General features: G+C 38.3%; 1 protein-coding gene and 1 non-coding gene across 3 annotated transcripts; both read left to right on the top strand.

Annotated features, from left to right (window-relative positions):
* Nucleotides 1-16,659: 16,659 nt before the first annotated feature.
* On the top strand, nt 16,660-68,088 carry LOC117296549. 2 transcript variants are annotated; one of them, XM_033779531.1, is made up of 5 exons: nt 16,660-16,948; nt 18,233-18,342; nt 27,602-27,700; nt 49,356-49,461; nt 66,410-68,088. In XM_033779531.1, the coding sequence occupies exons 2-5, from the start codon at nt 18,325-18,327 to the stop codon at nt 67,276-67,278; spliced, it is 1,092 nt and encodes a 363-aa protein (XP_033635422.1). In that variant the 5' UTR covers nt 16,660-16,948; nt 18,233-18,324; the 3' UTR covers nt 67,279-68,088. The 2 variants fall into 2 exon arrangements, with proteins under 2 accessions (XP_033635422.1, XP_033635421.1); XM_033779530.1 differs by having other exon boundaries at nt 16,660-17,143.
* An 11,001-nt stretch (nt 68,089-79,089) lies between these two features.
* Nucleotides 79,090-79,162, top strand: Trnan-auu. The gene has a single exon. It is a non-coding gene; the product is annotated as a tRNA-Asn (tRNA).
* Nucleotides 79,163-109,473: the final 30,311 nt, after the last annotated feature.

Genomic DNA, 109,473 nt, shown 5'->3' with positions numbered 1-109,473 from the left:
AGACTGCAGTTTAAATTTGTAGGTGGGGTGTGGCAGGATATTCTGCCCCCCCCCCCCCCCGCACCCATACGACGAACTGTGCACACATTGCTTCTTATTGCGCCCTCTTTTGAAACACACAGAATCGTGCAGATTTCCCTTCCGGACAGGGGAACAAGTCCGCTCGGCCCCAGCGGCCAGTCTATCCAGGACCGCTGGGATGGGCTAATCGCTTGCACAGATTCTTGTTCAGGAAGTACGTCACGTATGCAGTGCATAGAAATATGGCGCAGTGTGAGTGTGATGCATGATGGGACTGTGCACTATTAAACCAATGACAGTGCATGATACGTTTGACCATCCCAGCGCCTTTGGTTAAAGCAAGGCGCTGGGGACGAGCGAAAGACACAAGGAGGACGTACCATTTTGTTGCAGGGGGCGCCGCTGACAATGTTTCACATTAGGTGTGTACGTTTGCATTTTGGAGGCAGATGGTCTATATGAATCACGCATGAAGAACACTCCCATATAAGAATACACAATTTGTGAACATTTTCTGACAGTAACGCTTCTCAGATTCAAATTTTGGGTCATGACAACTAAACATCTTTGTACATACCGCATTACGTCGAAGTGAGTGTTTCTCAGAATTGTTTTTGTACTATTTAAATATGCTGAGGCTTCCTCCAATAAGTTTTATTGCCATTAATTTTAAGGGGATCACCAACCGTCCTTCCCCTGTATCGACATTGTGAAAGGGGTTGTTGATGGAGTCGACGTGCTTCGACGAAATGTAACAACCAAATGACTTTGAAACCATTGAATAAACCTATTTCCCGGATGAATGCTCTACTTAATTTAATGGCCGTCTTTAAATGCATGATTGAATGTTATTTGATGGATTCGATTGAAAGTGCTTTGCTCAAAACTTACTCTATAGTGCAGCTGCTAAGGTGAACAATTGTGCACTTTGTGGTAAAAGCATGAAATTTGCTATGATGGTTGGTATTGGGCTAATAATCAATTTTAGACTTGGACCCATCTTGGGTCTCTCCTATTTGGGGGCGGAGCATCATTTGCATAAAAAGGGGGGTCTTTGATATAAATATTGGGCAAAATCATACTTAGAATAATTTTTTTTTGTTCTTTTGACCAGAAATATAAACTTGAAAATCATAATTATAAGTTAGAACATAAATTAGTGAAAAAAGTGCCCTTTTGTGGGCGGAGTTTCAGTATTTCTAAAAGTGGGCGTTTTTAAAACAAAGTGTTATCTTTAGTGAACTATTACTGTTTTTTAATTGTTTTTTTAAGCTGATTTATGTTATTTGAATAGAAATACTATAAAAGAATACATTTTTCCATGAGTTTAAATAGTTTCTTTATTTATCCCCTCTTTTGTGGGCGGGGCCAGAGTAGTAAACGAGGGTTCGCTAAATTACACATGTGTAATACAGCCAAGAATGCACAAGCAGCCAACAATCTCATCAACAACACAGGAATGAAAGTATGTCCTGGGCCGGCAAAATCTGATACTCTGTCATAGTAATGACATCAGACATACATGTACTGTAAAATCGTCGGTTATGTATGCTATGGCTATGGCAAACTCAAGCTCTCAAATCACGCCATTATACCCGCACAGTGTGATCTGGCACCATGCCATGCAGGCCAGAACAATAAGTAAATTTTATATTAGCAGTTTTTTTGCAATTTTGAGAAAGGTTTGCAGTTAAACATATGGCGAAGAATCCACTCATACAGTGTAGTTATTCGGTTGGGATGAGTTGGAATGATCACTGAGCTGTAGCATACATGTCGGAATACTGAAATAGGTAACATGTACAGGGAAAAGGAAAAGTGGTGAGTTGGTATTTGGTGAGGCCATTAGAGAGGCCATTGAAATCTACCAGTACGACCCAAGTTAATGGGGGTTTAGGAAACGTGCTGTGGATAGAGGGTCGATATCCATTGGTCAGGAAGAGTAGGAGCCAAATGTCACTTAGGTGGAGGCTGATGTTTTGAAGAAGGGTGTCGTGCTGGTAACTGCAATGTCCTCTAATGCATTCGCGGTGCCAAGGCTTCTTGTTCTTCTTATCGTGTCCACACACACTATATATTGTGTTTCAGCCAGAACTGGACACAGTTCCTAGCAAGATCGCTGTCCTCTGTTCTGTATTCCTGCTCCATAGTTTGTGGCTCTGTCTTACATATGCAGGTAACGTCTTCAGAGTCTAGATATCCCCACTTCTTGAGAGACACGTTGCACCGGCCAGTTGATGTTCCAAGTCTGTTGAGGCACTTCTATTCAGCCCAACCTGAGTCAGCATCAGGGGGGAGTTCTTCTGAAGCACTTATGTCCATGGATGTTCTAGGTGGAAGTTTACCAAGTCTCTCATGTCACATGGCAGTTCGAAGAGCCCTGGCTTCTGCACTTGGTTTGACTTTGTTGAGGAAGCTTTTCCTGGACCGAGTCTATTCATAGCAGGTGTGTGGCTGAATGGAGGGTTTCGCTCGTGGTCTGGCTATACCAGAAAGTTTGTACAGGCTATCAGTTGGTGTTGGTCTGAGGCATCCAGTGATGAGTCGGCATGTAGCATTGATGGCTGGATCAATCTTCTTAGTGTGGGTAGATCTTTCCCAGACTGGGCACGCATACTCTGCAGATGAAAAACAAAGGGCTAAGGCTGTTGATCGAAGAGTGTCTGGGCTGGCACTCCATCTTGTTCCAGTAAGTTTGCTGACAATGTTGTTTCTTGCACAGACTTTGGCTTTGGTCTTCGCAACATGGGTCTTAAAGGAGAGGCAGCGGTCTAGGGTGACACCTAGATACAATGTATGGTCACAGTTTTCAAGAAGAGCCCCAGACCAGGAGACGTTCAGTTGGCATTTGGCTTCACGATTACAGAGATAAAAGGCTGAATGAGAGTGATGAGCTCTGCAGCACTATAGTCAATTCGGTGGTCGGTTAAAGAATCCCTCGTTTTATGATGAAGTTTCTTGTGAGCGGAGGGTATATTGGCCTTATGCCTGCTTGATGGAACATACACGGAAGAAAGTGAGTAGTGGTATGTGGTTGACCTTGGGTATGGGAACATATAGTTAAGTTTGGGGCGGCTTGGTGGTGTTAATCTGGTTGAAACTGTAGCTGTCCATACCATTGCGGTGACCCTACAATTGCCTTTAAAACTCCTCTGCAGAAGGTGACTGTCAAAATTGGGACCAGAAACAATATGATCCACAATCTCACTGGTAAATTCTTGTAGGCAAATGCCGAAACACTTTGCTCATCGGCGCTAGCTATCTGCCACTGGGGGCTGAGTATTGTGATCCAGTTTGGAGAAACTCTCAAGCCTACTCGATATTCAATTGAACAGCACCATGAGGACCATCGCTGGTGCTGTTAGCTGCACAAAGACTGATTGGCTACCAGTCCTGAGTAAGGCAAATTTCCCTATTCAGATGATCCAAAGAGAGTGTGCCATATCAGTGATGGTTCTCTAAAGCTAAAGCAGAAGAGCGGCGCACGCAGTGGCAAGGTCCAGACGGCACAAGTTCCTGATGAAAAAGGATCGCACCATCCAGTTCCCGGGGATAGACCTTCCCAGTGGTAAAATGTACCCCCTGAACCGGTTCCGCACTAACTCGTCACTCCAACTAGCCAATTCTCTTCACTCTGACTCAATTAATCAACTGCAGAGACAGCAAGGGTCAGTCGCACCGATCTCCTGTGTCCACGTCCTATAGAGCTTTGTGGTCGATTTCACTAGGCCAGGCAGTTGTTTACCCCAAGATGATCTTGGACGGCCTCTGGATATTTTCCAGACAGGAGCTGGTGCTAGGCCTCCCCTGGAGTTGTTGGCGATGCAAAGAGCGTTTTTAGCTGGGTTGTTGTCAGCCAGGCGAGCGACATGACAAAAGAAAGCAGAACGGCGGCATTGAATCACTCAGACTGGCAAACCCACAACTCCAACAGACCAACTCACAACTCCGACAAAGGCTATCCTGTCCTATATATTGAACACCATAGACACAAGTTGTAGGAACCTTGAACAAGAGGTTGTGTTTAGATGCTAGGGTAATGAAAGAAGAACTGGTGTACAACGGTCAATGTTGGTTATTTTTCATTGGAAACTGTGGTGGAGGGTGTTGTCTTGTTTCTTTGTGGTGGGGATCAGGCATAGACAGCTATTGCCAGACTGCCCTTGTCCCATGGTGAACACGGTGAACTTGATGCTTGGGTGTTGCTGGTTGAGGTATCTGTATAGCATTTTGGGGGGCTGATGGGTAGAGTCGGGCCACATCATCAGTTCGAATGAGCTCTTGTGGGAATTTGGAGAGGCAAAAACTGTATAAGAATACTCAATATTAAGGCATCACTGCTGGTTCGATTTGTTTAGCACCCAATCGTTTACTCTCAAGAGGGAGCAACGAAGTGCTGTGAGTAAATTGTAAACGCTGTTACTGCAAACAACTATGTAGTGCATACTGAAAATGTAGAAATATTGTAATTAAATGTCTATACATGTATTTACACGGTTTTGCATGTATCAGTACAACAATCAAGGGGCTAGAATGGCATGTTTTATTTTATCCCCACTTTCGAAAAATGTAACTCCCCCCACAAAAGGGGCAGGAATAAAGACAGTTATTAATTTTTAAATAATTATTTTACTATTATTATGTATTTTAGTCTAAAAGCTAAAGAATGAGCAGAGAAAAGCAAATTTAGTCAAAATTAACATATTACATTTTTTACCCCCACTTTCTTAAAAATACGACTCCGCCCACTAAAGGGGCAGAATTTAAGACAGTTATTAATTTTTAAATAATTATTGAACTGTTATCATGTATTTTAGTCTAAAAAAAATGAGCAGAGAAAAGCAAATTTAGTCAAAATGACATTACATTTTTTACCCCCCTTCTTTCTTAAAAATATGACTCCGCCCACAAAATGGGCAGAATTCAAGACAGTTATTAATTTTCAAATAATTATTGAACTGTTATCATGTATTTTAGTCTAAAAAAATGAGCAGAATTGTTTTTCAAATAGTCAAAACTGACATATTAAATTTGTTACCCCCCACTTTCTTAAAACGTACCCCCACCCCTAAAATGGGTGAGATCCAAGATGGGTCCAAGTCTTAAAATGATCTTTAGGGTGTATGTAACAACTGTAGGAAGTTTCATGCTTTTACCACAAAGTGCACAATTTGTCCACATATGGGCCTTAGCAGCTGGACTACTAGCCGTAAAATAGAAAAATGAGTCGCATATAGCTCTATGGTGGCAACACAACTATGATAGCCTAACTTTCTGTTTTGTTGCCGTTGGTGGCGCACCGCAACCTGAATAACATGCCCTCTTGTGTTTCTCTCCCTCACATTCTCGGACTACAGAATCAAGAATGAGATGACCGCCTCGTTTGGAACTTTTACAACTGAGTTTATTGGAAGTAGTTTTAAAAGTTCCAGGACAGAAGAAAGGAAAGTAGGCACAGAAACCAAACAGGAAGTGGATGGCTAACAAAAGCAGGTAGGCCTACCCATTCATTTTGGTTTTGGCTAACACTTTTGAGTTATTTGAGACGAAACCTTTTGAAGACGAAACCTTGGCCTAGTTTCATCGAGCTAAGCATAACTTATGCTTACCAAAATAAGGCTACCAGCTACCAAATCTTCCTGCGTGTGATACCACAGAAGAAGGTAGCTCGCCGTTGTTGCCTTTATTCCAGGGAATGGTTTCATCCAGCAATTTTGCAAAGCAAGACAATTTAGACTGCACTTATTTTGTGCACACTGAATGATATTAAGTAGCATCTCCTGATTTTTGAGTAGCAATTGAAACATTTTGTGTATCATCATACTCTGCTACAACCATGGGAAATCGTTCACTGGTTTCGTCTTGGGTGGTGTCTTTACAAAACGTTTATAGCAAGTGTACAATATGGAAAGGTTTGCGGTAAATAATAATAATAATAAAGAACATTTATAGGGCGCCAAAATCCACCAAAATGAGGTGAGCAAGGCGCACAAGGGGGGGGGGGACACCACCACACACAGCATATAATGACTATCTCTAAAATGAGTTGGGGTGGTTACAATAGTACAAGTGTACAATATAAAGTCTCAATTGAAAGGGTTTGTTTTGCGCCACTAATGTTAGGTCTGCTGTCGTTTGTACGTCAACCCACGCCTAAAGGTGGTCTGTCCTTTTCGAAGTGAGTGTAGAGAAAATAAAAGAACCCGATTATGTAAATAAAGATTCTCAATACAGTCGTAGCGTATTTCACACCCACACGTGATTATTCTCCGCATCCCTACAAACGCCAATGCAAACAGCCGTGGATAATCTCCATACATGTGTGTTCTTCTCCCTGGTCGCCAATTTCATAGAGCTGCTGTAAGCAAAAAAAAGTAGCTAAGCATAACAAAAATATGCTTACATGAATAAGATTACCAGCCAAAACACCATGTCGCGTGTACAACTTGTGACTGGTATCCTGTTCTGTTTCTGCTGAGCATACAATTGTGAAGCAATGTTTTCTGCTTAAGCAGCTCTTTGAAATCGGGCCCTCTTCTGTTACCAAGACAGCTTGCTCTCTCCACAGATGCAATCAACTTACACACCTATTGTTTCGCAGCGCAGTAGAAAGAGAGGGCGCCACCTTTACAAGTCGGAACAAAAGCACACTCGCGTGCCCCCCTACACCGCATTCGGATATAGCACATTAATTGGGTTAAGTTTGTACTGGCACGGGAAGACGCGTGGCGTCGTGACGTCATCTCAAGGCCTTGTTTATTGTGTGGTTGATTACCGGGCGACCATTATGTAATGGGAGTAAACACTGGCGACGGGTTATTGCTTGGAAGTTGTTTAAAGGCAGTGGACGCTATTGGTAATTGTCAAAGACTAGCCTTCACAGTTGGTGCATCTCAACATATGTATAAAATAACTAACATGTGAAAATTTGAGCTCAATCGGTCATCAAAATTGCGAGATAATAATGAAACAAGAAAACACCATTGTCACACGAAGTTGTGTGCGTTTAGATGGTTGATTTCGAGACCTCAAATTCTAAACTTGAGGTCTCGAAATCAAATTCGTGGAAAACTACTTCTTTCTCGAAAACTACGTCACTTCAGAGGGAGCTGTTTCTCACAATGTTTTATACCATCAACCTCTCCACATTACTCGTAATCAAGAAAGGTTTTATGATGATAATTATTTTGAGTAATTACCAGTAGTGTCCACTGCCTTTAAGAATGTTGTGATAGCATGGTAGAGGTTAGCAGGTTTGAAGCGTGTTTGAAATTTCATTCATGTGAATAAACATGAAGGTGCTTTCGTTGGTTCAAACAGGATGCCCTGCCTGCGGGTGGATTCAAGATTAATCTTATTCCTCCATGGTCTGATCTTGAGTTCGACTATGGTTCGACTTACCCGGCCTGAAGTTTTTACGCATGGAGTAGGACTAGTCCTAACTTGCTCCCTAACTTGCTCTATGTCCAACGTTATAGAATTATCTTTGTGCAATCATCATGAAGGCAGAATCGGCCCTGATTGAAAAGTAACCCGCATTTCTAAACCCGAACCCTATGAACATACTCTCTTCATGTAAAAGAGTGAAAAAACACTCTTTGAAGAAGAGCCATATGACTCGAGGGACAACTCTTTTTCGAGTGGTCTTCCACTCTTTTAGATTGAAGTTTGCATCTTTTTGAGTGATTTTTCACTCTGTCCTGGAGTGAAACCCCTCTAAAAGAGTGAAATAACATTAACATTAACCACTCTTTTTAAAGGCAGTGGACACTATTGGTAATTGTCAAAGACTAGCCTTCACAGTTGGTGTATCTCAACATATGCATAAAATAACAAACCTGTGAAAATTTGAGCTCAATCGGTCATCGAAGTTGCAAGATAATAATGAAAGAAGAAAACACCCTTGTCACACGAAGTTGTGTGCGTTTAGATGGTTGATTTCGAGACCTCGAGTTCTAATCTTGAGGTCTCGAAATCAAATTCGTGGAAAATTACTTCTTTCTCCAAAACTATGGCACTTCAGAGGGAGCTGTTTCTCACAATGTTTTATACCACCAACCTCTCCCCATTACTTGTCACCAAGAAAGGTGTTATGCTAATAATTATTTTGAGTAATTACCAATAGTGTCCACTGCCTTTAAAGTGCTATTAGAGGGACAACTCGAAATGTAAAAAGTGGTGTTTTCCACTCTTTTACATTTAAAGAATCGAGCATAAAAGCATTTAAAGAAGAACATTCCACCCATCCGCCACTAAATGTACAAATTTTTGCGATCGATGTCTTATCCATTTCATTACTATCGGCTTGGTTTTAGAGGCAGGGTACTTTTTGTAATCATCAAAGAGTTAAAGACTAGTCTTATCTCGAGCTAGGACGAGTGGAGTTACTCGTTCTAACTTAGGACAAGGACTAGTTCTAAGTTATAGGACTTTTGTCCTTACTCTTTGTGAAACCAGTCCCCATATTCACACTTGGTGCGTCCCATCATATGCAAAAAAAACAACAACACTGTGTTAGGCACAATATTGGTCATCGAAGTTGCAAAAAACAACGAAAAGAAAAACACTCCATTGTTGTATAGAGTTATTGGTGCCTTCAGTTCTAACAACTCTGGGATCAAAAATTACCCCTTTCTCTAAATATAAACTTCTTCAAAGGGAGTCGAGTCTCAAAGTGTTTTATAGTGAGAAAATACAATTAGCTGTTGCAAACTGCTTGTAGCATTTATACCATATATGGTATAAATGCTTTCAATAGTTCATTGCCTTACGTTTAGACCAATCAAAAGACCACGTAAGTTTTGATCGGGTCAGTAATTACCAATGTTTAAATTGTCATTGTGTAATTTATATATATATATTTTAAATTACTGTTCTTAATAAAGTAAAAATAAATTTAGCCTCCTTGAAGCCTCCTTGAAGCTTTTATTTCTGATTATAAACTAATACATATTACCCAGCACACTAGTGTGCAATTTCACTGTGATTATAAGAAAGCGGAAATGACAAACAAATTCAGAACACTGTTTTCTCTGTGCCCCCCCCCCAAAAAAAAAATGCTTCAAATTCAAACCCCCAGACAAGATGAAAGAAGAACTCATTGTGTGCATACCAAACAGCTCACATTCTCCTTTTTTAGGAAAAACCCAGACGTTCAACTGGTATTTTTTTTCACTTGGCCCAATAGTTTAGAGATCTGCCAGTCGCACCTGTCCACTAAACTAATTCTTCTCTGACCCCTTTTGTCCAGGGCCCTATCCACCGAACAATAGCACCGCCACGTGTTGGGGCGCAATGGCATGCGGCCCCCTTCATTGACAATCGTTTTTTTCTTCAGTTGTTGTGTTTTTTTCTTCTTCTTTCTCGGGGGAGCCTGGCGTGTTATCTATTTGGATGTCTCATTACCATAAGAAAAGCTGTTGTTTGTCTGGTCTGTTTGCCAGTCAAGCCATATACTCTATTATTGTCAATTGCTAGAGCCGCGCCAAGCTACTCACTGTAACTTTATTATCATTGCCAGCCTTGTTTTATATAAACCTATAATTATAAGAGAGAAATCACACAATACCTAATGTATTTTTATGGAAATAACCTGATACAAAAATAAAAGATTAACAAAAGCACACAGCATTGCATGGTTCGCTTGAAAATAAACAGTAGTTGTATTGCTATAAACATCACCCAGACCGTTTTTGTTGTACCGTTGTCGATAGGATAGGATCGGTGTTAGGGTCACGTCACACGAGACAACTTTTACATGCAACTTGGAGGCAACCAACTGCAGTGCATGCTACAGGACTACTTTGGTAGCAAGAGTCATTTTTCAAACATTGTCTTACGATTCCACAGAAAAATAGGTGAACATTGAAATGTGAATGCTCTTCTTCTTTGAGATACCGCCTGGGGCTAGTTGCCTGTAAATCCCCGCGTTACATGGCCCTTAGGGTAAAAGTTAGGGAAACAGTATTGGTAATAAGTTAAAATAAGCAACAATAAAATTCACAGATTTGTTAATATTTGATACTTGTTATATGGTGAGATACACCAATATAGTTTGACACAATTACCAAGGTGTCCTTTGCCTTTAAAGACACTGGACACCTTTGGTAACTGTCAAAGACCAGTCTTCTCACTTGGTGTATCTCAACATATGCACAAGATAACCAACCTGTGAAAATTTGAACTCAATTGGTCGTCGAAGTTGCGAGATAATAGAAGAAAGAACACCTTTGTCACACGAAGTTGTATGCTTTCTGATGCTTGATTTCGTGACCTCAAAATCTTATTCTGAGGTCTCGAAATTAAATTCAAATATTTTAGTGGAAATTAAGTTACTTCTTTCTCGAAAACTACGTTTCTTCAGAGTGAGCCTTTCTCACAATTGTTATACTATCAACAGCTCTCCATTGCGTGTTACCACGTAAGTTTTTATGCTAACAATTATTTTGAGTAATTACCAATAGTGTCCAGTGCATTTGAGGATAAGGATGTCAAAACGTAGGGGGTGTAACTCTGTACCGTTTTTTTTACCAGTTTGTGTTGGCCAACATGTATATCCCAACGAGGTACCTTAGATTCAACGGCAGGAAAGGATCAAGGGCATTTCAAAACTACTCGTTCAGTGTTTTTCATTTCATGCAAACATCAGCAACAACAAAAGGAACTGCCTATACATTGAGCTTTGGTTATTTTGTGCATTATTCTCCAAAGCTCCAATGTGTTCAGCTACAACAAAAGAAGAAGAAGATTAATTGTCCTGTCAGTTGGAGAAACTCTGATGTTTTGGGAATTATTATGTTTGAATGGTTGCTTGAGGCTCGCTTGACATAATCGATAAGTCATCCTGAGGAATGATACACCAGTCACCAATAGGCTATACTGTCGGTGCATAGATGAGACGCATTGTAATCAATGCTGGTATGAAATGACTTACAAAACATTAGTGTACCAGTGCATTTGGTATAGCTTGAACTTGAGAACAGGGATGAAACTAAACAGAACGTTTCGATGGTTGTCCTTTTGAAATCGGCACGTTAACATAAATGCATTCCCATTCCTAGATTGTAAGGAACAGACAAGCAACAAATAACGCATAACTATTAAACCCACCCCAGAAAACCCCCAAAACCAAACACAAACGAACATGCAAATAAACTGTATGTGGTTTTGTGTATTTTGCTTGTGCATTGTTGTGTTTCAGACGGATTTTTATCCGGACATCATGTTTCTGTTCCCTCCCTGTTCCCTGTCCGTACCCCCGGGGTGGGATGGCTGCTTGTTAGGTAGTGTAGTGCGGGGGGGGGGGGGGCTTCAGGATTTCTGGGATATTGGTTATTTGAGGCACTGTTGACAGCGAGAACTCAGTGACATGACCAGACACAGTATCCAGCTGCATTGTTTTAAACTTGGTATTAGTATTACACCGGCACCCCATGGGATAGTTTATTTGGGTGTTTTGAGGGGGGGGGGGGGGGCAACGCATACCTCCCTGGCCGGATGTATCTTACCCCTTACATCAAAATGTTTTTCTTCTAAATCGATTCAAAAAGGGAATTCTTAAAAAATAAAATCAGGATAATTTTTGAGGATGGAAAAACTCGTAGGAAAAGAAATTGCACCCGGTCGCCGTAAGCGACAGATCTGTGGTACACAGCCTTGTTCAGTTGATTTGTTTTGCTTTATTTAGGTTAATTTTATTGTTTATTGCATTTATAAAGGATTAAAACAACGGTTAAAAAAAATCCAAAGGTTTGCCTATACACTACCTTTAAGCAGCTATATGAAATTGAGCCATGAACTCTTAAAAATAGGCCCTCACGTTTGGTTAAGTTCCCTGTATATTCAACAGTGATAATGGATACCGATTCACGGTCGTAATACAATGGGACCAGTCTATTTTTGACAGCCCAACCTTGATATGGTTACATCATAGTCTTTGCTGACAGATTACACTGATTAGAGCGGGATATAAAAATGGCTGCACTTTGGCGATACTATGTGTGTTTTCGAAACTACGGCTTGAGCTCAGGCTTGGGCTTAGGCTCCGTCAGATATTTACAAAAACGTATGCTTATTTACGGGACTTCACACAGTCGACCAAGCCAGAGTCCAAGCCAAAGCCGTGAGTTTCGAAAATACCCTATGGCCATTTCCTTATAAATGATTTTAGGCTTTGGCTTCGGCCTTTTGTACCACCAGTCCACCTGTTTGAAGTATGGATATCAAACGCGTTTTTTTTCTTCTGCAATCCACGTTCAGCTGGGTTCCTATGAGTTGACTGAAAGGATTTAGCCACATGTGACCATAATGTGACTAAGAAACTTTCGAAACAAGGACGTCCCAACAGTAGAAAACGAAAGCTACCTTTGTCATTCGGAAAGTTTTTACTTTACCTATAACTGCCTCAATAAAAAAAGAGTAATAAATAAAATATTGCTTTAAAACCACTTCCCGGAATTCATACGTTGGCACAATTCCAAACTTCAGTAACAGATTTGAAGGAGAGTTGTAAAAATTGCACCATGGCTCCCCCCCCCCAATACAGACATCTGCCATTTTGTCCGTGTTCGGGTCGCGTTCAAATTAGCGTCTGGGCCAATTAGCGTCTGGACGAATCCAACATAATATGGATTCATTTATAGGCCCATCTTTTTATAATGACGGTCAGAAGTCGACAGTCTTACAAGGCCAGCTTCCACTGGCGCAACTCGCAGCCATTTATACAACCACGTTGATTTCTCTTCGGTCCCCAAAGCCAGACGAACAGCTGCCATTAAACCATTATTTGTCATAATCATGATAGACACATTACAAGGGCACCATTTGGTTTTGGGGACATCTATTTGTACAGTGCACCCCATGTATACACCATACAATCAAAAAGGCTAATTCCAAAACGCAGTTTTAAGCACTGGCATGATCATTTCCCAAACCGTGTTCCCATTGAACTTAAAGACACTGGACACTATTGGTAATTGTCAAAGACAAGTCTTCTCACTTAGTGTACCTCAACATACACGCATAAAATAACAAAGCTGTGAAAATTTGAACTCAATCAGTCGTCAAAGTTGCGAGATAATAATGAAAGAAAAAAACAACCTTGTCACACGAAGTTGTGTGCGTTCAGATGCTTGATTTCGGGACCTCAAATTCTAAAACTGAGGACTCGAAATCAAATTCGTGAAAAATAACTTCTTTCTAGAAAACTACGTCACTTCAGAGGGAGCCGTTTCTCACAATGTTTTATACTATCAACCTCTCCCCATTACTCGTTAACAAGTGAAGTTTTATGCTAATAATTATTTTGAGTAATTACCAATAGTGTCCACTGCCTTTAAAGAGTTAGGGCCTATAGACCGTTATCATACTGCATCCATCTTGGTCATATTCCTCGTATCGAATAACAACAATGAATGCTAATAACCATTTTGCACACAAGATCTAGGTTATTTTGTTCTTCCAGCCTCGGTTTGGTAACATTGATATAAATGGGAGAAAATCATGATGGCTGCACCGTGATAAAGGTCTATACTAAGTTTTGACATTCATTACGGGCTTCCATGCTGGCTTAACCGCACAGGCTCTAACTGGTGAAGTTATTGCCTTTACACATTTTGTGTTGCGGGTCATGAAGCACCTCAATGAATAGAGCTGTCAACAAGAAAATGATAAACCATACACAAAAAATATATGAGTTTTCAAGCTGAACTCATTCAACTTTAAACGCACGTGTTCTTCGTAATAATCTGTTTTGGATTTTATTTCTTTAAAAGGATTTTGCATTTTACCCTTCAATAGCCTACCGCTAATAAAAAGGACCGCTTCGTCGGCAAAGCTCAATACCCGTTGACTCATACATAGATGGTTACGGTGTATGATATTCAGCACACAAAAATACACCCTACTATAAAGGTACTTCTTTTAAAGGCAGTGGACACTATTGGTAATTACTCAAAATAATTATTGGCATAAAACCTTACTTGGTGACGAGTAATGGGGAGAGGTTGATGGTATAAAACATTGTGAGAAACGGCTCCCTCTGAAGTGCCATAGTTTTAGAGAAACACGTAATTTTCCACGAATTTGATTTTGAGACCTCAGATTTAGAACTTGAGGTCTCAAAATCAACGATCTAAACACACACAACTTCGTGTGACAAGGGTGTTTTTTCTTTCATTATTATATCGCAACTTCTACGACCGATTGAGCTCAAATTTTCACAGGTTTGTTATTTTATGCTTATGTTCAGATACACAAAGTGAAAAGACTGGTCTTTGACAGCTATCACTGATGACCGATGCCTTTAAAAAAGAAACTTTATTCTGTTACATAAGGGGAAAATAGCCTACACAGAACAATAAATTCTGGTAGGTTTTTTTATGGGCACTCTTTCTACCAAAAAAAGACATTGTATTCAAACCCGAACTGGCCTCCATGCAATTATATTATTGTAGAAATAACCTTGATACACTAGTAGTATTTTAGTAATATGCTTGAGTGACATTTCAACGGACGAATAATGCATTTTATTTTGAAACAACAAAGTTTAGAACTTTGTATTTTTACTTGAAAGGTTGTCGAAACATACGCGGTTTTTTGTTGTCATTCATCATCTTGTTTTCTTTGTCTGGTACCCTTTTTTTGTTGGTGGGTAAATCTTTTGAAATGGAGCCATTATGGGCATTTAAATTTGTTTATTTGATAAACCGTTTTTTCTTTTATATGGAATTCAGCTCGCTTTGTAGTGACATAATAGTTTTCTGTGTGGCCCTATGTAGAGATGTTTGCAACTGTTTTTATAATAATATTGTGATGTTTTTTAAAGTCTGAATTCTTGCTTTGTTGTTGTAACTTGTGCTCGTTCATGACCACAAAGCACCAATATTCATCTCAAAACAAGTTGTCTGTATGTAGCGATTTGAAATGTGGGATCACACTTTGCTTGGCAATTAAGACCAAAAAGGAAATGCATATTACGTTAGGTTATCACTCTTAAAGACAGTGGACACTATTGGTAATTGTCAAAGACCAGTCTTCCCACTTGGTGTATCTCAACATATGCATCAAATAACAAACCTGTGAAAATTTGAACTCAATTGGTTGTCGAAGTTGCGAGATATGTATCAAAGAAAAAAAACACCCTTGTCACACAAAGTTGTGTCCTTTCAGATGCTTGATTTCGAGACCTCAAGTTCTAAACTTGAGGTCTCGAAATCAAATTCGCGGAAAATTACTTCTTTCTCGAAAACTACAGAACTTCAGAGGGAGCCGTTTCTCACAATGTTTTATACGATCAACCTCTCCCCATTACTCGTTACCAAGTAAGGTTTTATGCTAATAATTATTTTGAGTAATTACCAATAGTGTCCACTGCCTTAAAAACTAGAAGCCTACAGCAACTTTCGAATAGTATAAAGCATTTTGAGAAACATTTCACTTCGGAAATAATGTGGATATGTAAAAATATATCCGTTTTCATGCCTCATAAATTTGAATCTGAGAAGTGTTACCGCAGTGACGCTTCTCATATCGTCTTAGATTATGTGATTATGTGTAGTCCCATTTTATGAGGGATTCTTCTTCCCTGCAATCTGCAGGAAATATTCGCACCGGATTTTTCGGAAATATATATCTATAAAGAAAAGCGAGTACCTGTTGAAATAAAATGTTCACTGCAGGTTAAATTTATTTTACACATCTACATTTATATAGAATTTAAAGGACCACGTTGCCTTGGACCAGTTTGTAAAACTGTATTCTATAAAATGCATATGATTAGAAAGATGTTGTAAAAGTAGAAAACATGGTCGGCCATTTATGGGAGTCAAATTTCCTATAAATGGCCGACTGTGTTAGTTCGCAAAGTAAAAGGAAAACAACGCAATTTCGAGGCAAAGTTGTGTGGATAATTTTATTCTACTTTTAAAACATCTTTGCAACAATATGCATTTTATAACAAACGGTTACAAACGCTTTTTATAGACCAACTCGTCCGATCCAAGGAAACGTGTTCCTCTCCAAAAACCAAAGGTTTATTTTCCCTGTAATATCTTCAAATAAATCTTAGCTCTTCGTGAAATCGAGCCCATGGTATTAATTGTGAATATTCTTTGTTTAAAATAAAAGTGTATTAGTTGTTTATGAAGGTTTAAAAATACTCGACCTATAACCATCATAAGGACAAAAGAAAGGTTATATATTCTGATCCCGGCATTGAGAGATTCAAGGTTACGATGTACATGTTAGTTTTGTTTACCCGGAAATCCCCAATACATTCCGAAATTCGTGTCTCAACTTGAAGACTTTAAACCCGTCTCAACAATTCATAAGATCATCAAGTGAAGAATAAGCCACGCCCCCTGGGCTAGTATTTGTGTTGGTTTTGATAGCGTAGTGGTTTAGTCACGTGTTGTTCATTGGCACGTTGACCAGGGATCGGTACACACACTGTATACACGACCGGCCGGCCGTCAGCTGTCAATCAAACATGAAGCACGTGCTGTGACTGGCCAGGGTGTGATCTGATTGGTCGGTTGCTAGTAGCGCTTGGGTTCAGCAACGCGTCAGGCTCGCGAGTGCCCTTCTATGCAATCAACCCAGCAATATCTCCCCCGTGTTTTTAGGCCCTGTGTGCCCCGCTAGCTTCAAGTAGCGAAACGACCGCCTCGAAAAACGGAAGCGTGTGGCAAAGTGTGGGGATCAGCAGACCGCATTGCATTGCAGAGGATTTTCTTTCTTTAAAATTTATACAGCCGGGTCGATTATTATTTTCTTCGACTCTTCTGTTTTTCAGCTGATCGTTTCTTTAACGAGGCGAGCTTGGGATCGGCTTCATTCTTCAAGACATTCTTGCGTTGTGTAAGACTGCGTACATCGACATCTGAAGCTTGTGAATTTCGTCCCTTTGTCGGCGTGTGTGTGTGTGTGTGTAAGTATCGGAACCCAACGGGCTTTGCAGTGCTAGAAGGTCGGACCGCTCAACACCAACTATTCCGTGATCCATTTATTATATCGACGGGGGAAGACAATTTTTCAGTCGCCACTTTTTTATTTATTTCAATAATAAAATATGGAATGGACCCAACTGGATTTATAGGGGCCGTCCCAACTCGATCGCAGCAAGGTAACTATCATTTCAGCTTTTGTCTGTTTTCAACCATTGTCAATGTTTACATTTTAATGTTTCTAGGTGAAGTTTGACTGGGTGCTCGTAGTGTAGACGTTGTTTGTACCATTTAGTGTATACAGTGTTATCTCGGTACACGATTCTGAACTGCTTATGTAGTGGGAAAAAAAAAAAAAAAAACACACACACGGGGGGTGAAGGGAAATCTTTTTTTGCTCCGTGTATTTTTTGTTTGTTTTGTTATAAGCCACATCGGGTGGACACTCGGCTTGTATTAACACAGCTGCCGCTCCGTAGATATGACGTAGCGATATGGGTGCCAATGTGCACCAGTGCGGTAAATCTTTTTTTTTTCTTTTCCATTTTTATTTTAGAAGGGAATATTCAATTTTACCCTCCTTGTCTTTTATTGTTATAATCGTCAATGTTGCATTGTCTGATATGGTAGGAAATGGAGGGGAAATTTGCCCATAAACAGGGGTGCAGAAGACAATAAACGCACCGGAGCGTTTAACATGTGGTGCGGGGTTTCTTTGAAAATGTCACGGTGATATTTACTGTACTACTGGCAACCAACTGATTGAATGTGTAGTGGGAAAATCATTATTTCAGAATATTATAATTGTTTGCTTACCCCATTTCACGTTGCAGTCATTTTGGGCAAAGAAACCGTATCATGCCACCACTTTTTCATTTGCTATAAAATAAAATAGTATCTAATTTACTATACAAAAACAACATAAGATTTCCTTATACAAATGTGTGAAGAAATGGTGGCAGGATACGGAAAGTTTTCCGTAATTTGTACACGATATTTGCGTTGTTTGTCACCTATTGGATAAACTTATTCTGCCACAACTGTTTAATTCGTTATGAAACAAAATAGTAGGCCTATCTAATTTACTCAAATTAGATATTCTATTTTCTAAAAAACAATTAGTGAGAAAGTGGTGGCAGGATACAGAAGGTTTTCCGTATTGGACAAGTTTTTAATTTTGCATTGTTTGTCACCTTCCTATATGAATAAACTAATTTAAATCTTCCCAAACTTCTCTTTCTTCTAAAACCATTTTGACACCGATACAGATAAGGATTTTTGAGGACAGACAACTGTTTTTTACCCCACTCGATGTCTTTCTAAAGACTTACTACCGAAGCTGGAACACAACGTTCACACGATGAAGCGAGCTCAGAGGGTGAGTGTATTAACAACTAATTTTTTAGTTTTTTTTCTTTTTTTTTCAGTTCTCAAAATTGACCGAGAAGTTAACTAATTCATTGAGCCTTGTGTTAAACTTTAAAGGCACTGTAGACACTATTGGCTATTTCTTAAAATAAATATTAGCATAAAAACTTACTTAGTAGCGTGCAATGGAGAGCTGTTGGTGGTACATTGTATAAAACATTGTGAGAAACGGCTCCTTCTTTATCAAGTTGTGTAGTTTTTGAGAAAGAGGTAATTTGTCACTTAAATAGTAAAAGATAAGCATCTGAAAGCATTTCTTTTTCTTTCTTTCATTATTCTCTTGCAACTTTGATGACCAACTGAGTCAAAATGTTCACAGGTTTGATTTGTTATGCATATGTTGGGATACACCAAGTGAGAATACTGGTCTTTGAGAAAAACTAAACGTGCCCGCTGCCTTTAACTAATTCATAGACCATTGTGTTAACGAGATGTCAGGTCCGTGTTTAGTAATTCAGATAGGGTAATTATAGGAAAGGTCGCCGTCAATTAATTATATCTTATTCAATATAAATTAAGTTACAGTATATACCGACTTTAAGCGTTGCCGACCAAGAAGTCACTGGGCTTTTGTTTGATGTTTATTTCACTTTATGATAAAAGTGACATGAGGCTTTAAAGGGAAGGTACACGTACACTATTGGTAATTATCAAAGACCAGTGTTCTCACTTGGTGTATCTCAACATATGCATATATATAACAAACCTGTGAAAATTTGAGCTCAATCGGTCATTGGAGTTGGAAGAAAATGATAGATGAAAAAACACACTGAGATATTACCTCTATTTCAAAATTTATGCTATTTCAAAGTGAGCCGTTTCTCACAATGTTTTATACTACCAACAGCTCTCCAATGCTCGTAACCAAGTCAGTTTTTAAGTTAGTATTTGTTTTGAGTAATTACCAAACGTGTACTTTCCCTTTAAAGGCACTTGACATCTTTGGTAATTATTGTCAAAGACCATGGTGGGTTTGTCCCAGTCTAGCCCAATTAAAAATTGCCAATGAAAATCCCCGCAAACTAACGACCAATTTCGGGGTTGATATTTAATTGCAATTTTCATCTTCCTTGAATGTACTTCTAAAAAGGTTTTCACAAATAATAATAACATTATTCATAACATAATATATTATTTGTCCGTCAAATTTTTTGAAAACAAACTCAAACTAAAGCTGCATAAACAACCATGATTGAACTTAATTTGAAAAGTAAATAAAAAGAAGACCACTGTATCCCATAGGGTGGTTTCGAACCCACGACCATCCACTTGTCGTTTCGTGGTTTAACCACTCGTACATAATCAACACACTTCAACGAAGAGAAGTTTATGTTTAAGAAGGATTACAAGATAAGTTTGGAAAAATCTAGCACAAGGGGGGCGCTTCGAGTGATAAATGCAAGTAAAAAGCCTCCTTGCTAACGTATATAGTTGATGTATTTACTCCTGACCTTATATTAGTCAACTGTTCTTGTTTATTCCAAATAAAAGCTGTTAATTGGTTGAAATATAAATAATTTAAAGTATTTTTAATCACGGAGGTAGAAAAGACGTGTCTAATTTTGCTGACAAATTTAAAGAAATTCCGTGTTTAAAATGTTTGCGTCCAACAATTTGTATATCAACACAATGTTGTGTGATTTGTACATATACACATCTTAAGATGATTTAAAAAAACAAATCTTGACAGACCCTGTCCAACTTGTAATCATTGTGTATTATGTCTAAATATTAAAAACAAATAAGTAAATAAATACAAATAAATATATACATACAAATTACACAGATAAAGCATGCATAATTAAAGGCAGTGGACACTATTGGTAATTACTCAAAATAATTATTAGCATAAAACCTCACTTGGTAACGAGTAATGGGGAGAGGTTGATAGTATAAATCATTGTGAGAAACGGCTCCCTCTGAAGTGACGTCAAGATTTCGAGACCTCAAGTTTAGAACTTGAGGTCTCGAAATCAACCATCTACACGCACACAACTTCGTGTGACAAGGGTGTTTTTTCTTTCATTATTATCTCGCAACTTCGACGACCAATTGAGCTCAACTTTTCACAGGTTTGTTGTTTTATGCATATGTTGAGATACACCAAGTGAGAAGACTAGTCTTTGACAATTACCAATAGTGTCCACTGTCTTTAAGCGGTCACATCATCCACTGTTTACCTTCACAGTGCTCCGGTGAAACCATTACTTGCCACTAAAAAAATAGTTCAGCGATGGACTGAGATTTCAGAAATGATCGCAACTTTGCATAATTTAAACAGAAAAGATGAAAAGGTAGAAAAAGGAAGCAATGAAAAGAAGACTTTACCGTAAATCGAAACCTTTGTGGGACTCCTTTTTGTCATAATACAATTGGTAACGGATACTGTGGTCTTAACTCTTACAAATCCGTCCTTTTAGAGAACATTATCTTCATCTTCTTTTTACAATCCCGGGGGCTTCAGACATCTACGGGTTTTATTACAGTATCATGTGAATGGTAAATCCATCGAGCTGTATACATTTTAAACACAATTATTACTTATTTATATAGGATATATATCAACTATATATATATCTACTATAATAATAATAATGTCAAAAAAAAAAACTATTTACAGGTATTCTGTTACATGGTTTTTGAATCACTCTTGAGGGATTTGGTGCTTGTGTAGAAAATTCATATCACATGACTTTCGTCGGCCCTCTAAAATCCTTTTCGCCTTTGGAAATGCCACGAGCAGTTTTTAAAGACTTCATTGCTACATAGAAATGTCACATAGTGCACAGCATTTTTACAACAAAAAACCACCAGAATACTTAACGAACTTCGTACTTGGTAGTTCAACTTTGGGAACGATTTGTTTATTTAGCCTCCCAGAGAGAGCAGGGGATAAATTCATTTCAGCATATTAAAACAGTGTTTAGAGTTTAAACACAAATGTTGTACCCATCTTATAAACATGTTTAAATGATAAACATGTTTACCATGTTGACACCTGCTCAAAATGGTCACCCTTCAAACACACACAAGAATCTAAACACGTTTTAAGGTTATACATGTGAAAACAACGGGTACAAAACGTATAATTAGAAATGTGTTGCAAATCTAAACAAAGTTTTTGGAGTGCAGTTTTGGTGTGTAATAAATTCTGAAAAATAGAAGAGTGTTGATACCTCATATATAATATATAACCGAAATATTGTATAGCTCTGTGACATCTATTAAAGTTTATCTGTAATATAACATTTTGTGTGTAACCAGCTTTTGTTTGTGAATATTAAAATACATCACCCACAATCGTTCAGTTAAAAACCCAAACAAAGCAAATTAAAACTTAGACAAGTCTTTCATTATTTAGCAAAACAATTAATTAAACAATATATATATATAAAGAAAATGATACAAAGGATTTAGGGGACTTAACCCATGAAGTGAAGTACGGCAAGTTATTAATATCGGTTTTAATTTATTTTATGGACTGGATTATGAATATCATGATAACTATATGCAAATAAGGTCAATAGGACCTGCACATGTACACGCCTGAATACTCACATAAAGTCGGTATTCTTCACTACGCATTATTTGTTCCGTTTCCACTCTTGACATTGTAAAATGTGACGCCAAAGTGCGTGTTGTTTAATTAGTTATTGTACAACACCTACGACATGTAGGCTTGACAATTCATACTTGACAAAGAAGTTGACTTAATATGGCCATGGCATTCAGTTACTAATTACATAAAATACGGGTAGGCACCCATTAGTAGTTGTAATTAAGTGATGAGATAGTAGGCCGGTCAATTGTGGGTGGAGATACTGGTACTGTATAACACAAAGAGTACAGCATTCTCCAAAAGACGATAAGAGCATACTGATCGAAACGTCTAGTTGAAAACCAACGGTTCTTTTCAGAACCACCCCAACTCATGTCATTACATGGTGTTACCGCAAACCTCTCCATATCGTATTTCCACCATGCAAAGTTTCAAATCCTTTAGAGGGTATAATTGATAATTTTGTCATTCAAAGTTGCCAGAAGGATTTTAAAATGGTAGCGGAAGCTCATTATGCAGGGAGTTATTAATAACCATTGGGCAAAGATGATTACGCGCAAATTATTATAATAATGCAGATGTGGAAATTGAGCAAAACCTTGACTTTACAAGTGGCGCTGACACAATGGCGCGGGAAAAACTCCAGAATGGCAACGAACAATGGCTTTTGTATTCAGGAAGACAAAACACACAAGAGAGCGCGGGTACTGAGTCGAGAAATTAAAGGTGTTACACACGGTTGGTTGTGGAAAAAAATAAGTTAATTAAAAAATAAAATTACCCTGTCCTTTGTATACCCAATACTCGTCCTTGGTAATATTTTACGACTAGATGATTCTGCTATTTTGTTAGAAAATTGAAGTCTGACGTTCATATTTGAACTGCTAATTTGAACTGCATGTCATCACTGACGAGGGGTGGATTTCACAAAGAGTTAGGACTAGTCCTATGAGATACACAAATTGCATGGATAGTCCTAAGTTAGGACGAGTAACTGGTCCTAACTCGAGATAAGACTAGTCCTAACTAGTTGTGAAATCCGCCCAGGGCACAATTGCATTGAGCTGCTAAAGCACAAAAGGTACCCAAGCACAGCAACAATATGCTTACCAGATTAAGGTTACTAGCCACAAATACCAAGTCACATGAACAAATTGTGGCTAGTACCTGTACATTTTTGCTAAGTATATAGCAAAATGTTCTCCATCAGCAGTTCTTCGAAATTGGGCCCTGCTGTTTCGTGTCTGAATATAGACCAACTAATTTGATAATAAATCACTGGCTACGTTGACATTGTGTGGGTTTTGAAAACGAGAGGATTGGATTCGGATTGGGCATTGTTTCACAAACCATCTTCGTTCACAGTGAGCAGGGATTCATGTCATGGCCAAAAACTTGATCTACAAAAGGTATTCAGACCCTTTAAGATATGCTATTACCTCGGAGTATTTTGTATGTAAACATTACCCACAGCGTCTTTGTGATAGATCGTTTTTTAAATAATAAAACATAGGTCAAAACTGAAAGGAAAGGGATGTTCCTGTCTTTTCTAACCAATATGTAATGGATATGCACAATCCATTGTAAGGCGATATCTCGCGTGGTTTATTGATTACTTGCTAAGCACAGACAAATCTTGCTGAACAGAAACAGGTTACCAGCCAAAATTACAATACGTTTGCATTGTAATGTTGTGGCTCGTGCCCGACTAATTTTTGCTTAGCAACGAAATTTGTCAAGCATTTTTTTTTTTACCATCATTAATTGTATGCATGCACATACTCGTATGGCATCGCTAATGACACTATCATCAAACACAAATTCATTCCCATTTGATAGCGAATGGTTGTTTATATTTTATGCATAAGGCCTAATGCTGATTTAAATTCACCATGAACAACGAGGGCTTAAGGTTGGCGACAATATTGTCTCGCTCGTTTGGCAGTCGAAGACAAATAATGTAATTTCTCCTGGCAAATGAACCTTGTTCCCAAAGCAAGGACACATAGCTCTTCCAGATTATTATAATCGACAATTAATTTTGATTATCCATTTGGAAAATCGTTTAATATTAAGTGAGGTCATTGTCAGTCAAATTGTTTACACATTTTGTCTGAATACGATTTGGAGAAATTGGAAAAGCATAAATATATATTTATTTATTTAATTCTAGATTTGGAATTTAATTTTGTTCAAATAATGTTGACAGGAATTCAAGCGTTCAAAAGACTATATCGAGGAATTCATAGAGGCATCTTTCGGCTTTATTTGTTTTTAATCAAATTGTTTAGACGCTTTTCTGAAAACGATTTGGAGGGAAATTGGAAAAGTATAAAAACTTATTAATTTCTAGAGTTGGAATTGATTTTGTTGAAATATCTTTGACAGGAATTTAACCGTTCAAAAAACTATACCATCAAGGAATTAAATGCAGTGGACACTATTGGTAATTACTCAAAATATTTACTAGCATCAAAACCTTACTTGGTAACGAGTAATGGGGAGAGTTTGGTAGTATAAAACATTGTGAGAAACGGCTCCCTCTGAAGTGGAGTAGTTTTCGAGAAAGAAGTAATTTTCCACGAATTTGATTTCGAGACCTCAGGTTTAGAATTTGAGGTCCCAAAATCAAGCATTTGAAAGCTCACAACTTCGTGTGACAAGGGTGTTTTTCTTCCATTATTATCTCGCAACTTCGACGACCAATTGGATTCAAATTTTCACCGGTTTGTTATATTTGTGCATATGTTGAGATACACCAAGTGAGAAGACTGGTCTTTGAAATTGGGCCTATAGCGGGCATGGAGGCAATCGCCTCCCTGGGCTCCATGAAGTATACCAGGCCTGAGTCACGCATTCGGCTTTCATTTTTGTTCAACCCTCACCTTGACAGTTGTCCAATGTTTTCTTTGATGAGTAAACCGGTTCAATCCAGTACCTTTGTGGATGACGCTACCCTTCAATGTCAAACGATTATTCCACAAATACACAGAGGAAAAAAAGGAGGGAAACATGAATAACTATGAGTCACGGACTTGACATACCGCGCCAGAATAAAAAAAAGAGAGCTTGGTGTATTCCCTTAAAGTCTCTGGACACGTTTGGTAATAGACCTTTTTATCACGGTGTGGCCATCTTGATTTTACTCCATTCCAACTCATTGTAACCAAACTGAGGATGGGCGAAATAATAGTCTGGTGCCATGTGTGCGCCTGAATATTAGCAGTCATTACTCTTATTAGAAACAGGGAACATGACCAAGATGAGTATGGACCGTCAAAGACCAGTCTCACTTGGTGTATCCCAACACGATTTGGCTCAATTGCTTATCGAATTTGCAAGAAAATAATTAAATACAAAACACCCTTGTTGCACAACTTTGTGTGCTTTCAGATGCATAACAAAAGGCTTCAGCTAAAGTCTCGTATTAATTGAGTGATAAATTATACCCCTCTCTCAAAAACTACGTTTCTTCAGAGGGAGCAGTTTCTCCAAATGTTTTATACAGCTCCCCATTGCTCGATTTAGTAAGTTGTTGCTAATATTTATTTCGAGTAATTACCAATAGTGTCCAGGGGTGGATTTCACAAAGGTAGTTCTAACTTAGGACTAGTCCTAGGCAATGCTAAGAGATAGGACTGGTCCTAAGTTAGGACCAGTAACTCATCCTAACTTAGGACTGGTGCTATCTCTTAGCATCGCCTAGGACTAGTCCTAAGTTAGGACTACCTTTGTGAAATCCACCCCAGCGCCTTTAACCATTATGAATCCATGTAATGGATAAAATGTCTCCGCGCTGTGGGGTAGTCACAATGTAATCAAATATTGATAATTCAATAAGTTTCCGTTGGACTTGCCGAGTATGGTCGTTTGGTCACACAGTTTTTTATGCGATTGTGATCGGGCGGAATGAATGCGTATAGTAACGTTAAAGGAGCCACCTTGACATTGCGATTCAGAAAGAAGGACGCGATGACTGTCGCTCGTTTAAAATCTTCTGCTGTCATGTATGTTATTTAAAAGGTTTCTGTTCTTACATTGTGTAGATGAAGTTCTTACCATGAAATGAATCCCTACTAACTGTGAATGAAGAAGTAATATAATTGACCTATACTGTAGAAGATACAGTTTCATGAGTCGTCAAGTTTGTGAGGGAAAAAATGAAAATCACAGAGCAATCTTTAACACTTACAACAACGCAAATACAAATTAAAAAATAGGATCGCATAATTGATTTCAAAATGTGCAACTTCAACTATACCAAAATACACAGAGCGTAGGCCCCTATTTACTGATTTTTGTTATTACAGCAAATTGAACGTACTTTTTTTATTGGAAAAACAACCCCAGATGAACTTGCATACACAAAACACATTTAAATACTCCAAAACAATCTAAAAAGTCCCAACAAACCGAAAAATAATTGCAAATCCAAAATCAAACACGACTTACAAACCAAATCACACCATCTTTATATATAAAAAAAAAACACAAACTGCAGACCCTTATTGCATGCGCAAAACATAATATTTAAACCTTGTTTAACAACCCATTTTAAAATCCAATAAATTGCAAGTCGAAATTACCGAACTTAATTTGCCAGTATAAATGTAGAACCATATTATTACATCATCTTTAAAGACACTGGACACTATTGGTAATTGTCAAAGGCCAGTCTTCTCACTTGGTGTATCTCAACATACATGTATGCATAAAATAACAAACCTGTGAAAATGTGAGCTCAATTGGTCATCGAAGTTGCGAGATAATAAGGAAAGAACAAAACACCCTTGTCACACGAAGTTGTGTGCTTTCAGATGCTTGATTTCGAAACCTCAAATTCTAATTCTGAGGTCTCGAAATCAAATTCGTGGAAAATTACTTCTTTCTCGAAAACTAGGTTACTTCAGTGGAAGCCGTTTCTCACAATGTTTTATTCCATCAACCTCTCCCCATTACACGTACCAAGTAAAGTTTTATGCTAATAACTATTTTGAGTAATTACCAATAGTGTCGACTGCCTTTAACATTTTCAAATTGCAAATCATTTAACCTTCAAGTAAATACATAGAGGAAAGAAAAACGTCTTCCAGACGGACATCGACCACGTATTGTGGCCAGTGTTCTTGCTTCATGTTAATTTAATTTACTCAGCGAGACGAGGCTAGTATAATAAAACGGGATTAGAAAATATACCCACGTCAACTTCCGTCTCAGACGATTGAGTCAATATCAATCTTAAACAGATAATTTCAGCAGCTTCAATTCATCGTTTTTTTCTTCTTCTAAGACGCAGTTAAAGGGGCTCGTTGTCTTCAAATCTTTTTACAATTTTGCTGTTTTGAATTACTCCCTATCCTTTAAAAGAGTTTTTTTCATGAAAAAAACTTACAGAGTGTAGTAATTAATGAGAGATAAAAAGAAAAAACCACCAATTGCCTCATGAAATAAAACCAGCGGAACAAAGTCGGTCCGCCATTTGGTGGCGTCATAAACTTGCCTCATAGCACACTATGTTCTGTCGTGAAATCATCATCATCATCATTATTAGTATTTTTATAAGAAAGGAAACATAAGAAAACCAATGTGCATAAAACGAGGATACACTGTCATAATTGTAACCCTCCTCTCTCGGTATTTGTCATTCTAGGATGCCTCGACTCACCGTCGACTGATAGAGAAAAGGAGTCGAGAGAGAATCGGTCAGAGCCTGAAAGAGCTGAAGAGACTCTTGCCAAACTTCAGACAGGTAAATAATCTTTATTTAAACTCTAAACCCATCATATTCCAACGCCTACATTTCCCGATTCCGGTGGGCTCAGTACTGCAGGAGCATTGCGTTTTCGTTAGTTTGGTTGTGAAACAAACTTGCTTATAGGGAGACGATGCCAAGCCGCAGTAGTTCCATCAGATTCCGACCGCATGCCCCGATTTTGATGGACTCGGTCCTGCAGCAAAAAAGCCAACCTTGTCCGACATTGCGCTGTACACAAGTTTGATTTGGAAGCAAACTAGCTGAAAGGGAGACGATGCCAAGCCGCAGCGCTTCCAAAAATCTTGATTTATATTCTAAATCCATCAGATTCCAACCGCTACATGTCCCGATTTTGATGGACTCAGCGAAAAGTCAACCTTGATTGACGCTGTACAATAGTTTGGTTGGGAAAGAAACTAAAATTTAGCTTATGCTATAAGGGAAACGATGCCAAGCCGCAGCATATACAAACATCTTTATACTATTAAAGGCAGTGGACACTATTGGTAATTGTCAAAGACCAGTCTTCTCACTGACCAGTCTTCTCACTTGGTGTATCTCAACATAAGCATAAAATAACAAACCTGTGAAATTTTGAGCTCAATCGGTCATTGAACTTGCGAGATAATAATGAAAGAAAAAAACACCCTTGTCACACGAAGTTGTGTGCGTTTAGATGGTTGATTTCGAGACATCAAGTTCTAAATCTGAGGTCTCAAAATCAAATTCGTGGAAAATTACGTCTTTATCTAAAACTATGGCACATCAGAGGGAGCCGTTTCTCACACTGTTTTATACCATCAACCTCTCCCCGTTACTCGTCACCAAGTAAGGATTTATGCCAATCATTATTTTGAGTATATACCAATAGTGTCCACTGCCTTTAAATCCATCAGATTCCAACCTCTATAATGTCCACATTTTGATGAAATCAATACTGCAGCGAAAATCCTAATTATTTTGGTTGATACGGAACTGTAGTTCAACAGTCTGGGTGGGAACGATGCCAAGGCGACTGAAATGCTTCCAAGAACAAGTTTGGGCGTTGATTTACAACCATCGATGATATATTCCTTCTCGAATAGCTTGAGGCCCCACCACTTATCGGTACCGCAAGATGCTTATATTATACCAGGTCCTTCTAAGAAACTTTCCACAAGTAGCGTTTGAAAGTTATTTGTTGCCAGCAAGAAGCTTTGCACCATCTTAAACATCGCTGTGTCGAGTTTTGGTTGTTCTGTTACGTGCTTTGACCAGCTTCTGAATATGTGCGCATCGTCCATAATTAGAGTGGTGATGAAACGGCCCGACGTTTCGATCTCTATGCTCCGGTTGTCTTCAAGAATGAAACATGTCTGTCATTTGGATGAACCGTTGACATGGCTGAATCTATGTAACTCATTGTAGGCCCATCTTGCTTCTGCATCTCTCCTGCGCCAGGAGTGTGTTTTCTAGACAGACATGGCGCATTATAAATGGCCACTATTGGTAATATTTATATTTTACAAACACTACCACCTTCGCCTGGTTACCTTTGATATTGTACTCAATTATCTCAATATTAACATTGAAGCACGAATTTTTGCTTTGTGAACTGAAAGCTGTTAGACTAATGACTCCATTCGTTGTAAGGTTTGTTTGTGTCCTGAGGCGGCACATTGATTTCAATGCAAGAAATGTCACCCATACACAAATATAACAAAACATAGGTGGGTTACGGAAGAAACTATAAATAAATAGTCAACTTGCGGGTACAACCATGTGTACATCCCCTATGTGGGAGTGTCGGCTCTGAGAAGAGCCGGTGTGGTCTCGACGTTTCGAACAGTATACTCTGCTCGTCTTCAGGAGAGAATGCTGGACTATTGGTAATGATTGAGCTTAAGTACCGCTGGAGGGATATAGTAAGGTTTATAGACCGTACCTTTAAAGCTATTTGTGTTTTATGGCTACATGTCATACTCACCGATCGCTTCTTGATGACATCTGCACAAGCGAGCAAGAGGTCAACAGCTTGATCCCCACCCGAGTTGCAACTAGCCTTCGTAGTCTGTTCTCCAGGCGTCTATATCCCTAAAACGTTTTACGGATCCAGTGCTACTTGTCAATTCGGTATCAACCTGAGCAGAGTGTCCTCCAGATGTTTGCGGATAAGGGGTTACTAAAACAATTCCGAGAAATAAATCCTTGTTCGCAAATTCGATCAGGGAGGACTTTATTTCAGGAGAAGTATAAACGCGTCAGGACAAGGCAGACATATGTCATCATTATTTGTTTTTAAAGATGTGATTTGGTGCATGTAATTGGAGGCAAAACTGGGTGTGGTTTACATGGAGTTTTGCAACAAGTAACAACAGTTTCGTGCACCTTCCTAGGTAGAACACTTTCAGATAAGTGTAACGACATATACACACAATGCTTTGGCACCAATGTCACACACCTTGTTCCCACGACCTTTGACCCAACGTCATCGTGACGTCATGGTAACATGTACTGTTTTGTACTGAGCGAACATTTCTGCAGTCGTAGTAAGCGGACAGGTCTGCAGCCGTAGTAAGCGCATAAACGTAGTAAGCGGACAGGTCTGCATGCTGTAGTAAGCGGATACACGTAGTAAGCGGACAGGTCTGCAGCTGTTGTAAGCGCATAAACGTAGTAAGCGGACAGGTCTGCAGCCGTAGTAAGCGAATACACGTAGTAAGCGGACAGGTCTGCAGCCGTAGTAAGCGGATAGGTCTGCAGTCGTAATAAACAGACAGGTCTTCTGTCATATGGATAGATATTTGGTTTGAAGGGTAAGCGGACAGGACCGGGTTGCGACCGTATTAAGCGGACAGGTCTGCAGTCGTTAAGCGGATATGTCTGCCGTCGTACTAAACAAACAGGTCTTCTGTCATGTGGATAGGTCTTTAGTTTGACGGTAAGCGGACAGGACCGGTCTGCGGCCGTAAGCGGACAGATCTGCAGTCGCTAAGCGGACAGGTCTGCAGTCGTAGTAAGCGGATAGATTTGAGACGTATTAAATGGATAGGTCTGCAGTCGTTAAGCGGACAGGTCTACAGTCGAAGTAAGCGGATGGGTTTGAGTTGTAGTAAATGAAAGGTCTGCAGTCGTAGTAAGCGGGGATATACGTAGTAATCGGACAGATCTGCAGTCGTAGTATTAAGCGGATATACGTAGTAAGCGGATAGGTCTGTAGTCGTAGTAAGCGGACATCAGGTCCGCGGTCATAGTCAGAGATACTACAACTTACAAGGGATGTTGACTAATTGGCATCGTAGTCAACCTTTAATAAAATGTCATGCTTCGTTATTTACTGTCCGGTCTCTATGGTGACTCCGTATGAAGCTCAACTTTAATTGGAATGTATACCGGCAGAGATCTATTCCCCGCAAGGGTTGGCAAATGGCTTTTGATTGCTACGACTTTCCTCTCTAATTACGCTCATCTCCATCAATATGTCGGATCAAGTCATTTACTAGCTCTTCAGATGACTGGCTGATGACTCCAAGGACACGTTTAGAATTTTCATTTGTTGTCTGAAAGAATCTCATATAATGGTGTTAAATTTGTGCAGTTGTCAATCGATCAAATGGAGTTGTTCGAAGTTGCCGGCATATCATCGAGAAAACAGCAACGACATTCGAAGTATTTCTCCCCCCTGCCTTGCCAAACTTAAAACAACGCAAGCCACAAGAAGAAATAAGTAACATATTGAACTGTGTTTAAACACTTGCATTTGTTATCTTTAAAACAGTGACACCTGTTTTGTTGAGTTTGTTGTAGCCTTAGCCTAAGGTCAGTTAAACCATGGTTAAATGACATTGGGAGAGCTAAATGTTTGATTGAAGATTTTCTTTGAAAATATTCCTACCTTACTCCATGCTGTAATGTGTGTTTGGATAGTCTTGCCGAAGATTCGTTCGATAACAGTATTCAAAAATGAGCTACACTGTTGCTTTTGAGCACGAGGCAAACCTTGCTCATCGGCACACTCTTTACCATGATTGCTTCCCTTCATCTAGGTGTATAAATAGATACCCATACCCATGAGTAGGTTTGTGTTCAGAGTGCCCGGTAACTACTTCGAGCTGTGTGCGTCGTACGCTTAAGTTGACATTTGGATAGGAATGGTTTTAACAGAGATAATGAGAGCAAATTGGTCGATTTTCTTAACTTGGGACTAGTCCCTACTCAGGACTAGTTTTAAAGCTAGTCATAGGTTAGGGCGAATATTAACTCGCCCTATCCTCGAAATGAGACTAGTCTTTACTCCCCAGTTGTGGATTGTATATGTACCTGAAAGTGAGTAATAATTAATAGGCCTATAAAGCTCGTGTCATTATATCGTTACGCAAACCAACTTAGAGCACAGCAATTGCGTTCCTTTTTTACATCGAGTGGGAACAAGGGACTGGCATGGAGGTAGGAACATATACCTCCAAAGCCAAAGGGACTGTGGGCACTTACTCAATAACCGATACCGGGTGACTTCAAAAGATCCAAAAGTCCTCAGTGGGTCAAGTTCAGGATCGCTCCTCGTCCTGCCATTATACCTAGTTTCGCTTTTACCAAATAAGGCGATCTGATGCCCGTAAAAATTACTCTCTTTCTTCCTTGTTGTCTGTCGTGAATATCTGGCGATCATCTGTCTGCAACTACCGGGTCCAAGTCGCGTATGACGTGACCCCACGCGAACCCCAAACCCCCGTCATTTCCGTTCCGCTGTTTCGCTGGGTGTTGTTCGGTTTAATAATACTCCGCAGATCATGGCCCCTTGAATGGCCCAACCTTCAGGAAGAGAAAAAAAGGAAAAAAGAAAACTGAGTCTATCTGTAAACAGCTGTTTCCTGGATTTTCCCAATCAGAACATGGAACAGCTGATGGAAATGGGTAAACCATTCGAGCAGACCCATTTTCACTTTCCACCCCTCGCAGTTTTGACAAGCAGAAAAGCCCGATTCAAGCAGGAGGTCGAGATGGCTTCTTGGGTTGAGAGACAAGGTCATGTTCTCTATCTGAACCACAATGCAAGGACCACTTCTACCTCCATGCAAGGACACACCTCCCCTGCCCGAGTTGAAGGCCCTTTTCGAATCTACGGCTTCGGCTTCAGGCTCTGTTCTCTCGTCTGAAGCCATGTGGTGGGCGCGTACGCAAATCACGCGCAATAGGTCAAAACAACCGCGGGCCCAAGCAAGCCTGAGCCGAATCTGGAGCCGAAGCCGTGGTTTCGAAAAGGGCCAAGTTGCGTCTTGGAACTCCCTTTAAAATATGATAATAGTATCGAAGTCTTATAGCACTCGTATATACCAACAAGGTACTCAAGGTTTTTTTATTATTTTTTATTTATTTTTTACAGCAGTTATGAATTATGTGACCCAATTATGTAGCACCTAATAAGGTTTGTAAGGTGCTGTGGCGCATTGTGTATATTTAATTCAAATTTGCTGATCAAAATGCTCTCTCAAGTGTTGCAGCTTATTGTGGGAGCTACACGGTTGGCACCTGTTGCACCCGAATCAAGTGATTGCCCCTCTCCTTTGCAATCTTCATATACTTTGTCCCCAGAAAGGAAGTATCCTAGACTAGATTACCGTGTTGACAGATGCACAGACGGGACAGTCCACCTTTACAAATAGGGGTTGACCTTGATAGAGTGTGCCCTCTTTCACTCAGCTCGGGTTAAATTACCGTACAGTTTATTTATATTTTTGTAGCACACGCTAGTGATTTCTTGCCAAACAAAATGGGGGACCGGTTTTCAATTTTCAACTGCGTTCCAACTCCCAGTTTGTACTTCGTTGGCTGTCTCATGATTTGATATCAAGTTTCGTTATCACCAAATACCATGGAGGTGTAATGGGCCCGTTACCTCCGTGCAATGACTGAGGAAGCGCCAAGTGCACAGTGCGAGAGGACGCAACATGTAGCACAGAACTCCCGATGCCACGCCCAATATGTTCACGAGGTTTTAGTGTTATTTTTTAAAGTATTTTTTTGCTGAATCTGAACTTTAGTCTTGGGGCTGTTGCTCCCATGGTTTTACCACAGCGTAAGTACTAAGCGATAAATAAATAGCGATAAAACTGGTTGTGTTCGTGTGGTCTGATGGACTGAAGACGGTTCTCTTTTCTTAGAGAATGTGGACGACTAAGCAACAATACAAGTCTAGGTGGCGCTGTTAATGACGTCACGTCCGGTGTGCAGAATGGTTTTTAAACGTACGTTTCGCTCTAAAGACTTGCTAGTCTCGCTTAGCACAAGGCCCATAACTTCCGATAATCAGTACACATCGCCCCGGGTGCTATGTTTTTTGGAATAATATTATGCAAACTGTTCTGTCAATGCAACTGATGTTTTGTGTGTGTTGGATTTTTGTATTTTTTTGTGGGACACCCACCCAACCTGCTTTACGGTCAATAAGTGAAGCGTGTCCGGTTACACAATTTGTCCCATCAATTTGTTACTCCAAATATGATCGGATAAAAAAAAACTACCTCCCGCAGCGAGACAACATCTATATTATGTCAGGTACATCCATCATTTTTTTTTTGGCAAACAGGAAGTCAAAAAACTACGCTGATGAAAACCGCGCGCACAATAGCTTAACTTCCAGTATGTTCGACTGTTGAGTGATATCTTGTTTGGTGATAAAGTCAATCAAAACTATTTTTTAATGCATGTGTGTAGCCCGAGGGTTGTTTGCACACAAAATGTTTGGTCAAAAAGTGGCATTTTGTGCTCACTGGTAATCGAAGAATTTGAATGGTTAGAAAATGTTGGGGCGTGTTGTAGCTCAGCACTATACAATATTATGCTGACCGGACTATGGTTGCCAGCCAAACTACCATGCCACATGTACAATAATTATGTGACTGGTATTCTGCTCATATCTGCTAAGCAGAATTTTGTTAAGCAGTGTTCTGTACTTAAGCAGCTCTATGAAATTGGGCCCTGAATGAAAGTCAGTCAGTAAGAAGAATGGGTTTTGGCTTTCATGTATATATATATATAACTTAATTTTAACTGAACGGCGTTCAGTTAAATTAAGTTATCGAAATGTTCATGCAATGCGTCTGTTGGTGCTTCAGTGTTTGGACGTGTTTGACTGGAACTACTTCACAAAAAAACCCACCTGATTTTGCGAGCGATTTCCACGAACCATGTTGTGAGCCGTTGTCACTGGTTGATGGTCGTCAGGTTGCTATAGTATATAGTACTAATCCCAGTTTTGCGACCTACGTGAGCTGTTAAGGGATTAACTTACTTAAAGGCAGTGGACACTATTGGTAATTACTTAAAATAATTATTCACATAAAACCTTTCTTGGTGACGAGTAATGGGGGAAGGTTGATAGTATAAAACAATGTGAGAAACGGCTCCCTCTGAAGTGGAGTAGTTTTGGAGAAAGAAGTAATTTTTTACGAATTTGATTTCGAGGCCTCAAGTTTAGAACTTGAGGCCTCGAAATCAACCATGTTAACGCACACAACTCCGTGTGACAAGGGTGTTTTTTTCTTCATTATTATCTCGCAACTTCGACGACCAATTGAGCTCAAATTTTCACAGGTTTGTTATTTTATGCATATGTTGCGATACACCAACTGTGAAGGCTAGTCTTTGACAATTAGTGACCAATAGTGTCCACTGCCTTTAATGAGTAAAATGAGCTCAACAGCATATAGGGGCCGTTTTCCAATGATGCTCAGTCCACAAAAAAACAAAACACTATAGACCATTTTCTATCGCAACGCCACAACCTGAGTTTTTGCAAACCGAGGTTGGAAAACTATACAATGGTAAAGACATAAAATGCAAACAAAAACAGATGGCTGGCCACAGTTTGTAACAATGCCACTCACAACTATCTAAAAATAGTGTTGATTTTTGTTGGAAACAAAGCAACTAATCATGGGAAATATTTTATTTAATTGAAGGTTTGCAAATAATTTAGAGTTTGCTCAGGACATCTGTTAAAATGGCCACAGTATGCAACAATGCTACACAACTATTTAAAAATAGGGCTGATTTCGCTGGCAACAAAGCAACAATGGAGATATTTTATTTAATTGAAGGTTTGTAAACAACTAAGAGTTTGCTCAGGACATCTGTTGTAATTAAAACGGTTGGATATATGTTTGTTTACTAACGTTCGGCCTTCCATGCTAACAGACGTGGTTAATATCAACAATGGAAAGGTCTTCAGATGTAAGAAGCCATGTTGAAAAAGAAACAAAGCTTGGGCCAACCACCAGTAAAAACAATGAAAGAATACACGAGGAAATAAGGTTATGGTATTTACTCAAAATAACTATTACTATTAGCATAAAACCTTGGTGACGAGTGATGGGGAGAGGTTGATAGAATAAAACATTATGAGAAACGGCTCCCTCTGAAGTGACATAGTTTTCGAGAAAGAAGTAATTTTCCACGAACGTGATTTCGAGACCTCAGGTTTAGAATTTGAGGTCTCAAAATCAACAATCTAAAAGCACACAACTTCGTGTGACAAGGGTGTTTTTTTCTTTCATCAATACCTCAAATCCTATATACATTATTATCTTGCAACTTCGACGACCAATTGGGCTCAAATTTTAACAGGTTTGTTATTTTATGCATTCGTTGAGATACACCAAGTGAGAAGACTGGTCTTTGACAATTACCAATAGTGTCCACTGGCTTTATCTGATAGGCTTATCCATGTTGGTTAGTGTGAACATGGAGGAAGAATACGGATAAAAGGTCTGATTTATAAAAATTCAGATTTTGATAGTTTTTCCCTGCTAGGCTGATTTCTCAGCCAAATATTATGAGTAATTACCAATAGTGTGTCCATTACCCTTTAACACAAGAGTTTGACCGTAGTTTACCCTTTCCAAAGACCTCCCAATGATATAATTAGTACGTAATTGCAATTAATTTTCACTTTTTTTTTTTATTGAGCAATGATATCGTTTGGCACCGTCCTCGGCGCCGCGAACCTCTCCACCTACGATAAACCCGCACTTCCCGTGCGCGTCGCCAACGCATAAACAGATTGACTTTGACTTTCGAAACAACTGACCTTGTTCGTTCTACCTCGAGTATTTTTTTTACCTCCCTTTCCATAATTGCCCGTTGTCATGGAAACATTTAGGCTGAACTACCCATTAAGACACGAAATCACCTTGCATAAACAAAAAAGGCTGCATATTGCGGCAATATATTAAACCAAAATTCATTGATTGTGCGCGAGGACGAAAGGAGACGTAAATGCAAATCGCCTGCGGTGTTTTTTTTTTCCGTGTCTTGTCCAAACCTTTCTGCATCAACCACGTTTCGCGCATTTTGTGTGTGTGTTTGATGTACTTGTTATTAGTGCAGCAATCCGCATTGTAATTTGGATGTCAGTCTCGAAAACGCTTTCATATTTTCCAAACGACCTTTACAAAATTGTTGAATGTAAATGTCAACCTTTGAAAAAAGAGGCAGAGTTGTGGAATTGAATGAAAATTGTGCTGATGCAACGTTTGTAATTTAAAAACAGTTTAATCTGCATTTGATATGTTAAAACTGGTTTTAACTAAATCATATAGTGTCATCTTTCTGGTGGACCTTTATTTCGATCTTGAACTAATTAATCGGTTTTCTTTAATTTCCAAATAACTTACAAAATTTCTTAATGTAAATTTCAAAATTAGAAGACTGAACTGTTGAATAAAAACATATTGGGGCTGCTACACAATATTTTAGTTTTGAAAACGTTTACTCCATGGTTTTAACTTAGATAATGCCTGTAATACTAATGTGTAAAGTTAAAAATGTATTCTTCAAAATATCAGCTAATAGTAATCAACCGGTAATGTTTATGATGAAAAAAATATGTTAGATAACCAAACATATTAAAACCAAATTACAGACAAATTAAGCCTAGGCCTATACGGACGGTAATACCGTACGAGTATTAACGTATGCGACACACAAAAACGCCTTTCATAATCTTTACATTCATCAATTGTTTCCACCCGGGGGATATACAAAGCTTATACCTGTGTGAATTATAACTATAACAGTAATGCCATTAGTCTCGTCTCGAGGAGCTCTAGCGACCGAGTCAGCGGTGCATGTTCCCATATCACATTAGTCTTCCTCTCCAGGCGCCCTAGCGGATGAATCACCATTGTAGTGCGGCATCCCGCATCACGTTTCACTGTTCATCTATTAGTATTGATTTGAATAACGCGCTAACACCTTGGCCTCGAAATTAGAACGGCAGGCTATGTAGGCCCTACCATTAGCATTTAAAGGCACTGGACACTATTGGTAATTACTCAATATGATTGTTAGCACAACTTACTTGGTACTGCGCACCGGAGAGCTATTGATACAGGGTGCGTTCGTTTAGCCTCCCTGGGTCGACCCGGTGTGTGGCGTGGTTTTTTTCCAGGACAAACTTGTGCAGATAATAACCCACGTTCGTCCTGGGAAAAAACCGCCACACACCGGGGTCGACCCAGGGAAGCTAAACGAAAGCACCCACAATAAAACATGTTGAGAAACGGCTCCCTCTGAAGTAACGTATTTTTTGAGAAGAGGTATTTTGCTCACCAACATGTTAAAAGACTCCAACCGAAGCCTTTCATTATTCATCTGAAAGCACACAAAGTAATGCAACAAGGGTGTTTTTTTCTTTCATCATTCTCTTGCCACTTTGATGACCAATGAGCCCAAATTTTCACAGATCATGTTATTTTATGCATATGTTGAGATACACCAAATGAGAATACTGGTCTTTGCCATTTACCAAAATGTGTCCAGTGCCTTTAATGCCTCCGTCTTCTAATACAGTTTTTGTCTTCTTCCAATTTCCCATACTCGATGAATCACCTGAATGTCTTTGCATTAGACGAGAAGAGTGACCGATTTGATTTGGAATTACATCGCACTTTTTTTCTTCTCAGTCTCCCTCAAGAAAAATTGTCATCACTCAAGATAATCATGAAGGAACTTATGATTAGAAAGCAAAAGGGGTGGGGGATGGCACTTGCCTTCCATTATATGTTAGGGTTAAAAAAGAGAGCAACCTATGAGAACATTTAAAATGTCTACTGGAGCATTGTAAGGGTACCAAGGCAATGACCAAACTGCAAAAACTGGTGTGTTAATTTGATTCTGCTTGGTATCCATGTGACAATTTCACCAACGAAATAGTAAAGGGGATAAATAACACCATGTTGGTGTTGTCACATATAGATTAGCAAAATCAATTTAACACCCCAGTTTGTGTAGTACTGGGGCATGGGCCTCCGTGAAGTATCTGGGCCCAACTTCATAGCGCTGCTTAACACTAACAGTAGGCAAATTTGCGTGCTTACTGTAGCAGAAAAAAATGTGCTTAAGCCTTAGCGTATTTCACAGGTTAGCAGAAAAATAGGGCAGTCATATTGCGCGTTTGCCGTGGCTTTGCATTGTGACGTCATTTATTTTCGTGCAGTAAGCACCGGAAGGTTAGCGTGCCTTTTCGTGTGTTTACGGTTAGCAGCGCTATGAAATAGAAATTGCATAGTAAGCGCAAAATCGGCCGCTAAGCAGCGCAATAAAATTGGGCCCAGGTCTGGTATACCACGACGCGTTTTAGTCTGTGAACAGTTTTCGCAATCTATTGGAATATGAAATGAACGAGTTGAAATAGTCGTCATCTTTATGACGTTTTGTCTTGTTGCCATAACAGAATAATCGTTATAAAGCGGTCAATTGCGCGTTATAATGAACACCTTGGCCTGTCACTTAATTACATATCGAATGGCACCAATCGATGTGTCACAAAAACTCCGCCGTGAACTCAACCTCTTTTATAATTCACAAGGCCATCGAACACCTTGAAGGGTTACGATAAATTGCAAATTTCTGCGTGTGTTTTTGATTGATTTGTGGCCACTTGACCGGCCCAATAGATCTTGTGAAGGCAGAAAAGGACTGCGTTTGAAGTTCACCTGTCGGTTGTGACGGCTGAATCTGAGCAAATGTAGGACTCAGTTATAGCTCTTGCCCTTCGGCCCCTATCGCTCTAGGGACGTATGGCCACGGCGGCCAAATAAAGACAGAGAAATTCTAGAAACTGTGAAAATAAAAGCCTTTAGACAAGAAATATAACCCCCGAGAAGTGTGCACGACTTCCCCTGAAGCTGCTTCAGCACACAAACCTGCTAAGTGACTTCGGCTTAGCAGGATTGTATTACCAAACCACATGCTTGGTAAGGTTCAGATTGGTTTTCTGCATGTCAAGTTACAAATAGAAATAAGTCCAGCTTAGTAGGGAGCCCAAAGTCCAGCTTAGTAGGGAGCCCATCTCTCATAATGAAATACGAGTCGGAATCCAGACCTTCTGTCATAGTTCTTTAAATTTTTGAACTAATGCTTACCAGAGTAGGGTTACCAGCAACAAAAACCCCAATCTGTCACATGTACAATTTGTGACTGGTATCCTGCTCATTTCTGCTCAGCATAAAATTGTTCAGCAATATCTCCTGCTTATGCAGTTTTATAACATTGTGCCCTGTTCTTGGCCATTGAGCCTCGCTTATGGTGCAATTTATTTACAACACGAGCAAACAAGATGGCCGAGCCATGTCTCCTGTGCCCAATTTTACAAAGCTTTGAAGCAGAAAAGTCTGCTTAGCAAAGGTATTTACTTAGCAAGAAATGACCGAGGTGTTCTGTGGCTGGTAACCTATTGTTGCTAAGCAACCGTTTGTTGTGCTGACAGGCTTTATGAAATTGGGCCTAAGCTATTCAAACATTACACGTGCCACCCCGTGTCTGACACAAAATGCGCTGTTGAAGTTTGCACCCCGGATCTGCAGTGCTCTCCTGCAGCACCCTTGGCCCTGGCCCTAGCAACATCCGAACGGTTTCAACTTGCTCCCTTTATGGCGTCCCCCCGTAGCTATTATTAGGGACTTTTCGTTTTCGACGACGGATGGTTCTGCGACGGTTGTTCACCTAAACGTTAGGGACTTTTCGTTTTCGACGACGGATGGTTCTGCGACGGTTGTTCACCTAAACGTTGTCGTTTTCAGCACAACGAAGATTCATCCAAAGTACTGTCGTAGAAATTGAGGGACGACCGTCCTCAAAGCCGACGCATGCGCAGATGACGCCAAATGTCATCTTACCCGTCGCAGAACCATCCGTCGTCGAAAACGAAAAGTCCCTGTTGTCGTTTTCAGCACAACGAAGATTCATCCAAAGTACTGTCGTAGAAATTGAGGGACGACCGTCCTCAAAGCCGACGCATGCGCAGATGACGCCAAATGTCATCTTACCCGTCGCAGAACCATCCGTCGTCGAAAACGAAAAGTCCCTAGTCAAGCAGGGGGGGGGGGGGGGACTCACAAAGATCGGGTAAACCACGCGAGAAGCTTGGCCGTCTTCGCGACACGCACGCTATTTTACGCGTGAACAAAAAACCTACACCGTTTTAAACACTCCTTTAAAGGCACTGGACACTTGGTAGTTACTCAAACAAATTGCGAGCATAAAAACTTATTTGGTAACGAGCAGTGTAGAGCTGTTGATAGTATAAAACAGTGTGAGAAACGCTTCCCTCTGAAGTAACGTATTTTTTGAGAAAGAGGTAATTTCTCAGTCAAACAATAATATTATGCATCTGAAAGCACACAAAGTAATGCAACCGAATTGTACAGGTTTGTTAATTTGTGCACAAGGGAATACTGGTCTTTGACAATTACCAAATGGTGTCCAGGGGCCGACTTCACAAAGATCTAAGATTGATCGTAACTGCAAATTTTGTCTTGCAATGAATTTGATTGCTTTGAGAAATCGGCCCCTGTGCCTTTAAAGACCAACGCGTCAACGTGTGGCGGTCTCGTGTTGGCTCCACAAAACCACGCGACATGATATACACATAGCTGGCTGACTCCATGTCTTTTTGTCTTGCTGGTTTTTTTTAAAGGAACACGTTGCCTTGAATCGGTCGAGTTGGTCTCGGGAAGAAAGCCGCTTTGCGTCTTATGCTGCTATGCACATTTTTCATTGTAAGAAGTCAATTATTAAAGCCCTCTCATCAAACTGCAGAATGTAACGTACCGTGACTTAACAATACCTAAAAAGAACATGTTTAATACTCCATGCAAATCCAGTGATATCATGGCTTAGTCTTTCGAATCCAAGGTCAGGGAATCAAGCTCCTTTTCAACACGTTAAAGTTTGAAGTCTACGTTAAAGGTAACTTTATATTTTGTTGTACACGAACCAACATAGAAGTTTTTTTGCCTTAAATGCGTTGGACACGTTTGGTATTGCCAAAGACCAGTGTTCTCACTTGGTGTATCCCAACATGTGTAAAATTAGAAATCTCAATTGACTCATTTGGGAATTGAAATTGCAAGAGAATAATGAAAGAAAAACACATTGGTTGCACAAAATTTGTGTGCTTTCAAATGCCAATTAAGGGCTTCGCGACTGAAGTTTTTTATTGAGTGAGAAATATTATTCCTTTTTCTCAAATAACTATTTTACTTCAGAGGGAGCCGTTTCTCTCACCATGTTTTATACTATCAACAGCTCTATTGCTCGTTTACTAAGTAAGTTTTTATATTGAGTAATAACCAATAATGTCCAGTGCCTTAAAGGCAGTGGACACTATTGGTAATTACTCAAAATAATTGTTAGCATAAAACCTTTCTTGATTACGAGTAATAGGGAGAGGTTGATAGTATAAAACATTGTGAGAAACAGCTCCCTCTGAAGTAACTTGGTTTTGAAGAAAGAAGTAATTTTCCACGAATTTGATTTCGAAACCTCAGATTTAGAATTTGAGAGAAACAGCTCCCTCTGAAGTAACTTGGTTTTGAAGAAAGAAGTAATTTTCCACGAATTTGATTTCGAAACCTCAGATTTAGAATTTGAGGTCAACTCCGTGTGACAAGGGTGTTTTTTCTTTCATTATTATCTCGCAACTTCGACGACCAATTGAGCTCAAATTTTCACAGGTTTGATATTTTACGCACATGTTGAGAAAGACTGGTCTTTGACAATTACCAATAGTGTCCAGTGTCTTTAAATGATGGGTTTTTTTTAAGATCCAATAATGGAAGTTTGTGACCTAACCCAATGTACCGGTACGTTTTGAAGAATCTATCCCAAATAGTAAGAGATGAGCATTCGATCGATGGCCATTTTATAAACGTTGTCCTAAATACCATCCTAAAAGCCCAAACAGAGCATGACGAAATATTGATTTTTCTTCCCCATACACCTCCAGCCGGCCCTGCATCATTTCCTCCCAATCCTTTAATCTTCCAATAATCTCTCACTCTAAGGGCATTTATTTAAGGGGGGAAAAGGAAGAGAAAACAAAACAACCTGACCTTCCTCGGTTTTAAGAAGAGATCAATATTATAATTTAGTTTGGGTTGGAGCGAAAATTTAGAAGGCCGAGGAAGATTTTGATCTTGTGTAGAATGCACAGACAGCGATCTCAAGGGGATGATGGTGAGTGTTTGGTGTGTAGTCACTACACGTAGTCAGCGTTTGTTTGAGCGGAAGGTACGTGCATTGCTGTTATAATTCAGCAACGGTGTTTTCATTTTGACAAAACATACATTTTCGTATATCTCGTAGATGAGATGGTTGTATTTGCAAGACGCTTGGCACGGACTCAACCGTTTGATATATGCACATAGATTAATATATATTGCGCGAATAATTGATGAATATGAATAGCTGCGTTTTAAGTGAGAGGGGCCAGGGATGGATTTCACAAGGAGTTTAAGGCACCGGACACTATTGGTAATTGTCAAAGACTAGTCTTCTCAATTGGTATATCTCAACATATGCACAAAATAACAAACCTGTGGAAATTTTAACTCGATTGGTCTTTGAAGTTGCGAGAGAATAGTGGAAGAAAAAACACCATTGTCGTACAAGTTGTGTGCTTTCAGACGCTTGGTTTCGAGACCTCAGAATCAAATTCTGAGGTCTCGAAATCAAACTCAAATATTATAGTAAGAAATTACTCATTTCTCAAAAACTACGTTACTTCAGAGGGAACCGTTTCTCACAATGTTTTATACTATCAACAGCTCATCATTGCTCGTTGCCAAGTAAGTTTTTATGCTAACAAATATTTTGAGTATTACCAATAGTGTCCAGTGCCTTTAAGGAACTGCCTTGTGATTTGTTTTGTTTTTGTTTTTCTCAATATAACTCAACCGAGGCTGAAAGGCAAACTAGTAACCCTTTTAGTATAACCAGAATCAGTATTCGCAATCACTTTGAGCAGGAGGAGTTACTCGTCCTAACTTACCTAGCCTTAAAGGCAGTGGACACTATTGGTAATTACTCAAAATAATTATTAGCATAAAACCTTACTTGGTAACGAGTAATGGGGAGAGGTTGGTAGTATGAAACATTGTGAGAAACAGCTCCCTCTGAAGTGGAGTAGTTTTCGAGAAAGAAGTAATTTTCCACAAATTTGATTTCGAGACCTCAAGTTTAGAATTTGAGGTCCCGAAATCAAGCATCTGAAAGCACACAACTTTTTGTGACAAGGGTGTTTTTTCTTTCATAGTTATCTCGCAACTCTGACGACCAATCGAGCTCAAATTTTCACAGGTTTGTTATTTTATGCATATGTTGAGATACACCAAGTGAGAAGACTGGTCTTTGACATTTACCAATAGTGTCCACTGGCTTTAAGACTATCTCGAGTTAGGACGAGTTACTCGTCCTAACTTACCTATAGCCATACGTTTTTAGTAACTAACTCCTAAAGAGTATGAAATCCTCCACAATGGTCACAACTTCTAGCCGATCAGTCATTTTAGTCAGTCGTGTTAATAACAAGATCTTTTCGAGCGGCGGGGCAGCTGCTGGACTAGTAATCAGATTACTAAACAACCTCTTGATATAATAACCGAGTACGGTCGGCCCGGCTTTTTCGGTGCGTGCACTTTGTAATCGACGCCTAAAAGTGCCGTTTCTTTCTGATGGTGCCTTGCATGAAGGATCAATAGATATTATTGATTCATGCTTTTGATATCAGTGTTTTTAGTTTCCTTTTTGGGAGGGTGTGGGTTGGGGGAGGGGAGGTGGGGGGGGGGGTAGAAGGAAAGAAATCGAGCGGTTGGAGTGCGCTCCCCTATCCTATCGCGCCAACACACTTGACAATGGAAACCACCGTTGTTCATGGTATAGACTTCTCTTGTTTATAGAGAAACCGGCAGGTCCCCAACTCGTGCACTTTGTAATCGACGCCTGAAAAGACCGATTCTCTGGTGCCTTGCATATCAAGGATCAATAGACTATATTGATTCATGCGTTTGATATAATTTTTTCCTGTCTTATTTTAGAGAGAGTGAAGGGGGGGGGGGGGGGTCAAGCGTTGGAGTGCGCTCCCCTACAGCGCCAGCACACTTCACAAAGGAGCCACCATGTTTCATGATAGACCTCTCTTGTTAAGGCCAAAAAAGAAAACATGTTTAGCGTCCCCCTTTTTGAAAAATGGAAGGAGGAGGGTTTTTTCCACAAAATGGCCGCCGACACATTTTTTACCACATTTTATTTGCTGACATCGTGGAAATATAAATACCTTTTTTCGTAAAAAAAAAAACCCTTTCTTTTCGTAAAAATAAGTTGTCATTTAAAAAGAAAGGAGACGGCGTCTAAAAAGGAAGCGGGCGGGGACGCTTTACAGGTTTTTATTTCGATTTGGTCTTTAGTAGTAGGTCCCCAACTCGTGTTTGCAAAACGCGCGGGGCTGAGGGAAACAAAGCACGTATGGTCACCGGGCCCGAAGAATGGGTTCGAGTTTGGTCCACTGATCCCCCTGCCAATTCTCTTGCGATTTCACGCCGGACCAAGTCAGGCAATAATCTAGTCAAAGTAGAGGCCCACCCCCGAGGTCAGTTTCACCGGGCTTGGTTCTTCTCTACTCACGTGTGAGCACACGAACAAATATGGCGTGTACCCAGAATTCAACCATTCTTTTCAAACTCGTGTGGAGGGGACGCCAGACGCGTGCGTGTTTGGGGACTTAATCAGCAGATTTGAAAAGTGGTTGAGTCTATAGAACATAAGGGGGGGGGGGGGCTCTGAACTCGCCTATAATAATACTGCCTTCCATAATAACTCTATTCTAAAGTAGTGTTTAGAAAACGACCAGGCGTGAAAAAACAAGCTGCGATACCATGGGTCGTGAACTTTGTATTTTGTAGTTATTTAATCCGTGGTATTGATAATGTGCACATATCTTGGGCGTCGGGGACAATTGCAAATCACCGTTGGTTTTGTTTTTCTTTCTTCTTATTGCATGCGCCCAAGTTGAGTGAAATAACAAAACTCAACCATTGGTCTACAGTTCAAGCGTTTTTTTAAATAAAGATTTTGAGCTTAAAACTGAACTTTGATTTCATTGTGTTTTTATATTCAGGAATGCCTGTGAGGCACAGTGTAGTGCCATGCCCATCTATACATCGACACTATACATTTCAAGCACTACAATTTTTTTAATGACCACTCCAAAGCTATATGTAATACACAGAAATCAGTGAGTTGTAAATTGATCAGCAATTTTGTTTTCTATAGCAGTTTTTTGTTTGTATTGTGTGTGAGAAAGCATGCTGTGAACATGCCATTATCGTGCAGGGATACTACTACTAATATCAATTACATCAGGGGTGGATTTCACAAAATTAAGACATGGTCACACGAAGTTATGTGCTTTCAGATGCTTGATTTCGAGACCTCAAATTCTAAATCTGAGGTCTCGAAATCAATTCGTGGAATTTTTTTTTTTTTTTTTTAAAACTACTCCACTTCAGAGGGAGCCGTTTCTCACAATGTTTTATACTTGTTACCAAATAAGGTTTTATGATAATAACTATTTTGAGGAATTACCAATAGTGTCCACTGCCTTTAAATATTTCCGCCTTTTGTCAAACCTGTCTTGAGTCCATTCGGGACAAAGAAAGAATCTCGTAAATAATGCAGTAGCACTCATAGTAATTATCATAGTAAAAGTGTATTTGTGTTCGGTGGATTAGCTATACATCTCGGGACCGTAGTTCTGTCAATCTGTTTGTTCCTTTACATTTGTTTCACCCTTGTGTCAAACCGGCCTAAAGTCCATTTGGGACACATACAAATTCTCGTAAATTATGCAGTGCCATTTCCCTCAGAGTGTTGCAAAAGGGCTCTGAAATTGATCCACAAGTTATAATATTCAGTTTAATTGAGTCACTTCTGTTACTAAGAAAACGTATACCTTGCATGCACACAATCAAGAAAACCTTCCACTGTGGTTTGAAACGTGCCTGCCGAGGGTTAGAAGGAGTGTCAATGAAAATAGACTGGCTGATAAATTATCTCTTGCCTCGGAACCGGGCCAAGAGGTGACAACGAGAATACGGGGTTCGAAGGCAAGCCTGGACGGGGTGCTCTGCTCGCTCGTAAGACCCCTAGAGCATTCAAATCGCCTTTTGTATAGAACGTGTACTCATGGACTATTTGGGTTAATAATATGCAGTTGGAATGACTTATCAAAGCTTGGTTCATACTTCATGCGAATGCGAAGCGAAATTAGTAACGTCACAGGGCTGTTTTTCCGAAGCGAATGTTGAAGTTGAAGTTGCCCACATGTCAACTGACTTGAATTATTCATTGCGACTTATTTTGTGACGTCAAATATCGTATCGCATTCGCAGGAAGTATCCAAGTCAGGCTTTACGCATGTACATGTACACTGCAATTTGTAATGTTGTTCTTCTACAGTGTGCCTGATTACAATAAACTTTGTTGATGTTGTTATTTACCGACTCATTACCAATGGGACAAAACTCAACCGTTTTAACAGACTATTGTGGTATACCGTCTACACTCGCAACTGTTGAGTAACACACTGCAACCGTTGTAAAAGACTGTATCGGTTTTAGCGACAATCAGTAATTTTTAAGAGTGGTAAAAACTCACAACCGCTGTGACAGACTCACAATATGGGAGTTGAGACATTACCTTGCAATATACAGACCTGTTTGGTTTGCGGTAACACAATAACCGTACGTGATTGTGGATTGAAGATTGTGTAACAACGTGCGTTTTGCTCTTTTGAAATATCATTTGTATGAATCCATCCGTTGTTAATGTCTTTTCTAAAATAAACTCCATAAATCACTCCTGTTTCATGCCGAGCCGCAAAACCAATTTTCCCTGATACAGCTGTGATCCTTGTATCGATATAGCTCCTTCTATTCACCAATGCGTGCATTGTCAAAAACCTGTACATGATGGAGAGGGTAGAAATACCGTGTAGAAAGCGGCCCTTTGGTTGGGCACTATTGCTCTGCCGAGTGTCAAATTTCATTAGGAATTATAGAAAAAAACGGGCACAAAAGATGGCGCTCTCTTTTGTGGATTGACTGAGGTCATTATTTGGACTGGCCTTGGTTGGTTTTGGTTGGTTGGATAGAGAAGGATCTGGTGACGGGTCATGACAGTAAAGAGCTGTAACCCCTAAAGATATCTTGATTTTACTCCATTCCAACTTATTGTAACCAAACTGAGGCTGGACGAATTAATAGTCTGGTGCCGAGCGGATAAGGGTACCGAACTCAAGCTCTGGTGCTTCTTGTTCAGCAGAGTGTGGGTTCGAATCCCGGTCGTGACGCTTATGTCCCTGAGCAAGATACTTAACTATAATTGTTTCTCTCCACCCAGGGGTAAATGGCTGGCTGGCGAAGCACTTACAAAATACGTCACCAGCCTAGTGCATTTAACTTTATTGGCGACCATCACCGATCATTCCTCATCGCCTATAAAACTTTTTAGCCCATCACAGCTTGTGTGCAGTGACTCAAATGGTGGAATGTTTTACTGCTGTGCCACGCGAACTTCAGTCCGTGCACCGTAATTACAGCAGGTCCCCAGGGCACAAGCTCGCCCGACTCAAAGGGGTTCTTGACGGCCCATTCAGGGCTGACTGAAGGGGGGCACTTAATAATGCTTGGCAATTGGAACCGAACTAAAGCCGGGTTTAACGAGACTACTATAGAGTTTAGCCTCGGTGTGGTGCGTTAAATGACCTGTGACAAGGGGTCTATCAAGGTCAATCTTGGTCTCTTTTTTTCTTGTCAAAATTCGCCGATCGCAATTTTTGTTTTTTAATTCCTGTACATCCGAATTGCCACTGGACTTGGGCCTAACTTCTTACCTGTAGGCCTAAGCACAAAAACATGCTTATAACAAAACAATTTGCTTAGCAAAAATAGGCTACCAGCCAGATCACCATACAGTTACCATTGCCTTGACTTATACCTCGGTCATTCTTGCTTAGCCAGAAATTACAATTTTCTGCTTAACAGAATTTTCTGCTTAACTCAATTTCATAGAGCTGCTTAAAGCAGAAAACAAATTGCTTAATGATGTTCTGCTTAGCATATTAAATGAGCAGGATACCAGTCACAAACTGTAAAGATGACATGGTGGTTTTACTGGTAACCTAATTTGGTTAATTATAATTTTATTGTGCTTAGCTACTTTTTGGATGGGCGATTAATGGAGTTGTGATCTCCGCTACCTTTTTCGCATGTTATGTTGCGTTCTCATAACGATCTCATCCTCCTTTCTTGATTCTTCTTATCCAATTCAGCAAGGATCGAAGACCGGTGAGCAGATGGACCTTCTCCAGTCGGCCGTGGATTACCTCAAGACGTGTCAGACAACTACGGCATCAGGCCAGCAATCATGGACTCTCGGTAAGGAATTTAACACATTCTTAAAAAAAGGCGCTGGACACCTTTGGTAGCTGTCAAAGACCAGTATTCTCATTTTGGTGTATCCCAACATATCCATAAGTAAAAAAGTCTGGGAAAATTGTGACTTAATTGGCCGTCGAAGTTGTAAGAAAATAATGAAAGAAAAACACTAATGGTGCACAAACGTGTGTGTTTTCAGATGCACAATAAAAGGCTTTAGTCCTGCAGTGTGAGAAATTGAGTGAGCAATTTCCTCGTTCTCAAAAACTACGTTACTTCAGAGGGAGCCGTTTTTCACAATTTTTAAACTATCAACACCTCCATTGCTCGTTACCAAGTAAGTTTTTCTGCTAACAATTGTTTTGAGTAATACCAAAAGTGTCCAGTGCCTTTAAGTTTCTGGTTTAAAACTCTAAATGTAACAAGTCTATCCCAGTGCCTTTAAGAACTTCCAGAGACTCTCCTCTATAGCCTTCGTGTATTCCAATCGAAGACCACATCCATGCAACACTTTCTACCTGTCTGTGCCCATCGTGCCCCGTGGCGAGGTTTGCAAGGGCGGAAGTTTTTCATACCAAATCAATTTCATTATCGCAGAAAACATATTTCGGTGGAGATTACACGGTCTTGTTTAAAACTAAATAAGGGACTTCCCATTAAATTTCTGATATTAGATCTGCTTCTTAGGTTACAACATTGGGTGATTTAGGATGCTGCTCTCTGAAAAGTACTGCTTGGGTCCGAAGTGACCTGTGGCTCTGATGGTGTTCACGATCCCCTGCTAAGCACAGCAGAAAAGGGTTACCATCCAAATTGACATTCAAAACATGGACAACTTTGGTAACTGTCAAAGACCAGTATTGTCACTACGGTATCCCAACATATGCATTAAATAAAAAAACATGTGAACAATTTGACTCACTTGGTCATCGAAGTTGCAAGAAAATAAAGACGAAAAAAAAAATACCATGTTGCATAAATTTGTGTGCTTTCAGATGAAAAACAAACTTGCGTGTAAAAGACTGAAGAAAAAAATCCCACTATTTGGAACTCATTGTAAACAAGTCGTTGGCACAAACTTGTAAGAGTTTCACATCTGCGCTTTTAAACCTGTCCCTTTCGTCCATGTGTGACGCAGGTTGTCACATCGAGCGGTGTCGGAAACAACCGATCAAATGTCTTAGGAATTCCACGCCGCGTGGTGACCTTGTTGACCCCCGTCAATCCACACGGCACGAGGGACGAGTTGGTACTCTTGACGAGAGAGAAGGTCTTACTGATTACTTTTTTTTTTGCGCGGGGGGGGGGGGTGGGGTGGCGAGGGTGATAGGGGGGGGGGGGTGTCTTCCCCACCAGGGCCTTGCTCGTGTGGGTGTTTAACTACCGGTACGCTCTGCCTTTTGTTTGAACTGTGTCTTGTGGAAGTTGTGGTTGCTCGTGTTGCGTGCTGGGCTGTGGTCTTGACCTTGTGTTGATACAAATCGCTCGTTGCTCGTTGTCCAGTTTGGGTAAGCTACTTTGTATGATACAAAACACAGATTTACATTATTAAATATACACGGTTTGAAGATAAAGAAGGTAAAAAAGCTTCCACAAAGTTCCTGAGATGCAGTAGTTTTTTGAGAAATGAGTAAAACAATGTCATGAAAATAAAAGTTTTGTCTCATGAGGATGAGGCGAACATTATTTAAGCATGTGCAACTTGTTAAGCGACTCTCCTGAAAACATCGCTCTGTGATTTTGACGTGTTTTCTTGTTTTCTCTTAGTCTCAAATACTTGTATTCCCACAAGAACATAAAAACACTTGTAGGGGCCCGACTGCACACGTGGTGTTGTTTTTCACTGTCTAGATTGTCTAATTTCCCATCCAAACACACAACAGTTATTTCTTGCATTTTTCCTGGAGTGGGGGTTTTAACTTCTCATTTCCAAATTTACAGTACATCATTAGGCACTTTCTACCGACACCTTGTGATTGCACCAATGGCGCCATCTTGTTTTTCCTTGCGTTTTGGAAGTCACGAGAATGAAAAGAAAATCCTTCCCCAAAACAACAACAACAACATCAACAACAACAACAACAAAGGCTACTCAGATCGTTCTGACAAATCCTTCTGTTTCATACTTTGTCAATAAGTATGGTTTGGGGGTCGTCCGATAGTGTCAGGGTTATCATGTTCCTTTAATTATGTGTTTATGTCCCTTTTACTGTAAATTTAATGAAATTTTATAAATCTTTTTATCTTCTCCATTTTTTGAGGTTTTTAGGAAATCAATAAATAAGTATAAATTTTAGGGAGGGATGCAATAGTTAGCCATTAGCCTATAACAAAGTTTGCAGATAAAGACGCGTCCTGCAGAAAAGAATACCAGACGAAAAAAACATCAACAACAAAATGTTTCCCCTTACCCCATTCATGTTTGTTACTTACCGAGGGGGAACAACACGTACCCAAGTTGACACAAACAAGCTTGTGTGCATTTACATGTACGTCATTAACTCTATAAATAGGCCGGCTAAATTCTACAAACATTGCTTTCGAACAATTGTATTTATTTGTGCGACAGGTGTAAAGCGCGGAAGTGGGGTCGAGTGCTTTGCGACTGATTTCTTTCGACCGTTTTTTTTTCCACCCTCCTTAATTTTATATTGGCAATGAAGGGACAGTGCATGGAAATCAACACCCACGCGGATTTTCCAACCTGTTGGACTTGTCAGGTCATGGAGGAAAGAAAACCTTGACCTTTTCAAAGCATAATTTTTCGGCATCATTCTCTGGTATGTCCCCTCACACAGTACTACAAGACACGCCTTCCTGTGGGGCAATAGCGGGCGCCCAGCGGTGTTATAACTGCCCCCGAAATTACAAGCTGTCGACTTGACTACCGTCAAGTCAGGTTTGGGAGTTTGATAAGAAAACCAGGAGAATGGGAGAGGGTTTTAAACACTGATTGAATTGAGTGTGAGATTAGCTCTTGGTTTGCTTGTTAAATACCTTGCCCCAAAAATGCAGTAAATCATTTTAGGCCCCCAAGAGATTTCTGATTCTTTCTTGGTCTTGGAGGAGATTTAATTCCAGGGGTTGTTTTGTGCCCGTGATATTGAGTCCTCAGGTACGGCATTTTTTTGTTGTTATTAAACGGATGCTAAAAATCCGGAATAGAAAAAAATGGAGAGTAGTGGTTCGTTGTTAGTTCAGATGCAGGGGGTGACTTATTTCCCTCGATGTATGGCTCGAAAACGCCATACAACAGGTGATGGAAAAGGGGGGCACAAGTCTCGATTCGACCCGCAGGGACGGTTTACATGGTCACAAAGAATATTGATTAGGTGGAGTTATTCAACATATCTGCTGGTGGTATACCAGTTGCTTACGGCGGGGTACCAGTGGTATGTTTTCTTGTCGTCTGCGCCATAATGGAATGCTTTTTTTTTTTTAAGGAAAGTTCAGAAGTGCAATGAAATTTCAGCCCGTCACTCAAGCCAGGTTCATACTTCCTGCGAATGCGATACGAAGTTTGATGTCACATATTCGCAACGAATAATTCGAAAGAGTTTAACTGAGTGTGTTCAACTGTTTGCAGCGAAATCGGAGGTGTGACGTCAAAATTTGTATTGCATTTGCATTTGTAGGAATGGCAGGAAGTTTGAAGCAGGCTTAATTCGGAAGAGTTGAGCTGTGTTCAACTCCTGCAAAATATTCGCAACGAAAACAGAGTTGTGACTTCAACATTTGGATTGCATTCGCTTTCGCATGAAGTATAAGAACAGGGCTTCACTCTAGACTTGGTTCCAAGTCTGCAATCGTGGCTTTTAGGTAACCCGATAGCCAATACATTACCCGAAACAGCGCCCTCTTGTTATATTAACCTATGTAATTAGCAAATCACAGATTGTGAGTTGAAGGGGCACGTGCATGATAGCTATTCTGTGGGGCGTTTTTTTCGTGGCTGATGCAGAGGAATAACCGCCATCTCAGACTTGAAATCAAGTTTAGGCTTCACTGTTGCCTTCTTTATAGAATCACGCCCACGTGCACGGGGTGATGTGATACTTAAATATTGATTTTGTTTTTATCTTTCTCTACGGTCGCTGCCTTATTATATTACCCTCCGTAACCATCTGACGAACACTCTAATTCAAATGAGTCATGTCCTCGTGTTTGACTTTCGCTTTCTGCGGTTGTCTGTTCAGAACCTTCTTACAAAATAAACATGCGAAATGTCATCTTTACTGTACTCAGCATTGGTCGGTAAATAATACGAGGTTATTCGTTTAAATAACTACGTACGGGAGGTTTGCCGTATTCACCAGTGTGAATATCTCTTTTTGGGTAGTGTTGGTTCTGAAAAGACCGGTGGTTACCGACTCAACGTTTCGAACTGTATGCTCTGATTGTCTTCAGGAGAATCATCACCGGTTCTTTGGAAAGAACCAACGTGTGTAATTGCTGGTGACATAGTGAATGTGTAGTGACGAACTGAGGTCAAATTGTAAAAATCATCACCACTAATAAGACTATTTTGTCAAATGTGGATATCCCCAAAAAAGACTGGTGCCTGTCGAACATCGAGTCCGTTTTCTTTATGATTTTCAACTGGAAGTCGGGAAATAAGTCAGGTTATGATGATCACGATGGAAGCTGCCTACAGAGTAGATCCAAGTATAGGCCGCATTCTCATATAATTCTGCAGTGAAGATGCAAGGTTTTACTTTGAGTTGACCTTCCGCTCCCAGCCGAAAATTTGCAAATCGGCTTATGTTCGAAATCCGGCCACTCACACATGCTAAGCACGCCGTATTAACTGCCACATCATCATCATTACCTCATTATTTGTTTATGTTTGTCCGTGTGTACAGGAGTAAGGCATTGCTATACAGTATGTGCTTATTATCAAAACTAAACTAACCACGATGCTCCTATGATTCCAAGCCTAGATCCAGATACAAACTTTCAAGCTCCTGTCATAAATTGTGATTACTATGATCAAGATCAATTCCTGAATGCATTTAACAAGAAAAAATGTTCAAATATGAAATTATTACATATAAATGCACGCAGCTTGCCCCGAAATATTACTTGTATTAGGAACTATGTAAACCTCTTGGAAAACACATTTTCAATTATTGGGATATCCGAATCATGGTTGAAAGATACTCAAGATCCGCTAGTCCAAATGCATAATTTTTCTATGGAAGGCTTCTGTAGACAAAATAAACGAGGTGGTGGGGTAGCACTATATATTAGAGATGACATCGTTTACAAAACTCGTAACGATATATCAGTGAACAATTCAGATATAGAATCATGCTTTATTGAGCTTGTTAATAATCACAATAGCAACGTGGTTATTGGAGTTGTGTATAAATCACCAAGCGCCCCGTTAAATAATTTTATAGAACTAATTAATGACATATTGGCTTGTGTTAACAATGAAAACAAAAAGTGTTATATTATGGGTGACTTTAATATTGATTTATTGCAGTATGATACACACAATGGTGTACGTAATTTTATGGACACTTTGCAATCCCAATCTTTTTATTCCACTATTAACAAACCAACTAGAATTACTGCTGACACTGCAACAGTAATTGACAATATCTTGACAAATGATTTCAACAACCACCATGCCGGCGTTTTAGTTACTGACATAAGCGATCATTTACCGGTATTCCTAGTTACTGATAATCTTAGGGAAAACCCGCAGAACGAACGAAGAAACAGTAAGCGTGACTTTAGCAGTAACCATATTCATAATTTTGTCGACGAACTTAACCAAATTGACTGGAGTTTTATAACATCATTGAATAATTTGCATGAAATATATGGTAACTTTCAGGAGCATGTTGTTAAACTGTATGATAAACATTTCCCCTTGCAAGAGGTGAAACGCAGATATGATTCTTGTAAATCACCCTGGCTATCTGATGGCGTTTACAATTCAATAAGGAGGAAAAACCACTTGTATAAAAAATTTCTAAGAAATCCTAATAACCAAAATAAATCCATCTATACTCTGTATAAAAATAAATTGAATGCTTTGATTAAAATATCAAAGAAAAATTACTTAAACAAGAAATTTGAACAGGAAAATGGCAATATCAAAGGAACTTGGAAGCTTATAAATTCTTTGCTAAATAAGGGTAAGCCGAATTCCAACCCGTCTTATGTTGTTAAGGAAGACTGTGTTAAACTAGAGGATAACAAAGAAATTGCAGATGCATTCAATGAATACTTCGTTAGCGTCGGTGCGAAGCTTACACGTAATCTACCATTATGTAATACTTCGTGTGAGTCTTTTCTTGCAGGAAGATGTTCACACTCTATCTTTTTAACTCCAGTTACGCAAGAAGAAATTGCAGATTCTCTCAACAAACTTACATGTAGCAAGGCTCCTGGTTTTGATGGGTTAAGTCCGTTTGTAATTAAACAGGCTAGGTACATTCTTGCTAAACCACTTGCTGAAATCTTCAACAGGTCCTTATCTTCTGGTATTTTCCCCGATGCGTTAAAAATAGGTAAGGTTATACCAATACATAAAGGGGGTAATAAACATGATATTGGAAATTTTAGACCTATCTCAGTTTTGTCCACGTTCTCAAAGGTTTTTGAAAGGATAGTTTATAATAGACTAATATCATTCATTAATAAAAATAGCATTCTTGCTGAGTCGCAGTTTGGCTTTAGGGAAAACCGATCTACAGAGTTAGCAACCTCATACGTAGTAAATAAACTACTCAAGGCCATAGACGATAAAACGTTTTCCGTTGGTATATTCTTGGACCTTTCAAAGGCTTTCGATACCGTAAACCATGACATTTTAATTTCTAAATTGGAACATTATGGTGTGCGTGGAATAGCATTAGCCTGGTTTAAAAGTTATTTATCTAATAGAAAACAATTTGTATTGTTTAAGTCAACGCTGTCTAAAGAACAATATATTTCCTGTGGAGTTCCACAGGGCTCTGTGTTGGGTCCTCTATTATTTATTATTTATATAAACGACATATGTAATACTTCTGATACAATATCCTTCTCTTTATTTGCAGATGACACAAGTTTAGTGTACAGTCATAGTAACGTAGATACAGCTGTTAGTCACCTTAATTTTGAACTTTTAAAAATAAGCACTTGGCTGTTGGCAAATAAACTATGTATTAATGTACTGAAATCAAATTATATAATATTTTGTCCGAGACAGCAGAAATATACTCAAACGGTTCCTTTAATATTAAATGGTGTTAACTTGCAAAAAGTAAAAAGTACAAAATTTCTAGGCATTTATATTGACGAAAATCTTAACTGGAAGAGTCACGTTGATGTAGTGTCAAGCAAAATATCAAAAACCATCGGTATAATGAATCGTTTGAGGTTTTTCTTACCAAAGAATATCTTAATAACTCTTTACAACTCATTAGTCCTCCCATATTTAAATTACTCAATTCTCACTTGGGGTGGCTCTTCATCCTGTGATAAACTTCTTATTTTACAAAAACGAGCTGTTCGAATAATTTTCAACGCTCATTATCGGGACCATACCTCTCCTTTGTTTGCCGAACTGAAACTACTACACTTTAATGATCTCTATAACCTCAACCTTGGAAAATTCATGTACAGGTATATAAATAATTTGTTACCTTCCTGTTTTAGTTCATGTTTTACTCTCACTTCAGATGTGCATTCTTATAACACTAGAAGCAGCTCGAACAAGAACATTTATGTTAGTTTTAACAGAACGTCAATGTTTAAAAATGGCCTCGTTCAACGAGGTACACATTTTTGGAATAGTCTACCCACCCCTCTTAAAACATCATTAAGTTTATCTACATTCACCAAACAACTAAAAACACAACTGCTCCAATCATATTCTTAATCTGTAATGGAAAAATTGTCATTTAGCAATAGCTCAATTATGCTCCTATATGTCTGTCATTGTCCTTTTTTCGTTTGTCATTTGCCAGTCTGTGTTTGTCTGTCAAGGGTACGGGTACAAAAGCTTTGCTTCACCCTTTGCCCAATGTTGTTATGTGAATAATGTTTAAACTAAGCTTCGTTAAGTTAATATTGTTATAAATGATTATTTCGTCTTTTAAAATATGTTGTTATAATAGTGTTAACTTAATGGTGTATGTATTATGTATTATCATAACAATGTTGAAATAAATGTTCTATGATTGATTGATTATACGTGAACAGCCTAGACCAATTAGCGTTTATCATCCCTTTTGAGAACACGCAGACGTCTCGTTTCAGAATTGACAATAAGTTTATGAGAAAGACAGTCAAGTATTAAACCCACAACTGATAAAGAGGAACACTTGCTAAACCGATTTCAAAACTGTTCATTTTGCAGTTGTGTATTAGTGACCATATCTCCTGTAATGCATTGCGACAAATTCTGGACGACCGTTGGGGGACACTAATTGTCAAAACGGATTATTATGTTATCCCGGAAGATTATGGTCAATTAATTCTGCGAACTTGTTCCTAGAAAAAAAGTGTTCAATACTAGGAGAGGTCTTGTTAAGCCACGGGGATAAAGAACGCTTGAGCTACCCTAACTAAAATGGAGAGAACAATGGCATTTATCGAATAGGCCGCCCCCTTGTGACATTGTGCAATCGATAAATCTGGAATTACCTAGCATCATTATCTTCGGATGAAATGTCTATTTATCTAAAACGCATTGAGTTACTTAGTAGGGTTAATAACCACGTGCTGTCCTGTGGAGCATGCACTCATTTGCCATTCCACATTCTGTAATGATGTGTATTTTATGGATTTTGAATCCAACCAACAAAATAAACATGAATTTATTGTTAATAAATCATCATTATGTCCATAATCCTGCATCTATAAAAAGATGTATTGTCACGACGTCTTTACAGCATACAATGCCCTTTTGCGAGCGTGGTTTCCTTTAAAGGGTAAGTCATAGTTTGGTAATAACCCTGCAACCAATTGTCAAATTTATATCCCAAAGATGGAATGGTAGTATGTATTCTGCGAAATTATTTTGTCTGCAATGCCACCGTGATTTGAATTTGACAAAAGTATGGCGACAAGTTTTAATCTCAAAACATCGCCCAAACTGGCGACTTTGGAGATTCAAATTTCCGTGGTGTCCGTTTGTGAATGCTATGGCAAGAGTTGATACCCCAGTCTCGAAATTAAGCATCTGAAAGCACACAACTTCGTGTGACACGGTTTTTTTCTTGCATTATTGTCTCGCAACTTCGACGACCAATTGAGCTAAAAAATTCATAGGTTTGTTATTTTATGCATATGTTGAGATACACCAAGTGAGAAGACTGGTCTTTGACTTATTAGCAATGGTGTCCACTGTCTTTTACTTTTACGGGTGACTTTACTGTTATCATTTCTTGGTATTGCTGCCTGCAAATCGGAATCACCTTGACAACAATCTAAGATTCTACCTTTAAAAACAATTCAACAATTTGTCGACACAATGTCGTAAATGCCTGTTATGTTCTGGACATTAGTATGTGAAACATGTGGTGATATTCCATGCCAGTATCATGAGTGCTTGAATAAAGCTATGATGCAGTACGCATGCTCAACTTCTGCTCATTAGCATAATACATTAACATAATGTAGGAATACATTACAATGCCTCAATTAAGATTCATACTATTGTGACTGAAGATAAAATGCAAACCTTTTGTGCAGTTTCATTTTCACGAGCATTGATGGCCAAATTTACTTCATTGTTGAAGCAGTCACATTCTACAAATCACGGATTTCACAGAGTACAAAAAGGGGAAAGAAAAAAAAAACCGGGGTTTAAACTTACCAAAAACGGAAGTACACAATAGCTGTTATACGTTTTTTGCACGCGCACTTTGTTGACCTCCACTTGTCGCCAAGGGTGAACATTACATGTATACTCGGTTACTTAAATAAATTGTCAATTTTTTCCAGGTTTTTGTGTCAGAAATTATCAATAACCCAGTAAATTTCTGGCGAGGTTGACGGGGTTGTGCTTATCCAGTACATTCAAGCAGTGGAGAGAGCGGCTGGATGTAACCTCAGGCCGTTGCCGAGCTTTGACAAAGCATCTATCAAACAAATTCCCTTAATTTTTTATTCTTCTTGGTGTGTGTGTGTTGACCAAAAGGGTTCACCGTACTCATGTAATCTGACGAACACTCGACATGAAAAGCCAGGAAAGATTTCTGCTCGATAAAAAAGAAGAAAAAAAAAAAGAAATCACGAACAAGGACGAGGGTCGAAAACTGAAGAGATCTAGCAATGCCGTGATTTAACGAAAAACCACGGGTGTGCTGGGTCACAGAGTGAAAGGGGGGGGATTGGGAGTGAGTGAGGAAAAAAAAAGATAAAATGAAAAGTGAAACCGTAAAAAGGAGATACAATCTGACAGAAAGAATGTGTTGAGATTATGGCTATAATCGGCTTACAGTGTGAAGTGTCATCTTTTCAGTAAAGGTCATTCGAGGACTCAAGGATTTATTTCTTTTTGTTCTGAAAGGGCGGGAGATAATAATACACAATTTGTGTGATGTATTTCTGCGAGTGCTGATTATCACTTGTGAAGTAATGGAACATTGCTTGTAGTTGGCTTAGGTTTTGAAAATAATCTTCTGAAAAAATCTGCCTCGATTTGTTTTCTTTTTTTGTCCATTTTTATAATCGCATCACCCTGTGACAATTTTTGACAAGTTCTTTTAAGAACTTGTCAAAAATTGGAAGAAAGATGTCTTATTATGAGAGATTGGCTCGACGCTCATCGTACTTCCGGCGCGCAAAACCATCCCTATACTCAAGAAATCATCACATTCAACAGCAAACACTTCGGGTGTAATTATGTTAAAGGCAGTGGACTCTCTATTGGTAGTTACTCAAAATAATTGTTATCATAAAAACTTACTTGGTAACGAGAAATGGAGAGCTGATGATAGTATAAAACACCATGAGAAAAGGCTCCCTCTGAAGTGACGTAGATTTTTAGTAGAGGTAATTTCCCATTCAAAATAAGTGAGGCATTTATTAGGATCTGAGAGCACAAATTTGTGCAACAAGGATGTTTTTCTTCCATTATTCCCTTGCACATTCGATGACCATTTTGAGCTCAAGTTTTCAAAGGTATGTTGTTGGAATACACCAAGTGATAATACTGGTCTTTGTCAATTACCAAATGTGTCCAGCGTCTTCAAGAGGAAACGACTATGGTACTCAGTAATAATGTAATGCTATAAAGATACAAAAAACTGCACACATGAGCAAATATTATGCAAAATAACACAAGGACGATTTTTTTTGTAAAAGAGCGACAGCTCGTGCACGTATGCCTATAAGATCGACACGTGGTCATAGCGTGTGACATCGAAGAAGCAACATCTCAAACACGTGGCACAACAGTGGGTCCCTGAAATATTTGTGTGCTTCTTTTTTGTAACCCCAGTATGGCGGCCATATTTATAATAAAACAAATATATACTTTCATTTCTTTACAGTATCTGTGCACACATAAACCACCATGATTTTGTTCGGTAACGGATGGTGTCCTTGCCCGAATTTGGGCCCGCGCATTACCACGGGGAGAGATAACGCGAAGTCATGCCGTGATGCGCCGCTAATGGACGGCGTGGCCGATGCCCGAGCGAGCCCGTTGCTTAATCGTTATTTCTGTTAATAAAAAGCATTTTCAAGGATGGATTATGCGCTTATGTGGTTATGCTTTGCACCTGTTACATATTGTTGGGTTCAAAGGGAAACAAACTCAAATTCGTTAGGTATAATTTGGTATTGTTAAGTACATGTGTTATTTGTGTTTGGCAACACCTTTTTAGAGACACAGGACACTATTGGTTATCAAAGACCAGTCTTCCCACTTGCTGTATCTCAACATATGCACAAAACAACAAGCCTGTGAACGTTTTTAATATCTCATAGGACTAGTGATATAATCCTAAGTTCGAGTAGGACCAGTGCCAACTCTTTGTGAAATCGACCCCAGCTAGTTCCCACAATTAAAGATTCTGCAATAGTTAAAAAACAAAACCCCCCAAACGGCACCACCCTCTCCCACCCAGGCCTACACCTTAGAGAATACACACGGTTCACACTATAATTAAAACGGAGTCTATGTATCTAACGTTTGGTCTCAGCCTCAATAATGTTATTAAGTTATACTCAAATAGAGAAAGACAATAATGTCTGCCTAAGTGTACTATCTTTTGTTCTTCCCACATTTTAGCTGCATGGCCCCCATATGGTTGGTATTTGTGTGAAAACTGTAACTTTATATGGTCTTTGTGCAGAGAAAGAGAGACATCAAAACTACATTCGGGGAGGGGGGGGGCATATTTTATTTGCTCCCGAATCACCATTGACTTGAATTTAATAAATGGAATCCAGACAATAATGGCCACCCCGATGCTAAACATTCAACACCAAACGTGACTTTCAAAATGGAAAACGATGTTTGGGGACCCACAGCTTTTTGGGGGGCCCCAGCTTTTATGAGGCTTTTATGAGGTTTGTTTCGTATTTCTCCCGCGTCACCACCGCGGGTAGAAAAAAAGTAGCCATCAATTGTACATTTAGCTCTTTTATCTCAAGGTGTGCCAAACTTGGCAATTTCGAGGCTTCGTTGGGGAACCATGGGTATACAAGCAGACATGTCCGGGCAAGTTTAGGCTTTTCAGCGCGGCACTGCAACAACTAGTCCCCCGGGGATTTTCTGCTTTACACGGCCGGCCTTTTGTTCCCTAACACCGTGCATTTCGTATTATCACCCTCTTGGCGATAGTAGACCTTATGGTTCATAATAATTTTGTTCCAAACAGCCTCGGCAATTTGGACTTTTTTTCAACCTCTCTTTCTCTCGCTATTTTTTTTTTACCAATCGAGGGCCAGGGTTCATTTCTTGAATTCAACCTTCCTTTTGTGGAGTCTTGCCGCCTTGGCAGATCAATACAGGCTCTTAATGACCAGTGTATGTTTGCACTGGGCATTGATTGCGAGCTAACAAAAAGCCCAAAACGTACTACTAGCAGCAGAAGCTCACAGCTCCGGGGGCTTTAAGACTTAAAGCCTCAGCTTCTTAAAAAACCCTAGCAGTGGTGGCACATTTTTTTAAAAGGCACTGAATACGTTTGGTAATTGTCAAAGACCAGTATTCTCACTTGGTGTATCCCATTCCCAACATATGCATAAATTAACAAACCTGTGAAAATTTGAGCTCATTTGGTAATCAAATATGCAAGAGAATAGTGAAAGAATCAACACTATTGTGTGCTTTCAGATGCCCAATAAAAGGCTTCAGCTGAAGTCTTTTTATTATTCGAGTGATAAATTACCTCTTTCTCAAAAACTACGTTACTTCAGAGGGAGCCGTTTCTCCCAATGTTTTATACTATCAACAGCTCTCCATTGCTTGTTACCAAGTAAATTGTTATGCTAACAACTATTTTGAGTAATTACCAATAGTGTCCAGTGCCTTTAAAGGTATATGACGGAGAGCCGAAGAAGGGAAATAAGGGCGTGCAGACCGGGCCGGTCCCGAATCGATCGGCGGTAAAACGATGCGAGCATGCCCTCCACTCGAACCCCCTATTACACTCCAGTGGGGGTTGAACTGAATTGTTTAGTTTCGCCGTAGGGGGACTAAGAATATGTGGAAATAAAAAAGCAAGAACTGCAGAGGAAAAAACCCAAAATGCTGTTCTGTGACGGGCCTGTAACTGGATAGGCTGAAAATTTAAATACAAAATTGAGTTTGGTTGCAGGACTCAGTTTACTTGTGGAGGTCTACATTAGCTTTGCAGGTTGAGGCATTCCGAGGCGTAAAGTTGAACGACCTGTCTCGACACGAAGACCTTTAGCCCCCCCCCCCCCCCCCCCCCTCCCCAACTCGAAACATCACGTGTCAATTATTAAGTCATGTCTGCTCTCTTCCACAACGGGTCCAGACTTTCAAGTCTGAGATCGCGGTTATTCCGAAAAAAAACCCCACAGATTAGCTATCACGCGCCCAACCCAACTCACGATCGTAGACTTATGACGGAGGTTGACCCAACAAGAGGGCGCTATTTCAAACAATACTGTACTGGCTATCGACTAAAAGCCACGGTCGTAGACTTGTAACCAAGTCTACAAAGGGTCGAGTCGAGGAGCATTTTCGTTTTGTCTCGACAGAGATTTCAGTCTTGGATCCAGCCGTCTAAAAAAAAGAAGTTTGGATGAAAGAAAAAAAAACCCACTTAAATCTGTACATTGTAGAATATAAGAATATAATACAAGAATACGATTAACAGCTTGAAATCGCTTTAGGATTGAATACAGATAATAATACACTTAACCTGTTATCCTTTGGATAAGTATCTAACAATTAGGGCACTGTTAGAAGACTATCTATGGTCTTTGTTTATCGCAGTCACCATTCGAAACGCCATCACTCTGTAAAGGGTGTATGTACTTTTTGTGGGACAAAAAACACAGATGTCCACAGATTTACACTAAACTTACACAGTTTGAAGATAATGGTAGTAGAAAGCTTCCCTGAGTAAAACAATATCATGAAAACAATTTTCGTCTCATGAGGCCAAAATTATTATTTACAAACGTATTTTCATTACATTTTGTTTACTCATTTCTCAAAAACTGCAGCACCTCAGTAAGTAATATTTGAAGGGGAGCTTTCCACTATCATTATCTTCGAACCCTGTAAGTTTAATGTGGATCTATGGACATTTTAAAAAAGTACCCAAATCCTTTAATAGACGATAAATTTGCATCATGGATAAAGAATCATAGTTTTGGTTTTACACTAGTGTGTGTTAGCACTGTTTACTCAGTACTTTCCCTAGCTCTGTGAAAACAAAAATCACAGGCATATTACTCTGGTGGGATTCGAACCCACGACCTTTGCAATTCTTGAACAGTGTCCTACCATAGAGATGGCCTGACTACCGAGATTGCCCGGAAGCTACAATTTAATGAATTTAATGGAATGCCAGAACATACAAACCTGGAGTCGATTGCACAAAGACTTAGGACTAGTCCTAGGTGATATTAAAAACCTAAAGCCATTATACGCTTTCTGAACAGAACAAAATTTAAAAGTTCACAGATTTACAAATAACTTACTGGGTTTACAAAAGTTAATGGTGAAAGAATTCCCTTGAAATATTAATCCATGAAATGCTTTACTTTTTGAGAAAATATATTTTTTTTAATCAATTCTCGATATCGAGAATAACGGGCCTTTGGACAATACTGTTTACATATGTTGTGCGATTGCTTTAAGGCTAGTCCAAAGTTAGGACGAGTAACTCGTCCTAACTCGAGACAAGACTCTTTTTGAAATCCACGGCAGGCCTACGTGTTGTGTACTTTTGACAACAGAATACTACTGGTGGTCCATGGAGTGATGACATCAACAAAACATGGACTTACGTATTTTGGGAAAAACTAAAAAACTATATGTAAACAAAGAAGGCATAAAAGTGACACTATAGTTACAGTGGAGAGTATTTTTTGCTATCTTGACATTTACCCCGCTTTAAGAAAGTAACTGGCGATGCAGACCTATAAATGCGCGCGTGGGTTTATATTCAATAGGATTGTTTGAAAGCCTACAATGTGTAACCGAACGACCTGGGTAAAAACACGGGTCAAAACAAAGAGCCAAACTAATCCAGAAAGAACTTCTGTCGATGTCTGCAACAGATAGGATCACCTACCGGTCTTTTCTTTCGTAAAACTAGCCCTGAGGGCAACCCGTACTTGTTGAGCTTTAATCGGATCAGGGAAACACCTCGCGTTGATAGAAAAACATCGATTGGTGGGATGGTCTACGCGTGGTTCACCCTTCACTAGCAATAATAAAGTTTAAAGGGAGCGTGCACCTTTGGCACTGGACATTATTTGCTAGTTCTCAAAATAATTGTAAACATAAAAACTTGGTAACGACCAATGGAGAGCTGTTGATAGTATACAACATTTGGGAAACTGCTCCTCCATAATGATGGTTTTTTATTTTGGAAAGAAGTAATTTCTCACTCGAATTATAAAATACTTCAGGCGTGAGGCCAATTTGATTATGCATCTAAAAGCACACACATTTGTGCAACTAAGGCCTGGTTTATCTTTCTCTACTTTCTTGCAACTTCGATGACCAATATTGAGTCAAAGGTTCCGCAGGTTTGTTATTTGTGCAAGTAGGGGCACATCGAGTGAGAAGCTGGTCTTCGACAATTCAAAAGCGGACCCTTCCTTTAAACACCAGATCGATCATTCAGATTGCCTGAGGGGGAATCTATATTTTGTGGGTTAATAGCCTATACCTGTAATATTATTGACTGGTAATCGAAGTTTGTAAATTTTAGGGGCGGCGATTTGATGTTAAGAGAACAGCACAACTTCTGCAGAAGAAAAGCTTACTGTCAAACTATCTCTGTTTATTAGGAACATCTCATGTACTTTGTGGTGCTTTCTGTGTACATTGGAACCGCTGTATTGTACTGGGACTGGTGAAAGGTTATGCGACCTGGGCCCAATTTCATAGCGCTGCTTATATTAAGTAAACAACATTGTGTTCGTGCTTTAAGCAGACAAATTTGCAACGGTGTAAACGTATTTCATAGGTTAACAAGAACATTGGGCGGTCATCTTGCGCCTTTACCATTGATTTGTATAGTGACGTCATTGATTTTCATGCAGTAAGAACTGAAAGTTAGCAAGCCTTTTCGGGTGCCTGCGGTTAACATCGCTATGAAATGGAAATCGCGCAGTAAGCACAAAATTGGCAATTGAGCAACTCTATGAAATTGGGGCCTTTTCCGTTTTCTAGGATAACCAGATCGTCTTTGTAATAAGCGAATTTATTGTGGAGTTTGGCAAGAGGTTCATGCTTGATTATAATGTTGATGTAGTGTTGTTCTTCTTGCTTTTTCAGAAACGACCAAACCCACACCATCGTCAGAGGGACCTTTACCGAGTTTGTTCAACCCACCTGCCCCGGTGGACGCCATGTTTGACGGGTTCCAAGACTGCATGGAGGAGACGATCCGCTATCTCGTGCAAGTTGAGGGTTTCCCTCCCAACCATGACATCATCATCCGCCTGAGGGCGCACCTCATCCAGTCACAGAGCAAACTGGACCTGAACAATCAACTGCGAGCACGACGCGGCGGCAGGCTGGCACTGGAGCAGTATTACAGCCTGCAACAACAACAGCGCCTCCACCAGGCCAACGTTGGTTTCACGTCACACCACGGAGCGTCAAATTCGACGCAGACGTCACCGCAGCTTGCGCACACCAATGCGTGCGCCGCCTACCCGCCAGGCTCCGCCCTATTGGCTAGAAACGGTGCCACCCAGGATGCATTGAACACAAAGACCAATCAAACTCAGGGAAGCACATCTTCCCAACTGTCCCTCGGCGTGATGGCGCCCCTTACGGTGGACACCAACCAGTATTATGCCATGCCCTCTCCCTTGTCTCACTGCTTAACGGAGAGCACTCTTACCGGACATAACTCGACAGAGTCCCTCCTAACCATAGCGAGAACTGTACCCACAAACTCTGGGGCGCTGTTCAGTTCCCCTGGGCGTGGGCTCACTACAGTAACCTGCAGTGCCAGCAGTACCATTGGGAGAACAGCCAGCCGTGGTGTGGTTATGACAACGAACTCATCACAAGGCCCCAGTACTCAGAGTATAGCGCCCTCAGTGGCCACCAATGTCTCAGGATCACACCTTGGTTTTAATTTGAACTATGTGGCACCTTATCTGGTTGCTTTTGTCAGGCCAGCCGCCCAGTAAACTGTATAGCAATTTTTAGCAATTTTTACCTTTTACTGAAAACCTTGGAGTCAGACAATCACTTTCATGGGTTGAACTGCCAACCGAATCAACAGTTGAAAATGGCGCCCAAACCAATGTGAAACTAAGAAAAACTCAGTAAAGGACATCAAAATAACAGTACACTATAGCTACATATGGTCGCATACAATAAGCACCAATGTTTACATTTCGTTTTTATTTTATTTTATAGTTTTAAGCAAAAAAAAATCAAACAAAATTGTTTGTCATCTTGAGGTGTTCTGTGGAAATTATATTGTTTACTCTTGTATGCAATGTGGACGCTGTATATGACCGTCCACCTGGTGAAGTAATGAGTTCCCCTCATTATGGTGTTTGGAAGTTCAACACCGTTGAAGAAAGAAATATTTCATCATTGCAACCATCTCATCGCATGGAGGAAGTTTTTCTGTTTCACGAGGCAACTTTGAGGCAACCAACTACACTGGATGCTACAGTAGCATATGAGTAATTTCTCAAACAATTTCTTACGATTCTCAAGAAAAATTCTGTGAACATTCAAATGTGAATGGATTCTGTTCTTGGAGATTGCCTGGAACTGATTGCCTGTAAATTTGCCTCGTTTATAGACTTGGCCGTGGATTGTAAAACACATGTTCAATATTATGTAACTTGTGTCGACAGAGGGCGGAATTTGAGTACTCCAAAATATTCTACAGCAACCTCCAATAATGGACACTATAGGTGCGTTCGTTTAGCTTCCCTGGGTCAACCCCTGTCTGACCCAGGTGCGTTCGAATAGCTTTGACGTCACTCCAGGGGCTCACCCGGGTGCGCAACCCGGGTCAGCCCCTAGTGCCCTGCTTGTGGAACGAGTCACTTGGGGCTGGCCGAGGTGCGTGACAACAACACGAGTGGGTGAGTGGTCGTTCGTTTAGCTCTTGTCAGGGGCTCACCCGAGTGAGCACCGCGGGGTACACCCAGGGAAGCTAGTCGAACGCACCCAATGTGGATTAAGATTATAAAGCAGACACCATTGCTTTCGAAACAAAATACAAGTCTAGTTGAAGCTGGTAGCATAACACATGACTGTTTATGGTCACATAGTAAGTAAATTGACAGTGCAAAATGTAATGCGTATTGGAACATTTTAAGAACCTTGCAATCCCATATACGTTGCTTTATTGACTCCTGTTAACCAAATTGTATTCACTGTTAAAGATGCAATCTTGGGCCACTTTCCAAAATGTTGCTGGAAATACAGAATATGAAAAGCATGTTTTCATTTTATTTCAGAACAAGCCAGTTCTAATGAAAAAAGGTGCACTAAAACGAATAGGCAACATGATAGCATCTTTAAACGTATAAATGTTCAAAAGGCCTGTTAATAAATGCACCATATGATTTGTTTTTGTTTTTGAAAGATGGAGTTCTCCATAAACACATTTAAAGACTTTTCTATTGCAACGTCACTGCCCGAGTCTTTAGGGTAATGTGTCTTATTAGTTGTTTATTTTATTATTATGAACAATGGATTATGATTGTTTCAATATTATTATTATTATTATTATTATTATTATTTTTTTTTTTTTTGGGGGGGGGCTTAGCAACCTATGTGGGATCGGCTCAGCATTATCACTGTATCAATGGGGAAGGCAAATTGTATTCAAAATTAACTCAAACACTCATTTTTTTAAGACAGTGGACACTATTGGTAATTGTCAAAGACCAGTCTTGTCACTTGGTGTATCTCAACATATATGCATAAAATAACAAACCTGTGAAAATTTGAGCTCAATTGTTCGTCGAAGTTGCGAGATATGAACGAAATAAAAAAACACCCTTGTCACACGAAGTTGTGCTTTCAGATGCTCGATTTCGAGACCTCAAATGATAAACTTGAGGTCTCAAAATCAAAATCGTGGAAAATTACTTTTTTCTCGAAAACTACGTCACTTCAGAGGGAGCCGTTTCTCACAATATTTTATACCATCAACCTCTCCCCATTACTCGTTACAAAGTAAGGTTTTATGCCAATAATTATTTTGAGTAATTACAAATAGTGTCCACTGCCTTTAAGAAACTGCCTTGTTATTTATTTTGTTTTTGTTTTTCTCAATATAACTCAACCGAGGCTGAAAGGCAAACTAGTCTGTAACCCTTTTAGTATAACCAGAATCAGTATTCGTAATCACTTTGAGCAAACTGGGAACAAGACGAATGTGACACACGTAGATGAACTGATTCCACTCTTTGATGTAGGTCTTTAAGGGTCTATGTAACTTTTGTAGGACAAAAAACACAATGTCCACAGATTTACACTAAACTTACACAGTTTGAAGATAATGATAGTAGAAAGCTTCCCTGAAAATATTACGTGCTGAGGTGCTGTAGTTTTTGGGAAATGAGTAAAACAATGTCATGAAAATAATTTTCGTCTCATGAGACGAAAATTATTTTTATCAACTACAAACGTATTTTCATGACATTGTTTTACTCATTTCTCAAAAATAACAGCACCTTAGTAAGTAATATTTGAAGGGAAGCTTTCTACTATCATTATCTTCAAACCCTGTAAGTTTAATGTAAATCTATGGACATTTTGAAAAAGTACCTAAATCCTTTAAAGGCAGTGTCCTACGTGATACAATCATTGAAGTGTAGAGCTTCTGTGAGGGTAGCCTTTGGTTAAGACCTTCGTGGCTTGGACAGATTCGTAGAGCTGCGATCCAAAGCGACTGGAAGGGGAGACCAGTTGTGCGAGTCGAGTGGCAAAGATCCCCCTTCCAGTGGTTTGGGATAGCCGCTCTATGAAGCTGTCATAGCCACGAGTGCCTTGCAGAAAGACTACATGTGAGGGCGCTTTGAATACATTCCAAGACAGTTTGGATAACTGATTGTTTTATTTAATAATGTAAATTGGTGAAGAGTAAGTCATAATGAATATCAATTTATTTGATAACAACTGTAATGTATATTTGTACCAATAAACGATGTTGGTCCACTAAATCACTTCTTAAAAGGACATGTTGCATTGTATCGAGCGAGTTGGTCCATGAAAAGCGTTTAAGAACTAACACGGTCGGCCATTTTGTGGAGTCAACAGTTTGACGTGCCGTGTTGACGACAATTTGACGACGTATCGGGAAAATTATGCAATTCAAGGCATAATTTTGTGTGGATCATTGTGATCTTCTTTTGAAACATCTTTATACACCATCATTTCAAAACAAACGGTTTCAAACGTGTTTCATAGACCAACTCGCCCGATCCAAGACAACATTTAATGCCAGTGCTGAAGGTTTATGGGACACTTGCGGACTTGTTTCAATTGGGGAAGTGATAACTAATTTACATAAGTTTACATACACTAATGATAGTGGCGGGTTACGGTCGATTTAACTAAAAATTACAAATCGAATTGTATTCATTCCTATTCTAAACCATAGCATTACTTTACACCTTGAGAAAAATCTACCGTCGTCAGCTTTGAGATGTAGGCCTTATGAACTTGTTTTATTCTTCTTTTCCTTGATTGATTGATTTAAAGGCAGTGGACACTATTGGTAATTGTCAAAGATCAGTCTTCTCACTTGGTGTATCCCAACATATTATGCATAAAATAACAAACCTGTGAAAATTTGAGCTCGATCGGTCGTCGGAGTTGCAAGATAACTATGAAAGAAAAAACACCCTTGTCACACGAAGTTGTGTGCGTTTAGATGGTTGATTTCGAGACCTCAAGTTCTAAACTTGAGGTCTCGAAATCAAATTCGTGGAAAATTACTCCTTTCTCCAAAACTAGGTCACTTCAGAGGGAGCCGTTTCTCACAATGTTTTATACTATCAACCTCTCCCCATTACTCGTTACAAAGTAAGGTTTTATGCCAATAATTATTTTGAGTAATTACCAATAGTGTCCACTGCCTACCACATCATCCAGAACAATTATCTGTCTTATATTTTGTACATTTTCTGCACATTCGACATGTACATTAAAACAAAGCAATTGTCATTTTTTATTGTATACATGTATTTTGAATGATGTTTCTGTTTGTGTTGCTTGTATTGCTACCATAGGGTACAATTTAGGGTGCACCATTTTTTCTTCTTCTAGGAGTCACTACTTTCCAAATTAAAACTGTAGGTCTAAAAAGCCACAATTTAAAATGGAGGGGTGGGGACTGCACAAGGGGGTGCAGGACACCAACTATATGTGTGGGAAGGGGTTTTGGAAGCATGGTTTTATTTTGATCCCTTGGTTGAAAGGTCATGACTCAACATTTTTATACCATGCTCGATACTTAAAGGCACCCTTGTCGTATTGTAACCACCCCCCCCAAAAAAAAAAAAATAAATAAAAAATATCCCTAAAGCAGAATTCCTGAGATTCCAAGAACACAATAGAGAGACAAAAGAAGGGGGGTGGGGGCACAATGCCACATATCAAGCACCAAATGAACATTTTATTTTCCCAAAGTCATTTTATGCGAGGACGATTAGTTTCTTGTTTCGAATGGAGGAAATTCTTAGTGATTTGATTCACCTTTCTGCTGGATGAAATGTCTCAGAGGGGAGTACAGAAGGTTGACTGACTCTACAGTGAACATTATCCGGGTAACCAGTAAATTGTGCGGCCATCTTGCTAGTAAGTCTAGGCTAAATCAAAACTAGCGGCTACAGCTACGGCTTCGACTGTTGGTAAGTGTGTTGCTAAGGACGTCTCACTTCTTCAGTGCGGTGATCTAACCGATTATTCAAACGAGGGCGCTATCAGAAGAAGTGTAAACAAAGTTTGCCGTATAACTTATTTGGGTGCAGCACATCACTAAATAGGCCACAATTCATGCGCAAAGCTAATATCATAATTTGTAGGCCCTCAAAATCGTTTGAATAATAATGTGCTGGGGGTTATGTAATTAATAGATTGTGTAATTACAACCATGGATCACAACATGGGGGCTCCGTCTTCCATAAATAGGCTTTAAAGGCAGTGGACACTATTGGTAGTACTAAAAAAACGATTATTGGGGGGGGGGGGAGAATGATAATATAAACATTTTGAGAAACGGCTCCCTCTGAAGTGATGTAATTAATTCACGAATTTGATTTCGAAACCTCAGATTTAGATTTTCCGGTCTCGAAATCAAGCATCTGAAAGCGCACAACTTCTTGTGACAAGGGTGGTTTTTTTCTGTCATTATTATCTCGCAACTTCGACGACCAATTGAGCTCAAATTTTCACAGGTTTGTTATTGTATGCATATGTTGAGATACACCAAGTGAGAAGACTGGTCTTTGACAACTACAAAAGTTGTCCAGTGTCTTTAAGTTGGTAGGCTATCTTGCTCGGGAATGGGAGGAATACCTCATAGAAACTGGCATCGAGTCGGTTTGAAAAAGGTAAATTTTTAGGGGGTGTTTTTTTCTAGGGTAGGCTAATTGGCAAAAATTCCAGACAGCTGACCTTCCAAAAATTGAAAAGAAATCTGACGTTTAGTTTTCTGAAGATTTATCTGAATGGTTTTCAAGAGGCTGATAGACTTTCAATTTTTGTGTGTGGGTATTTTGGAATATTTAGCATTTATAGCATTGGTTACTAATGACGGGAGTTTATTTGTGGTGCACCCGTATCATTGGGGGTGGGCACAGACTCTCCTGTCAAGTACACCAGTGCCGCCCTAAGGGAATACAACAAACTAACAAAGATGGACACTGATAGTTAAAAGGGGGAGGGATTGTGTGCCGCCAACAGTGAGGATATTACAATACAAACAAGAGGGCGCTATACAACATACATGGTTGCCGATTTTAGGCACATAATACAATGGTACATTATTTTTTACTCTCAAACCAAACAAACCGAAGCTTAAAGTTGAAATGATGTGGTATTTGTTTGGTTAGCTGAAAATCAAGATTGATTTCTCAATAATAAAACAAAGATCCACCCCTAACGTAATCATTATCATCATCGTCATCATTTAAGCTGTGTTCATCCAGTGTAAAATGTAGCACTCCTCATGTTAAGGACATTCATTTCCATTTCTTGCAGTTCTGGTCCATGTTCCTGCATAAACCCTGGTGTCATCTCTCCATCTTTGCATTGCATCGATGCCAAAACAAAAATGAATAAAACGCTCACTGAGCGATATTCCAAATGCGAAATTAGATTATTTATTTCTCATCAAATATGAAGTTTCAGACAGAAATACTTCAATGGATTTTTTTCTACTGTCATCATCATTAGACCGTGTTAGTTTTATGTAAATCTGTGATCTTCGCGTTTTTTGTCTCTTACCAATTCTGTAACGTAAAATGATTTGGGTAGTTTTAGTAACACAAAACACAATGTCCACAGATTTACATTAAACTTACAGTTTGAAGATAATGATAGTAGAAAGCGTACCTAAAAATATTAGTTGCTGAGGTGCTGTAGTTTTTGAGAAATTAGTAAAACAGCGACATGAAAATACGTTTTTTACATGCTAAAATAATTTCCGTCTCATGATCACTGAACATTATTTTCATGACATTGTTTTTCTCAGTTCTCAAAAACTAAGGCACCTCAGTCAGTGATATTTTCAGGGAAGCTTTCTACCATCAATATCTTAAAACTGTGTAAGTTTAGTGTAAATCTGTAGACATTGTGTTTTTTGTCCTACAAAAATTAAGTACATAGACCCTTGAAATGCAATATCTAAGAGGAAGAACCGTTTCTCTCTACACAAGCCGCTGTATATACACGGGCCTGTTTGGCCGGTTGGGGTTTGGCTGTTTAATTTTATTGTATTTTGTAGCGTGTTTTACACAGCGATATTAGGCCTATACTGCTTTTCAAAAAGTATTAGCAGTGATAATTCACAATACCATAACCCCAACCCTAAACAAACTTCTGTAGTAAAACAACATAATTTTGCTAAATAAAAATGATTTTTTTGAAGAAAATTGTATAGGTTTTCTCGGCCAATTTCGGAAAAAGAGCAGCCAATTTAACCGTCAAGCTATTCTATTTCGCGCGAAATCGAATGCTAGTGAAAAGGGTCATTCGATTTCGTTTTATTATTAGTCAAATGTAATGTTGCGTCATTCGATTTCACAAAATAATCATTCAATTTAACAATTCATCAAAGCAGCATTCAAATTCGCAGTCGCTTCTTGAGGCGTGTGTGTCTCGAAAAAGAATGACGATACACTAAATTGAACATAGTGCTAAAGGAATTTGACTCGACTCAAAACGACATTGAATGGCCGAATTCTGAATTAGAGAGGCAAAACAGCTTTAATTCGAACGCATGAAAATGAAATTGGCTGCTCATTTGCCGAATTTGACCGAGAAAACCTATATTTAAAGTATAATATTATACCGTTATTAATTTATTGTCATTAAGGATATAATTGGCTTTTGTAAAACAAATATTTAAGTTTGTCAAAGATTTACCGTTATGTATTTGTTAGTTTATTTATATTGAGAATGTTTAAAATACAGAATAATAAAAGTTATCAAATTTAAAAAAATGCTGAATGCTCAGAAATCGTTTTTTTTGTATAGGCCGTTTTTGCCACGAGCACAGACGGCTGATTTAGGTAGGCTACATACTAGGCAGCATTATTTTGCAGTAATATTTCATGGACCTACAATGATTTTATTTGCACACAGTAGATGAGAATTATGAACTACATAAAAATACATTATTATTTTATAGTAGGGGTCTACATCCAAGCCATGCTGAGATATTTTGAAAAAACTTAAAGGAACACGTTGCCTTGGATCGGACGAGTTGGTCTATGAAAAGCGTTTGAAACCGTTTGTTATAAAATGCATATGGTCAGAAAGATGTTTTAAAAGTAGAATATAATGATCCACACAATTATCACTCAAAATTGCACGGTTTTCATTTTACGTCGCGAACTAACACGGTCGGCCATTTATGGGAGTCAAATTTTTGACTCCCATAAATGGCCGACCGTGTTTGTCGATGAGGTAAAACGAAAACCACGCAATTTCAAGGCATATTTGTGTAGATCATTGTATTCTACTTTTACAACATCTTTCTAACCATGTCGATTTTATAAGAAACGGTTACAGAACGCTTTTCAAAGACCAACTTGACTAATCCAAGGCAACGTGTTCCTTTAAAAACACCTTTCGTTTTTAGTCCAGTTTATCGTATTTGTTTATAAAATAAAATCCTTTTTGTGTTTTGAAACCCAAACGGACTGTAAGCATTAATTTACAATACTGGAGGTATTTTTCTAATTATTCAATTCCTAAATTGATGTTCAAACAAATAATGGTTCTAATGTTGTTATTATTTTGATTACACTAGGGATTAAAATGGGATTATAATGGGATTATAATGGATTATAATCTAATAAAAATCTAATTATAATCTAATGGATTATAATCCAATTGATTATAATGGATTATAATCCAATGGAGTATAATGGATAACAAGGGATTATAATGGGATTCCATAAGAAAAAGAACCCCACTTCCGAAAAAAACGACCAGTAAACAAAAACCAAAGAAACATCAAATGTACCCAAAAATCAAACCCTTCAAGTACTTCTCAATTCTTTTGTTTGACATGCAAGTCAACTTTGGCTGTTGGGAAAACATCGGACTTTGACTGCAGTTGTCCCCGGTTCGAATCTAGACGAGGGTCATTTATTTGTTTAATTAAAATTTAGTTTTAGTGATTTTATATCAATGAATAAATGATTGGATGCCCAGATCGTAAAAGGATGCCTAGCCCCATGAACCGATTTACGGCTTAGAAACCAACGGACCCGGGTTCCAATGCTGAATTTGTTTTTTTTCTTTTTTAAAACAATTTATTTATACAAAGTTTGATCACACCCTCTAAAAACTATCATTTCGTAAAATACTTGTTGTGGCCTGCATACGTAGTGTTGTGCTTCGAGCCACCGTGACCCGGGTTCAAATCCCAGAAAGTGCTTATTTTCTTTGTTTTATTTTAATTTTAACACAGTCCCAAACACTCAGGTATGATACAAAAAAATAATAATACAAGAGCTGCAATTATATTATAATTTGATAACAATAACTGTCCATAGTTGACGAACAGTTTCTATTGAATGAAACCAATATTATTTCTAATATCAAGTACCCTTTAAATCTTTTGTTTGGCAACCAAGTAAAAATGTCCGAGTTGGAAAACACCGAGCTTTGACTGCAGATGTCCCCGGTTCGAATCCAGACGAGGGTCGTAAATTTATTTAGTTAAAATTTAATTTTAGGAATTTAAATCAATTAATAAAATGATTGAAAGAACAATTTTAAAAGGATGCCTAGCCCCGTGGAAAGATTTACGGCTTAGAAACCGAAGGATCAGGGTTCAAATACTGAAGTTGTTTTTTCTTTTTTAAAACAACTTATGAAAAGTTTGATCACACCCTCTAAAAACTATCAATTCGTAAAATACTTGTTGTGGCCTGCATACGTAGTGTTGTGCTGCGAGCCACCGTGACCCGGGTTCAAATCCCAGAAAGTGCTTATTTTCTTTGTTTTATTTTAATTTTAACACAGTCCCAAACACTCAGGTATGATACAAAAAAATAATAATACAAGAGCTGCAATTATATTATAATTTGATAACAATAACTGTCCATAGTTGACGAACAGTTTCTATTTAATGAAACCAATATTATTTCTAATATCAAGTACCCTTTAAATCTTTTGTTTGGCAACCAAGTAAAAATGTCCGAGTTGGAAAACACCGAGCTTTGACTGCAGATGTCCCCGGTTCGAATCCAGCCGAGGGTCGTAAATTTATTTAGTTAAAATTTAATTTTAGGAATTTAAATCAATTAATAAAATGATTGAAAGAACAATTTTAAAAGGATGCCTAGCCCCGTGGAAAGATTTACGGCTTAGAAACCGAAGGATCAGGGTTCAAATGCTGAATTTGTTTTTTCTTTTTTAAAACAATTTATTTATACAAAGTTTGATCACACCCTCTAAAAACTATCAATTCGTAAAATACTTGTTGTGGCCTGCATACGTAGTGTTGTGCTTCGAGCCACCGTGACCCGGGTTCAAATCCCGGATGGTGATATTTTTCTACCTTTTTAAAAATTTTATTTTAATACATTTCCAAAACTTCAGGTATGATACAAAAAATAATACAAGAGCTACAATTATACTATATTTTATAACAATAATTGTCCATAATTGACGAACAGTCTATTTCATGAAACAAATTTATAAAATCAAGTACCTTTTAAATCATTTGTCTAGCAAGCAAGTATAACTCGTCTAGTGGTAAAACACCGGACTTCGACTGCAGTTGTCCCCGGTTCGATTCCAGGGAGTGCTCATTCATTTATTTATTTAAAATTTAGTCAAATTATTTTTCATATCACATATCTACTACATTTGAAGTAGAATATCGAGCAAGGACGTTTAGCTTAGCCGGACAACATGTGTCCGACAACCCAAAGGTTCTGGGTTCGATTCCCGAAGGATTGTTTTTCTTCTCCTTTGTGCTGTTTGTGCCCCTTTTAAAGGATAATGACACCCTCTAAAACCCTACTTCTTCACCTGAGTTGAATGTCTGCCTGCATAGCTCTCTGCCTTGGATCTGTGCGACCCCGGTTCGAATCCCGGTAATGTTTTTTTTCTTCATATTTGGAAATGTTTCTGAATAGTCTTTTTATGACAATATACATACCTTTCCATAAATATGTGGCGTATTTATATATTTCCCGAGCTATTTTTGTCTACTTTGCAAAGCCTTCACCCGAATCTGAACGTTTTATGCCTAAATCCTGGCAAAATTTACAATTTTCCTGAATATTTTATACATTACACCAAAATAGCGTTAAATAGAGGGCGCTACAAAAGTATAGTTCCTCGAACCATTATGTAGACATATTAACACAAACTTAATAAACAGAAAGGCACCAGTCTTAAATGAAAACAAAATTGGAAGGCAGATTTTCAGTGATGGCGGTAAGTTTAATTTATCATTTTTGTCATGTTACAGTAAGTATTTGAGATAATATGATGGGGTTTTCTCAATATATAATTATTGTAGGTTTAGAAAAGATACAAAAATAACACTTTCTAGTAACAGTTTTCCTGCCAAATCATAATATAGATGTGTGCAACATTATGCTATACTACTAACTAGCATAGGAAATGCACGTAGATAACTATCTGTGTTGATACCCCTATTTAAACCCACACGTAGGCCTACAATGAATAATAAGGGGGCAATTTCTCAACATTTATGATTTTCACATACAAACTTAAATTTCATTAGACGAAAAAAACTTGTTTTCTTGTATAAAATTGTTTAAATTTTGTGCAATTTTATAAAACTGATGAAATATGTTTAAAATTCATTTTAAAAGTAATTCATTATTAAAAAATGTTTGAAATGTTTCGACAAAATTATTGCTTTGGGAAGGTTTTCTAACAATTTTTTTTAAACAACTTAAAAAGTCCCAATTTGCCTTATATGTATGGCATCATGCCTGTGGGTTTTTAGGGATATCAGGTAATTACTGTCTGGAAAGATTTCCTGGCACAGTTATTTGAGCAATCAGTTTACATGATAATGACAAATAATAATGTAACATAAATAATTAAAAATCTATTTGTATAGTTAGTATTTGTATTCAATTTGTATTCACTGCTTTCAATGTCAAAGTTCCTTACACTATAATAATATTATATACAAAACAATTAGTTAAGAAGAGATTATTGCTCATTCTTTACAATTATTAAACCTATTACAATTATTGAACAAAGATATTGACAAAATAGGGACACCGCAAACATAGGGCTAGATAGCTCAGTTGGTAGAGCGCCGGCACATTAATCCGGAGGTTGTTGGTTCGAATCCCACTCTAGTCAATTCTTTGTTCAACCCCAAAAATCAATTATTAAACCTCTTACATACTAGCCCTTTTATTTGCCTGTTAAATCTTTCGTATGTCACTTCCCGCTAAATTGTTAGGAATGCCTGACCCAGTGATAAGCAATTAATATTTGGGCCTACGGACTTCAGTCCTTCTGAATCCTTCACTCCCTCTGAATCCTTCACTTAGGTGAATAGATGAGAGTGGTTTTATGGTTTTAGCTTATAAGATTGCTCCTTAGTAAGCCTGGGCGACTAGTGTGACTAGTGTCAAAGTCGCGACTACCGTTTTTCAACTACTCTGTTAATCGGTGCGCCACGACCACTGCAAAAATAGTTGCAACTACCTGTTTGGTGAACCAATTGTGTTGCTCACTACTATTCACGACAACATGATTTACTTATAAAACACAATCAGACATCAGTGACACAATCCTTCAATCCTTTCACCACGAATTTTGCCATCTTGCGCCCGCTGCAAACATTATGCTGCAATGCATTTTGGGAATGATAAAATTGCCCCGACTGGTGTCGAAGTCGCAAGGATTTGAGGTGCGACTAGTCGAGTAGTCATTTTAATTATAACACACCTATTGCTTGTTCTGTATTCTGGTTGGCTGAAACACGGTCACCAGGGATGAACTAATATAGTCTAGTGATCTCGCGTGCGTGTTTTGCGGGAACTAGTTCCCGAGCGGGCACTAGTCTTTAAAAATAGTGCCCGGTTACACTGCCCTCTCTTGACTTCAACCGTGAACAGCAACTACAAAACTTCCTTTCTTTTCCAGATTTCACATTTAAGACCGAGACTGGCATAATTCGGTAACTAGTGTGAGTCCATTTCCCCTCGGGCCTGTGAGGAAATAGGTCGCTCTTCTGGTCACTCAAGGTCCCTCGGGGGAATAGACATCCACTAGTTACCTCATTGCCAGTCAATATGTGTATACTAGTCGCTCAGGCTTAAAATCTTGATCACTTCCAAGTTGCAAAAATTTTCGGATTGGTCCAACAGAATGAGTAATGTTTTCTTTTGTATATCCGCAGATGTCAGGCTACCTGTGTAGCTACCCATCAACATAAACAGTGGGAGCAAGACTTGACACTGACTACTTCAAAGCTAAGAAAGGTATGAGGGTAGACTAGAACTACTCTAATTAAATAAAGTAATTAATTAAGAATACATGTCACTATTTCTCCTGGCCCTTCTTATGTGAAGTGACACACCTTGCTAATAGTACTAGAGTGTCATTGCCGAGTGGTTAAGAGCATCGAATTCAAGTTCTGGTGCTGATTCACCGGAGTGTGGGTTCGAATCCCGGTCGTGACACTTGTGTCCTTGAGCAAGATACTTTACTATAATTTCTTCTCTTCACCCAGGGGTATAAATGGGTACCTGCGAGGGTAGAGGTTGATATTGTGTATGAAAAGCTACAAGCGCCTTACAGGCAGCTCTTGGCTGTATACTCCCCAGGGAGCTGAGAAAGATTAAAGGGATGTTATTGGCCCTATTGACCAGGGCACTAATGTAAAGCGCATTGACACGGTTATTGTGAAATGCGCTATATAAGAATTTATTATTATTACTAAGTGACAAACTTCGCTATCAGTGACCACCAAGATCATTATTTGCTGATGTCACCATCTTGCTGTAAACATTAGCAGTAAATACTAATCGAAGATGTTAATTTTGGACAGCTCTGTTTCAAAAACTGTCAATTTGGCTGTGATGTGTAGATAGAGTTTTGTGTGAGCACTGCAGTCTTGTCAGTTTGTAAACTGCATAAATTTTGCTTCTGTAATGGCACCACTTGGCTCAATTCATCAGCCGGATGAAACAATGTAACATGTATATCTCAGCCCAATTTCATACAGCAAATGTTGCTTCAAAAGTATATCCTAAGCAAAAATAAGCAGTCCTGATACCAGTCACAGATTCTACATGATTGTGACATGGTATTTTGGCTTGTTACCCTATATCTGTAAGCATAGTTTTGTTTTGCTAAGCTGCTCTGAGGTTAGGCTGGGTCGGGAGTCTACTGTCTGGTAAAAACATATTGATCTGGGTGGTGTTAACATTTATTAGCAGTGGACCCTATTGGTAATTACTCAAAATAATTGTTTGCATAAAACCTTACTTGGTAATGAGTAATAGGGAGAGGTTGATGGTATAAAACTATATGAGAAATAGCTCCCTCTGAAGTGACATAGTTTTCGAGAAAGAAGTATTTTTCCACAAGTTTAGAATTTGAGGTCTCGAAATCAAGCACACATTTTGTGTGACAAGGGTGGGTTTTTTCTTTCATAGTTACCTCGCAACTCCGACGACCAATCGCGCTCAAATTTTCACAGGATTGTTACTTGATGCACATGTTGATATACACAAAGTGAGAATACTGGTCTTTGACAATTACCAATAGTGTCCAGTGTCTTTAAGCATTTTGGGGGTTTTAATCTTATTTTAGCAGGGGGTATCACAATGATTTTAATCAAGGGATGGAGGGGTTGGCAGTGCAACCACATTTTAAAATCAAATGCAAATTTATACCTTGAACCTTTTCTTTCTCTATGCAGATACCAGCACAGGACACCGTTTTGGAGATTAACAACACTTGCTGGCTTTGCTTTCTTCCTGAACATGTGCCGTCAAACACACGAGCGACACCTGGTGGAGAATCCTGGTCATCAGAGACCTGGAGAAGAATCCTGGATAGAGACATGTGGAACATCTTGGAGTGAGACCTGTGGGACAAGTCAGACACCAAAGAAAACATTGTATCAACTCATGATGGACAGCATATCAAGAACAGTTTGTGGCACTGTGCATGTTGCATAGTACAAAGGAAGAGATCAACTTTCTGCAATGACTCCTAATTATCTGACTTTAGAGCTGTGAAACATCAGAGTATGATCTGTGGATGAATTTCATGAACATTGTCGCAGGAGACGTCTTCTCTAAAAAATGTCTCTACAAAGACTTTTGCAACCCTTCAAGAAGGAAGCACAACATTCATAATGAACAGCATGTCAAGAACAGTTTGTGGTACTGTGCATGTTTTAATTATGTACGAAGGAGGCGGTAGGCTTTCTGCAATGACTTTTATTTTGACTTTAGAGCTGAGAAACACATGACTCTAATCTATGGAGTTCATTTCATGAACAACTTTGCAAGAGACATGTGTCTTCTCTGGAAAGTCTCTTTAAGTCTCTTTTAAATCTTCGAGACGAGAGGATAACCTCATACAGATCCCAATGAAACTCATGGATGTCACAGCGAGTAGATTTGTGACGCTTGGAACTGGACACAACCCCAAGTCGTTCCAACCAAGAACTCTCTGGAAAGGCATTTTGGAATTGAATTAAGCCTCGGAATGACTCTTGAGCATCTGCAAACAAAATATAAAGACACTTTGCTGACTTTGGCAAGAATAAAGTGACTGCATTTTATGTTGGGATATCCCTGCATTGCATTTGACTCTTATGGTTCCCAAGAAGTCAGCTTTGAACTTTTGAGAAACTGCAGCACCCTCTAGATGTCACTCTTCAGCATTATGGTTTTGCTGTTATGGTTTGAGATATGGTGTAACAAATAGAACATTCCCTAATGAATTAGACCATTAGACAGTTTGAATGTTATTAGAACTTAATGCCATGGTGCACCTTTGGTCAATGGAAAAATAATTTACAAATATTTTGCTCACATGAGCTTATTTTAACATCAAGTGGCATCTTATACCCAATCACCCTGATGAATATTTCCATCCCAAATTGTTTGGTTCAAAACAATAGAAATGATTGTGGTCTTTAAAGGGCACATCAAAAAAACATCAACAAATTGTACAAAATTATCACACAACCTGTATGTATAGTACTTTTAATACATGTGTGTTTTCTCAACAAATACTCTGATGAACTTTCAATGCCTAAAAAATGTGTCTCTTTAAAACTAGAGACTTGAATATGTTTGTTCTAAAACCAAGGCTGTACCATCATTTCTAAACTGGATTGATACTTTTAATCAATGGAGCACCTAGTTAGTCAGGGCTAGCACTGAGTCAGGGCCCTTAAACGTTTTCAGCTAGGAACAAGTCAGATTGATAAATAACTGGAGTATATACTTTGCACACTCTTTCACTGATCCATATTTGACAGTTTTCTGTCATCATTTGTGTGCGACTTGACTTTGAAGCCATATGAACAATCTGTGAATGCTTTGGTTTACAAATAGCTTATAGAAACAATGAACTGAGTGGCCTCCTCGACCTCTTTGACATTATGTTTAAAAGGTATTTTAACTGGCATTTGGCCAACTGACTTCTTTTCAGAAGTAATATCTAAATAATTAGATACTTTTAGGAGAGGGCAATGGGCAACAACAGTAGGAGTTACTAATAAATCTTTAATACACAGGAGGCCATTAAAGCCAATGTCATGATAGAGTTTTACAAACAGTTTAACCCGTTTGAAACCTTAGCAGCCACAAACGGCTTGCACAAAAATGCCCAAAGCGGCTGCCAAGAGCCACAAAATTTGATGGGCCTAAAGGTCATTTAAAGAGGTCATGTCCTGAATTGACAATTTTACACATTGCCCAAGGTAACTAATTATTTGTAAAAGTGAAAACCAAGCAAAAGTTATGTTTGAAATAATTATTTTACTTGAAAAGAAACAATCTGCAAAATAAGGCATGTGGACATACTTATGGTTAGACCATAGAGCACTAGAGGGCACTAGTACATATAAGCACTAGAGGGCGCACTGGTGATGCTGCTTGCACAAACGCGACGGGACAGCAAAGAGACATGCGCGCGCCATTTGTATGCGCGTTGAATATGAAGTACACATTGGAGTTTGTGTTTATTGAACACCACGCGATGCTGTCTTGTCAACTTACAAAATGGCCGCACAAACACACGCTGTGCGATGGTGTTTTGTCAACTTAGAAAATGGCCGCATGCCGGGCAGGCCGCGTATATAGGCCAGTGCGCCCTCTAGTTCTTAAATATTACTCTATGGGTTAGACAGGCCTATTTATTAGTACAGATATGCTTGGTCTCTAAACACTTAAGTAGTATGGTGCTCCATTGCTTGTTTAAACATTATTTGAAGTGCAATTATTAGGAGTAGCCTAAATTTTGTAACAGCCTCTCACAGGAACGAAGAGTTCATTTTTGGTACATCAGCAATGTGTAACTGCGAACCTTACCCTTACTAGGTTGTATCTCCACTGAGCAAAGTTTCAGGTCAGACTGCATGCCTGCTCATGGTGTAACCCGCAATCCAAACTAGAATGCTTCTCTACTAGCCAAAACAAAATCCTAACAAAAAAAAAATGATATTTTGAAACCAAGAGATCATTCAACTTACCAATAACTATATGGGTGTAAAAATACATACGTTTCCAAAAACACTTCTGAATTCCACACCAGAAATGTCTAAAGTGTTGAAACTTAACTTGACTTTGACAAATACCTCCTTTTCAAACAACAAGTGATGATGAGGTGACTTGCTTGTTTTGGAGTTAATCAAATTTCTAAATTAAAAACGAAGTGTTCTATTCAAGTTTATTTGTAGTTTGCACACGATTTTGAGGTAAATCAATCCTTCAGATTGTCCAAGACATACACAAATATACAACTGATTTAGAATAATTAAAAACATACCTGTGAGGGGCTGTTCTTATACATATGTTTAACTGTATTAATTTATATAATAAGCGGAGGGTATAATATTCATGAACGCTTGTTGGTAGATGTAGCTGGGTGCAAGATTGGTACAACATGTTCATAATCTGTAAGAAATTGACAGAAATTTCACAGGAAAATATGTGAACACTCTGGAAAACAAAACTTCTAAACACATGTTTACTTACACTAGCTGGATCAGATGATCTGGTTTAGTGCAAAAAAACCAACCAAATTACATTTATTGAATGACCTTGTGTTAACAAGCGGTAAATGTTTTTCTTATAAATTCACAGTACTTCAGTTCAATTAAAACATCAATTTTGCAGTTAAAAAGTGAACTGCCCATGTAAACAACACTTTTAGAACCCCTAGAGAAAAAAAAAGCACCACACAAAAGTAAAGAGTAGAAAGAGAATCAAAATCATGAATTCTAATCTGGTTCAAAGTTCAATATCTATTTTCTTTTGGCTCAGATAATCATATTCAGAAACATACCTAGTTACATGTTAAAGAAATTACCATAAAATCTACATTTTCATTCTGTATACTGCACTAACCAGTCTTGTACCCGGCAATTCAAGCTTTGGAAACATTGTTTCTCTTTTTTTCAATCCTGGATCTTCCTTTTACACAATGCTTAACACAATGCGAACTGATTTTGTTTTGTTTAAAGTTAAATTCCATTTCATATCTGTTATTAATGAGAAATTTAATTGTACTTTACCAACAGCTCATGAATGTATCCCCTCCCCTATTGGCACCCCGGTGCATGCAAGCCATCCTGATGCTCGCACGAGTGTTCTCCGCCCGCAGGTGTCGGCAGGCTGGTCGGTGAGTTGCCCGCTATCTGCATTTAACTGGCGTGTGGCTGTTTGTGATGTGTCATCTTTCCCGATCCTGTAGTCTGGATGAATCAAGGACCCAAAGTTGGCTACAACATGGTAGGGTCTTTTGAACTCTAATAATCAGTTTCTTTCCACAGAGTCAAGGATGTACCTGTCCTCCATTCCAGGGATTGCTCATGGAGAGAAAACCTTCAACCCTGCTGTGAAATTTCTCCCTGGAGATTTCAGGAGTTCATGTTGCATCATGGTCTTTCAATTCATGAGAATGAATTTTGTACAAATATGGAACATTTTGTGATGTATTTCTCAGAAGTTTGCAAATCCAATAGATAACAGTCACTTTAAACTCAGCGTGCTGCTCAGAAATGGTAAATAGTCTCATAAAACTTTGAAACTCTGCTAAATGTTGTGTCTCAAACTTTAAATCAAAGTTCTTATCTTTGACATAAAACATGGTGCCATTCATGCGATGAAAGTCATTAATAGTTAGCTGTAATAGTTATCAATAAAACGTGAAAACGTTTGAATTTTTGATATTTTGAAAACAAAATCTCCACTATGTAGTTTAGGAAGGGAAAATTTCAAGTTCAATAAAAACTAAAGTAGATTATTTTGATAAATCAGTGAAAAATATCCAGAATAAACTCTGTTATACATTAAAAAAAAATATCATAAGCACAAACAGTGATCCACTGCTTTAGGTATTTTTCCAGTCGCGTAAATAATAAATGAAATATTTACCCAGAAAAGTAATTTTTTTAGATTAAACGATTTGAAATCCCAATGCACGGAGCATGGTCCCATATAAAAAACTTCAAATATCAACAGATAAATCTTAACTTTCAGTGAGCAAAAATTGCAGTTAGTAAAAAATTATCTAGTTTTAACATCTAGCTTTTTAAATAAACAAACTGATATATGAGAGACAAAATCAAGTTGAATTTAACTCCTACTCCGGAGCTGGAGTAGGTGAAGCAAACATAAAAGCTCTAGATAAAAAAGTTGAAAAAATGTTGCCTTTTTGCAGAACTCGCAGATAAACTTAAAAAAACCTCTCCTTTAAATTTGATGATTCAGTGTGTAAATATTTTGATTAAAAAAACACTAATAATTAAAGAGGCAATTCTAGATTTCAAGAAAGTTTTTTAACATCAAAGTGATGTTGAATAACTTGAAATTGCATTGGAAAACTAATCCGAATGTACATAGCCATGGACAATATGATCCTATTGTTTATATATCCAAATTTAAAAAGGTTCACAAATGATTCAACCAAAAGCAGTTGAATTTTTAACTGAATGGCTTGAATTCTGAACTGTCTGTCTCGTGCAAAAATCTCGCAATTGAATTACTTGGAAAAGTTAAACAAGATTGAACAAAGTAGTAATCTACATACAGTTCAAAAGAAGTCGACAAACCAGACTGAGTCACAAGTCACGCTAAAGAAGAATAGAAAGGCACCAGTCTATTTTGGACATTGTCTCATTTCTAATCCTGGACTTGTATAAGTCTATGAAAATGAAGATGGCCACATTTTGAACAGGATTTATATCCAGTAATCTTGAATAACTTGTAGCTCCCCAAATCATTTTGGAAATCTAATTTTGGTTGCAGTCATAAAAATCTTCCAAATATGAGGAAGTTTTGAAAGTGGGTTTTGAAATCTGACATTTTTTGTCAAGACTGCAACAAATCCCATACAGGATAAAAAACAATGATAGCTAAACTCTTCGGTTTCCCTGTAAAGTAGAGGTCTGGTGTGCTAAGGTAGAGCACCATACTATAAACTAGGGCTGCACATGGGACGATGTGGTGGGTCCCTCAGTATCGACCGGTAAAACTGTGGTGTCGACACAGGGGTCCCAGTCCTGTTAGATAGGTCCATGGTAACTTTAATTGAAGTAAGAATTCATGTACTGTAACTATACATCCTCAATAATGTGTATCTAGGAGTAGTATGCATAACGAGTAGTCTTCAATCAAAGGCAATACCAAGCAGGGTTTTCAAACAATGATAAACTATAAGACAATGAAGGAGTTGTTACAGTAGAACTGTAGCAACTCTTGACATCAGTTAACTCCTCTCAAGGCAAATTGACATAACTGAATTGATGAAGAAATTATTTCATCTGTCAGAAGAGATGTAACATTTATACATCTCTCTGCTGGATGGGAAAAGCCTCAGTTTGATTCACAAAGACCCATGTGGAGTGGAATCAAAGATGGCTGCTGCACACTCAACACTGTGAATACTAGCCACTAGAAATAGCTTTGAAATCAAAGAGAGCCTGGTGGTACACAGTAAAAATGGTTATTTGCCGAGCAAGGAGCATGTCAATCTATCATAGAGAAGTCCTTAATGGCATTGAATCCATGGACTTTAGATGGCTCATTTTCCTCACAGATGCCCACTAGTGGTTGGAGGGTCGAGGACTAGGAGAGCCATTAAGAGATTAAGAGCTCATCAGTTATTAATACGAGTCCTGAAAGTTCTTCACCTGTGTCCAACATAAAACTAGAACTAGTTTCCTGAACTCACTCTTAGTAAGTGTGTACTTGAGGAATGAGTAAAAGCTCACATACAACTATTAACTTATGGCCAATGAAGTAGCCCATGATAAAGGGTACACCAATGATACAGAGTTATAATAATTGATACTTACTCACCCTTACCATGAGTACCCTGTCTGGGGTTGCTGCACAAAGTTACCCTATCTGGGGGTGTGGCTCAAAGGTACCCAGTCTGGGGTATGGCTCAAAGGTACCCAGTTTGTTGCATGAGGATGAGAATACTCTGTATGGGGGTGTAGCACAAATGTGGGCATCATTCTCTGAGTCTTTCTCATCAGTACTCCCTGGTGAAGAGTATACAGCTCCGAGCTGCAGTGGCCTTCATTGGCTAATAGTGAAGTTTGTAACCTGACTATGAGAGTTCCTTATCAACAACTTTTAAAACTAAAAAGAAAGAGAAATAACAGTAAAGTATCAAACTAACAAAAAAAAACAAAGGACATTCATTTGAGAAAACAAAGTTCAGATCCACAATGGGTATGTCCATATAACCTCTAATGTTATTGTCTCCAGGCAAGAACATCCTTTTTTTTTCATGCACAGTTGGCCCTGCAGAGATTGTTAACTCCAGGTAGAGCCTACATCATTGTTTGATGTGAATTTAGTTTAGGCATGACACTTGATTTGAGGTGAAGAACTTTCAGGACATAGTGAAAACCCTGCTTGGTATTGATCAAACCTCATTCCATCCCTGAGCCTATGATGGGCTAAGTGAGACCCAGAGCCTTGATGGGCTAAGTGAGACCAAGAGCCTTGATGGGCTAAGTGAGACCCAGAGCCTTGATGGGCTAAATGAGTCTCAACATCGTTAATTGATAATCAATTGTGTTGGTTCCCAATGTACCACATACTACAGCATGCGCTGTTCAAGAATGAAGTCAAAGCATCAGACTATAATGTACGTTCTACATTATAGATGCCAAAACCTGGTCCAAAATGTGGATCCATTGTCTGTAGCAAACAGGTGAAAAAACCCACCAAGTTGTGCAGCACAGCAACTGTTAGCAGGAAACAGAAAAATAGCCTGTCCAAACCTGTTAAAATTTAGAGAACTCGATATCTAGATTGATCATTTACAAATTATGTATAAATGATGGACAGAGCAGTTTGTCCTGGAAACAATAAAGTCCCCAATTTCATAGAGCTGTTAAGAAGAAAATACTGCTTAGTAAATTTCTTTGCTAAGCAAGATATCAGAAGAACACCAGTTGCAAAAATGTAAACTTTATGGAGTTTTGGCTGGTAACCAGTTTCTATACAGCAAGATTTTTCTGTGCTTAGCAAGTTTGTATGCTTACATGCTTCATGCAATTGTACTAAGGGCGTGAATCAGAAAGATGCACATCCACCCGTCTGACTATAACAGACAACAAGTTGACTTCATAACGATATCTAAGTTTCTTGGATACGGTACATTAATACCAGAGTGAATAAGTTGAGATGGATTGATTTGGGAATGAGGTTTGTAATTGGCCTATCGTCTATTTGGTATTGCTGACAGTGTTCCTTAGACAATGAGCATACACACAATGCATATGGCATGTATGTAAGTGTATGAATCAGTTTAGAAGACAATGCATCAATGAATCAATTTTTGCTTGGCGGCAGACATCAGTATAGAATGTTGCATCATTTTGGTGAGTTGATGTCCCTCACTCCATGAGCAAATCATTACAAATAACTTGCCTGTGAATCCATTGTACTTGAATAAGATAGCATGGCAAGCTTTTGTAAAGTTGCGAATAAGACATTGTGCGAAGATTACATACACATCACTCATTAGGCATACCAGTTGATGTACATTGACAATCGTTAATGTGGATGTACGTCAGACAGCTTGGATGAGTCAGCTTACTCGACTGCATTTAGATTCTGTGTATCTGACAGAATGTGCGTCACATACACAAACATCGGAACACATGAAAAGCACTTTCCATTGTCTTAGATCAGGTTGGTCATGTGATGTGACCTAGGAACAATAATTGGCAATCCTATAAATGGCGATAGGTCAATATCCTTTGATTGAAGACTACCACTAAGCTCCATGTAGTAGAAGGCTGTATACATCATTGGTCTTTAGTCATGAAGTTCAAAGGGAAGTTAAATGATTAACTGAAATCTAGATTGTTCTGACTGTAGTAAAAGTATTTGGGGTTACAAAAAAACACAAATTAACATAGCTTGGGTTTTTAAAACTTGAAAGATGGATGAAAATTGTCAACAATACTATGTACAAAACTAATTAAAAGCATAACATTAATTTAAAGAGTGTTTTTTACTTAACCCTCCAGCTTGAAAGTAATGAAAACACTAGCCTGGGAAAATAATGTCACCACATTCTGAAATTAATCATGAAGGGGATTGAAAACAAACCCCACTGTTATTGGCAAAATAATGTGGACAAACTTTGCAAAGATTTGTGAAGTTTTTATATCTTGACCAAAACTTTTTGGTTGTTAATACAGAACTTTAAGCTGAGAATTACTTGACATCGTTGGAAAGATTTGCCAGCAAACTCTGCAAAGATTTGTGAAGTGTGCAGGCCTATCTTGTTTTAAAAAAAAATGTTCTGGCTCAATACAAAATCTGACGCCAAGAATTACTATACATCAATACAAAAACTTGACACCAAACCGAAATTTGAAAAGCTTCCTTCCCTACTTGGGAATTTTAAGTTAAATTCCCATTTAATTTCCTAGATTTCTAGACCAAATGCCACGACCCCTGTCTTTTTACCAATGGTGTATACAGCCCTACAGTATCATGCATATTATATTTTGTAAAGTACCTGTTTTGTCACAATTTCTAAAGAGGAGCACTGGTCACTATGAGTCAGGTAGTTGAAGGTATATTTTAAACTATGAACTGAGCCAAAACATCATAAGAAAGGAATATAAAAACAAGAATCGAAGTTACAAGTAGCTGCTGTGAACTAAGTAGTCCTACCAAATAAAAGTCAATCAAACTCAGCAGTAAACAGGGATGTGCTTTCTTTGTTTATAACTGGAAATCCGTTTTTTTGTACACCCCCAATAAATGAAGAAAACAAATATTGTTTCACCCAATTTTGTTTTTCTTCCAATTTAGATTAAATTCAAGAAAACATGAAGATAATAAAACCATAGAGAATGCCCGAGATTGCAGATAAGATCATTTAAAACCAAAGATAAATGTATGTACAGTAAGCAGGCTTCGCGCTCACAAGCTTTTGCGCTCTCTCAAGCTTTCATGCTTTTAGTTCAACAGCCTATTTAGTAGCTAGGCTCCCGATCACATCCCAACTGAAGTGTACATTCCATTAGTATACCAAGTGTGGATAACTTCTTCGCACACACAAAAAAACTAAAATTAAGGAAGGTGGATTTAGTCCAACTAGGATAGGTAGCCCAAGTAGCATGGACTTCTTTTCTGGGAATACGATGCTTAAATTTAGAATAACGACAGTCGTACTTGACCAAGTAGTGGTCAGATCCTCATTTGCGTTTGGTGCTCAAGGAATTGTCTCAAGTCAAAAGTCAACGTGACTCTGGTTTTGTGAAAGGTACAGGGGACTTATTTCACAAAGAGATAAGCCTTATGTGAAGTTAGGACCAGTAACTGGTCTTAACTTAAGACTAGTCCTAACTCTCAGCATTGCCTAGTAGTCTGGACGAGTCCTAAGCTAGGAAAACTGTTGTGAAATCGACCCTAGTAATATGCATTGATACACACTATAGCAGGCCCTGGGAAGCGACATTGTTGAACATGTTTTAGGATCACTGAAGTGGATGTGATAATGATATGGTACAGTATTTGGTTTCTAGTTTTGTTTAAAGCTCCTCACACAATCCGTCCATAGTCATTAATAGGATTCCAAAGTCAAAATGTGTCAAGGTACCAGAGAAACGGCTCTTATTCATGAGTACAACACCCATCATTGCTGATCAGAGAACAATTAATGTAAGAACACCAATACACAAAAGAGACAAAACATTGTTGTCTATGCATTGGGGATTGGGGCTGTTAAAACATGCCAATGAAGGAAGCAGACCAAATTATGTCTGCAAAAGAAGGGGGTGTCCAAAAGGAATTACTTGAAACACTTGACCAATATTAGACACCAGTTTTGATTAAGTATGAATCAACACTTCCTGTTCGATTGATAGGGGGGGAGGTATCCTGTAAGTAAATTGTTTTCAATCTAGGCCTCATATAAACAAAACAGAATTGGCTAAAACTCATGTAATAGATGGCTGAATGTGAATCTCATTTTAACAGTAAACTGATTACAGTTAAGCAGTTTTCACAGAAACACAAATACCGTACCATATGTAAATGCTGTACCATATCATTATCATTATTTGACACAGAACATGAGTTTGGATTCCTGTAGCTTTTATTAAAAACGTCCCAACAATGAAAACACAAGTATCAATCGGTGTTTTTATCCACTCAGCAATGTATTTGACTGAGTAGCCTAATTCTTTGCCGATCAAGAAGTTAGATTGAACACAAATCATTTTCAATTGGAGGTGGCTCCCTTCCATCTCTCTTGCCCGCCACCCATGTATAAATTAATGGTTGTGTACACTAAATAGCCCCCTTTGCCCCTGCTATCCCCCTACCACATGAATCTGGTTATACCACTGATCCCAACAATGCAAACGTGTATCATTAGTAATGAATGCAAAACAATCTTTTCTAATCAGGAAGTTAAAACTAGAGGGCGTTTGAGCACGTTGGTTGCTCTTAGTCCCAGTGGAACGAATTTCAATTTTTTTAAACATAGTTCCCTGTTTCTTGGTGAAGATTCTTTTGGGGATAAAAAGTCATTAAAATTCTTGAATACGGTATGGAATCCAGACTTATCGTGGTTCGATTGAATGAAGTATTTCATTTTTGAATACTTCAAAAAAACATTTGTTTGTGATGTAGATTGTTCCCAGGGCCTGCTTAATAGGTCTACATGTGAGCTTAGTGTATAGTGGTTATGCATACAGCATACTCCGATACACATGAGGATGTATAGTAATGTGTACAGTGCATGAATTCATAAAAACTTCAATTAATCTTACCATGGACGTAATACAGGCAGGACTGGCAAACCCTGTGTCAATAAAAGGCACCATAGTTTCCCTTGATACTGAGGGGCAGTTTGAAAAGGGGCGGATCCAGGCCCAAGTAGGGGGTGTAAATTGGCCGGACGTCCTGTTGAAAAAAAGAAGGGAAAAGGGGAGGGGCAATTTGTATAGAAACAAGGAAATAGAAATTGGAATAGAAGTCATAAATACAATCCATGAAAATGTTGAAGAGGTCCAGGTGGATTGCTTTGACATTGTAAAAGTTGAAATGTTATACAATTTGAGGCAAATTAATTTCACCAGCAGTGCAGTTGTACACAAAACAGTGTGATGTGTACAACAGCCCAACTAAGAAACAAATGCACATGCAGGCCCAACATCATAAAGCTGCTTATGACGCACATCAAGTAACTAAGCATAACAAAATTACGCTTACCAGAATAAGGTAACCCAGCCAATGTACCATTTCACATGTACCATCTTTAACTGGTATTCATTCTCAATTTTGCTTAGCAGAAAATGTGTAAGCAATAATATTCTTTACATGGGGAGCTGTAAGGAATTGGGCCCGTATAGTATTTGGTATTCTATGAGACTAATGAGGAAATAGGTTACTAGCAAGTGATCTATTTCAAATTTATAAAAGTGTTAGAAAGTTTTTTTCTTTGAAAATAACATTTGAAATCCAAGCTATTTTCCTCCACGCAGAATTGAACAAGCGTAAACTCTTAATGTTAACTGACAAACTGCTCACTTACAGAGCACCATAGCAATTACAATCGCCTAATTATGTTAGGGAAACTTAGAACCATAAGGTTGAAAAAATTTCCCCTCCCCTACGTTGTAGAAATAAAAACACTAGTGAAGATCCACTAGGGTGGGTGAAATTGACAGGACTATCCGGCACACACACTGCCCCGAAGAAAGAAGTAGGGGGAGATTCAACTGAAGCGTTGAATCTCCACTGGATCCGCAAAATTCAAAAATTACCACCACATCGTCAACAAATGGCGCCACACACTGAGTATGGTGCTAAGTAACGGCACACTGGGCCAGAGTACAGGGAAATCTAGCTACTCAAAAACAATGCAAGGAAAGGCTTATGTCAAATTTAAACAAAGAGGAAATACTTACCAGTAGAGTAAGAGTTAGCCATGGCATGATGGAAATGCTGCATCGATAAAAGAAACTGGAGTTCTAGTTTCATCAACATGACAGTAAAAGCAGATACCTGTTTTTGAACATACATGAACAACTTTATTTGAACATACATGAACAACTTTGAAAATGTTTAGTTTTGTTGGTGTCAAAAAGTCATGACATCTCGTTTGAAAGTTTGTGTAAAACTTGCGGACACCTGCGAATTGCCTTCACCCAAAATGCCCAAGCATAAAATGCAACCATGCTTTCGAAATTTTGCAATCCATATTAAGGAATCCCTTATCAAATCTATTGAGAAATTTTAAGCCTTGTCAATTGTCCCAGAAGCAGACGGATCAGTTGTGTTTAACAACCCAATGTTTCTAAAACCATTCATGGGATGTGAGCGTAGATGAATGGCCAACTTGCATTGTTTTTGAGTAGCAGAAGAGTTTAGCATCAAATAAAATCCTAAGCATAATGTTGGGGCTATAGAGCTACAATGTTAAACAGATAAAAACAAAAGGCCTGACAAAGGTGACTCTAAAAGCTAAAACGTTTAACATTTCCAAATTGGCACAGACAGTACATAGTACATTTCAAGGAAGGAAAGTACATTCAAATCTAGAAATTGCCTCAAATTAGACGATTCAAATTACAATCCTGACGTAGTTTTAAGCAAAAAGGTAACTTTATCAACTAATGAAAGCTGTAAATGATTGGAAATTATCAGCGCCAATTAAGGCAAAATGCAAACTAAGATAACATGCGCAAAGTTCATTTCAGAAATTCTTGTAAAAGCTTAACAAATTCCTAAATATGTTTGCCCTACAAGTAACAAACAAAACAGGAAAGTAGAAAGAAATACAAGTATTTAAATACTCTGGAAAGAAAGATTAGTTTCTATGAAAAATCCTGTGTCATAGAATTTTTGTTACCATGGCAACTCGTTCATGGTTACTTTAACCACTATATGTACACCCTTTGAAACTCACGTTAAACAAATATCTACAAACATTTCCCAGCGTTTTTTTCTTGAAGTAATATTTCACTGTTTGTGCTTTTGAATTTCGTACGCAAAAAAAAATAACATGTGGGTGATTACTGCAAGATCATTAGTTTCATTTCCGTTGAAAAGAACCATTGAAATCTTAAGGCGTTGGAACACTACTGAAGATGCAATTTTTACTCTACTTTAAAACAATTACTATTTGTAAGGTAAACAAACTTAATGGCAAACGATACGGTAATAGACACAACCTAAATTAAGCAGAGCTTTTAGTGTAGTTTCCTTCAAAAAGAAAAGTTATCGTTAAGGATACATATAACTTTAAAAATTAAGGCGTTAGAACACAAAATATGCAAATTTCTTACTAATTATGCTCAACTTTAAACTATTACTTCTTGTGAGGTAACCAAACATGGTGGCAACCAAGTTAATATTTTACGGTAACAGACACAACTTAAAGCAGAGGTTTATGAGTTAATAAATGAGACAATGCCAAAGTATGTTCAGAGCAGCTGAAACAAAAGTGACTTGTATATCTGAAGATTGCGTTAAACTGTTGTAGAAAGCTCACAAAAATGTTCCCTATTTGTTATAAAAATTCATTTGATTTGATTTAAAGCCATGATGCAATTATGTAACTTCTTTAATAACCAGGTTGAGAGATTTCAGAGTTGGCGTTGTGGGCGTTTCTCGACATGAATAGTTCCGAGAATGGTGGATAGACTACATCCGACTCTATGGTTAAGTTAACTGATTATTAAAGTTCATTAGATCCTTCCCTGTTATGGTCAACACAGGGCGCCTTGGCCACACAGACTTAGTCTTGGGACTTGCTGAACACATTGCTGTAAGCAACTCACTGGTTGGTGTTGATAGAGGGCACTCACTGACTAAGTCTGCCGACACCTGTGGGCGGGGAACACTTGTGTGAGCATCAAGGGGGGGCTTGCATTCACTGGGGTGCTACTCCCCTTTTTTATTTTTTTTTAAAAGGTCAAAGTTCAAAGGTCAAATTTAAATTTTAATATGAATATTCATGAACCCATGTGAATAAATAACAAGAGACATGAACTCTGGTGTATACTTAGTCTTTATTTCAGACTCTGTTGCCCTCTAAGTGGTACTGCCCTCTATGTCCTTACCCTCCCCATATATAAAGTCCCTAGCCCCCCATAATGCATCTGCTTTCTATTTCAATACAAGTTGCAGCACTATTTTTTATATGTGGACTTAAAGGGAAGGTACTATTTGTCAAGGAATTTAAGTTGTCTAACAAACTTCATAGAAATTGTAACTGTTTGTGGCCTTTTTAGAGATATAACATGCAAGTTTTTATTGCATTAAAATGCACAAACAGTATGACTTTTGGTCAAAATTGTGCGACTCTTTTAGAGATAAAAAACACAAGTTTTTCTTATGTTAAAATGCTCAAACAGTACAACAAATTTGGTTGAAATTGTCAAGCATCTTTAAGTGATAAAAACGCAAACTTTTCTTGCATTACAATGCTCAAACAGTTTGAATTTTGGTAAAAATTGTGCGACTCTTTTAGAGATGTCAACTTCACACAAGTTTTTCTTGTGCTGAAATGCTCAAACAGCATAAAAAATTAAGTTGAAGTTGTCGGCCATGTTTTTTGGCCTTAAAATACTCAAACAGCTTAACTAATTTAGTTAAAGTCGTAAAACAACTTTTAAAGATAAAACAAACACAAGTTTTTCTTGCGTTTAAGTGCTCAAACAGCACCACAAATTTTGTTGAAATTGTTAGACAACTTTTATTGGTTGAAATTGTGAGACAACTTTTATAGATTAAAACGCAAGTTTTTCTTGCATTTAAACTGCTCAAACAGTAAACAATATTGATCGAATTGTAAGACACATTTTTAGTGATAAATTTAAATTTTTCCAAGAAGTTTTTTTCACACTTTTGAAAGTAACGTGTCTCCTTGAAATTTCACCATTTTGTGAGAAAACACACATGTTGGTTTTCATGTGTTACAAAAAGATGTTGTCCAACAACTCATTGTAGTTTTAGCAGAGAATTGTTTCCATCAATTAAGGTTACTGAACCTTGTGACCTTTTTGGTCGTAGATAAATTGTTTCTAACATTGTACCTTCCCTTGCACTCACCGTTCACATATATACAAGAAGTGTTTTGGACCTTTATCACGCCATCTTGTTGGGCAAAGCAACTTGTTTTGGTAAAAAAATTAGGTTTTCATTGCATACTAAGTGAAGCTAAAACTTTGCCTCACATGATCGGACTTGCGGTTTCGTCATTTGAGTACAATCAGATGATACGGGTGATAAATAATGCTTGCGATATCACCAAGTGGTAAAAATCTCTCTTTTGAGTATGTGTGGTTCCGCTGGAACCGGTGGACTCAAGTTTCGGAGAGTATGCTGTGTCCATTGTAAGGGCACTGGTTATGCCTAGTAATTGAAACAACTGTCTGATTGACATTGCTTCATTAATGATCTGATGTTGAACTTTCAGGTCATTGCTCTGGTGACTTGATTTTGCATTGTTTCATTCTCTGTGTACACACAGGTGGAACACTTCAATTATGCCATCTTTTTGACGTTGCTTTGCCCTTAAAAAATGTTTTTTATTAAGATATGATATTGAACTTTTTGTTCATTGCTCAGGTGAGATAATGTTGCATTGTTTCATCATCTGAGTACAAACAGATTACACTCTTCAACTGTGCCTTGCATTTGAAACAACAACTTGGCCTCAGAAAGGTTGACTTAATCAACAGTGAGAGCAGTCTGACTACATGCCATTGGCAATGCTGCTCTGCCAATCACATTTGTGACTAAAGATGACGACTAATTTGGATTGGCCATGGTTGCAAGTTTTGATAGCAATACCACTGCAACAGCACAAGCAATATTTCAATGTATTTGAACATACCTCGTTCCCTCATGCGGATCAATCAACAAGTATGTAAATGGCTAAACTCTATTTTTCAGCCTTGGTTTTTTGGACCGTGAAAAAAAATACAAACAAATAGTAAAAACAAGATGGCGTTTGCGTGATAAAGGTCCAGTGCTGCAACAAGATTGAAATAGAAAGCAGATGCTCCCACAACACATAACAGACAACAAAATAAACACAGCAGGAGACTATTTTTTAATAATTCCTAAACACTTTGTACACTGGCACATCATATTCCTTACAGGTAAACACACCACCATCGGTTCTTGAATGATTTTGTAACTGAAGAGTGAGTTGATTTTTTCACAATGTACACCTGCTACATGCACATGTACAGTCAAGTTTACCAGACCGATCTGATTCAATTCTGTTTCAAAGATAGTTACTTTTATGCAACACAATTCATACATTGACATGTAAAGGTTTTTTTCCTTTCACAAAGTGTTTTCTACAGAATGACCAAAATAAAGTGTGTGTACCATGTATTGATAAAGTTGTCAGCTCACTTATTGATACATGACAGTGGTGGGAGGGAGTATTAGAGAAGAGTACAGTCAATGCAGGTTTAAAAGTAACAGAGATCGGAGTTTTGTCGATCCTTTAACATTGCAATCAGATGCTTCTTGAGAATATTTCCTTCACTCTTTAGGTTAGAGTGATCAATACCAGTACTGTATGGTTTGGTAGCTGCTGGTAAGCAATTAGCTAAGCACAAGTCTTGGTTGGGGTTCGATTCTGGTTCAGTGTTTTTGTTAATTGTAATAAAAACACGTTTACACACTGCAACACTTCGGCTTAAGCGCTTTGTCAGTGTTCATTGTACCATTGTAGCGCTTCGCACTCAAATGCTAACTGTAGCGATGTGTGTGGGATGAATTCACAAACTCAAGTTCTCTGCTTGTGATTCTACACAAGTTTTTATGCTCTCTTGAGCATGACACTTAGAATTCAAGAATAAACTGCAGTGCTCTGTCCGAGGTTCACACTTAGGATTCAAGAATATACTACAGTACTCTGTCTGAAGTTCATGGTGATCCATGACGTCTAGTGACTCACATTATTTAGTTGCTCTATTACCCGACTGCATCTGTATAAAACCTAAATTTTTAACCAGTATCAATAGTTGGATTACAAGTAGAAATATGATGTGCCAGTGTACAATTCCATCATCTTCAAAGTCTTATATTCAATGCAATTTATCTCAATTCAAAATTCAATCGCTATAACTAATATTCATAGAACATGATATATAAATAATACATCAAAATTCCCTTCATACATTATTTAAAGCCAAAGCACAGCATAATTTTTAGACTAATCAATGTAAAATATTCACCATGACCAACAATGAGGTGGTGAACCGACAGTGTCAAACTTCATGTACTCTTGTCTTGAGTTGAGAAAGTATTCTTCAAGTTCAATGAAACACTTCAATCAGAAGGTACTGCTGTAATGAGATGACAAGTTAGCTTCAAATGATTGGTTGGAATACTGAGCCAACGTGAATGTAAATTTTGGACCCTTCGGACAAAGGAAAAGTTCTGGTGGAGTTAATTGGGTTTTAGTCCCACATGACACTTGTGTCCTTGAGCAAAACACTGGACCACAACTGTTTTTTCCTTTGAATGGATCTAAAGTCGGAGGTTCCATTTGCCATAAAATAAACTTGAAGGAACTGAATACACTTTATCATTCAGAGAAAGGGTTTGCTTCAGTGTTTCTGGCATGGTTGACAGCAGACTACGCTGCATCACCTTAAACCTTAACAAGGTGCTATATAAATGGATCTCATGAATCAAAATAAGCTCTTAATATCTGTTGCAAAAATAACGAGTGCTTTGAGATGTCTTTCTGATGTGATAAAAGAGCTATAAACACCTGAGTGTTTGACCTATTTTGCAATGAATAAATGGATGCTGTGCTTTGACTTTGTAACCAGGCACATGGAGAAAATATATCAAGCCTTTTTTTTTTAATGCAATTTTGTCACTGTTATATTGTTTAAAATTATCATAATGCCCTCTACCTCAGGAAAACCATTCTGCATGTAATTTCTGCTTGGCCAGAACAGAAATTACAAAAAGGCTGTGGTAAATTTCAATGGAGTTGGTGCAATATGTTTTAACTTATCAAGTGAAACTCTTAGTTAATTTTCAAAACATTTTCAGCAAGTCAATGCGCTGTTCAAGTTTAGTTTTTGAATCTTAGCACTTCTTTGTACAAGTGTAGTGGGCTTTTTAGGCATAACTTAGCAAGACATTCTACTCAGCTTGATTGAAATAACACATATTTCTAGCTGGTAAAGGCCCTTTTCTACCATGTGCCTGGTTTTTAAGCTTATATCCTTATAAACTTTCCACTACCATGGATTTGCTCTTCCATTATAACACACTGCATACCATGTTCCCATTGCCTTGTTGTGATTTACTGAGGAGGCTGTTGCAGACCTCACTGAAGATCCAGACAAATGAGGTGAGACATTAGTCATCAAGAATTGTTCCATTCACAGCTGATCCATCCCCTCAACACCAAAAGCTCACTGCAAACAAAATGTAATAAATGCATTAGATTTTCAAGGTAACGAAGTTTTGAAAGACAGGGTACAGGATTCCACTGCAACGTTATAATTTCAAGATTTTCTCAATTTTATGAGCAGAAAAATCTATTTTCTTAATGTTCATAGTTGGTTTGATCATTTTATTTCAAACGTTTCTCAAAACGTTTCTCAAAACATTTCTTGCTGTGCTGTTATTATAAAGCAATTCATAGGAAATTGCGAGTTGTTGAAATGCACTCTCTACATGACAATAGAGGATTCAGCTATCCTTAGACGTTAAAATGAAGTGCTTTTCAGTTATTATTACTTTCAAATTGTTCACCAGCATGTAAGCAAGGGTGAATGAAGTAAATTATTCACCCAATAAGACAAGAGTGAAGTCAATTTAAGTACATGTGTAACTATCTTGGTTATGTGAATTTAAAACATCCTGTACCCTGCCTTGGAATCAAATCCATTAGAAAATGTTTCCATAACACACTTTCTGTATCTAAGTCATTACAATAAGTAACCACTGGCCGAGCGAAAAAAACTTGAGCTTTCATGTCATTTACATCAGCCGATTTAAGAATATTTAACGATCACACAGTGAGCAGATAACTTTGGGCTACATGTTATGAACAGTTAATGTAACATGTTTGTAAACAAAATGATGATTAGCCAATCGGCATGCAGCACCATGAAACTTTCACGCAGCTGGGTCAGTTCAATACAGCGACCATTCTGGTTGATGAATAAAGTCTGTAAATATTGACATGTACATCTATGTACCACAGTGAAGTTGTATAAATCTTTCAAATTTGGCTTGAATATTCACAATGGTTTACACTTTAACCAACTGTGCAGTTATTGTGCAACAAGTTGAGACAGCCCACTTTGGGGCGATGAGAGTGGAGCATATCGACCTTCACGAACTCATGTATGGTAAATGGTCATGTAACATAATTCAGTTTGCTAAAAGTCAATGGGTAATATGTTAAATATTTCCCGAAAACAACATCTATTGGAATAAGTTTTTCACCACTCAGTACTTTCCCTGGCAAATCACTTGGTTGGATTCAAACCCACAACCTTTGCATTTGTAGAGCCGATGTCTTAGCCCAGTGGCAACGATTTGATGGATAGTAATTTCAGGGATAAAGAATATAATTTGTTTTTTACCCTATGCTCAGTACATCATCAACTTGATGTTAGTTTTGCATCGAGGATAAAGAATATAGTTTTTTTCAACCCTTAAACACCGATGTGTATTAAGCTTTGCGTAGTCTTTTTACTACCTAGACAATTCCAAAGAGGAAAATCTTTAATGGACAGAGGAAAGGGAGGAGATTCTAGAAGGGATTGGAAATCCGATCCATGTCTTATTTAAGGATATAGTGGAGTATCACCCTGATTAGGCAAGGACCAGCAAGTTCTACTTGCTTGACAATTTAGAAGATAAAAATCTTACTTGAAGACTGAAAGACAGTTGAAAAGCAGGAGATTCTTAAGGGATTGTCTTATTTAAAGATAGTGGATTAGCATCCTGAGCTCTTAAAATGAAAGGCAAGGACCATCATAATGAATGGAAAACAGAAGTGGAACTTAGTATCGTTGTTCCTGACATTATGTTTGTGATTCATGTTTTATCTAAAGATAAAAGCTCTTCAACAATAAGAGTGTATGAGTGTAAATTATTTGCAACTAAACTTGAATACCTAGTTTCCTAATTGACCTTTATTATTGATTCAAGATTCTAAAAATAGCAAAGTGGAAGTTGCTTTAAAGGAGAAAACAAGAAAAGCAAGAAATTTAGGAAGAAATTTGACATCCATGTGGAATATCACCCCATGTCTTTGGAGATGAAAGGCAGGGATGTACAACCAATATAAATAATACAAGCTTTGTCTAAAGAGATAAAGCTCATCAGTAAAGATCATGAGTGAATTGACATGTTTTTCTAATTTGAGCGATTGATATGGTTTGCACACAATAAGATCACAAGTCCATGAATTTGGAAGAGAGTTTGAAAAAAAAAATGAATAAAAGCAAAAAAACACTTTTGGTTGGAAGCCCAATCAGAGACAGTGTGGACAGGTTTTAGAGAAGGCAGAGCGAAAAAATATCCGAAGCAACTACAGAAGTAAACAAGTTTCTGTAACTTAACAGTAACCAATTAATTAACGAGAAGGGCCAACAAAACGGATTGGTTCGAGAAGAGAGTTTGAAGAGAGGGAACAAAAACCCTAATCGTGGGGGTTGAAAATCTAACCCATGCATTGTTTTTAGATATCACAGTGGGTCATAAATCTTAGTGGCGACAACCTACAAAGCACCAGCAGCAAACAAAATTGATAATCAAGTTTTTTAAAGTTAACTGTAACTAGCAGGGTCACAATTATGGAGTGTTTTGTTTTGTTGCTTTTATTGATAAATTAATGAGAGAAAAATGCAAATAAAAATTGGGCAGGATTGTAAAAGTTTATGATCTGATTTCTTGAAGAAAAATAAATATATAGAGCCCTTCTATATCGACCAAGAACTTTGATTTTGACTTTTAGTTCTGTCATGAGGAGAACAATAAACAGCAGGATGATTTTAGGTTAATTTCGTGAAAACTTAACTTGAAACAAATCAAATCAAGTTTCAAAAACATGCTTGGTTAATTCTAGACAAACAGAATGAATCCTAATGGTAGTAAAAGAATTGTTGCACTTTGCGTAACATATAATTATTCAGTCCACCTGTAAATCCCATTGTAAGAACCCTATTCATTTAGGAGGAATGAACCATTGATTTCGGATGTAAATATCCATTATGATTCTGACACTGTTTTGAAGAATAAATTTTGAATTGGCATTCTAAAAATGCAAAACCAAACAAACTTATAATTGCAAGTATAAAACAAATTGCTTCACTTTGTTTTGAACAAGGTTGTATTTCGTACTCAGGTGTATTCCCCTTAAATAAAACTGATTCATAAAATATTGAAAGTAATGTTGAGCTTTAATGAACATTTTTACAATAAACTTTCAGCTATCCAAGTCACATGCATAAGTAATTATTGCATTATTTAATTGGACTGGACGACTGGAATGAAATGCTGTCTTTTCTGGCAATAAGTTCATCTTCATTCCACTGTATTGATAACAGTTCTCTTGATAATGCTGAATGTTACTCCATTCCTTGAAATCATCAAACTGTGTTCAATCATTTTGAAGGTGTCCAGTGGTTATTGACAACAGTCAAGCTGATGTTGAATGTGATTCCATTCCTTGAAATCATCAAACTGTATTCAATCATTTTATACACGTAGGGTCTCCATCCCCAGTGGTTATTGACAACAGTCAAGTTGATGTTGAATGTGATTCCATTCCTTGAAATCATCAAACTATATTCAATCATTTTGAAGGTCTCCAGTGGTTATTGACAACAGTCAAGTTGATGTTGAATGTGATTCCATTCCTTGAAATCATCAAACTATATTCAATCATTTTGAAGGTCTCCAGTGGTTATTGATAACAGTCAAGCTGATGTTGAATGTGATTCTATTCCTTGAAATCATCAAACTATATTCAATCATTTTGAAGGTCTCCAGTGGTTATTGATAACAGTCAAGCTGATGTTGAATGTGATTCCATTCCTTGAAATCAACAAACCATATTCAATCATTTTGAAGGGTCTCCAGTGGTTATCGATAACAGGTTAGTTGATAATGACAAATTTGATTCCATTCCTTGAAATCATCAAACTGAATCCAATCATTTTGAAGGGTCTCCAGTGGTTATCGAAAACAGGTTAGTTGATGTTGATGAATTGGATTCCATTCCTTGAAATTAGAGTGTCTGCATTGGGGGCAGGATTGATGAACAGGTTGTAAGGATCTTGATGCCATCAATGCGCTATTAGCAATGGATACATTCATCCTCCATTGGTTTCAAGCGTATTGTAATGACTGGGTCCTGGGTGTCAGCATGTCCTCAGTACTGTAACACTGTATGTTGGCAAGTCTTCTCTGGGTTTGTCAATCTCTTCCTTTAGTAAAACCGAAGAATTCTTCCTCAGAATCTCACTTGTTCTGAAGGCAATGTTAGCTGTCTCATTTGAATGCATGTTTTTGGGGGTAGTTGAAGCAGACAGTGGTAACTTTGTTCTAGTTCTTCATGTCTCTGCATTTCTTTCTTGTTGAAAATTTCAGCTGCCATTTTGAACGATTGAATTTGATTGTTCTTCGCTGCTCAGTTCTTAGTTACCGCAAACAACTCTTAACCCCGAGTGGGCCCAACCAGGTGGAACCACTGAGGGAAAGTGGACCTGTAACATTGCGTGGGCAGGAGTGTCAATCCTGAAGTAGCTCCTGCTACCCGCTACCCTTACAAAGTCCCTTAAGTTACATGTGACCAGGATAGCACTATAAACATGTTTACGAATCTGATGTGGGTTTGTGTTACTTTCAGACATACAAGCTTCGTGTCATTAAATTATTTGTTGCAATTATAGCATAAAACAAAAACCGAGTGATTAAATTGAGCGCTATTGTAAGAATTGTTTTACTTCTTTGTGTTTCTTACAACTGGAAAGATACATAGATCATCAACCACACAGCCACTTGTAAGATTGAAAATTCATTATCATAAAGATATACTTTGTAATTAGAAAGATGTTTCTATGTTTCAATGATAAACTTTGCCTACATTTCTAATCAGATTGAATGTAATGTGACATTGTATATATACTTCTTACATGTCTATCAAATACAAACTTAGATTTTATATTTATAAATTTATATCACTCATTAAATTAAACTTTCATGTATATTTCATTTTGATGAAAAAATGATATACTTTAAAAACTTAATGGATAATTTTATTTTAGCATCTCATGGCATACACAGTACAGTGAACAAATTAAAAATATTAACTTATTAAGTTATTATTTTATCCAGACGAATGATGGCTTTAATTTGTCCCCCCCCCATAAAAAAAAAGATGTTTTGTGTATTTGTCTTGAAGCGCTACACCCTCTCAAGCAGCTTCAATAAACTAAGACTCTTCGACATAGAAGAAAGTTAACGAGTGTTCTTAATGAGCCTTTTCTTGCTATAGAGACAGACAAAGGCCTGTTGTGACAGATTTCTTAATTTGTGACTTTGGTTGGAGCCCTGGAGTTAATTTTATCTATGAAAGGGCAAGGCCATTTTGATTTTGCAAAGAGCACTTGTATTAGAAAATCATAAAGTCTGTATGGGAAACTTTTGACAGGGCACTTAAGCCAAGACTAGGGGCAACGAGCACCATGGCCTCCGTGGTCTCCGTCTAATTCCAGGCCTGCCTTTTTCATGTAGATTACAGCAGTCAGGAATTGAACTCGCTACTCTGATGCCCGTCGACACAAGAATCTAAGTCCACTGACCGACCCTAATACATATATGTTTCTCTATCATGTTACTAGTTGCAGTCAACAGTCAAATTATGATTACTGATGACCATCCAGTTTCTGAATCTCTGCTGAATGATTTCGAGTTTTTGCTGTCAGGTTTTGAGCTCACTACTCTGAATTTGAGTTCACTGACAGCCCCTAATATCTCTTCCATGCTTCTAGTTGCAGGCAATGGTCATATTATTACTGATGACCGTTCAGTTGCTGAATCTCAGCTGATTGATTTTGAAGATTTGCTGTCAGGATTTCAACTCACTACTCCGATGACCTTCACCACAAGAATCCAAGCCAAATTACTGACAAATGTTTAGATGTTTTAGATTTTTACAATTTGATGTCAGGATTCTGACCAATTTCTGTTTAATTTACCATTGCCTCAAGAGTCAAAGTCCCCATTATACCATGTCATTTTTGAGTCACTATGTTAATTGAATAATAAATACTTTTGAAGAGTTAAATTCTAGTAATGGTTGCTGTATAATACAACAAACATCATAAAGTCATTTAAGATTCTTAAGCTACTTATTGCTGTCTTGACAGTAGTAAACATCTCCATGTGATCCAACCCATGACAAACTATGTATTCTTTTTCCATTTGAAAAACATTCTGAATTTCATAACTCATTTCATAACTGCAGAAAATGTCACCTAAGCCATGCCCCAGCCAACCAAATTCAAGATTGAATCAATTGAATTTTGTTTTATCCCATTCTACATAATATTTTTCCACAATACTGAACATGCCAAAACGAAGCCTTGAACTAGAAATTTACACTTTTGTTCAAAATTTCTTAATATTGTTCATTGCTGCTATGAAAGCCATTATACACTTTGGGAACAGAAAAACAAAATGTTCACAGGTTTACAGAAGGTAATGGTAAAAGACTTCTCTTGAAATATTATTGCATGAAATGCTTCACTTTTTGAGAAAACATTAAAACCATTATCAATTCTTGACATCGAGAATTACGGATTTATAGTAAACACATGTCCTGAAACGGCGAAACGTGCGGAAACAAGGGTGGGTTTTCCTGTTATTTTCTCCCGACTCGGATGACCGATTGAGCCTAAATTTTCACAGGTCTGTAATTTATATATAAGTTGTGACACACGACGTGTGGGCGTTTGGACAATACTGTTTACCGAAAGTGTCCAATGGCTTTAAGATTGAAGCATTTAGCAACCATGTGAAGAGTTAACCAGTCTTCTTATCCTAAACATTGAAGTTGGCTCCAACTCCAACTTTCAGAATAATTTCTTAAAGGTCAATAAAGAAGCAATGACAGGAGCATAATTGTATCAACATGGACACTTTTAAGACCTAAAATATCAAATTGTAGTAGATTGTGACCAAGATCAAGTTTGATGCATTTGGCAATCTGCTTATCCTAAACATTGAAGTTGACACCAACTCCAACTTTTAGAAAAATTCACTTGATTGCAATGGTCTGGTGTGTAATATTGAAGCGTATCTGATTATTGATAAAGACACACTGAAATATTGGTGAAATAACAATGCATTGACTTCAACACTATAATTATGGTATCCTTTTCTTTCATTGTATTTTTTTAAGGAGTTAAAGACTTGAGTTTGACCAAAAGTGTACTTTTCATTTAGCTAACATTCAGAATGTCACCACATAATCTTATTTGTGCTTTTAATTGCACAATGACAATCGCTTGTGAAGATTTAAAATTTGACTCAAAGGTGCAGGATTGATGCTTGATTCTTAAATTTAAAAAGTTCACTTCAAAGATCTCTAGAGATCCTTCACAGGTGGAGAGCAATAAAGCAAATAAATGACATAACTCTCTTTAGTCATATAATACAGAGCTCATTGAATCATCATTATTGACCTCATGTACATGTCATTTCTTCTGAAGTCAAGACATTTATATTTTAGTCTTGATCTTAATATTAAGTTGATTTATTTATGTGTCGACATTCCAGAATATTTGTTTAATCAAAATATGCTACAGTTCTAGGTTTACTTCTCATCTAAGGCTACAGAGCAAAATGAACAAAAATAAAATAAACACAGCTTTTCAACGTGAAAACTGTTCAATAAACTCCATTCTATTTTGATTTTTTTTTTTTTTTCAATTTGCAGTCAAGTTTCAGGCTCATTATTCTCATAATCCTCACTACAAGAATCTAAGTCCAATCTGACTTCTGAGTTTCGATTCAAATAAATTTGTCGTCCTGCTTTTTGCCCTCAAAACAAACAATTGATCTGAGATCAGCTTCTTTATGTAACACTAATATCCTAGGTCAAATTGTTGTCTTTTGGGGTATAGAAGTGATTAATTAAAACAAACAGTGAACGATTGACTTCTGAGATGTTTGTTACAATAACAAAGCAATGAATTAACCATGTTGAAAACTATAAATAAAACTAAAAAATTAAAATAGGTAAAGGTTTGGTAAATCTTTGGACTGCGTTCATTCCAATCCTCCAATATCTAATGATAATAAATAAATATAACCTGTAATCAGGTCAGTCAAATGAGGCTTTTTATACAACATTGGATTTTTAACATGTGTACTTTTTATCCATATTATTCGACTCTAATTTGTTTTCCTCGCAAGAACAGAGAAAGAGGTCAAAAATCAACTTGTTGTTGTTGGGGGGGGGGGGGGCTGGATAGTACTTCTATTTAAAATTATTGACCCATGAGCCTGCCACATTTTTTGGTTTTGTTATTATCTCTAAAATTTTACCAAGCCTTTAACATAACTCCTTGCAGTTAGACTGAATAATCATTCAACGAGACAACAAATTGTTAACACCATGAGAGTGTCATCATTATCTTATCAACATTAAGATGTTCTGTTGGTCCAGAATTAACCAAGAATGTTTTAAAATTTGATTTAAATTTTTTCAACCTGAGGTTTAAACGAAATTAGCCTAAATCCATCCTCAATTCATTGTTTTCCTATTGACAGACTTAAAAGTCTACTCAAGCATTTTGGCCGATGTAGAAACGCTTTATACATTTATTTTTCTTCAAGAAATCAGATCATAAAACTGTTACAATCCTGCCCTATCTATTTTTGTCTCTCTTCTCCCATTAATTT

The sequence above is a fragment of the Asterias rubens genome, chromosome 11, assembly GCF_902459465.1.
Source record: "Asterias rubens chromosome 11, eAstRub1.3, whole genome shotgun sequence".
In the NCBI taxonomy this organism is placed as follows: Eukaryota; Metazoa; Echinodermata; class Asteroidea; order Forcipulatida; family Asteriidae; genus Asterias; species Asterias rubens.
This window is presented reverse-complemented; position numbering and strand designations above follow the sequence as displayed.

Coding starts and splice junctions, on each gene's coding strand:
- LOC117296549 (XM_033779531.1), top strand. Junction 27,701..49,355: donor TCTTGCCAAACTTCAGACAG/GTAAATAATCTT, acceptor TATCCAATTCAG/CAAGGATCGAAGACCGGTGA. Junction 49,462..66,409: donor CCAGCAATCATGGACTCTCG/GTAAGGAATTTA, acceptor TTGCTTTTTCAG/AAACGACCAAACCCACACCA.